The sequence below is a fragment of the Pseudophryne corroboree genome, chromosome 1 (assembly GCF_028390025.1).
Source record: "Pseudophryne corroboree isolate aPseCor3 chromosome 1, aPseCor3.hap2, whole genome shotgun sequence".
Taxonomy (NCBI): Eukaryota; Metazoa; Chordata; class Amphibia; order Anura; family Myobatrachidae; genus Pseudophryne; species Pseudophryne corroboree.
In genome coordinates, this window is record NC_086444.1 from 639,568,526 (window position 1) to 639,712,704 (window position 144,179).

Below are 144,179 nucleotides of genomic sequence, written 5' to 3' on the forward strand. Positions count from 1 at the left end.
CAATGCATATTAGTAGCGGTGCACCCAGCTCCTTTTGTGCCAGGAGCACTGCTACTATACAGTGTAGCGGGGAGGGGGTATGACTCAGTCTCCTGCAGTATCTATTTGCCAGGTGCCCACTGCTATATACTGTATATTAGTAGCGGTGCGCATGACTCCTTCACTGCAGCCCTGCCTCAGCAGACTCCCTGACCTCCACTGCAGCCTCCCCCGGCTCCAGTTTGTAGGGAGAGACAAATTAGCTGGGTGAGTGCTGCATATAGGGGAGCCACTACTAAATGTATAAAGGGCACTACCACTGTGTGGCGTAACGTGTATAAGGGACACTATTATTATGTGGTGTAATTTGAATTGGGGGTACTATTGTGTGGCCATGCCCCTTCCTCACGAGAGTGGAGAGGGTAGGTTTTGATCGGATTAACAACTTGTCCACCTCTCTCAGAAGCTACAGATTGATGCAAGGATTCACCAAGACTCGCCCGACCACCTGGGCTATTAACAAAAATGTAATCTTTGCTGGTCTAGTGATCTCCGTGTAATTTAAAAGGAGTCCTGAGACCTCCTGCCCATTGTACCTAAACGTGAAACATACAGTTCCCAGTGCCTGTGTCACTTTACTTCCAAGGAGAAATAGGTCAGTGTATTCACAAACATTTAGGTCAGGATTCAAATAGCCGTGGGCTTATGCAGCGGCCAGGGCTATTTAATTGCAGCCCGCAGGCTGACTTTAACATGGATTTCTGTTAGTGCCTGGGGGTTGGCTTGAACAGAAACCCTTCGTAAATGCCCTCATCAGGGGTGGTGTGAATGCGTATAGTTCTGTGCACTTATCTCGTAATCTATAGGTTAGCACACATAAGCCATAAACATACCATGTAAGAAAAGGGCTTATAATTGAATAGCTCTGGAAGTGAAAAGTTAGAGGCTACTAGCACTTTTCCTTGTGCAGTAATTACCACTGCTGATTGAAACCAGACCTTAATGGTAGTCACGTAAATGCAAGGTTCTAGACATCACAGGTAATTACAGGGGAACTCCTTGCTTTTCTTACTGCTGTTGCCATGTTATGCAAGTAAAACCAGCAAGTTTTTCCTGCCTGCCGAACGCACATTGTGTTAGTGCTAAATAATTCTCTCAGTAAAGGCAGCATTAGTAATACAATTTAGGAAAAGCAGTAACAGGAAAAAGAAAATCTAATGTATTAGAAATCCCCCTGGTTATGAAAAAAAAGAAGGCCTCATTCTACAGAATGTATTCTGATCCTAACTCATAGTTTAAAGCATTATCAGACAGTAATAAAATAAAAGTTACTTTAACAAATGAATTGCGTCTAAGCACATGCAAATCCTATAGACTGTAAGCGTTCACCAGCAGGGCCATCTTCGGTTGTGTACCCTGTCTTTCCTTAACTACACTATCATCTCCTTCCCTTTGGTATTTTTCCACTATCAGTAGTTCTGAACAGCCTGCATTGTTCATGAACTGTAGTACACGCTCAACCAGTGTTTTGTATTTACATTTGATTTACTGTATTTGCATAGTTCTATAGTTATTGACTTCCATATCGATATTGTGGTTTGTCATGTACATTTTTAAACCATCGTCAAATAAAAGAAAAAAAAGAAAAAAGAAAAGAAAAGAAAACAAACATTGAAAGCGATTGCTTTAATGCACCATTAAGTTAATGATTACAGTTTTCTACAACTGAAAAGACTTCATGATGAAGAGTTTTTTTTAACAAATATTATGGAGGAATAAAGGATGAAAAATAAAACCAAAATAAAGAGGTGTGTGTGATTGAAAGAAAAACAAAAACAAAACAAAACAAAAATCCCCCAAAAAACAAAAAAAACAAGCAGCAATTGCAATAATGGTTGATGACCGTTACAAATTACAATTATGATTGTATTTTCTTCCAAGGTATGATCCTTTTAAACTTGGTAACAATGTGGATGTATCAAGCAGCATGTGGTAAGACAATTTGTAGTCGGATGCAGTTCTTTGACAGTGCATTAATGGTTTGGAGACCAGAATGAAATGGACATTCACCAACTACCCTTTCCTCCTTTCTTTTTCTTTTGCTGCTGCTTCTTCTTCGTTCCAGCAGCTCCCATTGGCTTCTGGTGTCTAGGGGGAATGACGTTGCTGGTAGAAGATGAAGGGGCATTTGTTGCTGCCATGCCAGGTCTTGGAGATGTTGGGGGACTGCTGGCTGTTTTACTTGCATCACTAAAATATGAGCAATGGTACACATGAAGAATCTGAGAAGGAAATCAACTTACACATTGTGCTAGCCAAGCAAGCAAAATAAAAAGGCAAATTTGAGCTACTAAAAATAGGAATTTAATACCTACCGGTAATTCCTTTTCTCGTAGTCTGTAGTGGATATTGGGATGACATTAGTACCATGGGGTATAGATCGGGTCCATTGGAGCCTGGCACTTTAAGAAATCATAAGTGTGTGCTGGCTCCTCCCCTCTATGCCTCTCCACCAGACTCAGTCTAGGAAAACTGTGCCCGTGCAGACGGACATACCATGAGAGAAGAAAATACTACGAAAGCACTGAGGTAACGAACCAACACACAACAGTAATATAGGATAGCAGCACTAACCAGAACAGAGGATAGCAATGCTAACAAAAACTAAGGATAGCAACGCTAACCAAACTTGGAACAGGGACAGCAACAGCAGACCCAACCAAGAACACTTACAACCATGTAAGCAGGAACACGAAGCACTGAGGCGGGCGCCCACTACAGACTACGAGAAAAGGAATTACCAGTAGGTATTAAATTCCTATTTTCTCTAACATTCTAGTAGATACTGGGATGACATTAGTACCATGGGGAAGTTCTAAAGCTCCCAGAACGGGTGGGTGAGCGGTGAGAACCCTGCAAAACTGAAGGTCATCTCTGGCCAAGGTGTCGAACCTATAGATCTTTACAAACGTGTTCGAACCAGACCAAGTAGCTGCACGGCACAACTGTAAGGCCGAGACGCCCCGGGCAGCCACCCAGGAAGAACCCACCAACCTTGTGGAGTGGGCCTGCATAGAACTCGGCAGTGGCAACGCTGCCGAAGAATAGGCTTGTTGAATGGTCAATCTGAGCCAGTGAGCAATGGACTGCTTAGAAGCAGAAAATCCAATTTTGGTAGCGTCATAAAAGACAAACAGCGAGTCAGACTTCCTGTGACGAGCTGTCCTCTTGACGTAAATCCGCAAAACCCTCACAATGTCCAAGGACTTTGGAGCAACCGACGTATCAGACAGTATCAGAACCACTATCGGTTGATTAATGCGAAGGGCCGAAAAAATGGAAAAAACTGCAGGAGAGTCCTAAGCTTCGCCCTATCCTCTTGAAATATCAAATATGGGCTCTTACAGGATAAAGCCCCCAATTCTGACACGTCTAGCAGAGGCTAAAGCCAGCAACATGACAGTCTTCCAAGTAAGATATTTCAAGTCCACCCTGTGCAAGGGTTCAAACCAGTCCGACTGGAGAAAGGTCAATACCACATTGAGATCCCACGGAGGGACAAAGGGTGGTTGAATGCGAGGAACACCCTTCAGGAATGTCTGTACTTCCGGAAGTACCGCCAGTTGTTTCTGGGAGAAGATGGAGAGAGACGAAATCTGACCCTTGGTGGAGCCTAACCTTAGGCCCATATCCACACCTGCTTGCAGGAAGAGCAGAAAACGGCCAAGTTGAAACTCCGCAGGAGAATATTTTCTACCCTCACACCAAGAAACATATTTATTCCAGATACGGTGGTAATGTTTTGACGTGGCCACCTTACGGCCTGGACCATAGTGGAAATAATCTTGGATGGGAGACCTTTTCTGGCTAGAATTTCCCTCTCAACTTCCAAGCCATCAAACGTAGCCGCAGTAAGTCTGGATAGATGAACGGTCCTTGTTGTAGAAGAACCTTGAGAAGCGGCAGAGGCCAGGGCTCCTCCAGAGACATGGGCAGGAGGTCTGCATACCAGGCCCGTCGAGGCCAATCCGGGACAATTAGAATTGCCTGAACGCTTTCCCTTTTGAGTCTTTTTAGAACTCTGGGAATGAGAAGGATTAGAGGAAACAGGTATACGAACTGGTAAGACCACGGCGCAGTCAGAGCGTCCACTGCTGCAGCCTGTGGATCCCTCGTTCTGGAACAGTAACGGCGAAGGTTCTTGTTTAGACGAGAAGCTATCAGGTCTATCTGCGGACAGCCCCACCAGTGAACAAGCTGTTGAAACACCTGAGGGTGAAGGCCGTGCCTGCTGAGGAAGTACGCTTCCCAATTGTCCACGCCTGGAATGAATATGGCTGAGATGGCCCTTGCGTTGGCTTCCGCCCAGAGGAGTATCCGCGACACCTCCCGCATTGCGGCCCTGCTTTTTGTTCATCCCTGACGGTTTATGTACGCCACTGCCATGGCGTTGTCCAACTGCACCTGGATGGCTTGATTTCCGAGAAGAGAGGAGGTTTGCAGAAGAGCATTGTAAATTGTCCTGAGCTCAAGAACATTTATCGAGAGTGCAAATTCCTGACTCAACCACTTCCCCTGGAACTGAGCCCCCCTGGGTCACAGCCTCCCAACCTTGGAGGCTGGCATCAGTTGTCAGTAGTATCCAGGATTGGGTACTGAAACTCCGGCCCTCCACAAGGTGAAAGACTTGTAGCCACCATAATAGGGAGATCCGTGCTTTTGGAGACAGAACTATACTCTGGTGCATGTGCAGGTGAGACCCTGACTACTTGTCCAGCTGGAACGGATGGGCATGAAATCTGCGGTACTGGATTGCCTCGTAGGAGGCTACCATTTTGCCCAGTAGGCGGATGCAAAGATGAATTGAGATCTTGCATGGCTTGAGCACCGAACGGACCATAGCCTGGATATTCAGGGCCTTGTCCATTGGAAGGAATACCTTCTGAGACACTGTGTCCAGTATCATTCCAAGGAACTGAATTCTCTGTGACGGTTCCAGGTGAGATTTTTCAAATTCAGAATCCACCCATGTTCGGTAAGAAGGCGAGTAGCCAAGTCGATGCTGTGTAGCAGATGCTACCTGGATACTGCCCTTATCAGGAGATCGTCCAAGTAGGAGGACTATGTTGACTACCATCATGCACAATTGCAGCATCATCTCTGCCATGATCCTTGTGAACACCCTCGGAGCTGTGGAAAGACCAAAGGGAAAGGCCTGAAACTGGAAGTGGTGGTCCAGTATAGCGAACCGGAGGTAAGCCTGATGAGGAGGCCATATTGGGATGTGTAGATAAGCATCCTTGATATCCAGGGATACTGGGAACTCCTCCTCCTCCAGAACCGGAGGTAAGCCTGATGAGGAGGCCATATTGGGATGTGCAGATAAGCATCCTTGATATCCAGGGATACTACGAACTCCCCCTCCTCCAGACCGGAGAACACCGCCCTCAGGGACTCCATCTTGAACTTGACCACATGTAGATACGGGTTCAGAGATTTTAGGTTCAAGATGGGCCGCACCGAACCGTCTGGTTTTGGTACAACAAATAGACTGGAGTAAAAACCCCTGTGGTGTAACGGAGGAGGCACTGGGACCACAACCCCCGTTTGTAGCAGTTTTTGAATGGCGTCTTGCAAGGTAACCCCTTGCTACGGGTGAAGCTGGTAAGCTTGACCTGAAGTATCTGAGAGGAGGTAGTGCTTGAAATTCCAATCGGTATCCTTGGGATATGAGGTCCTTCACCCAAGGATCCCAGCAGGACTGTGCCCACACATGGGCGAAGTGGTGAAGGCGAGCATCTACCTGAAAGTCGCCCTGCTGCTGGGCCAACTGTCACGCGGAGGGCTTAGTGGATGAGGATCCAGAGGCCTGGTCCAGAGATCCAGCAGCCGCTGGTTTATGGGACTTACCGCGATTTCCTCTAGCAGCATTTGAGGCACCTCTGGCTCTGAATCTGGCCACACGAAAGGACTGCAAAGAGGGTCCAGGGTAGGGACGTCTAGCAGGAGGCGCAGCTGACAGCATATAGGTAGACTTACCCGCAATCGCCTGAGAAATCCACTTGTTCAGTTCTTCCCCAAACAAGGGATCCACTGTAAAAGGAAGATTCTCCACACCTTTCTTGGAATCAGCATCCGCTGACCATTGTCGCAGCCATAGAGCCCTGCAAGCCGAGACCACCATAGCTGTGGTACGGTCATTGAGGAGACAGAATTCTTTAATGGCCTCACTCATAAAATTTGCAGCATCCAGGATATGATGCAGTAGTGTCATGATCTCAGCCTGAGGCAGGGGGTCAAACCCCCTTATTGTATTCTCAGACCATTTTACCATGGCCCTGGAAATCCAGCCGCAAGCTGTAGTGGGCCTTTGAGCTACGCCCACCGCAGTATAAATTGATTTGAGTGTAGTCTCCATTTTGCGATCAGCTGGGTCTTCGGGAGTGATAGCGCCAGGTACAGGCAGTACAATTTTCGTGACAATCTGGACACTGAAGTATCCATGGACGGGGGATTTTCCCATACTTTCCTATCCTCAGGAGGGAAAGGAAAGAAATTTAGTAACCATTTAGGAGTTTGGAATTTCTTATCAGGATTGGCCAACGCCTCTTTAGAATGGGAGTTTAATTCCTGTGATATAGGAAAGGTGGCAGAGGATTTTGGTTTCACATTAAACATTAAAAAACAATTCCTCTTCTGGTTCTGTCTCCTTATCCGGTATGTTGAGGACTTCTCTAACAGAATAAATCGGGGCCTCAACATCATGGTCATCTTCAACGTCTACCTCTCCCTCATCCAGGTCTGGTAATTCAGTATCAGAGTCTGGAGCACCTGTGGGAGCATGCGTTTATGAGAGACCAACAGAGGGGGCTGAGGAGCCTGTCTGTGGTCAGCAGCCTTAAGCAAAAAATCATCTAGATTGTTTAAGGGTCTGCCTTTCCTATCTGGCTGTAGCTAACTCTGAATTAATATTAGTAATCATGCATTTGAATGATTCTAACCACTCAGGTTCCTGCATACTACTACCTTGTGAAGGCAGAGAACACTGGGTACATAGGAGAGACCCCCCTGGAGAAGTGTAAACTTAGTGTTACATGAGGGGGACACAGTCTTTTCCCCAGACATTCTTATTGCAGAAAAACACAGAGTTAGGTGAATAAACACAGTGCAGTGACAACACAGAGTGAAACAGCACAACAACCCCAGACAGCCCGTATGGAGTGACACAGAGAGGATTGGCACACAATACCTCAGTCAGAGCAGCGCTCCGCTGGGTATATAAATTGAGCAAGGCAGCAGTGTCACCACCACTTATATGCTCCCTTCTCTCCATAAAACCCTTGGTACCAGTACAATTGGTGATTCAGCGGGGTCAGTGGAGGAGCAGCTTCAGCATGCAGCCTGGCAGTCAGCAGCAGCAGGAAATGGCGCCTTTCAGCCTCTGGTCGCGCTCTCCAGAAAACCCTGCCCCCCTCAATAGGCAACGGTCCCTCACAGTTTATACTGGCTGTTAAATAACCCCCTTTACCTCAGCGCCAGTCTGGGGTCTGCAGCGGGCACCACAGCTCGCAGCCAGGTGACCGCCGCGCCCTAATGCCGCCACTTGTCACCAGGGACCCGCTAACCGGGACCCCGGTGTCATCACTCACCACGTCTACTTCAGCATCTGTCAGGGGTGGCGGCATGCTGCCAGTGTGTGCGCACACCCTGGGGGTATGTGAAACAGCACCTTTGGAGCTTAGTGTCCTGTCAGGGGGCTACAAACCATTAACCCTATAAGAGGTTGGTTCGGCCCCCCCCCCCCCTTTCCTAAGTCCCACGACACTGGCAGACTGGTTGCCAACCAGTGCTGCCTGAAAATAACAAACTAAATAAAAGTTTTGAAGAAAACTCTCTGGAGCGCCAGAGAAATGCACCCGGCTCCTTGGGCACATTTTTCTAAACTGAGTCTGAGCCAGCACACACTAATGATTTCTTAAAGTGCCAGGCTCCAATGGACCCGATCTATACCCCATGGTACTAATGTCATCCCAGTATCCACTAGTACGTTAGGGAAATATTATTTTTTAAGTGTGCAGATTAATATACAGGTTTAGGATCTCAGTATAGGCGGTAGGTTTTATTTATTTTTTGTTGTAATACTTTAAACATGACTATAGGTGGTCATCGTCACAACAATTTTGCAGCATTTAATAAGCACTGTACAGGATATTTAAGTCACTTTAGGGCTGATGCAGAATTGAATGCAAGTCGGCTGTAATCGCTCCTGCATTGTATGTGCACACCTAAATGTGGTCAATTGCCTGTATGCAGAGTTGCACACATCAATACCACTGCTCTCCCACCCCCCTCCACCCCTAAACATCAGCATTGCGTCCACCTCTGTATCATGCTCTATGCGTTAAAGGTTAAATATATTCCAACATATATAGCGTAAGGGGTTCAGATTGTACAAAACTGTTGGGATTTCAATGAGTGTGTTGCTAAATTTAAAGGGCCAATCAGATAAAAGGCTTGCCATTATAAATTTTGCAGAAAGCTAGCTGAAATCCCGCTGATTTCATAAAATCGGAATCTATGACATAACTCCCCCAATGTCTGATTTGTTGCATTGAGTTGCAGAATGTGTCAATGTTGAGACATTTCTGAAAATTAGGTAACTGAAGAAAATTCTGTGTTAACCACAGACATTGAAAGTGTAAGTCATGTATTTACTGTAGAATAAAAAAGAAATTGTATGTTTAGATTAACAAAAATAAGAATTTACTCACCGGTAATTCTATTTCTCGTAGTCCGTAGTGGATGCTGGGGACTCCGTAAGGACCATGGGGAATAGACGGGCTCCGCAGGAGACTGGGCACACTGTAAGAAAGATTTGGTACTACCTGGTGTGCACTGGCTCCTCCCTCTATGCCCCTCCTCCAGACCTCAGTTAGGATACTGTGCCCGGAAGAGCTGACACAATAAGGAAGGATTTTGAATCCCGGGTAAGACTCATACCAGCCACACCAATCACACCGTATAACTCGTGATATTAAACCCAGTTAACAGTATGAAATATAACTGAGCCTCTCAACAGATGGCTCAACAATAACCCTTTAGTTAGGCAATAACTATATACAAGTATTGCAGACAATCCGCACTTGGGATGGGCGCCCAGCATCCACTACGGACTACGAGAAATAGAATTACCGGTGAGTAAATTCTTATTTTCTCTGACGTCCTAGTGGATGCTGGGGACTCCGTAAGGACCATGGGGATTATACCAAAGCTCCCAAACGGGCGGGAGAGTGCGGATGACTCTGCAGCACCGAATGAGAGAACTCCAGGTCCTCCTCAGCCAGGGTATCAAATTTGTAGAATTTAGCAAACGTGTTTGCCCCTGACCAAGTTGCAGCTCGGCAAAGTTGTAAAGCCGAGACCCCTCGGGCAGCCGCCCAAGATGAGCCCACCTTCCTCGTGGAATGGGGTTTCACTGATTTAGGATGCGGCAATCCAGCCGCAGAATGCGCCAGCTGAATTGTGCTACAAATCCAGCGAGCAATAGTCTGCTTAGAAGCAGGAGCACCTATTTTGTTGGGTGCATACAGGATAAAAAGCGAGTCAGTTTTCCTGACTCCAGCCATCCTGGAAACATAAATTTTCAAGGCACTACGTCCAGTAACTTGGAATCCTCCAAGTCCCTAGTAGCCGCAGGCACCACAATAGGTTGGTTCAAGTGAAAAGCTGATACCACCTTAGGGAGAAACTGGGGACGAGTCCTCAATTCTGCCCTATCCATATGGAAAATCAGATAAGGGCTTTTACATGACAAAGCCGCCAATTCTGACACACGCCTGGCCGAAGCCAAGGCCAATAACATGACCACTTTCCACGTGAGATATTTCCGATCCACGGTTTTAAGTGGTTCAAACCAATGTGATTTTAGGAAATTCAACACCACATTGAGATCCCAAGGTGCCACAGGAGGCACAAAAGGGGGCTGAATATGAAGCACTCCCTTTACAAAAGTCTGAACTTCAGGCAGTGAAGCCAGTTCTTTCTGGAAGAAAATCGACAGAGCCGAAATCTGGACCTTAATGGAACCCAATTTTAGGCCCATAGTCACTCCTGACTGTAGGAAGTGCAGAAAACGACCCAGCTGAAATTCCTCTGTAGGGGCCTTCCTGGCCTCACACCACGCAACATATTTTCGCCAAATGCGGTGATAATGGTTTGCAGTTACTTCTTTCCTGGCTTTTATCAGCGTAGGAATGACTTCCTCCGGAATGCCCTTTTCCTTTAGGATCCGGAATTCAACCGCCATGCCGTCAAACGCAGCCGCGGTAAGTCTTGGAACAGACAGGGCCCCTGCTGTAGCAGATCCTGTCTGAGCGGTAGAGGCCATGGGTCCTCTGATAACATTTCTTGAAGTTCCGGGTACCAAGCTCTTCTTGGCCAATCCGGAACCACGAGTATCGTTCTTACTCCTCGCCTTCTTATTATTCTCAGTACCTTTGGTATGAGAGGCAGAGGAGGGAACACATAAACCGACTGGTACACCCACGGTGTCACTAGAGCGTCCACAGCTATCACCTGAGGGTCCCTTGACCTGGCGCAATATCTCTTTAGCTTTTTGTTGAGGTGGGACGCCATCATGTCCACCTGTGGCCTTTCCCAACGGTTTACCAACAGTAGGAAGACTTCTGGATGAAGTCCCCACTCTCCCGGGTGTAGGTCGTGTCTGCTGAGGAAGTCTGCTTCCCAGTTGTCCACTCCCGGAATGAACACTGCTGACAGTGCTATTACGTGATTTTCCGCCCATCGGAGAATCCTTGTGGCTTCTGCCATCGCCACCCTGCTTCTTGTGCCGCCCTGTCGGTTTACATGGGCGACTGCCGTGATGTTGTCTGATTGGATCAGAACCGGCTGGTTTTGAAGCAGGGGCCTTGCCTGACTTAGGGCATTGTAAATGGCCCTCAGTTCCAGAATGTTTATGTGTAGGGACGACTCCTGACTTGACCAAAGTCCCTGGAAATTTCTTCCCTGTGTGACTGCGCCCCAGCCCCGAAGGCTGGCATCCGTGGTCACCAGGACCCAGTCCTGTATGCCGAATCTGCGGCCCTCTAGAAGATGAGCACTCTGCAGCCACCACAGTAGAGACACCCTGGTCCTTGGAGACAGGGTTATCAGTTGATGCATCTGAAGATGCGATCCCGACCACTTGTCCAAGAGGTCCCACTGGAAGGTCCTTGCATGGAACCTGCCGAATGGAATTGCTTCGTACGAAGCCACCATTTTTCCCAGGACTCGTGTGCAGTGATGCACCGATACCCGTTTTGGTTTTAGGAGGTCTCTGACTAGAGATGACAGCTCCTTGGCTTTCTCCTGCGGGAGAAACACTTTTTTTCTGTTCTGTGTCCAGAATCATCCCCAGGAACAGTAAGCGTGTGGAAGGAACCAGTTGTGACTTTGGAATGTTTAGAATCCAGCCATGCTGTTGTAGCACTTCCCGACCAGTAACTGCTCCCTGGACCTCGCCTTTATTAGGAGATCGTCCAAGTACGGGGTAATTAAAACTCCCTTTTTTCGAAGGAGTATCATCTTTTCTGCCATTACCTTGGTAAACACCCTCGGTGCCGTGGACAGTCCAAACGGTATTGTCTGGAATTGGTAATGGCAATCCTGTACCACAAATCTGAGGTACTCCTGGTGAGGAAGGTAAATTGGGACATGCAGGTAAGCATCCTTGATGTCCAGGGATACCATGTAATCCCCCTCGTCCAGGCTTGCAATAACCGCCCTGAGCGATTCCATCTTGAACTTGAATCTTTTTATGTATGTGTTCAAGGATTTCAAATTTAAAATGGGTCTCACCGAACCGTCCGGTTTCGGTACCACAAACAGTGTGGAATAGTAACCCCGTCCTTGTTGAAGTAGGGGTACTTTGACTATCACCTGCTGGGAATACAGCTTGTGAATTGCCTCTAGTACAGCCTCCCTGCCCGAGGGAGTTGTCGGTAAGGCCGATTTGAGGAAACGGCGGGGGGGAGGCGCCTCGAATTCCAGCTTGTACCCCTGAGATACTACTTGAAGGATCCAGGGATCCACCCGTGAGCAAACCCACTGATCGCTTAAATTTTTGAGGCGGCCCCCCACCGTACCTGGCTCCGCCTGTGGAGCCCCACCGTCATGCGGCGGATTTGGAAGAAGCGGGGGAGGACTTTTGTTCCTGGGAACCTGCTGCGTGGTGCAGCTTTTTTCCCCTTCCTCTGCCTCTAGACAGAAAGGACCCGCCTTTTCCCCGCCTGTTTTTCTGGGGTCGAAAGGACTGTACCTGATAATACGGCGCTTTCTTAGGCTGTGAGGGGACATGGGGCAAAAATGCTGACTTCCCAGCTGTTGCTGTGGAAACAAGGTCTGAGAGACCATCCCCGAATAACTCCTCACCCTTATAAGGCAAAACTTCCATGTGCCTTTTAGAATCTGCATCCCCTGTCCACTGCCGAGTCCATAAGCCTCTCCTAGCAGAAATGGACAATGCACTTATTCTAGATGCCAGCCGGCAGATCTCCCTCTGTGCATCTCTCATGTACAAGACTGAGTCTTTTATATGCTCTACGGTTAGCAATATAGTGTCCCTGTCCAGGGTGTCAATATTTTCTGACAGGGAATCTGACCAAGCAGCAGCAGCACTGCACATCCACGCTGAAGCAATAGCTGGTCTCAGTATAACACCAGTGTGTGTATATATAGACTTTAGGATAGCCTCCTGCTTTCTATCAGCAGGTTCCTTTAGGGCGGCCGTATCCGGAGACGGTAGTGCCACCTTTTTAGACAAACGTGTGAGCGCTTTATGCACCCTAGGGGGAGTTTCCCAACGTGACCTATCCTCTGGCGAGAAAGGGAACGCCATTAGTAATTTTTTTGAAATCACCAATTTTTTATCAGGGAAAGCCCACGCTTCTTCACACACTTCATTTAATTCTTCAGATGGGGGAAAAACTATTGGTAGTTTTTTCTCCCCAAACATAATACCCTTTTTTGAGGTACCTGGGTTTATATCAGAAATGTGTAAAACCTCTTTCATTGCCTCAATCATGCAACGAATGGCCCTAGTGGACATTAAATTTGACTCATCGTCGTCGACACTGGTATCAGTATCCGTGTCGACATCTGTGTCTGCCATCTGAGGTAGTGGGCGTTTTAGAGCCCCTGATGGCCTTTGAATTGCCTGGGCAGGCACGAGCTGAGAAGTCGGCTGTCCCGCATTTGGCATGTCGTCAAATTTTTTATGTAAGGAGTCGACACTTGCACGTAATTCCTTCCATAAGTCCATCCACTCAGGTGTCTGCCCCGCAGGGGGTGACATCACATTTATAGGCATCTGCTCCGCCTCCACATAAGTCTCCTCATCAAACATGTCGACACAGCCGTACCGACACACCGCACACACACACAGGGAATGCTCTTAAAGGAGACAGGACCCCACAAAAGCCCTTTGGGGAGACAGAGAGAGAGTATGCCAGCACACACCAGAGCGCTATATAATGCAGGGACTAACTGAATTATGTCCCCTATAGCTGCTATAATATTTACTGCGCCTCAAATTTGTGCCCCCCCTCTCTCTTTTACCCTTTTCTGTAGTGTAGACTGCAGGGGAGAGTCAGGGAGCTTCCTTCCAGCGGAACTGTGAGGGAGAAATGGCGCCAGTGTGCTGAGGGAGATGGCTCCGCCCCTTTTTCGGCAGACTTTTCTCCCGCTTTTTTCTGTATTCTGGCAGGGGTAATTACCACATATATAGCCTCTGGGGCTATAAATTGTGGTTATTTTGCCAGCCAAGGTGATTTTATTGCTGCTCAGGGCGCCCCCCCCCCCAGCGCCCTGCACCCTCAGTGACCGGAGTGTGAAGTGTGTATGAGGAGCAATGGCGCACAGCTGCAGTGCTGTGCGCTACCTTGGTGAAGACTGAAGTCTTCTGCCGCCGATTTTCCGGACCATCTTCTTGCTTCTGGCTCTGTAAGGGGGACGGCGGCGCGGCTCCGGGAACGAACACCAAGGACGGGTCCTGCGGTCGATCCCTCTGGAGCTAATGGTGTCCAGTAGCCTAAGAAGCCCAAGCTAGCTGCAAGCAGGTAGGTTCGCTTCTTCTCCCCTTAGTCCCTCGTTGCAGTGAGCCTGTTGCCAGCAGGTCTCACTGTAAAATAAAAAACCTAACAAATACTTTCTTTCTAGGAGCTCAGGAGAGCCCCTAGTGTGCATCCAGCTCGGCCGGGCACAGAAATCTAACTGAGGTCTGGAGGAGGGGCATAGAGGGAGGAGCCAGTGCACACCAGGTAGTACCAAATCTTTCTTATAGTGTGCCCAGTCTCCTGCGGAGCCCGTCTATTCCCCATGGTCCTTACGGAGTCCCCAGCATCCACTAGGACGTCAGAGAAATATAGATAGATTTCTTAACCTGTGTGCTATCGTTTCAGCTGGAGAATCTTGAGACCAGCTGGTGATAAATGTGCCAGAGAAACACTTAACAGCATTTATTTATTTTATTGACAGTTTCTTATATAGCGCAGCAAATTCCATTGCGCTTTACAATTGGAACAGTACGAGACAGTGATCAGCAACCTGATAAACACTGGCCCTCTAACTCTATATTTTTTAGCCTTAAAAACATATAAGGACTATGATGGTTCCAAAAATATTATAATCTTATATTTTATATTGCATCTTGATTAAAATCTGTATCATTCGGATCACTGGTATACTGGTGTGATGCGGATGGAGGTGCTATCGCTGCTGCTGCTTCTTCCACCAGTAGTGGTCCGAGTTGCATCCTAGGACACAGCACTGGATCTCTCACCCACCATCGGGTGGCTTGCAGCACCCATGGTGCCACGCATAACGCCTGTTGCAAAGGCCAGGAAAACTACGTCCTATGACGTGGATTCACAAATGGAGGCCAGAGACGAATTGAGAACTAAGTGTCCCTGTAAAATTTTGTAGAAGTGGCTCAACATGGGCAGCACAAGAGATAGAACAGCCATGGCAGCATCACTGGATGGCAGAGATTGAATAGAAATGAATGGGGACAAAGCAGTGTACTGAGTGCGGTGCCCGTCATGTGGGGGGTGGGGCCACATGATAACCCATAAAACAGGCCCCACAGACACGTCAGCCTACCAGGAATCTTCCTGGTGAGCCCTATGGCCAATCCACCACTATTCAATACCATAAAAATTACACTCATTGCTACAGCACATAAGAGAGACCTTTATATGCTATATATGCTATGCATTTCACAACAGTATGACTGAACATTAATGCTTATAAAAAATAATTAGAGAAAACACCTCTCAAGAGCGGAGCAAACCATACGTGTTACTTACAATTCAGCAGTTGCAGCTGCTGTGGCACCCTGGGTCCCTTTGCCTATCTGTTCCTTCCCCTTCTTCCCCTTCTTTTTACCACGGTAGTATGACCGTTCTCGGATGGGAAGCCATCGTTCATGATCTGGGGTAACTTTGGGATCACAATTCTTGGGTAATTTGCCTGTATAAGTAAAGTAAGGGATCTGGTGATCATTAGAGTTCAGGAATGTAATAATAGCAGCATGGATTCTTTTTTTTTTCAACATTACATTTTTATTAAGTATATGCAGAAATAATGCGGGAACAGAAAAAGAAGGGGGACAAACAAAAGGGCAATGAATAATAAATGGGGTGTAGGGGAGACAGGTTATCTACAGGCATCAGATAAATAAATATAACAGAAATTACAGTATTGATAATTCAGGCACCCAGGTCCACTATTGAGGATTCATTTAGATTAAAAGGGGGAGAGGGGCTCCGTGAAGTAGAGTTTGCAGGGGGTGGGGGAACCCTTTCCTACAGTGACATATACAGATGTAGCCAGGCTGAGTGCTGCCATGACACGTAGGCATATATTTTGCAGCAGCAACTACATATGCTCCTGCTGCCAAGTTGCTCCCACGATCGCATAATTTCCAGTGATGAGCTACAGCGGCCCTTGCAAATGTGACCTAGGACATAACGGGTGGATGTGGGGACCATAGCGGGATACCAATGCAAAAGGACTGGGATTAAAGTAAAGTGAGGCCTACAACGTCCTGTAGGAGGGTATATACTGTACCTTCGCCCCAAAAGGCATCTAAAACAGGGCAGTCCCAAAAGATATGAAAATCTGTACCCTCTAAAAGGCAGAGACGCCAACAGAGTTTAGAGGTCACAGGCCATCACTTATGTCATTTAGAGGGAGTCATGTCAAGTCTGTTTAAGAGTTTAACGTGCATTTCGGTATGATTAGCATGGGTATTATTAATGTGTTCATCCATAGGGATGCAGCCAGACTAATATACATTTAAATTCAGTGAATGCAGCGCAGGGTAACCCGCCACAGGAGGATACAATCAGAGGATTTTCATCTTGGGCATCTAATACAGCTTCCCAATCACAAACAAACAATCATCTATGAACTATGGCCACCTTTCTTTCCCAGGTGGGGAACTGCATCTTATTCCTTCCCTCATTTGTTCAGAATTTAGTGAACCTGTTTTGTGAGATGGGTCTAGACTTCCTGCTCCACTACACTCATGATAATATACTGAAGAATCATAGCATAATGGTTTTCTATATTGTGCATTTTAAAAAAGGGGGGATATATGAACATCTGTGACCTAGCATTTATTACCTATCAAAATTATTACCAGCGAATACGTGCAGTAACAAAAGTCTTTAATACAACTATTATAACTGGTCCCTTTTACAAATCCATAAGGCTATTGGTGTTTAATATAATTTATCTAGTTAGCAACTGTGACAGATCAACTGGAAAGCAGTATGTTCTTTAACATGGAACATGGATATTCTATGCACATCCTATATAATAAAAACTTACCCTGCTCTATGGGGGTAATTAAAGTGTGTTGCACTAGATGGCACCCAACAGAGAAATTCTAAGGGGGGGAAGGGAATGTAATGGGGTGTGAGAATCAGGAAAATCAGCCTGGTTTTGCCATGTAAATGATTGCCACTTTAAAATTCATTCATTCAGCTGTGCACAGTAACCTGCACTGACATTACTCTTAAATTGTTCCGTCATTTTGATGGACTGGATTATACAAAGTGGTCTTTAAAAAGGAAGTCATGTTTAGCATTATTTTATATCATATACCTTTTTTCTTCTTTTTCTTTTTCTTAAGTTCCACCTGTCTGTTTAGCATTTCGAGAAAAACAAAAGTCACAGAATTATACATTTTCTTTGTGTTACATGCCATCATTAACTTTATTTCTTAATTTAGTGTCTTATGTAAATAAAGCAGCAGTTGCGTTAGAACTAGACATTATAAAGTGGATCATATGCATGACTACTTTGTTGTCAAAGTTTACCAAACAGACCACAAATTTAAACTTTGGGTAGACATTGAAATGTGTGGCTCTAACAGAAAACACTGTATGGCCATCAGAGCAGTAGAGGGGCTGGCATACCCACAGCGATGGTACCCTTCCCATCAGGACACTATTTGTGTGGGCTTCCTCCATGTTTTTTTTATTTCCTCCAGACAGTCCAAAAGCACTGTAGGCAAATTGGATTCTATTCATTTTTGTTTCTGTGCAGCAGGTAATTTAGACTGTAAATTCTAATGCGTTCAGAACTAGTGATAATGAATCAATATTCTCTGGAAAATGCTCTAGTGCGCAATACAAATGAATAATACAAATAAAAAGATTATTTTACTGTGACTGTGAATCACTTGCACAGTGAGCTCATCTAAGATGAAAGTTTGGTTAAAAAAATTTGGTCATAAAGAAATTGTAGCAAGCCAGGATGGAAAAAATGGTTCTCAAAACTATAAGGATCTTAAATATGTACTCTACTGAAGGTGTAAAAGGTTTTGCGATCTCGATATAAAAGATATACATTTGATTGTCAGAATAGGGGTCCATATGGGAACACAGTCTCTACATGTGGCTTAGTAATGTTAACAGTTTACTTTACTGGGAGCAAAGTAAGGGTTGTTTGCCAGAGTCAATTACTGACAATTTACAAAGTGGTACAAGAAGATCTACACCAATCAATTATTGAATTATACAAAGTGGTAAAAGGAGATCTACATCATCTTAAAGCCCCAATACATCAGCAATCAATTGGGGCAATTTGTTGTTTTGCAGGTGATTGTGCAAATAAATCTGCATTGTATGGGGTTCACAGATTGCGAATTCAGACATAGAAAAAAACAAACCCCCCAAAACATATGCATTGTTAAATCAGGTTGTCCAACATGTTGGATTTCATAAATCAACTGGGGCTGTAAATTGCTAGTGTATGGTAACAATCATCAGATTTGCAGACCGTTTCTAGTCAACTGAGGAGGCTTTCGAGATTGGCAGATCTGTATTTGCTGAAAATGATCTACAAATCACAGAAAAATATCTGTAATGTATGGGTGCACACTGGTGGATTGGGGAATCTTTAAATCTGGGGAAAAATCTCAGAATCTGCAGATTTACTTTTTTGATTGCTGATGTATTCGGGCCTTTATGCAGTTTTAAGAAATGGAATTGCTTTTCACTTGCACTAAAAACTGTCCAGATGCAGGGTCTATACTTGGAGTAACCAATTACCTTGAGTTTCACTACACAGCTGTATTATCATATTATGCAGTGCTTTCACGACAAGGTGTGAAAGTTATTTAACTTGGTGTCTTCATTAAAGTTCATGTGATAATAGTAACATACCCTTGTTCTTTGGCTTGCTCTCCAGCCACTTTAGCTGCCTTTTTCCGAATAAAAGTAGCTCCAGTGGAATTTTCTAAGGCATCTACATCCACTTTTAAACGCATAGTGTCAGAAGAAGGCAAATGTTCACTAAGACTGAATTTCTGATGTAAGAAAAGGAACGTGCACATTGTAGTGTTTCCTGTACTATATGAGGTTTTTTTTATCCAATAAGAAATTAAGGGATGCGTGGACTTCCATAGAAAGAATTCACAACATCCACAATTTAGAAAAAAATATATGGATTAAGAAATGTTGCAGTTGCATATATCATAAATGCAAGAAAACAAGCAAAAAAATATAAAATAAAACAAACAAACGCGAAAAAGGATACACTTTTGCTTTGTTAGCATCCACAATGGAATATGCAGAGATGAGCTGGGCCAAAGTATGAATATCTTTGGGGTTCTGTCTGTAATCAAATGAAGGAATAATTACTGCATTGCTTAACTGAATCAATTTAAAACGCATAAACAGAAAACCAACAAGAACCCACTTCCATAGTTGCTCAAGGTCATTGACTGCCTCTTTCTTCCGTCCATGTTTTAATTTGAAGTTGGAAGCTTCTCTAATTAGAGACAAGTGTGTTGGAGAATTTGGCTTTCAGGGGGAAAAAATAAATAAAATAATTCACAATACAATTTATGCAAACTGATTAGCAAAACCAGGTTTGTTGATTCTTTACAAATATAAACAAAATGGCGCTGACAGGGAAGGGAAGCAGTTAATAATTTCCTAGGCTTCTTGAAGGGGCCCGTGTCCACGAGACCCCCTCCCCCTCTTCCGTATCAGGTCGGTACCGCATAAAAAGTATTTTCCATACTTATGTTATTTTAAAGGGGGTTTAACCACACCTGTTATTAGACCATGCCCCCTTCATTACCAGGAGCCCGGGTAAGCTCTCTTCGGCCCTGTATACACCATTGTAAAAACTAGAAACAGCTTGTTGTTCTACATTAGGATAAACATAATATTTTAGTAAGTAAAGCAACATACACTATTACTTGGTGGCCAAGTTCAAAATTCCAGAGCACTGACTCTTTAACTCATACAGTATCAGTATCTCCATTGCTGATGATCAGTCTCTGGCAGAGTAAGGGCGGGCGTTTTTGTGTATTCTATAAACTGCATGTGGCTACTACATTTGGGAAGTTGTCATTTTATATTCTATGTTGTGTTCTGGAGCCTGATTAATCCTTGGCAATCAAGGATTGCACATCTAATCTTGAAAGAAACTTTACAGCATAGATTTTACATTAAGAATGACCGTTATAAATGAACAAATCACTTACTTGGTTTTCCTGGTACCAGCTAATAGCCTGATTGAATACTTCTATGGCACTGTCAATATCCTCATCGTGGCTGTGCATAGTTACCAGTGCAGACACCTGCACATTTTACAGGCAAATAGAATGAAAGCAGATATTTAATAAAATATTACAGGTATGAAATAAACAAATGGCTGCATTAATACGGTTTTAATTTCCAATATTTAGAACATATCCAAGTCATTTAAAAGGCACATTAGTTACCCATTACAATTCAGAGATGGACAGATTTGGATTAACAGGTAAATGGAGTGGGTTCAGTATGATTGACTGCTGGACGGTATGCCGGCAGTCACAATACGGATGCCGGCATCCCAATCTGTGAAATCCCAGGGGTGAGGCAAGTATGTTCCTCCCTCCTCGCAGCCTAATCCTAACCTGCCCCCAGTGGTGCCTAAACCTAGTCCCCCCTTCTCCGGAGCCAAACCCTAACCCTCCCCCTTAGTGCCTAAACCTAAACACCCCCGCCCTAACAAAAAAAAAGAAGCCAAGTGCCTTATTTAAGTCAGATGAAAACTAATTGAGATCTTGATCATGCTATGCTGTTTCCACCCAAATCTTGTTATTATTGGAGATCCCACTGATAACATGATTTTTAGAACTATATGTAATCCACAGAGATCCAACTGGTAAGGAAATGGCCAGGCTCACTTAAAGTATGAAAAAATAAATAAAAATGTGTGTTGAAACTTGGTACCAGTGGTAATAGTTTCTGTGTTAAAGGCCCCAACTCCTTATTAGTGGCTTCCACACTTCATACAAACTGATGAGAGAAAATACATCACAAAACAACATTTACTCGTCACTAAGCACTTACCATGCCAGGTCTATGCTCCATTTCTTTTATGCTTTTCATTATCATGCATGCCTTGGTTACATTACCTGAAAATACATTGTTGAAACTGTAACTAGTGTAGCAGTTTTAGTAACTATATTAAACCAAACAGACATTTTTTTCACTTTTATATAAACAGACTAACACACCTTGTACAAGTTTCAACTGTGCCATTGTTAGTTTGATTTGGGGTGCGGTACTTGGATGTTGCTCTGCAAATTCCTGTGAAATTTAACACACAATGATCAGAATATAAAATGATCTTTTTTTCTTCAGTCATTAATTCAGGGAGGGGTACAAATATCCACACACCAAAATACAAAACAAAAACAAAACCCAGATAATACAAATGGGGAACACTGCACAGCTATTCTGACAAATGCACATGTAATTCCTAAAGAGGACCAATGAGACACAGGTAAAAGGCTTTCCTCATTCAAAATGACTATTTATTAACAGTTTCTAATATAGCGCAGCAAATTCTGTTGCACTTTACAATTCAAAACAACAATGATAAAGCAAAACTTGGTAATAACAGCCAGAGGTAGGAAGGCCCTGCTCGCAAGCTTACTTTAGTAAGAGTTGTAAAAGAACATGTATAAGTAATTAAACTAAACACTTCACACATGCTTGCACAGAAAAGGGGTGTTTCCACATATAAGACACCTGACATGTGTAGGCAGTATATGCCGCTACTTTGTGACAAGTAATCATAAGCATGTACTTCAACCTCCATATAGCAGGCGCAAACGACAGCCAGCCAAACAGGCGCATCTGCACATATTTGCAGGTCTGTATTTGCGTGAACATGCCATCTCAGAATTTTCCCTATGTAAAAACTACCCACCCACCCACGTTCAACCTCTTTAGTCTTAAGGATCAAGGAGTTCAAACTGCATATAGGACTGCATAACTAAGGGAAGTTGTTGCGCTAGATTTCTGACCACTCACAGTCTGTATTTACACAAGATACTGTCACCTACTGTCTTGACTTACTGCCGCATCATGGACTCCACCTCAACTTCTCTTTTCTCTATAATTTCCCACTGCATGTTACACTTCTATGAATTGCCCATCCTGCTTCAGTTTATCATTGCATATCTTATCTTCATGTAGTACTCATTCACACATTGTAACCAGTGAAGGGTGCCCAACATGGCTGCCTCATGTGGTGCTGATGAACTTGCAAGGACCTCACCTAGTATTCCTCTCTCTCCCATTATGTGTCATCAGTTCCTATCAGTTGCCTATTCTGACCAGTGTAATCCTATATAGTGTGCCTAAAATGGCTGCCGCACCTGGATCCTTTGTAGGTATGCTGAATAATCCTTGCAACTGCTTACCCAAAATGGCTGCCACACCTTTTGTATTATCTCCATGGTCTATGTATTTCATGCAAAGCTAAATGTCCTTATTATATCCATAGTTTCTGTACTGTATGTACTATGTTCATACTATCTATTAAGCACTTTGAGTCCTATTGGAGAAAGAGCGTTATGTAAATAAATTATTATAAGATACTCTGTACGGATATACTATGATTTACTGGCAGCCGGGATGTCGGCCATCAATATACCGCCAGCGGCATCCCGACCGCCAGCATGCCGGCAGTGGGGTGAGTGGAAAGAATCGCCTAGCGGGCTCGGTGGCTTGCCACAGGTTCTATTCCCACTCTATGGGTGTCATGGACACCCACGAGTGGGTATAGTCCTGTATCGCCGGTATTCTGGCTGTCGGGATTGACAGCTATCGGGATTCTGGTGTCGGTATCCTGACCGCCGGGTTCCCGACAGCCGGCAACTTAAACGTATACCCTCTTTACAAACAAACAGTCAAATGGTCACACTTCTGTATCAGCCTCACTGGCTTTCTTTTTAGCTCATTATAGTCCTTGGTACATATATCACTTGTTGTCACCATGGGATAAAACCACATCCCTCCTGGCTTTTTGCATTTATTACAGTATAACTGAATTTAGAAAGTAACTTTGTAACATATAAAAGCACAGATAAAACCTACAGACAAAGCTCTGGATGTACAGTACAAGCCAAGAAGTCATCTGTCTTGGCACCATGTAAAGTGAAGAAGGATGCTATGTAAATGTATACCTGTAGCAGGTCTATAGCCTTTGAATGCTGCTTCTCACGACACAGCTGGGCAGCCTGAATGAGCACAGGAAGTAAATGCTCAGGGTCCTGAGCCTGTAGACTGGTGGCCAGCTTTCTACATTGCTCTGCCTGTTGAGTGCAATACAAACATTCTAGTTAGTGATCTGCCATTACTAGAAAGTAAAAAACACGCTCTACAAAAACAATTTCAAAACTTCTTCCGATCTCCATAATAGACTCACTATAGGATCTGCCACTGATATGGTTTTCTGTCTCAGAGTTCATAGTAAAGCATGCAACAAAGGGGGTCATTCCGAGGTGATCGTAGCTGTGCTAAATTGAGCACAGCTACGATCAGGCACTCAGACATGCGGGGGGACGCCCAGCACAGGGATTGTCCGGCCCCGCATATCAGTGCCCCCCCCCCCCCCACACACACACACACACATCCACAGAAATGCAAAAGCATCGCACAGCGGCGATACTTTTGCATTTGAGGAGTAACTCCCGCCCAGCGCAGCTCCTGCGGCTGGCCAGGAGAACCTCTTCGCTGCCCCTGGTCGCAGCCGCTGCATCACGCAGCCGCTGCAGCCCGCCCCCCGCACGGTCCGGCCACGCCTGCTTTGGCCGGACCGCGCCCCCAAAACGGCGGTCAAGCGCCGCCGTGCCGCTCCCTCCCATCCAGCGCCCGCCTCTGCCTGTCAATCAGGCAGAGATGCGATCGCTAGGGACCGACGGACTTCGGGTGCCGGCGCAGTTCCGACCTGATCGCTGCGATAAACTGCAGCGAGCGATTGGGTCAGAATGACCCCCAAAGGACTAAAAGAATCAAACTTCTATGTAGTAAGTGAGAATGCAGTGCTTCAAGCTGTGTGTGCTTGCAAACTTTCAACAATAAATACGAAAGCATCATTGCTGTATAATTAAAAATAATCTTGGTGACGTTTAGCCATATGCGAAGTCTCTATCTAACCATATAAACCAAACACAGTTTATCCTCCCAGCAAATGCTGTAAATAAGGCTATGTGAAAGTGTGGAGAGTCTATAGCACTTCAATCATAGCAGAGAAACATAATTGCTGGCTCTTTTCTGAAAATCTGGGCCCTTACACTAATTCCACTTGTTGTAGATGCTATGCCATATAGGAATGAAAAATATAAAATACTAAAATTAAAACTTTAATCTAAAATGATTGGGATGCAGCTTTTAATACTTTCTGCTCTAATTATATAAGTAAAAAAATAAACCTCAAAAACATCCCTTTAATTTCAGCATGCCTGGACAACATTGGAAGCCATCTGCTGTTTATAAAATCAGTTCATAATGCAATTTGTTCTGCATAGGGAACAAGTGCAACATCAGGGTCAGCTGTGCTACTAGGCAGCTTCCTAGGCCACAGGATATGGGCACAGGTAGGGGAACTTATAAAACCCTGGTTCCACATGGTCGCCTTACCAGCTGAAAGTAGGTAAATGGTGGTGGTGGGCAGTAAGCTGAATTTTTGCCTAGGGCAGTAGTTCCCAAACTTTTTTGAATCATGGTGCCCTAGAGTATCAGAATTTTTATCATGGCACCCTAAGGCCAACAGTGGCAGCCTAAGAAATTTTGAAAAAAATATTACATTAGGTCAGTTGTATTTTTATTTTATCCTTATGTTCAATTATGTTGTGAGGGACAGGATTCACTTCTATTTGCCCACATATGTTATGATTGGCAGCCACCAGCACTGGTTTTGTCTATTACATTGACCATAAATCATTTGAATTGGTCCTGGACCACCAAATCAAGGCACCCCTGTAAGTGCCCCATGGCACCCCACTGTGCCATGGAACACCGTTTGAGAACCACTTGCCTAGTGTGACAACAAACCTTCCGCCGTGTCAGAGTAGCATAGAATGGTGAACCTAGCCCACCTGATACCAAACATACCAGGTACTGGGATCCCACCAATTTCTCTAACGTCCTAGTGGATGCTGGGGACTCCGAAAGGACCATGGGGAATAGCGGCTCCGCAGGAGACTGGGCACATCTAAAGAAAGCTTTAGGACTAACTGGTGTGCACTGGCTCCTCCCCCTATGACCCTCCTCCAAGCCTCAGTTAGATTTCTGTGCCCGACGAGAAGGGTGCACACTAGGGGCTCTCCTGAGCTTCTTAGTGAAAGTTTTAGTTTAGGTTTGTTATTTTCAGTGAGACCTGCTGGCAACAGGCTCACTGCATCGAGGGACTAAGGGGAGAAGAAGCGAACTCACCTGCGTGCAGAGTGGATTGGGCTTCTTGGCTACTGGACATTAGCTCCAGAGGGACGATCACAGGCCCAGCCATGGATGGGTCCCGGAGCCGCGCCGCCGGCCCCCTTACAGATGCTGAAGCAAGAAGAGGTCCATAAATCGGCGGCAGAAGACTTTCCTGTCTTCATAAGGTAGCGCACAGCACTGCAGCTGTGCGCCATTGCTCTCAGCACACTTCACACTCCGGTCACTGAGGGTGCAGGGCGCTGGGGGGGGCGCCCTGAGACGCAATAAAACATACCTTACATGGCAAAAAAATACATCACATATAGCTCCTGGGCTATATGGATGCATTTAACCCCTGCCAGAATATACAAAAAACCGGGAGATAAGGCCGCCGTAAAGGGGGCGGAGCCTATCTCCTCAGCACCTTGGCGCCATTTTCCCTCACAGCTCAGTTGGAGGGAAGCTCCCTGCTCTTCCCTGCAGTCACTACACTACAGAAAAAAGAGAGGGGGGCACTAATTAGGCGCAGTATTAAAACATACAGCAGCTATAAGGGGAAAAACACTTATATAAGGTTATCCCTGTATATATATAGCGCTCTGGTGTGTGCTGGCATACTCTCCCTCTGTCTCCCCAAAGGGCTAGTGGGGTGCTGTCCTCTATCAGAGCATTCCCTGTGTGTGTGCTGTGTGTCGGTACGTTTGTGTCGACATGTATGAGGAGAAAAATGATGTGGAGACGGAGCAGAGTGTCTGTAACAGTGATGTCACCCCCTAGGGGGTCGACACCTGAGTGGATGTACTGTTGAAAATTACGTGACAGTGTCAGCTCTATATAAAAAAACAGTGGTTGACATGAGACAGCCGGCTACTCAGCTTGTGCCTGTCCAGATGTCTCATAGGCCGTCAGGGGCTCTAAAGCGGCCGTTACCTCAGATGGCAGATACAGACGCCGACACGGATACTGACTCCTGTGTCGACGGTGAAGAGACAACCGTGATTTCCAGTAGGGCCACACGTTACATGATTGAGACAATGGAAAATGTTTTTATACATTTCCGATAATACGAGTACCACCAAAAAGGGGTATTATGTTCGGTGAGGGAAAAACTACCTGTAGTTTTCCTGAATCTGAGAAATAAAATGAGGTGTGTGATGATGCGTGGGTTTCCCCCCGATAACAAATTTCTTAAAAAGTATTGGCTGCATACCCTTTCCCGCCAGAGGTTAGGGTGCGTTGGGAAACACCCCCTAGGGGGGATAAGGCGCTCACACGCTTGTAAGAACAAGGGCTCTACCCTCTCATGAGATGGCCGCCCTTAAGGATCCTGCTGATAGGAAGCAGGAGGGTATCCAAAAAGGTATTTACACACATACTGGTGTTATACTGCGACCAGCTATCGCCTCAGCCTGGAGGTGCAGTGCTGGGTTGGCATGGTCGGATTCCCTGACTGGAAATATTGATATCCTAGATAAGGATAGTATATTATTGCCTATAGAGCATTTAAAAGATGCATTTCTATATATGCATGATGCACAGCGGAATAATTGCCGACTGGCATCAAGTATAAGTGCGTTGTCCAAGTCTACCAGTAAAATGGTCAGGTGATGCGGATTCCAAACGGCATTTGGAAGTATTGCCTTTGAAAGGGGACATTTTGGGTCGGTCTTTTAGACCTGGTGGCCACGGCAACAGCTGGGAAATCCACGTTGGTACCCCAGGTCGCCTCTCAAAATAAGACGCCGTATTATCAGGCGCAGTCCTTTTTTGGCAAGCGGACAAAAGGTTCCTCTTTTCTGCTCGTGACAGAGGGAGAGGAAAAAGGCTGTAGAGATCAGCCAGTTCCCAGGCACGGTGGGGGCCCGTTCTCAATGAATTTCAGTGCGCAGTGGGCTCACTCGCAAGTAGACCCCTGGATCCTTCAGGTAATATCTCAGGGGTACATATTGGAATTCGAGACGTCTCCCCCTCGCCGTTTCCAAAAGTCGGCTTTACCGACGTCTCCCTCTGACAGGGAGGCAGTTTTGGAAGCCATTCACAAGCTGTATTCCCAGCAGGTGATAATCGAGGTACCCCTCCTGCAACAGGGAACGGGGTATTATTCCACACTATTGTGGTACCGAAGCCAGACGGCTCGGTGAGACCGATTCTAAATCTAAAATTTTTGAACACTTACATACAGAGGTTCAAATTCAAGATTGAGTCACTCAGAGCAGTGATTGCGAACCTGGAAGAAGGGGACTACATGATGTCTCGGGACATCAAGGATGCTTACCTTCATGTCAAAATTTACCCTTCTCACCAAGGGTACCTCAGGTTATGGTACAGAACTGTCACTATCAGTTCAGACGCTGCCGTAGGGATGGTCCACGGCACCCCGGGTCTTTACCAAGGTAATGGACGAAATGATATCCCTTCGAAGGAAGGGAATTTTAGTTATCCCTTACTTGGACGATTCCCTGATACGGGTAAGATCCAGGGAACAGTTGGAGGTCGGTGTAGCACTATCTCAGGTAGTGTTGCGGCAGCACGATTGGATTCTCAATATTCCAAAATCGCAGCTGGTACCGACGACTTGTCTTCTGTTTCCTAGGGATGATCCTGGACACAGTCCAGAAAAAAGGTGTTTCTCCCGGAAGAGAAAGCCAGGGAGTTATCCGAGCTAATCAGGAACCTCCTAAAACCGAACCAAGTCTCAGTGCATCAATGCACAAGGGTTCTGGGTAAAAATGGTGGCTTCCTACGAAGCAATCCCATTCGTTAGATTCCACGCAAGAACTTTCCAGTGGAACCTACTGGACAAATGGTCCGGGTCGCATTTTCAGATGCATCAGCGGATAACCCTGTCGCCAAGGACAAGGGTATCCATCCTGTAGTGGTTGCAGAGTGCTCATCTTCTAGAGGGCCGCAGATTCGGCATTCAGGACTGGGTCCTAGTGACCACGGATGCCAGCCTGCGAGGCTGGGGAGCAGTCACACAGGGAAGGAATATCCAGGGCTTAGGGTCAAGCCTGGATACATCACTTCACATAAATATCCTGAAGCTAAGGGCCATTTACAATGCTCTAAGCTTAGCGAGACCTCTGCTTCAAGGTCAGCCGGTGTTGATCCAGTCGGACAACATCATGGCAGTCACCCACGTAAACAGACAGGGTGGCACAAGAAGCAGGAGGGCAATGGCAGAAGCTGCAAGGATTCTTCGCTGGGCGGAAAATCATGTGATAGCACTGTCAACAGTATTCATTCAGGGAGTGGACAACTGGGAAGCAGACTTCCTCAGCACGATCTCCACCCGGGAGAGTGGGGACTTCACCCAGAAGTCGTCCACATGATTAAAAAACTCGACAGGTATTGCGCCAGGTCAAGAGACCCTCAGGCAATAGTTGTAGACGCTCTGGTAACACAGTGGGTGTACCAGTCAGTGAATGTGTTCCCTCCTCTGCCTCTCATACCCAAGGTACTGAGATTGATAAGATGGAGAGGAGAAAGCACTATACTCGTGGCTCCGGATTGGCCAAGAAGGACTTGGTAACCGGAACTTCAAGAGAGGCTCACGGAGGATCCGTGGCCTCTACCTCTAAGAAGGGACATGCTCCAGCAAGGACCCTGTCTGTTCCAAGACTTACCGCGGCTGCGTTTGACGGCATGGCGGTTGAACACCGGATCCTGAAGGAAAAAAGGCATTCCGGATGAAGTCATCCCTATCCTGATCAAAGCCAGGAAGGATGTAACCACAAAAACATTATCACCGCAATTGGCGAAAATATGTTGCGTAGTGCGAGGCCAGTAAGGCCCGACGGAGGAAATTCAACTGGGTCGATTCCTACATTTCCTGCAAACAGGAGAGTCTATGGGCCTGAAATTGGGGTCCATTAAGGTTCAGATTTCGGCCCTGTCAATTTTCTTCCAAAAAAGAACTAGCTTCAGTCCCTGAAGTTTAGACGTTTGTAAAAGGGGTACGGCATATACAGCCTCCTTTTGTGCCTCCAGTGGCAATTTGGGATCTCAATGTAGGTTGGGTTCCAAAAGTCACATTGGTTTGAACCACTTAAATCTGTGGAGTTAAAATATCTCACATGGAAAGTGGTCATGCTGTTGGCCCTGGCCTGAGCCAGGCGCGTGTCAGAATTGGCGGCTTTATCCTGTAAAAGCCCTTATCAGATTTTCCATTCGTACAGGGGGAATTGAGTACTCGTCCTCAGTTTCTCCCTAAGGTGGTTCCAGCGTTTTCACCTGAACCAACCTATTGTGGTGCCTGCGGCTACTAGGGACTTGGAGGAATCCAAGTTGCTGGATGTTGTCAGGGCCCTGAAAATATGTTTCCAGGACGGCTGGAGTCAGAAAATCTGACTCGCTGTTTATCCTGTATGCACCCAACAAGCTGGGTGCTCCTGCTTCTAAGCAGACGATTGCTCGTTGGATTTGAAGTACAATTCAGCTTGCACATTCTGTGGCAGGCCTGCCACAGCCAAAATCTGTAAAAGCCCATTCCACACGGAAAGTGGGCTCATCTTGGGCGGCTGCCCGAGGGGTCTCGGCTTTACAACTTTGCCGAGCAGCTACTTGGTCAGGGGCAAACACGTTTGCTAAATTCTACAAATTTGATACCCTGGCTGAGGAGGACCTGGAGTTCTCTCATTCGGTGCTGCAGAGTCATCCGCACTCTCCCGCCCGTTTGGGAGCTTTGGTATAATCCCCATGGTCCTTTCGGAGTCCCCAGCATCCACTAGGACGTTAGAGAAAATAAGAATTTACTTACCGATAATTCTATTTCTCATAGTCCGTAGTGGATGCTGGGCGCCCATCCCAAGTGCGGATTGTCTGCATTACTTGTACATAGTTATTGTTACAAAAATCGGGTTATTGTTGTTGTGAGCCATCTTTTCAGAGGCTCCTTCTGTTATCATGCTGTTAACTGGGTTCAGATCACAAGTTGTACGGTGTGATTGGTGTGGCTGGTATGAGTCTTACCCGGGATTCAAAATCCTTCCTTATTGTGTACGCTCGTCCGGGCACAGTATCCTGAGGCTTGGAGGAGGGTCATAGGGGGAGGAGCCAGTGCACACCAGTTAGTCCTAAAGCTTTCTTTAGATGTGCCCAGTCTCCTGCGGAGCCGCTATTCCCCATGGTCCTTTCGGAGTCCCCAGCATCCACTACGGACTATGAGAAATAGAATTATCGGTAAGTAAATTCTTATTTTTTTGAATGGGGGAACATGAAAGAGGGAGATTAACAGCTCATTAATGTTATTTAATGAAAACCCCTGCATAACCCATGTATCAGTACCAAATGTAATCTTTGCTTGTGTTCATGATCATTGAAACTGCATACCTGATTTGTATACATGGAGAGTAAAGCCTTGTTAAACTCAATAGCCTGGAGTTGTTGCTTAGCCAGCTTGTGTTCTACTCCTTCAGCATTAGCGAGCTTCACTTTCTTCTTTGAGTCAAACACATTTTGGTCCTTAATAAAAAGAGAAACTGAATGATAACATTTCCAAACTCTACATCACCGGCAAGCAAAGAACGCCACTCTAGACCTGTGCTTAATGCATTGTGAGTAATATACAGATATACCTTGTTAATTGTTATGATGTTATTTGCCACAACAGCCAACAATCCAACATCAGTGGGCCTGCAAGAAAAGAGACCATTAGGTGGAATACAAATGTAGCAAGTGGGAGAAGAAGAGTTTGCTTGTATTTCAATCCTTACTTTAACTTGATGATTTGATTATTAAGCTTAAGAGCATCATCTATGGAGCCTTGTAGCTGCATGACATAAGCCATCTGACCATGTATTATGGCCAATTCAGCATCTATGTCCTCTTCTGTCAAGTCCTGAGAACACATAATACAAGCAAGAAGCATGAATGCGATGATGCAGCAGAAATTAATCTGTTCCCGAAATATATCTGTCAACTCAGAAATGCACGTGTCTGTTATATAAGTGGCCTTATATTTGTCTAATAGTGAAAGAATACCACAAGCAAATAGGTTTTTGGCTCACCATACAATCAAGGGTATGTCAACACAAACATGAGCGTTTAAGCAAATAAAAAATAAAAAACAAAAGTTCGCTACTACAGTAGAACCCTGATTTTATAAAGCATTTAAGGATTTCTTTGCCTGTACACAACAGGACAAATGTACTAAAGGTTATAAAAATGAAAAGTGGTGATGTTGCACATAGCAACCAAGTAGATTCTATCATTTCTCTATTGCATCCTAGATAACAGAAAGAATCTGATTGGTTGCTATGGGCAACATCACCACTTCATTTTTATAACCTTTAGTAAATGAACCCCTACATGTCAAAACAGACAAACACGTATATGTTTTTAGACCTCTCCCCACAGACACAATGCATGAGATGTGGCAAAGTTAGACCGGGCTTTTTCTGAGGAGACTGTCAGGGGCTGCAGGAAGCTAATTTTCCAGCAGCTGCTGGGCTCAGCCTAACCGGCCAGCCCCGCAGCGGCCTCCTTATGCTGGCCTACAAAATGTGGGCTAAAAGGGTTTGTTGACTACCAGATGCTGGTCTTACTGCAGCTGTAAGCTGCTGATTCTTTATAAATAAATAAATAAAATTGTATATTTATTATTCTTGTATTTTTTTTTTTTACTGCATAAAACTAATTTTTTTCCTTTAATGCTCATGTGCACAGATCCTGAAACATATAGTATGTGAAATGACACTAGGTTTTTGTCCATTATTGTAGATATAATGAAATATGTAGAATAAATAAACCAGCCTTGTAAAAGCAAATACTTACGGTGTCTTCTGAAATGGATTGTCTGCAGAGCTCTATAAAAGGTAAAAAAGGTAAAAACAAATATTAAAAAAATAAATGAAACATAAAATTATCATTCTCTGAATATAGAAATCAATAGATAAAACTATAATTAATTCTAAAACTTTATTTCCAGACCAGTGTCTTAAACTAAGGGTGCATACACACGGTGAGATTCGGACTTATCCGATTCTCACTGTGCGACGGGGGGCCGGGTCGGCACTTAGCCAGTATCGCAAGCACATAATGAGTGTGCTTGCGATGCTGGCTATGTGCGATTTTGGCTAAGTGTCAATCCTGACTATCTCTTCTATAGAGATAGTCAGGATTGACTTGCCTGCACAGCCTATTTTTTCTGCCGATGCCGACCGCGCGGGGCCGCGCATCGGCATCGTATCGGGATCGCAAGGTGACTGTCACCTTGCGATCTGCACTATCTTTTCATCCGATTCTGACTATATAGTCAGAATCGAATGAAAAAATCTTACCGTGTGTACACACCTTTAGAGCTGGATGCAAGAAATGTTACTAAAGTGCATGATCAAGGAACAAAAATGGAAACATTTTAAAACATTAAAGTTTTAAATGACATTACATGAACATGTCTCAGCCGATTCAATTAGCTGTGAAGTGCCATCGAAAATCCAGTAATGTTCTGCTGCACACATATTCTGAACACTGGGAGTTTTCTTGTGCACCTCTATGGGGTATATTCAATTAAAGTCAAATCCACTGCAACATGCATTTGTCGGAATGGACCCGACAAGGGCTATTCAAAGGATTTGGCCGTTCCTGATCATCTCAATACGACTTTAAAAAAAGTCGGATTGAGATGAGGGACCTGAGAAGAGGAGACTGGGAGAGCAGCGGCTATAGCAGCGTAGCGCCATAGCAAGACCTCGCTTGCTGGAGCCGGGTGGACGCTGCCGTGAGCGGCGGCGGTGCCCCATTCTCCTGCTGCACTGTACTGTAGCCGCTGTTCTCCCCCGTCTCCCCCTCTCAGGTCACTCATCTCAATCCGACTTTGAGATGGTCGGAAAGGAGGCCAAATCCTGTCGGATTTGGCCCTGTTTCCAACAAAAGCAAGCGGATTGGCGGCCATTCCGCCAGTCCATGTGTTTTCCGACAAGTCGGAATTCTCGGCTTGTCGGATAATTTTGGGGTGTATTGAATAGGTCGTAAACCCCTTCCGACCTTAAAAAGTTGAAAACTGCCCTCTTTCTGACAGACGGCAGATTTCGACTGCAATTGAATATACCCCTATGTGTTGTTCCAGAACAGGACACTGAGGCCAAGCTGAGAAATGAAGCCTCCTAACGCTAACAAACTGTTAACATACACGAATTAAAGTAAAAAAATAATCCACAAAATGATTATTCTTCAGTGTTGAACTTGAACAAGCAGGATTAGCAGGCCCATTATGCAGCCAAGACTGTAGTCCCCAAGAGACAACTGACACTCCAGTTACCAGCCATGCTCTGTAATTTAATATAGGAATAATCATCTCCCCTACATATAAATTAATGTTTTATCTTCCTTTTCAATGTTCAGCTAACTGACTCTGGGTGCACCACCGGCAGATTATTCACACATATTGGGAATTATTACTATTGCCGGTATACAGACTAGACCCCGATAGTGGTGTAGTCTGATATACTTCCTGATGCGGAACAAACCATTTGTTGTACAATTATAAACGAATGTTGCCAGGGACTATAGTAACAGAACACGCACTGCAGAAGAGAAGAGAGGCGGTTCATGTAACAGCACTTCTTCCTGCAAGCAGTGCGTGGTCTGTAACAGGACTGCCAGGAAGGCATGTGGGGAAAATGTGAGGGTGGTGCTTTACTAGGCTGTATAAGATCACAGCCACACTGTAGTTCTATTCAGATGCTTCCATAATATGTCATGTGGAAAGCTAAGGAGACAGAAGAAAACAGACGACTCTGTACGTAACATTCTGCTAAGCTTGTCTAGGTTTGCTTACTTTCAGCTTCTTGCAGCTTTTTCATTGCTTGCCTCAGCTTGCCTTGACCTATTAAAGTACAGGCTGCATTGTAGCAAAGTTCATAGGACGTCTCCTGCAAGCCAAAGTCCTCCTGTAACACCATAAAAATATGTTTTTCAAAATAGCAAAAAACGGACAATGCTTAAACACACAAAACCAGCCACAGCCGTAAGTGTTATATTACCTTCTTCCCTATCACCTACCTAACTTACATGTTTTAAGTTGTATTTTTTTTTCTTTTTTATATAAACTTAATATTCTGTACACAGGGGTAGATGTAAGAAAATGCAGGCTGTGGGCATCATTTTCAGTGAAGAAGGTCCACATACGGCAGGCATGTATTATTGCCACTGTTGCCGCTGTGGGAGAACATTAAATCACCTGTCTGGTGATAAACGCTCTCCCACTATCGGCTCTCCTTACTGCCGTTTGTGCCTCAGTGCGCATGCGCCAGCTATTATTTACCCAGTGCCCCCCTAGCTTCAAAGAAAAAAACCTTTTATTGATTTTTGTGTGCACACAGTACCTGGCTGTTGGAGTGGACAGCCATCTGCCAATATCTATATCTGCAGCAATCGGAACGGGTAGCGTCACTGACAATTCGTGCATTGTCCGGCTTATCGGTGTGCTATCTTACAGACAGCAGAGCCGGTAATGACAGGGGCACGCTTTAACAGACACCTCCTCCTTCATACATGGGGGAGAAGCGGCATCAGCTTCTGCCCCATAACCACTTTTCTCCCATAGCTCCTGTTCATAAATCTACCCCTCAGTCCCCTATGAGTGACAGTTGAAGACACTTTCTTCTAGGGGTGTCAACACTGTGCAAGATATCACCTTGATTGTAAATATCTAGGAGGTTAATATTCATGATGGGCTGTACTATAAAAGTCAGTGTCACTTCACTGATAAAAAAAATAGTAATTGTTACTAACAATACATGTATGCTGGAAAGGCACTTACTGGCATCCCCATCCCCCAAATACTCATAGCAGCCACCACAGCAGACATATTTGTTTGTCTCTCTTCATCATAATCATCTTGAGAATTCCGAATTATATCTCGATAAACAGATAAACATTCTTCATAATGCTCCAATCTATATAGCTTAAGACAAGGAAAATCAAGATATTTACTTAAATGCACTGAAAATGATCAAGACTACATGAAGACAGGGATTTTCTCTTTTCATATTTGGTTTGGGCGTGGTGTTCCCTTCAGTTCCTGCCCACCACAAACAGTTATGATCATATTTTGTTTAAGAACCTAAAACCAACAAGGACAATTACTGAAAATAGCAAAAACCTTAGTTTAAGAATTCTAACACTTTGATTATATGTTGCCCTTTATCCATAATGAGGAACTAAACCAGATCAATGTTTTTGCTATTTTAAACAAATGGCACACAGATTTTGATGAGACGAAGAGCTATATGCAGTTATCCTGGAAGTGGTTTAATTCTGCAGTGTTGTAGTTACTGTAAATATGGTAGCCATGTGCTAAGTGTGTCTTCTAGGTCAATCAGGCAAGGAGTGACCAACAACTGCATATTTATATGCCATTTGTTTTGAATGAGGAATCAACAGGTGGGACATGGAAGAAGGAATATGGGACTTTCAGGTAGCATTTATAGATCCCAGTACACAAAGTCTTTTCTGTATCTTGGGAGTCACCGCCATATGCAGGAGACGAACAAAATACACTTTGTAGTAACTTTCTCTGCTGCACATATGGCATAAAAGTAACTATGGGAGCAATAAATGAAAAACATATTTTTGATCCAAGTCTCCGCCTATAGCATGGGTCTTCAACCTCTGGCCCTCCAGCTGCTATGGAACTATACATTCCAGCATGCTCTGCCTCAGTTTTTGTATGCATTAATAGCAAAACTGTGGCAGGGCATGCTGGGATGTGTAGTTCCACAGCAGCTGGAGGGTTGCAGGTTGAAGACCCATGACTTATAGGAAACATACTTAAAAACACAAGACTTCTAATCCTGGGGAAACCAATCCATTTGATGGATTCATGGGTGAAAAGGAGAAAATAAGAATTTACTTACCGATAATTCTATTTCTCGGAGTCCGTAGTGGATGCTGGGGTTCCTGAAAGGACCATGGGGAATAGCGGCTCCGCAGGAGACAGGGCACAAAAAGTAAAGCTTTAGGATCAGGTGGTGTGCACTGGCTCCTCCCCCTATGACCCTCCTCCAAGCCTCAGTTAGGATACTGTGCCCGGACGAGCGTACACAATAAGGAAGGATTTAGAATCCCGGGTAAGACTCATACCAGCCACACCAATCACACTGTACAACCTGTGATCTGAACCCAGTTAACAGTATGATAACAGCGGAGCCTCTGAAAAGATGGCTCACAACAATAATAACCCGATTTTTGTAACTATGTACAAGTAATGCAGATAATCCGCACTTGGGATGGGCGCCCAGCATCCACTACGGACTCCGAGAAATAGAATTATCGGTAAGTAAATTCTTATTTTCTCTATCGTCCTAGTGGATGCTGGGGTTCCTGAAAGGACCATGGGGATTATACCAAAGCTCCCAAACGGGCGGGAGAGTGCGGATGACTCTGCAGCACCGAATGAGAGAACTCCAGGTCCTCCTTAGCCAGGGTATCAAATTTGTAGGATTTTACAAACGTGTTTGCCCCTGACTAAATAGCCGCTCGGCAAAGTTGTAAAGCCGAGACCCCTCGGGCAGCCGCCCAAGATGAGCCCACCTTCCTTGTGGAATGGGCATTTACATATTTTGGCTGTGGCAGGCCTGCCACAGAATGTGCAAGCTGAATTGTATTACACATCCAACTAGCAATAGTCTGCTTAGAAGCAAGAGCACCCAGTTTGTTGGGTGCATACAGGATAACAGCAAGTCAGTTTTCCTGACTCCAGCCGTCCTGGAAACCGATATTTTCAGGGCCCTGACAACATCTAGCAACTTGGAGTCCTCCAAGTCCCTAGTAGGCGCAAGGCACCACAATAAGCTGGTTCAGGTGAAACACTGACACCACCTTAGGGAGAGAACTGGGGACGAGTCCGCAGCTCTGCCCTGTCTGAATGGACAAACAGATATGGGCTTTTTTGAGAAAAAAACCCACCAATTTGACACTCGCCTGGCCCAGGCCAGGGCCAAGAGCACGGTCACTTTTCATGTGAGATGCTTCAAATCCACAGATTTGACTGGTTTTAAACCAATGTGATTTGAGGAATCCCAGAACTACGTTGAGATCCCACAGTGCCACTGGAGGCACAAAAGGGGGTTGTATATGCAATACTCCCTTGACAAACTTCTGGACTTCAGGAACTGAAGCCAATTCTTTCTGGAAGAAAATCGACAGGGCCGAAATTTGAACCTTAATGGGCCCCAATTTGAGGCCCATAGACACTCCTGTTTGCAGGAAATGCAGGAATCGACCGAGTTGAAATTTCTTCGTGGGGCCTTCCTGGCCTCACACCACGCAACATATTTTCGCCACATGTGGTGATAATGTTGTGCGGTCACCTCCTTCCTGGCTTTGACCAGGGTAGGAATGACCTCTTCCGGAATGCCTTTTTCCCTTAGGATCCGGCGTTCCACCGCCATGCCGTCAAACGCAGCTGCGGTAAGTCTTGGAACAGACATGGTACTTGCTGAAGCAAGTCCCTTCTTAGCGGCAGAGGCCATAAGTCCTCTGTGAGCATCTCTTGAAGTTCCGGGTACCAAGTCCTTCTTGGCCAATCCGGAGCCATGAGTATAGTTCTTACTCCTCTACGTCTTATAATTCTCAGTACCTTAGGTATGAGAAGCAGAGGAGGGAACACATACACCGACTGGTACACCCACGGTGTTACCAGAACGTCCACAGCTATTGCCTGAGGGTCTCTTGACCTGGCGCAATACCTGTCCCGTTTTTTGTTCAGACGGGACGCCATCATGTCCACCTTTGGTATTTCCCAACGGTTCACAATCATGTGGAAAAACTTCCCGATGAAGTTTCCACTCTCCCGGGTGGAGGTCGTGCCTGCTGAGGAAGTCTGCTTCCCAGTTTCCACTCCCGGAATGAAACACTGCTGACAGTGCTATCACATGATTTTCCGCCCAGCGAAAAGTCCTTGCAGTTTTTGCCATTGCCCTCCTGCTTCTTGTGCCGCCCTGTCTGTTTACGTGGGCGACTGCCGTGATGTTTTTCCCACTGGATCAATACCGGCTGACCTTGAAGCAGAGGTCTTGCTAAGCTTAGAGCATTATAAATTTACCCTAAGCTCCAGTATATTTATGTGGAGAAAAGTCTCCAGACTTGATCACACTCCCTGGAAATTTTTTCCTTGTGTGACTGCTCCCCAGCCTCTCGGGCTGGCCTCCGTGGTCACCAGCATCCAATCCTGAATGCCGAATCTGCGGCCCTCTAGAAGATGAGCACTCTGTAACCACCACAGGAGAGACACCCTTGTCCTTGGATATAGGGTTATCCGCTGATGCATCTGAAGATGCGATCCGGACCATTTGTCCAGCAGATCCCACTGAAAAGTTCTTGCGTGAAATCTGCCGAATGGAATTGCTTCGTAGGAAGCCACCATTTTTACTAGGACCCTTGTGCAATGATGCACTGACACTTTTCCTGGTTTTAGGAGGTTCTTGACTAGCTCGGATAACTCCCTGGCTTTCTCTTCCGGGAGAAACACCTTTTTCTGGACTGTGTCCAGAATCATCCCTAGGCACAGCAGACGTGTCGTCAGGATCAGCTGCGATTTTGGAATATTTAGAATCCATCCGTGCTGTTGTAGCAGTATCCGAGATAGTGCTACTCCGACCTCCAACTGTTCCCTGGACTTTGCCCTTATCAGGAGATCGTCCAAGTAAGGGGTAATTAAGACGCCTTTTCTTCGAAGAAGAATCATCATTTCGGCCATTACCTTGGTAAAGACCCGGGGTGCCGTGGACAATCCAAACGGCAGCGTCTGAAACTGACAGTGACAGTTCTATACCACGAACCTGAGGTACCCTTAGTGAGAAGGGCAAATTTGGGACATGGAGGTAAGCATCCCTGATGTCCCGGGACACTATATAGTCCCCTTCTTCCTGGTTCGTTATCACTGCTCTGAGTGACTCCATCTTGATTTGAACCTTTGTAAGTGTTCAAATTTTTTTAGATTTAGAATAGGTCTCACCTAGCCTTCTGGCTTCAGTACCACAATATAGTGTGGAATAATACCCCTTTCCTTGTTGTAGGAGGGGTAATTTGATTATCACCTGCTGGGAATACAGCTTGTGAATTTTTTCCCATACTGCCTCCTTGTCGGAGGGATACCTTGGTAAAGCAGACTTCAGGAGCCTGCGAGGGGGAAACGTTTCGACATTCCAATCTGTACCCCTGGGATACTACTTGTAGGATCCAGGGGTCCTGTACGGTCCCAGCGTCATGCTGAGAGCTTGGCAGAAGCGGTGGAAGGCTTCTGTTCCTGGGAATGGGCTGCCTGCTGCAGTCTTCTTCCCTTTCCTCTATCCCTGGGCAAATATGACTCTTATAGGGACGAAAGGACTGAGGCTGAAAAGACGGTGTCTTTTTCTGCAGAGATGTGACTTAGGGTAAAAACGGTGGATTTTCCAGCAGTTGCCGTGGCCACCAGGTCCGATGGACCGACCCCAAATAACTCCTCTTCCTTTATACGGCAATATACCTTTGTGCCGTTTGGAATCTGCATCACCTGACCACTGTCGTGTCCATAAACATCTTCTGGCAGATATGGACATCGCACTTACTCTTGATGCCAGAGTGCAAATATCCCTCTGTGCATCTCGCATATATAGAAATGCATCCTTTAAATGCTCTATAGTCAATAAAATACTGTCCCTGTCAAGGGTATCAATATTTTTAGTCAGGAAATCCGACCAAGCCACCCCAGCTCTGCACATCCAGGCTGAGGCGATCGCTGGTCGCAGTATAACACCAGTATGTGTGTATATACTTTTATATGATATTTTCCAGCCTCCTGTCAGCTGGCTCCTTGAGGACGGCCCTATCTATAGACGGTACCGCCACTTGTTTTGATAAGCGTGTGAGCGCCTTATCCACCCTAAGGGGTGTTTCCCAACGCGCCCTAACTTCTGGCGGGAAAGGGTATACCGCCAATAATTTTCTATCGGGGGGAACCCACGCATCATCACACACTTCATTTAATTTATCTGATTCAGGAAAAACTACAGGTAGTTTTTTCACATCCCACATAATACCCTCTTTTGTGGTACTTGTAGTATCAGAAATATGAAACACCTCCTTCATTGCCCTTAACGTGTGGCCCTAATAAGGAATACGTTTGTTTATTCACCGTCGACACTGGATTCAGTGTCCGTGTCTGTGTCGACCGACTAAGGTAAACGGGCGTTTTAAAACCCCTGACGGTGTTTTTGAGACGTCTGGACCGGTACTAATTGTTTGTCGGCCGTCTCATGTCGTCAACCGACCTTGCAGCGTGTTGACATTATCACGTAATTCCCTAAATAAGCCATCCATTCCGGTGTCGACTCCCTAGAGAGTGACATCACCATTGCAGGCAATTGCTCCGCCTCCTCACCAACATCGTCCTCATACATGTCGACACACACGTACCGACACACAGCACACACACAGGGAATGCTCTGATAGAGGACAGGACCTACTAGCCCTTTGGAGAGACAGAGGGAGAGTTTGCCAGCACACACCAAAAAACGCTATAATTATATAGGGACAACCTTATATAAGTGTTTTCCCTTATAGCATCTTTTTATATATTTCTAACGCCAAATTAGTGCCCCCCCTCTCTGTTTTAACCCTGTTTCTGTAGTGCAGTGCAGGGGAGAGCCTGGGAGCCTTCCCTCCAGCCTTTCTGTGAGGGAAAATGGCGCTGTGTGCTGAGGAGATAGGCCCCGCCCCTTTTTCGGCGGGCTCGTCTCCCGCTCTTCAACGGATTCTGGCAGGGGTTAAATATCTCCATATAGCCCCCGGAGGCTATATGTGAGGTATTTTTTGCCAAAAAATAGGTTTACATTGCCTCCCAGGGCGCCCCCCTCCCAGCGCCCTGCACCCTCAGTGACTGCCGTGTGAAGTGTGCTGAGAGCAATGGCGCACAGCTGCAGTGCTGTGCGCTACCTTAAGAAGACTGAGGAGTCTTCTGCCGCCGATTCTGGACCTTCTTCTCTTTTCAGCATCTGCAAGGGGGCCGGCGGCGAGGCTCCGGTGACCATCCAGGCTGTACCTGTGATCGTCCCTCTGGAGCTAATGTCCAGTAGCCAAAGAAGCCAATCCATCCTGCACGCAGGTGAGTTCACTTCTTCTCCCCTAAGTCCCTCGTTGCAGTGATCCTGTTGCCAGCAGGACTCACTGTAAAATAAAAAACCTAAGCTAAACTTTTCTAAGCAGCTCTTTAGGAGAGCCACCTAGATTGCACCCTTCTCGGCCGGGCACAAAAATCTAACTGAGGCTTGGAGGAGGGTCATAGGGGGAGGAGCCAGTGCACACCACCTGATCCTAAAGCTTTACTTTTTGTGCCCTGTCTCCTGCGGAGCCGCTATTCCCCATGGTCCTTTCAGGAACCCCAGCATCCACTAGGACGATAGAGAAAAGCATGTAAACAGACAAGTTTTTTGTCATACAAATAGCTTAGGAGACACTTACCACTTGTCCCTGGAGTTCCTTTAGTTTTTCTGTTTTTTGAGGGGCATTTTCTATAGTTTTCAAGGCATTTTCAATTTTATTTAGTCTGTACTCACAATAAGCCTTTTCAAAAGCTATTATATCACTAAAAATAAATATTAAAAAAACAAAACAATTAAAGATAAATACAAATCAGAATACCGTATATACTCGAGTATAAGTCGACCCGAATATAAGCCAAGGCACCTAATTTTACCACAAAAACCTGGGAAAGCTTATTGACTCGAGTATAAGCCTAGGGTGGGAAATGCAGCTCTAGCCGTACACAGCCCTCATACTGCCAGATATGCCCCCCTCATAGTGCCAGATATGCCCCCCTCATAGTGCCAGATATGCCCCCCCCCTCCAAGTGCCAAATATGCTCCCCCAGTGCCAGTTACTTACCTTCCGCCGCTCCCGCGCTGCCTTGTGAAGGATGGACACGGAGGGCACAAGCGCGCGCCTCTCCTGTGTTCCTCCTGCGTCTCCGGCGGCCGGTCTGTTAAATGAAGTGCCGGTTCGTGAGCCAATCAGAGCTCACGAACAGGTACTTTATTTAATATACCCGCCGCTGCCGCCGGAGACGTAGGAGGGACACAGGAGAGGCGCGCGCTGTGCCCTCTGTGTCCCTCCTTCACACTGCACTGACTGCCCTCCGTGTCCCCACTCCTTCCCTGCACTGACTCGAGTATGAGCCAAGGGGGCTTTTTCAGCACAAAAAAAAGTGCTGAAAAAGTCGGCTTATACTCGAGTATATATGGTATTTCCAAATAGGCAGATAGAGAGCTGACTAAAAAGTGCTGTGTTTTTGGTCAGATCTCTATCTGCCTATTCGGAAATATTTACAAGAATACACAGGTTACAAGGGCACACAGGTTGAAGTATATGGGAGATTTTTTACTAGCAATCGCCTCTCACCAAACTAAAGGTAGCATATATCACTTATCTAAATTGCATTCTCCTACATTGCAAGAAATATGACATGCTCAGTGTGTGTATTTTATGTAAATATACACAAAATTAGCTCTCAACTAAGGAAGACTAATGTCCATAAAAAGATTCATTATTCCAAGTTCTTTAAACGTTTAACTTTCTATAAAGTCTGGTTTCATGTAACATTGGTCTTAGCAGTCATTTGCTGATTTAAAAATTGAAAGGAGCACTGCATTCTGAGCAATAAAAATGAATCACAGTGTAATTTCAATAAGACTTACCTTGTAAGCACTTTAGAATTGTTGTTAATTAAAGTAAGGGCTTCCTTAAAGCTTCCACTCTGGATAAGACAAACCACCTTACAGTGCAGGGCTTTAACATCGTCCTTCACCGTCTGTAATACTGGAACCACAAAAAAGGTTCTTAAATTACACACACACATATACAGATGGAAAAGCACATAAAAGGACCTTATTGCACCATCACATTATTAGATCCGAGAGCAACCACTAGGGGGAAAGTGCGGTCTGGGGCAGTGTTGTTGAAGCTTGCATGTGGTAATTGTTGATATCATTAACAAAAATATGAGGGATAATAGATGGAGATGTATAATGTATACTGGTCAGCCATAACATTAAAACCAACTGCTTAATAATGTGTCGGTTCCCCCTTATGCACCAAAACCGCTTTGACTCAGTTTACCCATGGACTCCACAAGACCTCAGAAGGTGCCCTTTGGTATCTGGCACCAAGAAGTTAGCAGCAGATTCTTTAAGTCCTGTAAGTAGCAAGTTAGGGCCTCCATGGCTCTGACCCTGTTTTTCAACAGATGCTTGGTTAAATTGAGATCTAGCCAACACCCTTAACTTTTTGTCATGTTCCTCACAGCATTCCTGATCAATTATTACAGTGTGGCAGAGTGTATTACCCTGCTGAAAGAGGCCACTGCCATCACCAGGGAATACCGTTGCCATGAAGAAGTGTACTTGGTCTGGAACAATGTTTAGGTTGGTGGTACATAAAGTAACATCCACATGAATGTCAAGTTCCAAGGTTTCCCAGAGCGTCATACTACGTATGTCAGCTTGGTGCCATCTCTCCCCAAGGTAAAGGACACACAAGCACCCAGTAGTGCACATGATGTAAAAGAAAAAGTGATTTATCACACCAGGCCACCTTCTTCCATTGCTCCATGGACCAGTTCCGATGACCACATGCTATGGTGCAGCTATGCAGCAAGCTGTGATGCACTGTCTGTTCTGACACCTTTCTATCATAGCCAGCATTATTTTTTTCAGCAATTTCTACTAAACTAGTTCTTCTGTAGGAGAAGACCAGAGAGGCTAGCCTTCGCTCCCCATGCACATCAGTGAGCCTTGGGGTCCATAACCCTGTCACCAGATCACTGGTTGTCCTTCCTTAGATCCCTTTTCACATGTACTAACCACTGTATACTGGGAACATCCCACAAGACCTGACTTTTTTAGAGATTCTCTGACCGAGTCGCCTAGCAATCAAAAGTCACCGTGTCAAAGCCACTGAGATCTTTAAGCATGCTCATTTTTCCTACTTCCAACACATCAACTTCAAAGGAATGAAATGTGTGCTGATGAATAAAAATTAGTACCATGAAAAACTGAAACAAAAATCACTATTTATTACAAATGATCACATTAAAACTAAGCATCAACAAAACCCACTACTAGGTTCCATATAAAAACCATGCAGTTTAAAAAACAAAACAAAAAAAAAAACTCCATACAGCGCTAAATGACAAAATTCTGTTGTTTAATATTAGCTGTAGACATGAACAGAACAGATTACAATACTGTGCTGCAATGGTCTTGGTGATGGCGGTCACAGAGGGTTTATTTGGAAAGTGAATGACAGTAAAAGGGATTGTTTGTAGGAGGTAGCACGGGATACTCGATCGCAGTCATATTACAACCCCTTCTGGTGCATGTCACAGCTTGAGACTGCAAACTTGTTTCTGGGGTCTTCCTTCCAGAGGCCATGCTGGGTTACTATGTACGTCCAGTACTTGTGTCTTTGTATGCAAGCGGCAGTTCAGAGTCACATTCAGTGGGTGTTTCAATGCAAATTCCTGCAGCAACGCCATTTGCGTAAATTTATGAATCAGGCTCAATAACGTGTTTGTTTCAAAGGATCCAATGTTCCAGTAAAAACTAAATTGTGTACGTCAGAGATTATAAAATACCAACACTATAGCCAGGAATAGACGTATCATCCAAAGGAAATACATGGAATACATACCATAATCCGGCTGTCGGGATGCTGGCGGTCACATGTCCAACAGCGCCAACAGGACATTGAAGATCCCAACATCGGAGGGGGTAAGTATTTCTACCCCCATCCCATACCCTAACTCTCGAGGAAGGGCTACCCCTTGCGCTTAAGCCTACCCTCCGAAGCCCTAACACCGATACTCACCTTCACGATGTTGTCTGTCAGTAATCCAGTGCTTGTCCCCTGAGTAGTGTCGGGATTCCAGCGTCCGTCACATGATCACCGGCATCCCAACAGCCGGGATGCTAAACGCATCCCATCCAAAGACAGGTCACTTTATCATCATGTTTCTTTGGGCAGATTAAAAAGGCAGCAGATATGTTTTAGCAATAAAATTTGTGCTGGTAGTATTGCAGATTAATTGAAGTGTCAGTACTTTTATTTGTAGCTCCATGCCTCTCTCTTGGCTGGTAGTGCGGGATACCGCCATGCTGCTGCACAGCAACATTGGGGGTCCATCGAGGTGCTGGGTAATCACAGAAACCTGTACTCCCAGCAAGCAGTTAGTCATGCAATACATTAAGCATACCTAAAGACTTTCGCGTGTATGCACTTGGGGCATGGCGTGACGGAGGCGCGACCGCGGGTGGAAAGGGGCGATACCTCGGATGGCGGGGAGGAGCCTAGCGCCGTGACCCCTGGTTTTCATCATTTTTGGGGCATGTCCAGTTCTCCCTGAGCGGCTGGCCAGCCCCCGGGCTCCACTTCCTATTCAGTGAGCAACAACTGCTTTGCAGAGCATTAGCGGGACTGTCCCTCTGTAATCGGGACAGTTGGGTGGTATGCATTAAGCACGGGACTGGGGGGTTATTTAGAGTTGTCAAAACCATGCTGCACTGCGAGTGGGGCAGATACAACATGTGCAGATAGAATAAAGGCCCATACACACTTGCCGATTTTGAGAGGAAAGCAGCTCACTTTTGGTGTGTTGAACTGCTTTCAGATCAAAGCCGCCCAGTGTGTATGCCTAAGCGATGAACGCTGATGCGCGCTCCCGCTTCATCGCTGGCAGCCGCCGTTCATCTACTGGTATTACCAGTAGATGAATGGTGGGGTGAGCGGCTTTCCATAGCGTCCTGCTATGGAAAGCCGCTCAACCCCACTGACATCGCTGGGCAGGGGAAGAAAAGCTTTTCAGCCCAGCGATGTCAGCGATCATCGCTGTGCATACACATTGGGCAAAAACGCCCAGTGTGTATGCACCTTTAGATTTGGGTGGGCTATATTGTTTCTGTGCATGGGCAATACTGGATGCTTTATTTTTACACTGCAATTTCAATTTGATCACATACCACCCAAATCTAATCTCTGTGCACATCTGCCCCACCTGCAGTGCAACATAGTTCTGCCCATTGGTGTGCTTTTTTGGTTGGCTAAAAACTCTGAATGAGTCTTTTTGATGTTTTTAGATAATTGCATAGCCAACCCTAGCTACTTTTTCTAATATACACGAAATCCTCCGTAAGTATTGGCAGCTACAGACTTGTTAATGTGACTTACAGTATTAGCACCATAGGAGGCAACCAGCTTGTCAGTCATTATTAAACTTTGCTTGTTCTAGTAGATACCATTTTAGCACAAAAACCACCCCAACTTTTCAGGAATATTATTAGAATGTTTTTTTTCAATCACGCTGCTCCTGTACACTGTTACTGCAGAGTGCAGCACAAAAAGCATATAAGCTTTTCTGGGCTGAATATAAGGGGTGATGTAATCAGGTACCCCCATTGGTCTGCAGTTTCAGATATACTGATATTAACACACATTGCCGTAACTAGACATTTTAGCGTTGTGTGAGAAACAGCATAGGTGCCCCACCATGTACAAAACAGGGCCAGTATGCGCCATAGGCACACGGCCAAAATAATAAGAATTTACTTACCGATAATTCTATTTCTCGTAGTCCGTAGTGGATGCTGGGAACTCCATAAGGACCATGGGGAATAGCGGCTCCGCAGGAGACTGGGCACAAAAGTAAAGCTTTAGGACTACCTGGTGTGCACTGGCTCCTCCCCCTATGACCCTCCTCCAAGCCTCAGTTAGGATACTGTGCCCGGACGAGCGTACACAATAAGGAAGGATTTTGAATCCCGGGTAAGACTCATACCAGCCACACCGTACAACTTGTGATCTGAACCCAGTTAACAGCATGATAACAGAGGAGCCTCTGGAAAGATGGCTCACAACAACAATAACCCGATTTAGTTAACAATAACTATGTACAAGTATTGCAGACAATCCGCACTTGGGATGGGCGCCCAGCATCCACTACGGACTACGAGAAATAGAATTATCGGTAAGTAAATTCTTATTTTCTCTGACGTCCTAGTGGATGCTGGGAACTCCGTAAGGACCATGGGGATTATACCAAAGCTCCCAAACGGGCGGGAGAGTGCGGATGACTCTGCAGCACCGAATGAGAGAACTCCAGGTCCTCCTCAGCCAGGGTATCAAATTTGTAGAATTTAGCAAACTTGTTTGCCCCTGACCAAGTAGCTGCTCGGCAAAGTTGTAAAGCCGAAACCCCTCGGGCAGCCGCCCAAGATGAGCCCACCTTCCTTGTGGAATGGGCTTTTACAGATTTTGGCTGTGGCAGGCCTGCCACAGAATGTGCAAGCTGAATTGAACTACAAATCCAACGAGCAATAGTCTGCTTAGAAGCAAGAGCACCCAGCTTGTTGGGTGCATACAGGATAAACAGGGAGTCAGATTTTCTGACTCCAGCCGTCCTGGAAACATATATTTTCAGGGCCCTGACAACGTCCAGCAACTTGGAGTCCTCCAAGTCTCTAGTAGCCGCAGGTACCACAATAGGCTGGTTCAGGTGAAACGCTGAAACCACCTTAGGGAGAAATTGTGGACGAGTCCTCAATTCTGCCCGGGCCGTATGAAAAATCAGGTAAGGGTTTTTATAAGATAAAGCCGCCAATTCTGACACGCGCCTGGCCGAAGCCAGGGCCAACAGCATGACCACATTCCATGTGAGATATTTCAAATCCACAGATTTAAGCGGTTCAAACCAATGTGATTTTAGGAACCCCAAAACTACATTGAGATCCCAAGGTGCCACTGGAGGCACAAAAGGAGGCTGTATATGCAGCACCCCCTTGACAAACGTCTGAACTTCAGGAACTGAAGCCAGTTCTTTCTGGAAGAAAATCGACAGGGCCGAAATCTGAACCTTAATGGATCCTAATTTTAGGCCCATAGACACTCCTGTTTGCAGGAAATGCAGGAATCGACCCAGTTGAAATTCCTCCGTTGGGGCCTTCCTGGCCTCGCACCACGCAACATATTTCCGCCAAATGCGGTGATAATGCTTTGCGGTCACATCCTTCCTGGCTTTGATCAGGGTAGGAATGACTTCTTCCAGAATGCCTTTTTCCTTCAGGATCCGGCGTTCAACCGCCATGCCGTCAAACGCAGCCGCGGTAAGTCTTGGAACAGACAGGGTCCTTGCTGGAGCAGGTCCCTTCTTAGAGGTAGAGGCCACGGGTCCTCTGTGAGCATCTCTTGAAGTTCCGGGTACCAAGTCCTTCTTGGCCAATCCGGAGCCACGAGTATAGTTCTTGCTCCTCTCCGTCTTATAATTCTCAGTACCTTGGGTATGAGAGGCAGAGGAGGGAAACACATACACTGACTGGTACACCCATGGTGTTACCAGAGCGTCCACAGCTATTGCCTGAGGGTCCCTTGACCTGGCGCAATACCTGTCCAATTTTTTGTTGAGGCGGGACGCCATCATGTCCACCTTTGGTTTTTTCCAACGGTTTACAATCATGTGGAAGACTTCTGGGTGAAGTCCCCACTCTCCCGGGTGGAGGTCGTGCCTGCTGAGGAAGTCTGCTTCCCAGTTGTCCACTCCCGGAATGAACACTGCTGACAGTGCTATCACATGATTTTCCGCCCAGCGAAGAATCCTTGCAGCTTCTGCCATTGCCCTCCGGCTTCTTGTGCCGCCCTGTCTGTTCACGTGGGCGACTGCCGTGATGTTGTCCGACTGGATCAGCACCGGCTGACCTTGAAGCAGAGGTCTTGCTTGGCTTAGGGCATTGTAAATGGCCCTCAGCTCCAGGATATTTATGTGAAGTGATGTCTCCAGGCTTGACCACAAGCCCTGGAAATTTCTTCCCTGTGTGACTGCTCCCCAGCCTCGCAGGCTGGCATCCGTGGTCACCAGGACCCAGTCCTGAATGCCGAATCTGCGGCCCTCTAGAAGATGAGCACTCTGCAACCACCACAGGAGAGACACCCTTGTCTTTGGTGACAGGGTTATCCGCTGATGCATCTGAAGATGCGATCCGGACCATTTTTCCAGCAGGTCCCACTGGAAAGTTCTTGCGTGGAATCTGCCGAAAGGGATTGCTTCGTAGGAAGCCACCATTTTTCCCAGGACCCTTGTGCATTGATGCACTGACACTTGGCCTGGTTTTAGGAGGTTTCTGACTAGTTCGGATAACTCCCTGGCTTTCTCCTCCGGGAGAAACACCTTTTTCTGGACCGTGTCCAGGATCATCCCTAGGAATAGAAGACGTGTCGTCGGGATCAGCTGCGATTTTGGAATATTGAGAATCCAACCGTGCTGCCGCAACACTACTTGAGATAGTGCTACCCCGACTACCAATTGTTCCCTGGATCTTGCCCTTATCAGGAGATCGTCCAAGTACGGGATAACTAAAACTTCCTTCCTTCGAAGGAGTATCATCATTTCGGCCATTACCTTGGTAAAGACCCGGGGTGCCGTGGACAAACCAAACGGCAGCGTCTGAAACTGATAGTGACAGTTCAGTACCACAAACCTGAGGTATTCTTGGTGAGAAGGGTAAATTGGGACATGGAGGTAAGCCTCCTTGATGTCCAAAGACACCATATAATCCCCTTCTTCCAAGTTCGCAATCACCGCTCTGAGTGACTCCATCTTGAATTTGAACCTGTGTATGTAAGTGTTCAAGGATTTCAGATTTAAAATAGGTCTCACCGAGCCGTCCGGCTTCGGTACCACAAACAGCGTGGAATAATACCCCTGTCCCTGTTGCAGGAGGGGTATCTTGATTATCACCTGCTGGGAATACAGCTTGTGAATGGCTTCCAATACCGCCTCCCTGTCGGAGGGAGACGTCGGTAAAGCAGACTTTAGGGGAGTGCCTGAGTCCGCTTGTAAAGCCCCAGCGTCATGCTGAGGACTTGGCAGAAAACGGGAGAGGGCTTCTGTTCCTGGGAACTGGCTGTTTGCTGCAGCCTTTTTCCTCTCCCTCTGCCACGGGGCAGAAATGAGGAGCCTTTTGCCCGCTTGCCCTTATGGGGCCGAAAGTACTGCGCCTGATAATACGGCGTCTTCTTATGTTGAGAGGCTACCTGGGGTAAAAATGTGGATTTCCCAGCAGTTGCCGTGGCCACCAGGTCTGATAGACCTACCCCTAATAACTCCTCCCCTTTATAAGGCAATACTTCCATATGCCTTTTGGAATCAGCATCACCTGACCACTGCCTCGTCCATAACCGTCTTCTGGCAGAAATGGACAGTGCACTTACTCTTGATGCCAGTCGGCAAATATCCCTCTGTGCATCACGCATATATAGAAATGCATCTTTCAAATGCTCTATAGTCAGTAATATACTGTCCCTATCTAGGGTATCAATATTGTCAGTCAGGGAATCCGACCAAGCCACCCCAGCACTGCGCATCCAGGCTGAGGCGATTGCTGGTCGCAGTATAACACCCGTGTGAGTGTATATACATTTTAGGATATTCTCCTGCTTTCTGTCAGCAGGTTCCTTAAGGGCGGCCGTATCAGGAGACGGTAGTGCCACCTGTTTTGACAATTGTGTGAGCGCTTTATCCACCTTAGGGGGTGTTTCCCAACGTGCCCTATCCTCTGGCGGGAAGGGGTATGATGCTAATAACCTTTTAGGAATTATCAGTTTTTTATCGGGGGAAACCCACGCTTCATCACACACTTCATTTAATTCCTCAGATGCAGGAAAAACTACAGGCAGTTTTTTCTCACCAAACATAATACCCTTTTTAGTGGTACTTGTATTATCAGAAATATGTAAAACATTTTTCATAGCATCAATCATGTAACGTGTGGCCCTACTGGAAGTCACATTCGTCTCTTCATCGTCGACACTGGAGTCAGTATCCGTGTCGTCGTCTGTATCTGCCATCTGAGGTAACGGGCGTTTTAGAGCCCCTGATGGCTTTTGAGACGCCTAGACAGGCACGAGCTGAGTAGCCGGCTGTCTCATGTCATCAACCGTCTTTTGTAAAGAGCTGACACCGTCGCGTAATTCCTTCCATAAGCTCAGCCACTCAGGTGTCGACTCCCTAGGGGGTGACATCTCCATTACAGGCAATTGCTCCGCCTCCACACCATTTTCCTCCTCATACATGTCGACACAATCGTACCGACACACAGCACACACACAGGGAATGCTCTGATAGAGGACAGGACCCCACTAGCCCTTTGGGGAGACAGAGGGAGAGTATGCCAGCACACACCAGAGCGCTATATATATATATATACAGGGATAACCTTATAGAAGTGTTTTTCCCCTTATAGCTGCTGTTTTATTTATACTGCGCCTAATTAGTGCCCCCCTCTCTTGTTTTACCCTTTTCTGTAGTGCAGGACTGCAGGGGAGAGTCAGGGAGACGTCCTTCCAGCGAAGCTGTGACGGAAAATGGCGCCCGTGTGCTGAGGAGATAGGCTCCGCCCCCTTCTCGGCTGACTTTTCTCCCGCTTTTTGTTGTATTCTGGCAGGGGTTAAAATACATCCATATAGCCCTGGGGGTTATATGTGATGTATTTTCGCCAGCCAAGGTGTTTCTATTGCTGCTCAGGGCGCCCCCCCCCAGCGCCCTGCACCCTCAGTGACCGGAGTGTGAAGTGTGCCTGAGGAGCAATGGCGCACAGCTGCAGTGCTGTGCGCTACCTTGGTGAAGACTGATGTCTTCTGCCGCCGATTTTCCGGACCTCTTCTTGCTTCTGGCTCTGTAAGGGGGCCGGCGGCGCGGCTCTGGGAACGGACTCCGAGGCTGGGCCTGTGTTCGGTCCCTCTGGAGCTAATGGTGTCCAGTAGCCAAGAAGCCCAAGCTGGCTGCAAGCAGGCAGGTTCGCTTCTTCTCCCCTTAGTCCCTCGATGCAGTGAGCCTGTTGCCAGCAGGTCTCACTGAAAATAAAAAACCTAAAACTAAACTTTTACTAAGAAACTCAGGAGAGCCTCCTAGAATGCACCCTTCTCGGCCGGGCACAAAAATCTAACTGAGGCTTGGAGGAGGGTCATAGGGGGAGGAGCCAGTGCACACCAGGTAGTCCTAAAGCTTTACTTTTGTGCCCAGTCTCCTGCGGAGCCGCTATTCCCCATGGTCCTTACGGAGTTCCCAGCATCCACTAGGATGTCAGAGAAATAGGGGTGTGGCTTCATGGGGTAGAGGCATGGCCACAGAGCTCCCTTTTACACATTATGGCAGGTAGAGTCCCCTTTTTCACACATTACGGCAGCAGAGTAACCTTTTCACACATTCTGGCAGCAGAGTCCCCTTTTTACACATTACGGCAGCAGAGCCCCCCCCCCCCCCCCCCCCCCCCTCCTTTTTTTTTTAACCCAAAACGGAAGGCAGGGTCCAACTTTTTACACATTAGGCAGGCGCAGAGAGAGAGAGAGAGAGAGAGAGAGAGAGAGAGAGAGAGAGAGAGAGAGAGAGAGAGAGAGAGAGAGAGAGAGAGAGAGAGAGAGAGAAAGAAAGAAAGAAAGAAAGAAAGAAAGAAAGAAAGAAAGAAAGAAAGAAAGAGAGCAGTTCAAGGCTAGTGACATCCACAGACAAATTCATTCTGCAATAATATAGTGTACAAAATACCAATAGGTTTAAACCAAATAAACAACACACAGGATGGTGGCATTCATACACTTGTCCCCCCACACACACTCCAAATGCCCATGACATGTGTGTGTTTTTTTTATCTTGCAGGATCCTATTTCCCCTGGAGAAGGAAGTGGTGGTGCTTTGATGCCTAAGGAGGAGGCAGGGCTGAACAGTGAGCAGGGAGAAGCGGAGAATGCAGCTGCAGCTCTATCTCACTTGCGGACCACAGTAGAGGGGGAGCGGACGAGTGCTGGCCGCGCCAATGTAATACGAGGTAATGTATGTAGTAGTGTACCCAGCAGATACGGAGCTGAGCGCCAAGCTACATACATTACCAGCGCATTCAAACAAAAACAGTGTTGCCCTGCGGGTGTTGCTGCCCGGTCCTGAGCCCACAGCACAGGCACTGCCGGCACACACCTAGTTGCGGCCTGGGGCATTTGTCGGTATGCCGGCTGTTGCCAAAATGCCAGCTGTCAGTCTCCTGAACGCTGGGAACCTGACCTCCGGCATTTTGACTGCATCCTGTCTACTGTATTGTACTATACGGTTTTACTCTGTACTGTCTTATTATTCTGCCTTCTGCACATCACTGCAAACAACTTGTGGCGCCCTATAAAATTTAATAAATAATAATAATAATAATGCATTATACCCTCTGATAGTGGAATAGTTTTACACAGATTTTTACACATATATTACGGCCTGTTCTGCATTTTAAAACTCAATTAACATGACTCAGTAAAGTATATCCTATCTGTATGTCAGCAATTTCATCATTTACTGTACATTTGGAGAGTAGTAATAATACTTGTATGACATGTTTCATCTTCTGGGATGAAGGTAAAAATAAGATTTTACTTACCGATAAATCTATTTCTCGGAGTCCGTAGTGGATGCTGGGGTTCCTGAAAGGACCATGGGGAATAGCGGCTCCGCAGGAGACAGGGCACAAAAAGTAAAGCTTTTTCAGATCAGGTGGTGTGCACTGGCTCCTCCCCCTATGACCCTCCTCCAGACTCCAGTTAGGTACTGTGCCCGGACGAGCGTACACAATAAGGGAGGATTTTGAATCCCGGGTAAGACTCATACCAGCCACACCAATCACACCGTACAACCTGTGATCTAAACCCAGTTAACAGTATGATAACAGCGGAGCCTCTGAAAGATGGCTTCCTTCAACAATAACCCGAATTAGTTAACAATAACTATGTACAATTTATGCAGATAATCCGCACTTGGGATGGGCGCCCAGCATCCACTACGGACTCCGAGAAATAGATTTATCGGTAAGTAAAATCTTATTTTCTCTATCGTCCTAGTGGATGCTGGGGTTCCTGAAAGGACCATGGGGATTATACCAAAGCTCCCAAACGGGCGGGAGAGTGCGGATGACTCTGCAGCACCGAATGAGAGAACTCCAGGTCCTCCTTAGCCAGAGTATCAAATTTGTAAAATTTTACAAACGTGTTCTCCCCTGACCACGTAGCTGCTCGGCAAAGTTGTAATGCCGAGACCCCTCGGGCAGCCGCCCAAGATGAGCCCACCTTCCTTGTGGAGTGGGCCTTTACAGATTTAGGCTGTGGCAGGCCTGCCACAGAATGTGCAAGTTGGATTGTGCTACAGATCCAACGAGCAATCGTCTGCTTAGACGCAGGAGCACCCATCTTGTTGGGTGCATACAATATAAACAACGAGTCAGATTTTCTGACTCCAGCTGTCCTTGCAATATATATTTTTAATGCTCTGACAACGTCCAGTAACTTGGAGTCCTCCAAGTCACTTGTAGCCGCAGGCACTACAATAGGCTGGTTCAGATGAAATGCTGACACCACCTTAGGGAGAAAATGCGGACGAGTCCGCAGTTCTGCCCTGTCCGAATGGAAAATCAGATATGGGCTTTTGTAAGATAAAGCTGCCAATTCTGATACTCTCCTGGCAGAAGCCAGGGCTAGAAGCATGGTCACTTTCCAAGTGAGATATTTCAAATCCACCTTATTTAGTGGTTCAAACCAATGAGATTTTAGAAAGTCCAAAACCACATTGAGATCCCACGGTGCCACTGGAGGCACCACAGGAGGCTGTATATGCAGCACTCCCTTAACAAAGGTCTGGACTTCAGGGACTGAAGCCAATTCTTTTTGAAAGAAAATCGACAGGGCCGAAATTTGAACCTTAATAGATCCCAATTTGAGACCCATAGACAATCCTGATTGCAGGAAATGTAGGAATCGACCCAGTTGAAATTCCTCCGTCGGAGCACTCCGATCTTCGCACCACGCAACATATTTTCGCCAAATTCGGTGATAATGTTGCACGGTTACTTCCTTCCTTGCTTTAATCAAAGTAGGAATGACTTCTTCCGGCATGCCTTTTTCCTTTAGGATCCGGCGTTCAACCGCCATGCCGTCAAACGCAGCCGCGGTAAGTCTTGAAACAGACAGGGACCCTGCTGAAGCAAGTCCCTCCTTAGAGGTAGAGGCCACGGATCTTCCGTGATCATCTCTTGAAGTTCCGGGTACCAAGTCCTTCTTGGCCAATCCGGAACCACTAGTATCGTTCTTACGCCTCTTTGCCGTATAATTCTCAATACTTTTGGTATGAGAGGCAGAGGAGGAAACACATACACCGACTGGTACACCCAAGGCGTTACCAGCGCGTCCACAGCTATTGCCTGCGGATCTCTTGACCTGGCGCAATACCTGTCCAGTTTTTTTGTTGAGGCGAGACGCCATCATGTCCACCATTGGTCTTTCCCAACGGGTTACCAGCATGTGGAAGACTTCTGGATGAAGTCCCCACTCTCCCGGGTGAAGATCGTGTCTGCTGAGGAAGTCTGCTTCCCAGTTGTCCACTCCCGGGATGAACACTGCTGACAGTGCTATCACATGATTCTCTGCCCAGCGAAGAATCCTTGCAGCTTCTGCCATTGCACTCCTGCTTCTTGTGCCGCCCTGTCTGTTCACATGGGCGACTGCCGTGATGTTGTCCGACTGGATCAACACCGGTTTTCCCTGAAGCAGAGGTTCTGCCTGGCTTAGAGCATTGTATATTGCTCTTAGTTCCAGAATGTTTATGTGAAGAGACGTTTCCAGGCTCGTCCATACTCCCTGGAAGTTTCTTCCTTGTGTGACTGCTCCCCAGCCTCTCAGGCTGGCGTCCGTGGTCACCAGGATCCAATCCTGTATGCCGAATCTGCGGCCCTCCAATAGATGAGGACTCTGCAACCACCACAGAAGAGACACCCTTGTCCTTGGAGACAGGGTTATCCGTAGGTGCATCTGAAGATGCGACCCTGACCATTTGTCCAACAGATCCCTTTGGAAAATTCTTGCGTGGAATCTGCCGAATGGAATTGCTTCGTAAGAAGCCACCATTTTTCCCAGGACTCTTGTGCATTGATGTACAGACACCTTTCCTGGTTTTAGGAGGTTCCTGACAAGGTCGGATAACTCCTTGGCTTTTTCCTCCGGGAGAAAAACCTTTTTCTGAACCGTGTCCAGAATCATCCCTAGGAACAGCAGACGAGTTGTCGGCATTAACTGGGATTTTGGAATATTCAGAATCCACCCGTGCTGTTTTAGCACTTCTTGAGACAGTGCTAATCCCATCTCTAGCTGTTCTCTGGACCTCGCCCTTATTAGGAGATCGTCCAAGTATGGGATAATTAATATGCCTTTTCTTCGAAGAAGAATCATCATCTCGGCCATTACCTTTGTAAAGATCCGAGGTGCCGTGGACAATCCGAACGGCAGCGTCTGAAACTGATAGTGACAGTTTTGTACAACGAACCTGAGGTACCCCTGGTGTGAGGGGTAAATTGGAACGTGGAGATACGCATCCTTGATGTCCAAGGATACCATAAAGTCCCCCTCTTCCAGGTTCGCTATCACTGCTCTGAGTGACTCCATCTTGAACTTGAACTTCTTTATGTACAGGTTCAAGGACTTCAGATTTAGAATAGGCCTTACCGAGCCATCCGGCTTCGGTACCACAAAAAGAGTGGAATAATACCCCTTCCCTTGTTGTAGAAGAGGTACCTTGACTATCACCTGCTGAGAGTACAGCTTGTGAATGGCTTCCAAAACCGTCTCCCTTTCGGAGGGGGACGTTGGTAAAGCAGACTTCAGGAAACGGCGAGGTGGATCTGTCTCTAATTCCAACCTGTACCCTTGAGATATTATCTGCAGGATCCAGGGATCTACCTGCGAGTGAGCCCACTGCGCGCTGTAATTTTTGAGACGACCGCCCACCGTCCCCGAGTCCGCTTGAGAAGCCCCAGCGTCATGCTGAGGCTTTTGTAGAAGCCGGGGAGGGCTTCTGTTCCTGGGAAGGAGCTGCGTGTTGCTGTCTCTTCCCTCGACCTCTGCCTCGTGGCAGATATGAATAGCCCTTTGCTCTCTTATTTTTAAAGGAACGAAAGGGCTGCGGTTGAAAAGTCGGTGCCTTTTTCTGTTGGGGAGTGACTTGAGGTAGAAAGGTGGATTTCCCGGCTGTAGCCGTGGCCACCAAATCTGATAGACCGACTCCAAATAACTCCTCCCCTTTATACGGCAAAACTTCCATATGCCGTTTTGAATCCGCATCGCCTGTCCACTGTCGCGTCCATAAAGCTCTTCTGGCCGAAATGGACATAGCACTTACCCGTGATGCCAGTGTGCAGATATCCCTCTGTGCATCACGCATATAAAGAAATGCATCCTTTATTTGTTCTAACGACAGTAAAATATTGTCCCTGTCCAGGGTATCAATATTTTCAATCAGGGACTCTGACCAAACTACCCCAGCGCTGCCCATCCAGGCAGTCGCTACAGCTGGTCGTAGTATAACACCTGCATGTGTGTATATACTTTTTTGGATATTTTCCATCCGCCTATCTGATGGATCTTTAAGTGCGGCCGTCTCAGGAGAGGGTAACGCCACTTGTTTAGATAAGCGTGTTAGCGCCTTGTCCACCCTAGGAGGTGTTTCCCAGCGCTCCCTAACCTCTGGCGGGAAAGGGTATAATGCCAATAATTTCTTTGAAATTATCAGCTTTTTATCAGGGGCAACCCACGCTTCATTACACACGTCATTTAATTCTTCTGATTCAGGAAAAACTATAGGTAGTTTTTTCATACCCCACATAATACCCTGTTTAGTGGTACCTGTAGTATCAGCTAAATGTAACGCCTCCTTCATTGCCAAAATCATATAACGTGTGGCCCTACTGGAAAATACGGTTGAATCGTCACCGTCACCACTGGAGTCAGTGCCTGCGTCTGGGTCTGTGTCGACCGACTGAGGCAAAGGGCGTTTCACAGCCCCTGACGGTGTTTGAGTCGCCTGGACAGGCACTAATTGATTGTCCGGCCGCCTCATGTCGTCAAACGACTGCTTTAGCGTGTTGACACTATCCCGTAGTTCCATAAATAAAGGCATCCATTCTGGTGTCGACTCCCTAGGGGGTGACATCCTCATATTTGGCAATTGCTCCGCCTCCACACCAATATCGTCCTCATACATGTCGACACACACGTACCGACACACAGCAGACACACAGGGAATGCTCCTAACGAAGACAGGACCCACTAGCCCTTTGGGGAGACAGAGGGAGAGTTTGCCAGCACACACCAAAAGCGCTATATATATATCAGGGATAGCCTTATAATAAGTGCTCCCTTATAGCTGCTTTGTTATATCAAAATATCGCCATAAATTTGCCCCCCCCTCTCTGTTTTACCCTGTTTCTGTAGTGCAGTGCAGGGGAGAGACTTGGGAGCCGTCCTGACCAGCGGAGCTGTGAGAGGAAATGGCGCCGTGTGCTGAGGAGATAGGCCCCGCCCCTTTTCTGGCGGGCTCGTCTCCCGCTATTTAGAAAAATCAGGCAGGGGTTAAATATCTCCATATAGCCTCTAGGGGCTATATGTGAGGTATTTTTAGCCTTTATAGGTATTCATTTGCCTCCCAGGGCGCCCCCCTCCCAGCGCCCTGCACCCTCAGTGACTGCCGTGTGAAGTGTGCTGAGAGGAAAATGGCGCACAGCTGCAGTGCTGTGCGCTACCTTTAGAAGACTGCAGGAGTCTTCAGCCGCCGATTCTGGACCTCTTCTGACTTCAGCATCTGCAAGGGGGCCGGCGGCGCGGCTCCGGTGACCATCCAGGCTGTACCTGTGATCGTCCCTCTGGAGCTTGATGTCCAGTAGCCAAGAAGCCAATCCATCCTGCACGCAGGTGAGTTGACTCCTTCTCCCCTCAGTCCCTCGCTGCAGTGATCCTGTTGCCAGCAGGAATCACTGTAAAATAAAAAACCTAGCTAAACTTTGTCTAAGCAGCTCTTTAGGAGAGCCACCTAGATTGCACCCTTCTCGGCCGGGCACAAAAATCTAACTGGAGTCTGGAGGAGGGTCAGAGGGGGAGGAGCCAGTGCACACCACCTGATCTGAAAAAGCTTTACTTTTTGTGCCCTGTCTCCTGCGGAGCCGCTATTCCCCATGGTCCTTTCAGGAACCCCAGCATCCACTAGGACGATAGAGAAACATAGCTGGATATGGTGGCAGATTCATACAGGCAAATTTCATTGGTCATGCGGAATCTTGTGTATTAGAAGGCATAACATTTACTATAAAATAAGAGACCTGGAAATCTGAGAGCCTGTGTAACCATGCCCTGGCCTCTCATGCTTCTATAAAGCCACAGAACTCATCAGTAACAGCTGATATCCATGTATTTTACAACACTACTGTCATTATTGGTTAATTTTTAATAATCATTTACTTTTGTAACTTGCAAGCAGATGGAGAGCGTGATTAATTACACTTTACACAGACTGACAGCTTCATCATTCTTACAGTATGCTGTGTACTATAGCTTTACACCCCAACATAAACAGCTGCTGCATACACATACAGGTAGGTACTCACTCTTATTAATAGACTTTAGGGCCCGAGTGAAATCCCCGTTCTGGCCGGCTTTATTCACATCGCTCCATAGGGTGGCCAGCGAGGCAGAGCCAGCAGGGCCCCCGGTACTCGCCATCTTTAGGCCCTAGAATAGTAAATACTATTACAGTATATACAGGACTGGCGAGACAGGAATGATGAGGGCGGCCAGTACTGATGACGTTGAATTCGCTCCATCTTTAACAAGGGCAAATGTCAATGCGAATATTAAAGAGATGGCCTGTAGCTTTCAAATGTTATATTTGAACAATGTGAAACAGGAACATTCCTTAAAACGGAATCGCTTATCATTCTGTGTTTGAACCCACTTTTTTTTCTTCCCCCGACATCTGTGCCTTACAGTGCCATTAACAAAGATGGCCGCTATGCAACACGAGACCATATATACCTCTCGCTAATGACACGTTTCCACTTTGTATCATTCCGCGCGGCCACTTCCTCTTCCTGTCACTCCTCTTTCTTATCATTCACGACACGTACTGTTGGAGAGAGGTTGCAGTGCAGCGTAGCTCCTGCTTTCCAGCTATGGTCTCTCCCGGCGGCGGGGGCTGGAAGCATGTTACAGAAATTATGACTTTGATAATGTTTACCACACACGCATGATCAGAATACATGACTGGAAAAGAAAAAGATCTGGCCGTTAGTGGCGGGTCTCACGCAGTGCTATATAAATGGGTGGCCATATGTGTGCAAACAGTGACTGGCTACGCGGGCTTCCTCACAGCCACGTGCAGGCACCTGCAGCGTTCTGTCGTTCCTAATATGCGGCAGTCTCCTGTCTAACCCGCAGTGCTGCTTTACATTTGTGCTTTTCATGATTAATGACCCCCCATATCTTATATATGTTTAATGGAAAAGTATGAAAGTCAGTTTTTCTGTGCATCCATCTGCTATTAATACTGTAGGTTTCTGTGCTGGAACATTTAAGAAAAGAAAAATAATTTGGGAGATTTCACAACAAAATCTAATTGTTTTTGTATTAAACCAAGATTCTTTATTACGGGGAAGGATCGTAGATTAAATGTTTTCTGGACCTCTAAAATTAACTTGTTGACATTAAGCCAAAAGTGTATTTTATTCTGTAATTATATGGTGCCTTACGTTCTGCACCTCTTTACAAAGTACATAATCAGAAACTAATAACAGAACAAGAAATAACTTACAGTACAGATCATTGCTGGACATGGACAAGGTTTATGAACACACTGCTGTATCAGCAGTCATAATAGGCAGACAGAACCCAGGAGTTTAGTGCTGTTGTAGGCAAATGGGGATGATAGTATTAGGGAAGTAAAAGCACATAAGGAAAGAAGGCCCTTCTCATGAGAGGTAACAATTTCCCTGCCTCCCACAAGAAAAATATATTTCTGATTCCAAAGTTTGAAAACAAAATGCTCACTTATGTGAGTTATATACATGCTGGAAATTTCTTTATGTTGCTTGAAACATTGCAAAGGAATTGGGTTAAGGGTGCCGGACTGGACTATGTAGTAAAGATGAGATAACTTGTTTGGTCACATTTATTTCCGAGAAGAACCGGCACTACAGACTAACAGTCTAAGATTGATCACTATCTACCACCAGTACATAATCTCTTAGGTAGACTTTCAAGTGATTGCCAGTGGTGCTCCCACAGGTTAATAAACATAATATGATATAAAGGAAGAAAAGAAAACAACCTTTGTTGGGAGCACTCACTCTCGGAAAATGTCAATATATGTGATATTTGTATGTATAAACAGAGATGTAATGTAGCTTATTAAAACAACTTTTATTAGAAAGATTATATAAAATATATGAACACACGGACAGGGACAATTGTAATTTTTTACGTTTTTTGAAAAATAAAAACGAATTAAATCGTGAACCACAGATATATCTGTGTCTGAATATTTATGATGAAATGGTTATCATGTCTGCAGGGCCCATATAAAAAATAAGCTGCAAATTTGAAACTTCTAGTTCAAGATCTCCCACTCAGACACCCAAACGGACCTGGCCCTGCACCACTGCCCAAATTAAACAAGACTAGGTGCAATACCGTTAATATACATAGTCTGGTGATCAGAAATACCAATTACAAGAGAAAAACTGGTGTCTTTACAAAATTGAGAGAAAGACCATCATCGTGCCAGCCTGTAACCCAAAACTGTGGGTAAGTATGGGTTCAAATCATCTGGTCAATACACATTTTGAATAAAACCCTTGTAGGTATTGACATAGGTATGTCCATTCTCCTAGTCAAATGCCCTTATCACGGAATTAGTGCATAACATATAAGGCATATAATAGTTTACTCACGAATCCTCAGTCTAAATATAAAGCAACACTTCGAAGTAATAGAAGCTGAAACTGAAATAATCTAACCCTTGTGCTGTTCTCCCGTCGTGCCAATATAGTAGGTATAGGACGGGGAATGAGAGAGGGCAGAATACAGTATTCCAACTTGAAGAAAGACAGACTCACTATACCTGGGTTGTTAAAGAGACACTCCTGATGTACAGATCTACCACAGCGCATGGGATTAATCTCAATTTTTATCCCCAAGTGCAGTTCTGTCAGATATGGAGGATAGGAAAACAGGAGTGGACAAATGCATATGCAAAATTACCTAGAGAAGGCTTATTATTGTTCCGCTATTAAATTTAGCCAAAAAATATTGTATACATTCAACAAATTGAAGGCAGTATATGCACTATAACAACTGTGAATTAGTGCCAGTCGTGTGTATACTGTAAGACCAGTGTGTCAAATAGCACAATACCACATAATATAAGTGGCTCAGTATGTCATAAATATTTGTGCTGATTTCCATAAACTCAAGAGAACATAATTGTGTCATAGCATATTAAGGCATGGTCCAACAAAAAGTACCTGACTACTTACTGAACTTCAAAAGATAATATTCAGAGGATAGGTGTTATATATCCTTACTGTAGTGCCCATTAAAAGTAACACATTTAATAACTGCCAAAATGCCATGCAAAAAATTGAAACATTAAAGACACATCTATGCACCTCCCAGTATGACCATCCAGATAGATAGTTGCTTGAAACATACAATGTAGAATTGGAACTTTATTACTCGAATAATTAAATTTTACTTCCAGTTTGTATAGCTTTTCAATGAAATGAAGAGAAAATAAAATGTTCAAAATAAGCCAGTGTCCTTCGTTGAAAGTATAATTTTGGAAATTGAACCAGTTTTGGGTGCTTATGATATCTATACTGTGGTGCCTCTTTTAATAATGAAACAGCAGAGAATATATATGGTTCATTGTGGATCCCACTTGTCTGATTTCCCTATTATTTATCAATATAAAAATCCTATAAATATAGTGAAATGTATATATAACAAAAATGTAATAAGGTGGACAAAATTTGTTAGCTGTGTTATAACCAAAGATTATTTTCAGTAATATTCATCTCTCAATTCCCGACTCACTGTTTCACCAGGGATTATCACACTTAATTGACTTTTGGTTTGAAGTGCTTTGAAATTGCATACTCAGTATTGTTTGTGATATTTGTAATTTATCCATTTATTCAATGTCCATGCTATAGATTGATATGCATAACACAAGGGTTGCATTGAAAGTATTTTGTGTTTATAACATGTATAAAAATAATCTGTACAAATAGATACGTATTCAAGTTGCTCTACTCTCAATATCTTTAGAGTGCGACACACAATCTCACAAACAATTAGTTGTTTGTCTATGTTTGTTACATATAACGTTAGTATTGTTTGTCGGCATCCTGTTTCATTGAGGATTGTCACACTGACATGGTCTTTACTATTTTTATTGTTTTATATTTGCGTATATGTAAGGGAACACTAGGGCAGGGACTTTTCGTGAGTGATTAAATATTCTCTAAATCTTTGTGAACGCTATATAGAAAAACGTAATAAAACAAAATTGAAGAAGGTTCCTCTAACAACCTTCACAGATACTAGTGCTAATAACAGAACGCTTACAGTTCTCAAAAAGTATTAGCATTCTATAAGAGTAACCACCAGATACCCCCTGTTGCAGGTTCAATAATATATTAATAGGGTATATTCACATAATAGATTTGGGTGCAAACACTGATAAAATTCAGTGATCCCAACCTTAATAAATTGCCTTCAAAGAGTCTGCCAATCCAATATATACATCCTGACCTACATAGTCCACATATTTAATTTGATAGAACCAATTTATATCTAATTTTGCTGTCTCCAATGTATAATACAATGACTTAAACCAATTTATGATGATTTTTCTCTAACGTCCTAAGTGGATGCTGGGGACTCCGTAAGGACCATGGGGAATAGCGGCTCCGCAGGAGACTGGGCACATCTAAAGAAAGCTTTAGGACATGGGTCTTCATCCTGTGGCCCTCCAGCTGCTGTGAAACTACACATCCCAGCATGCCCTGCCACAGTTTTGCTATTAAGGTATGCTAAAACTGAGGCAGGGCATGCTGGGATATGTAGTTCCACAGCAGCTGGAGGGTCGCAGGTTGAAGACCCATGCTTTAGGACTATCTGGTGTGCACTGGCTCCTCCCCCTATGACCCTCCTCCAAGCCTCAGTTAGATCTTTGTGCCCGAACGAGAAGGGTGCACACTAGGGGCTCTCCTGAGCTTCTTAGTGAAAGTTTTAGTTTAGGTTTTTTATTTTCAGTGAGACCTGCTGGCAACAGGCTCACTGCATCGAGGGACTAAGGGGAGAAGAAGCGAACTCACCTGCGTGCAGAGTGGATTGGGCTTCTTAGGCTACTGGACATTAGCTCCAGAGGGACGATCACAGGCCCAGCCTGGATGGGTCCCAGAGCCGCGCCGCCGGCCCCCTTACAGAGCCAGAAGGCAGAAGAGGTCCGGAAAATCGGCGGCAGAAGATTGTCTTCAACAAGGTAGCGCACAGCACTGCAGCTGTGCGCCATTGCTCTCAGCACACTTCACACTCCGGTCACTGAGGGTGCAGGGCGCTGGGGGGGGCGCCCTGAGACGCAATAAAAAACACCTTGGATGGCAAAAAATGCATCACATATAGCTCCTGGGCTATATGGATGCATTTAACCCCTGCCAGAATACATAGAAAAACGGGAGATAAGGCCGCCGATAAGGGGGCGGAGCCTATCTCCTCAGCACACTGGCGCCATTTTCCCTCACAGCTCCGTTGGAGGGAACCTCCCTGTCTCTCCCCTGCAGTCACTACACTACAGAAAGGGTTAAAAAAGAGAGGGGGGGCACTAATTACGCGCAGTATTAAAGATACAGCAGCTATAAGGGGAAAAACACTTATATAAGGTTATCCCTATTTCTCTAACGTCCTAGTGGATGCTGGGGACTCCGTCAGGACCATGGGGATTAGCGGCTCCGCAGGAGACAGGGCACAAAAATAAAGCTTTAGGATCAGGTGGTGTGCACTGGCTCTTCCCCCTATGACCCTCCTCCAAGCCTCAGTTAGGTTTTTGTGCCCGTCCGAGCAGGGTGCAATCTAGGTGGCTCTCCTAAAGAGCTGCTTAGAAAAAGTTTTTTAGGTTTTTTATTTTCAGTGAGTCCTGCTGGCAACCGGCTCACTGCATCGAGGGACTTAGGGGAGAGAAGTGAACTCACCTGCGTGCAGGATGGATTGGCTTCTTAGACTACTGGACACCATTAGCTCCAGAGGGAGTCGGAACACAGGTCTCACTCTGGGGTTCGTCCCGGAGCCGCGCCGCCGACCCCCCTTACAGATGCCGAAGATGGAAGAGGTCCAGAAGCAGGCGGCAGAAGACTTTTCAGTCTTCCTGAGGTAGCGCACAGCACTGCAGCTGTGCGCCATTGTTGTCAGCACACTTCACACAGCGGTCACGGAGGGTGCAGGGCGTTGGGGGGGCGCCCTGGGCAGCAATGTATTATACCTTTTTATGGCTAAAAATACATCACATATAGCCCTTTGAGGCTATATGGATGTATTTAACCCCTGCCAGATCTCACAGATTCCGGAGAAGAGCCCGCCGAAATAGGGGGCGGGGCTTATTCTCCTCAGCACACAGCGCCATTTTCCTGCTCAGCTCCGCTGTGAGGAAGGCTCCCAGGACTCTCCCCTGCACTGCACTACAGAAACAGGGTAAAACAGAGAGGGGGGGCACTTTTTTGGCGATATAAATATATTTAAGCTGCTATAAGGATACAACACTTATATAGGGTTGTTCCCATATATATTATAGCGCTTGGGTGTGTGCTGGCAAACTCTCCCTCTGTCTCCCCAAAGGGCTAGTGGGGTCCTGTCTTCAATAGAGCATTCCCGGTGTGTCTGCTGTGTGTCGGTACGTGTGTGTCGACATGTATGAGGACGATATTGGTGTGGAGGCGGAGCAATTGCCGGTAATGGTGATGTCACCCCCTAGGGAGTCGACACCGGAATGGATGGCTTTGTTTATGGAATTACGTGATAATGTCAGCACATTACAAAAATCAGTTGACGACATGAGACGGCCGTCAAACCAGTTGGTACCTGCCCAGGCGTCTCAGACACCGTCAGGGGCTGTAAAACGCCCTTTACCTCAGTCGGTCGATACAGACCCAGACACGGACACTGAATCTAGTGTCGACGGTGAAGAAACAAACGTATTTTCCAGTAGGGCCACACGTTATATGATCACGGCAATGAAGGAGACTTTGCATATCTCTGATACTACAAGTACCACAAAAAGGGGTATTATGTGGGGGGTGAAAAAACTACCTGTAGTTTTTCCTGAATCAGAGGAATTGAATGATGTATGTGATGAAGCGTGGGTTAACCCAGATAGAAAAGGGCTAATTTCAAAAAAGTTATTGGCATTATACCCTTTCCCGCCAGAGGTTAGGGCGCGCTGGGAAACACCCCCTAGGGTGGATAAGGCGCTCACACGCTTATCAAAACAAGTGGCGTTACCGTCCCCTGATACGGCCGCCCTCAAGGATCCAGCTGATAGGAGGCTGGAAACTACCCTAAAAAGTATATACACACATACTGGTGTTATACTGCGACCAGCCATCGCCTCAGCCTGGATGTGCAGTGCAGTGCTGGGGTGGTCTGGTCGGATTCCCTGACTGAAAATATTGATACCCTGGATAGGGACAGTATTTTACAGACTTTAGAGCAATTAAAGGATTCTTTTCTTTATATGCGAGTTTCTCAGAGGGATATTTGCACTCTGGCATCGAGAGTAAGTGCGATGTCCATATCTGCCAGAAGAAGTTTATGGACACGACAGTGGTCAGGTGATGCGGATTCCAAACGGCATATGGAAGTATTGCCGTATAAAGGGGAGGAATTATTTGGCGTCGGTCTATCGGATCTGGTGGCCACGGCAACGGCCGGGAAATCCACCTTTTTACCTCAGACCCCCTCCCAACAGAAAAAGACACCGTCTTTTCAGACGCAGTCCTTTCGGTCCTATAAGAACAAGCGGGCAAAAGGACAGTCATATCTGCCCCGAGGCAGAGGAAAGGGTAAGAGAGGGCAGCAAGCAGCTCCTTCCCAGGAACAGAAGCCCTCCGCGGGTTCTGCAAAGCCCTCAGCATGACGCTGGGGCTTTACAAGCGGACTCAGAAACGGTGGGGGGTCGACTCAAGAATTTCAGCGCGCAGTGGGCTTGCTCACAGGTGGACCCCTGGATCCTGCAGATAATATCTCAGGGTTACAGGTTGGAATTCGAGAAGTCTCCCCCTCGCCGGTTCCTAAAGTCTGCTCTGCCAACGTCTCCCTCAGACAGGGCGACGGTATTGGAAGCCATTCACAAGCTGTATTCTCAGCAGGTGATAGTCAAGGTACCCCTCCTACAACAGGGAAAGGGGTATTATTCCACACTATTTGTGGTACCAAAGCCGGACGGCTCGGTAAGACCTATTCTAAATCTGAAATCTTTGAACCTGTACATACAAAAATTCAAGTTCAAGATGGAGTCACTCAGAGCAGTGATAGCGAATCTGGAAGAAGGGGACTTTATGGTGTCCCTGGACATCAAGGATGCTTACCTGCATGTCCCAATTTGCCCTTCACATCAAGGGTACCTCAGGTTCGTGGTGCAAAACTGTCATTATCAGTTTCAGACGCTGCCGTTTGGATTGTCCACGGCACCTCGGGTCTTTACCAAGGTAATGGCCGAAATGATGTTTCTTCTACGAAGAAAAGGTGTATTAATTATCCCTTACTTGGACGATCTCCTGATAAGGGCAAGGTCCAGAGAACAGCTGGAGGACGGAGTAGCACTAAACCAAGTAGTGCTGCAACAACACGGGTGGATTCTGAATTTCCCAAAATCTCAGTTGACCCCGACAACACGTCTGCTGTTCCTGGGAATGATTCTGGACACGGTTCAGAAAAAGGTGTTTCTTCCGGAGGAGAAAGCCAGGGAGTTATCCGAACTTGTCAGGAACCTCCTAAAACCAGGAAAAGTGTCTGTGCATCAATGCACAAGAGTCCTGGGAAAGATGGTGGCTTCTTACGAAGCAATCCCATTCGGCAGATTCCACGCACGAACTTTTCAGTGGGATCTGCTGGACAAATGGTCCGGATCGCATCTGCAGATGCATCAGCGGATAACCTTATCGCCACGGACAAGGGTGTCTCTTCTGTGGTGGTTACAGAGTGCTCATCTGTTAGAAGGACGCAGATTCGGCATACAGGACTGGGTCCTGGTGACCACGGATGCCAGTCTGAGAGGCTGGGGAGCGGTCACACAGGGAAGAAACTTCAAGGGAGTATGGTCAAGCCTGGAGATGTCTCTTCACATAAATATACTGGAGCTAAGAGCGATTTACAATGCTCTAAGCCTGGCAAAACCCCTGCTTCAGGGTCGGCCGGTGTTGATCCAGTCGGACAACATCACGGCAGTCGCCCACGTAAACAGACAGGGCGGCACAAGAAGCAGGAGAGCAATGGCAGAAGCTGCAAGGATTCTTCGCTGGGCGGAAGATCATGTGATAGCACTGTCAGCAGTGTTCATTCCGGGAGTGGACAACTGGGAAGCAGACTTCCTCAGCAGACACGATCTACACCCGGGAGAGTGGGGACTTCATCCAGAAGTCTTCCACATGATTGTGAACCGTTGGGAAAAACCAAAGGTGGATATGATGGCGTCTCGCCTCAACAAAAAACTGGACAGGTATTGCGCCAGGTCAAGAGACCCTCAGGCAATAGCTGTGGACGCTCTGGTAACACCGTGGGTGTTCCAGTCAGTGTATGTGTTTCCTCCTCTGCCTCTCATACCCAAAGTACTGAGAATTATACGGCGAAGGGGAGTAAGAACGATACTCGTGGCTCCGGATTGGCCAAGAAGAACTTGGTACCCGGAACTTCAGGAGATGCTCACGGAAAATCCGTGGCCTCTACCTCTAAGACGGGACCTGATTCAGCAGGGACCGTGTCTATTCCAAGACTTACCGCGGCTGCGTTTGACGGCGTGGCGGTTGAACGCCGAATTCTAAAGGAAAAAGGCATTCCGGAAGAGGTCATCCCTACACTGGTTAAAGCCAGGAAGGAGGTGACTGCACAACATTATCACCGCATTTGGAGAAAATATGTTGCGTGGTGCGAGGCCAGGAAGGCCCCCACGGAGGAATTTCAATTGGGTCGATTCCTACATTTCCTGCAAACAGGATTGTCTATGGGCCTCAAGTTGGGGTCCATTAAGGTTCAAATTTCGGCCCTGTCGATTTTCTTCCAGAAAGAATTGGCTTCAGTTCCTGAAGTCCAGACTTTTGTAAAAGGAGTACTACATATACAGCCCCCGATTGTGCCCCCAGTGGCTCCGTGGGACCTTAATGTAGTTTTGGATTTTCTCAAATCCCATTGGTTTGAGCCACTCAAATCGGCGGATTTGAAATATCTTACATGGAAAGTAACCATGCTACTGGCCCTGGCTTCAGCCAGGAGAGTGTCAGAATTGGCGGCTTTATCGTATAAAAGCCCATATCTGATTTTCCATTCGGACAGGGCAGAACTGAGGACGCGTCCTCATTTTCTGCCTAAGGTGGTGTCAGCGTTTCACCTGAACCAGCCTATTGTGGTGCCTGCGGCTACTAGCGATTTGGAGGATTCCAAGTTGCTGGACGTTGTCAGGGCATTGAAAATATATATTTCAAGGACGGCTGGAGTCAGAAAATCTGACTCGCTGTTTATACTGTATGCACCCAACAAGCTGGGTGCTCCTGCTTCTAAGCAGACGATTGCTCGTTGGATTTGTAGCACAATTCAACTTGCACATTCTGTGGCAGGCCTGCCACAGCCTAAATCTGTCAAGGCCCATTCCACAAGGAAGGTGGGCTCATCCTGGGCGGCTGCCCGAGGGGTCTCGGCATTACAACTCTGCCGAGCAGCTACTTGGTCGGGGGAGAACACGTTTGTAAAATTTTACAAATTTGATACCCTGGCTAAAGAGGACCTGGAGTTCTCTCATTCGGTGCTGCAGAGTCATCCGCACTCTCCCGCCCGTTTGGGAGCTTTGGTATAATCCCCATGGTCCTGACGGAGTCCCCAGCATCCACTAGGACGTTAGAGAAAATAAGATTTTACTTACCGATAAATCTATTTCTCGTAGTCCGTAGTGGATGCTGGGCGCCCATCCCAAGTGCGGATTGTCTGCAATACTTGTACATAGTTATTGTTACAAAAAAATCGGGTTGTTATATTGTTGTGAGCCGTCTGTTCAGAGGCTCCTACGTTTGTCATACTGTTAACTGGGTTCAGATCACAAGTTGTACGGTGTGATTGGTGTGGCTGGTATGAGTCTTACCCGGGATTCAAAATCCTTCCTTATTGTGTACGCTCGTCCGGGCACAGTATCCTAACTGAGGCTTGGAGGAGGGTCATAGGGGGAGGAGCCAGTGCACACCACCTGATCCTAAAGCTTTATTTTTGTGCCCTGTCTCCTGCGGAGCCGCTAATCCCCATGGTCCTGACGGAGTCCCCAGCATCCACTACGGACTACGAGAAATAGATTTATCGGTAAGTAAAATCTTATTATATATATAGCGCTCTGGTGTGTGCTGGCAAACTCTCCCTCTGTCTCCCCAAAGGGCTAGTGGGGTCCTGTCCTCTATCAGAGCATTCCCTGTGTGTGTGCTGTATGTCGGTACGTTTGTGTCGACATGTATGAGGAGAAAAATGATGTGGAGACGGAGCAGATTGCCTGTAATAGTGATGTCACCCCCTAGGGGGTCGACACCTGAGTGGATGAACTGTTGGAAGGAATTACGTGACAGTGTCAGCTCTGTATAAAAGACAGTGGTTGACATGAGACAGCCGGCTACTCAGCTTGGGCCTGTCCAGACGTCTCATAGGCCGTCAGGGGCTCTAAAGCGCCCGTTACCTCAGATGGCAGATATAGACGCCGACACGGATACTGACTCCAGTGTCGACGGTGAAGAGACAAATGTGACTTCCAGTAGGGCCACACGTTACATGATTGAGGCAATGAAAAATGTTTTACACATTTCTGATAATACGAGTACCACCAAAAAGGGGTATTATGTTCGGTGAGGAAAACCTACCTGTAGTTTTCCTGAATCTGAGAAATTAAATGAGGTGTGTGATGATGCGTGGTTTTCCCCCGATAACAACTGATAATTTCTAAAATGTTATTGGCATTATATCCTTTCCCGCCAGAGGTTAGGGTGCGTTGGGAAACACCCCCTAGGGTGGATAAAGCGCTCACACGCTTGTAAGGGCTCTACCCTCTCCTGAGATGGCCGCCCTTAAGGATCCTGCTGATAGAAAGCAGGAGGGTATCCTAAAATGTATTTACACACATACTGGTGTTATACTGCGACCAGCAATCGCCTCAGCCTGGATGTGCAGTGCTGGGTTGGCGTGGTCGGATTCCCTGACTAAAAATATTGATACCCTAGATAGGGACAGTATATTTTTTTGCCTATAGAGCATTTAAAAGATGCATTTCTATATATGCGTGATGCACAGCGGAATATTTGCCGACTGGCATCAAGTCTAAGTGCGTTGTCCATTTCTACCAGTAGAAGGTTATGGACACGTCAGTGGTCAGGTGATGCGTATTCCAAACGGCATTTGGAAGTATTGCCTTATTAAAGGGAGGAGTTATTTGGGGTCGGTCTTTCAGACCTGGTGGCCACGGCAACAGCTGGGAAATCCACGTTTGTACCCCAGGTCGCCTCTCAACATGAGAAGACGCCGTATTATCAGGCGCAGTCTTTTCGTGGACAAGCGGGCAAAAGGTTCCTCATTTCTGCCCCGTGACAGAGGGAGTGGAAAAAGGCTGCAGAAATCAGCCAGTTCCCAGGAACAGAAACCCTCTCCCGCCTCTGCCAAGCCCTCAGTATGACGCTGGGGCTTTACAAGCAGAATCAGGCACGGTGGGGGGCCCGTCTCAATGAATTTCAGCGCGCAGTGGGCTCACTCGCAAGTAGACCCCTGGATCCTTCAGGTGATATCTCAGGGGTACAAATTAGAATTCGAGACGTCTCCCCCTCGCCGTTTCCTAAAGTCGGCTTTACCGATGTCTCCTTCTGACAGGGAGACAGTTTTGGAAGCCATTCACAAGCTGTATTCCCAGCAGGTGATAATCAAGGTACCCCTCCTGGAACAGGGAACGGGGTATTATTCCACACTGTTGTGGTACCGAAGCCGGACGGCTCGGTGAGACCGATTCTAAATCTAAAATCTTTGAACACAGAGGTTCAAATTCAAGATTGAGTCACTCAGAGCAGTGATTGCGAACCTGGAAGAAGGGGACTACATGATGTCTCGGGACATCAAGGATGCTTACCTTCATGTCAAAATTTACCCGTCTCACCAAGGGTACCTCAGGTTTATGGTACAGAACTGTCACTATCAGTTCAGACGCTGCCGTATGGATGGTCCACGGCACCCCGGGTCTTTACCAAGGTAATGGCCGAAATGATGATATTCCTTCGAAGGAAGGGAATTTTAGTTATCCCTTACTTGGACGATTCCCTGATAAGGGTAAGATCCAGGGAACAGTTGGAGGTCGGTGTAGCACTATCTCAGGTAGTGTTGCGGCAGCACGGTTGGATTCTCAATATTCCAAAATCGCAGCTGGTTCCGACGACTTGTCTTCTGTTCCTAGGGATGATCCTGGACACAGTTCAGAAAAAGGTGTTTCTCCCGGAGGAGAAAGCCAGGGAGTTATCCGAGCTAGTCAGGAACCTCCTAAAACCGAGCCAAGTCTCAGTGCATCAATGCACAAGGGTTCTGGGTAAAATGGTGGCTTCCTACGAAGCAATCCCATTCGGCAGATTCCACGCAAGAACTTTCCAGTGGGACCTGCTGGACAAATGGTCCGGGTCGCATCTTCAGATGCATCAGCGGATAACCCTGTCACCAAGGACAAGGGTGTCCCTCCTGTGGTGGTTGCAGAGTGCTCATCTTCTAGAGGGCCGCAGATTCGGCATTCAGGACTGGGTCCTGGTGACCACGGATGCCAGCCTGCGAGGCTGGGGAGCAGTCACACAGGGAAGGAATATCCAGGGCTTATGGTCAAGCCTGGAGACATCACTTCACATAAATATCCTGAAGCTAAGGGCCATTTACAATGCTCTAAGCTTAGCAAGACCTCTGCTTCAAGGTCAGCCGGTGTTGATCCAGTCGGACAACATCACGGCAGTCACCCACGTAAACAGACAGGGTGGCACAAGAAGCAGGAGGGCAATGGCAGAAGCTGCAAGGATTCTTCGCTGGGCGGAAAATCATGTGATAGCACTGTCAGCAGTATTCATTCCGGGAGTGGACAACTGGGAAGCAGACTTCCTCAGCACGACCTCCACCCGGGAGAGTGGGGACTTCACCCAGAAGTCTTCCACATGATTATAAACCGTTGGGAAAAACTCGACAGGTATTGCGCCAGGTCAAGGGACCCTCAGGCAATAGCTGTAGACGCTCTGGTAACACCGTGGGTGTACCAGTCAGTGTATGTGTTCCCTCCTCTGCCTCTCATACCCAAGGTACTGAGATTGATAAGATGGAGAGGAGTAAGCACTATATTCGTGGCTCCGGATTGGCCAAGAACGACTTGGTAACCGGAACTTCAAGAGATGCTCACGGAGGATCCGTGGCCTCTACCTCTAAGAAGGGACCTGCTCCAGCAAGGACCCTGTCTGTTCCAAGACTTACCGCGGCTGCGTTTGACGGCATGGCGGTTGAACGCCGGATCCTGAAGGAAAAAAGGCATTCCGGATGAAGTCATCCCTATCCTGATCAAAGCCAGGAAGGATGTAACCGCAAAACATTATCACCGCATTTGGCGAAAATATGTTGCGTGGTGCGAGGCCAGTAAGGCCCGACGGAGGAAATTCAACTGGGTCGATTCCTACATTTCCTGCAAACAGGAGTGTCTATGGGCCTGAAATTGGGGTCCATTAAGGTTCAAATTTCGGCCCTGTCAATTTTCTTCCAAAAAGAACTAGCTTCAGTCCCTGAAGTTCAGACGTTTGTAAAAGGGGTACTGCATATACAGCCTCCTTTTGTGCCTCCAGTGGCACTTTGGGATCTCAATGTAGTTTTTGGGTTCCAAAAGTCACATTGGTTTGAACCACTTAAATCTGTGGAGTTAAAATATCTCACATGGAAAGTGGTCATGCTGTTGGCCCTGGCCTGAGCCAGGCGCGTGTCAGAATTGGCGGCTTTATCCTGTAAAAGCCCTTATCAGATTTTCCATTCGTACAGGGGGAATTGAGTACTCGTCCTCAGTTTCTCCCTAAGGTGGTTCCAGCGACATTCACAAGTAAAATGATGAGAAAACATAAAATAAGCATTATAACAGCGCCAAGCAGACTAGTAGACCCTCAATAATGATATAGGAGGGATATTACCTCGAGTACCACGGGGCCGAAGTAAATGGTATAAAATTGACCAATGGATCCTTTGGTTCCTCCAGGGCAAACCTGCAAATCCAAAGCCAAAAGTCTCTCTATATAGATATATACACACACACACACACACACACACACACACACACACACACACACACACACACACACACACACAAATATGCAAAACTGCGTAGAAACAAAGCCCTCAGTTAATTTATAATTTGTATAGTCTTTGTCAGATGTATGTCTCCAAACCTTCCATCCTTCCCTGAAAACTCCCCTCTTTAGGCAAGCATATCAAATTCCAGAACCGCCCACATAACTTTCATAAACCTTCCTATGAAATTGCATCTACTCTGCTCTGTCCACACATATCCTCACATGTCTTCTCATTCTTCACTTTCCCTTCCTTTCGAACCCGGTTCATCATTGCTGTATGACCATATCATACAGCCCACCAAGAACCTTTGCAATCTGGTGGACTACAATGCAATAGATAGCACCTTTCCTTGTGTATACATGCCTATTTCCCTATAGATTGTAAGCTTACGAGCAGGGCCTTCCTACCTCTATGACTGTTTGTTATTACCCAGTTTTGTTATATTATTGTTATTTCCAGTTGTAAAGTGCAACGGAATTTGCTGCGCTATATAAGAAACTTAATAAATAATACTGCCGCCAATTCCTGAGAGCCGTTCCACTGGCTCGATACATGTAAAAAGAACAAAGATAGAAAGGCACATCTGTGAGTTAAAATATCAATTCTTTACTGGTAAAAAGTATAAGTTCACATACATCGAGGTATATAAACACCGGCTCCAATCTCACAAACCCCCTGTAAGGTGCCTCCGGAAAGCTCCCAGCAGTGTCACGAGAAGGAGATGCCAGCGGTCATTATCACCTGTGCCGTGCTCGAACACCGGTCCTATCTTCGTTCTTTATATATATATATATATATATATATATATAGGAATAGGGGTGACAGCGACCAACAGTGTTTAGAACATTATTTAAAAAGAAGGCTTAACAGTATGGAGAATGGTGATAAAACCGAAATTGAGAACTGGAAAATACTTATCTTAATATTGAGCAAGATGATCCAAAATGTGTTTGTTTTAGCAGTATATATAACAATATTTTTTATTCTAGACACAGGAAAAAACCTATATATATATATATATAATATCAGGGACACATTAAAAAATAAGATAAATTGAAGAAAAAGCGATTCAATATAAAAACTAAAAAATAAAATATAGGATACAGATAAAATAACCGTATATAGCTATAAAAATGAGAACCCAGAGCTTATCTTAATATGAAAAGTCAATTAGGTACTTTTTTGCCCCACTATATATATATATATATATATATATATATATATATATATATTGTATATTGGACACCTGTGCCTCTTTGTCTTTCTTATTCAACTCGTACAGTTACTTACTACAGAAGCAAATAAACATATATGAGGTAGTCCTTTATTCCATAATTATTTGTCTAGGAATGTCTGGTTTCAGTGCAATTAATTTATTCTATGCCAATTTAACACTTTTATGTACTATTATTGTATTTGCTGTATTTGTTTAAATAAATGTATTTCATACTTTTATTTAACTTGTCAGTCCTAATTTCATGGAAACTAAGACACCTAAGGTCGCTTTTATACCCTATTCCAGTCGTTCTCAACCTTTTTTGAATCACAGCACCCTAGAGTATCAGAATTTTTGTTCATGGCACCCCTAGGCCAAAAGTTTTTTATTGAGAAATTTAGAAAGAAATATTAAACACAAAATTAAGTAAATTGTGTTTATATGTCACCCTTAGGTTTAAATGTGTGGTGAGGGACAAGATTTGCTTCTGTTTGTCAACATATTTCATGATTGACAACCATGAGCACTGGTTTTGCCTATTACATTGACAAATAGTTTGAATTGGTCCTGGACCACCAACCCAGGGCACCCAAGGGTGCCACAGCACAATTTGAGAATCACTGCCCTATACAATGATTTAAATACCGTCCTATACATTGATTTAAATACCGTGTTTCCCCGATAATAAGACACTGTCTTATTTTTAATTTTTTTTGGTCCAAAAAACACCATAGGGCTTATTTTTGGGGTAGGGCTTATTTTAATTAACATTGACAGCAATTCCAATAAACAGGCAATTGCTTTCTTGTACTCAACGGTATAGGTCTTCCTTTTTTCACTCATGTCTGGGGGTCAAAACAGACAGGATAATAAATAAAATGATGACCGTTATGCTACCCCAGTCCTGCTTTTATCCCCATCATGCCCCTCAGTCCTGCTTTACAATACTTTACTTACCGTTTTTTTTTGTCTTCACTTTCCTTTTTTTCTGTACTCTCCTCCGCGGCGCTTCTGTAAATGGCGCTGGTACGCACACCAGCGTCATTCACAGAAAGCGAGGGGAGGGTGCGCGCTCACTGTGAGAGTGAGACGCTGCAGCTGTGATTGGATGCCACTGTTAAATCTTTAACAGCGGCATCCATTTCATGTGGGGGGACGGACGGAGCTTGGGGCATTGTAGTGTAGCGTAGGAACCAGACAAAATGGGGATTTAGGTAGGTCTTATTTTCGGGGTAGGGCTTATTTTGGACCGTTCTGCAGAAGTAAGGGTAGGTCTTGTTATCGGGGAAACACGGTATATATATATATTTAAATCAATCAGTATCTATCCTAAATTAAATTGAGGGACGCCCTTTACGTAATATATTGGTAAAATACTTAATGAAACATTAAAAATAGAACCCTTATTGAGGCTAACCTATATTCCTTAGTGGAGTGTTCCCATCTAAGACATGAGCTTGTTAAAAACAAGTATTTCAAATTTACAGTTGCAGACTACGATTAATCAACATACCTCTGGATTAAAGTAGAAAAAATGTGTGTATCACAGAATTGGTCCATTGTGTCAATCGCACATCAATAACATCATGGAAAATTAATTTTCCTTAAATGAGGGCCAAAACAGAATATATATATTTCACTTTTCTTTTTTATTACATATAATAGAACAATATCCACTCAGTACTTGGCATATCCGATAACTTGATAGTTGTACTAATGCACTGTCCAAAGATGGAATGATAATACGATCAGTCGTGATTTAGGAAACTAAATTAGTTTAACCTAGCAGAATAGTTAAAAATGTTTACATATTAATTTGAATTACTATACTAATATAATTAACATCCTTCATTTGTTAGTAGACTTACGTATTATATAGCCACAGTTCAAATTATAACCATAGTGGCCAATATCCATATAAACCACATAGGTCTAACAGGCATATAATTCAATATTATATCTAAACAAATTGAAACATATTTAAGCAATAACCCAATCTTGAACAACATAGAACAGCAACAATTGCATTAGCAGTGTATATAATAAATGAGGTCATAATCAAAGATGTCCATAATACCTTAGGATAAATTTAGAGTCTCCCTCAAATACCAGAAGCTGGAGCTTTGTCTGCCAGAGATTGGGACTTGCCCTACTTTTATTTTGAAGTAGGTGGTGACATCATTTCCCATATGTTTTTATTAATTAGTTAAAATGTACGACTGAAACTAGCAAAGCCTTTCAGATGGTTAGTGTGTATTTATTTTGTAAGCTCCTAATAGACAGGTAAAAAAATCCTTATTTTATACATAATGCACTGCGGGCCGCGTCATTGAAGTGTCATACCCACAGTGCTCTAAATGGATCGTCAATGTTCCTAACCGTTAGTGTATTGTGGGCTGCGTTGATTGCGCATCATACCCACAATGCCCGGCAGTGACAGCATCGGCCTATGTACATACGCAGTACACCAGATGTTGTTTGCGTTCCACCTGCCGGCCTATGTGTTCCAGCACCATATTGGAATTAATTCCTATTCATTTTAAGGCAATTTTTTATATTTTAAAGTCTATAAATAGAAGTGACTTACTAATACCCGTGATTATTGAAATATGTGAAATGGCTGAAATTGTGAACTTATCTATTGCTGCATAACAGAATATGTGAGTATTTTTTTTATAAATACAAATCATGAAATATATTGTAAACCTTGTCCATCATTATCAAGCACAATTCTATGAATATGACCACCATTTCTGCAAAACAAGGAGTACAGCTTTCTTTTTTTTTTTTTTTCAAAACAATTTTATTGGTATATCCATTTGTACAAAATAAGAGTATGCATACCTCAATCTTAGAAAAATATAAAAGAATTAACAAAAGTATACATCTAAATGCAGAATTGCAAAGTGAGAGAATATAATACTTTGACATATTCCGGAACAGTAAATTGGGTATAATAGCAATCTGAAACTCGTCAATAAGATCAAACGGTTATCCTTTTTCTATTTTATAACAGATTAGATGAAGAAAGATAAGAAAAGAAAAGGAAGAAAAAGAAGATTTCAAAGAGAAAGACAAACCAGACAGAAGGGGCAGGAAGGGGGGAAGTCATGTATTGCAGTGGTCATATCTTAATCAAAAAGTAGAGTTGTTTTCTGGCATAAATCCATGAATTCTTTAAGACATTCCCAATATGTACTCGGGAAAAATGAAAATAAATATGAAATAAACGAAAATGTAAGCCGTAAGCCAAAGTTATCAAATTTAGTTTAATCTACGTAGTAGTGCCCAAGACTTATCAAAAATCTTCATAATATTGTCATGTGTTTCTTGAGGCAAAAATTCTAAATAAAGACTCCATTTTTTTATAAAATCTGCTCACTCCCTTTTCTATATCAGACTTTTCGATCAAAATATAAAAAGGTTATAAGGTCGGTCTGGAGTAGTGTAATCGTGGGTACTGATTTCGAGATCCAGAAAGAGAGTACAAGTTTTTTGGCTATTGTTATCAATAGGGTTAAAAAAGGGAGAGTAGACTTATGCAATAGTGAGGGCACCCATCTAGAAAAATCAGACTAGAAATATTTCCCAAGCAAAAGGTAATCTAACCTTCGTAATCTGTTGAATGAAATTATGAATCTTGTACCAAAGCCGTTTCACCTTAGTGCAGTACCATACATTATGTATAAATTTAGCAGCCGAGCCAGAGCATTTCGTGCAAGTACCAGGAAAATCAGTGATCATATGACTCCTTTGTGCCTGGGAAATATAAGCTCTATTAAGAAACTTAAAATTAATTAACTGTAGTTGTGCTGAACCCAACAATTTATAAATAGACGAAAATTGTTTAACAACATGGTCAGAGGAGACAAAGTCTGGGAAATCTCGAGACCACGTTTCCCAGACTGATTGCCACGACATATGAGAAAAGGATGTTACCAAGTCAGTATACAAATATCGTATCTTAAACGATCTTTGTGAGATTAGTGTAAAGAGAGAAGAAAATGCAGACGGGCTAGAAGCATCCATAAAGGAGCCATAGGAGCCAGAAGATTTCTTACTCTCTATATAATGTCTAACTTGCAAAAACAAGAAAAATTGTGAATTTGGGATACCATACATATCTTTCAGTTGTTGAAATGAAAACAGATTTCCTCCCGGGTCAAAAACATCCCGAATCGATGCTATACCTTTAGATTGCCATGAGAGAAGATGGGGCGACATAAGAGAAGGTGAAAAATCAGGATTCCCCCAAAGGGGCATATACTTAGTTAGGGAGGGATTCGTTCCTAAATGTTTTTAGATGACGGTCCACGCAAGGTATCTTGCATAAGAATATTATGCCTTGCTCCCTCCGGCCATTTGGTTTTTGGTAAGTGTAGCAGTGCTACTAGGGAATAAGGGGAAATTAACGCCTCCAAGGATAAATTTGAGAATTGGGTGCGGTTTAAGCACCAATCAGCTATGTATCTAAATGCTGCTGCGCAAGAAAAAGTAAAAATATCGGGAAGACCCAGCCCGCCTTTTTCTTTGGGCAAAAGTAATCTCGCTTTAGCTATCCTTAGTTTTTTATTGTTCCATATAAATTTTTGAAACATGAACATTTATTTTGATCAGTTTTAGTTAAAGAATGGTAGCATTTGAAGTAGAAAGGATAATTTAGGGAATAATACACTCTTTATCACGGCTACCCTCCCCATTAAGGATAAGGTAAAGACATCCAATTAGAAATAATTTGTGCAATCCCGGCGATAATAGGGGTGAAATTGGCTGAATAAATATTCAGAATATTAGGGGTAATAAAAATGCCCAAATATTTCAGTTGCAAGGAAACTACATGAAATGGGGAAAGGATGGAGCAGGACGGAACAAGATCTGGTCTGGACATAGGTAGTACTTCGGATTTCTCCATATCCACCCTAAATCCAAACACGAATTTAACATGTTCTCTACCCAATTTTATCTCTGTAAAATGAGGATTAGACCGCAAAGCCACCGCTAACTGTTCCAAAGCAAGTGCAAAGAGGAGGGGTGAAAGGGGACATCCCTGTCGGGTACCTCGACTAATCTTTACGGGATCTGAAATAAAATTATTTGCTATTATTTTAGAGGATGATGCTGAATTTCATAGAGGTGATCCCAGACCACAAGGTCAAACGAGATCATTAATATGAATATCATCCAAATGTTGGAGGATTGACAATACTTTCCGGATGTTAGTGACCACATTACGGCCCCATATAAAACCCGTCTGGTCTTCGTGTACCAAGTCGGGAATCACCCTTTTAAGCATCTCTGCAATTATTTTAGTAAAAGTTTGTAATCGACATTCAACAAAGAAATGGGGCGATATGAGCCGGGGAGGGTGGGATCCCTGCCCGGCTTCGGTAAAACTTTAATAATAGCGTCGTTAAAATAGGAAGGGAGAACATTATCCATAAGAAAAGAATTAAAAAGATTAGTAAGGGGAAGGGTAATAAATGCTTGAAGAATTCTGTAGAATACACCAGTATATCCATCCGGGCCCAGAGATTTACCAAGTTAATATTCTTTAAAGCTAAAAACACCGCCTCCTCTGTTATTAGTTTAACCATTGCCGCGGTCTGCAGTTCTGTTAAAACAGGGAGAGAAATATTACTGCAAAATTGTGATTTATGGTCAATATCAATAGGACCCTGGGAATATAAATGATTAAAAAGAATGTAAAACAGATAATAGACTGTCCCTTTGTGTGTGTCACACCCTCAGCATCCTTCATCGCTAAGATAACAGAACTATTCCTCTCGCTCCTCAATAGATTAGAAAGAAGTTTACTATTTTTGTTTCCATATTATGAAATAGGAATATATTGGAACAAATTTTTGTATCCCCAGCTTGCTGTATTAAATTGTCAAAAACCAATTTGGATTCCATGTATCGTGTTTTATGAGCGGGGGATGGGTCCTGCCGCAATTCACGGTAAGCTCGTGTTAAAGCTTCTTGAGCCTTTATAATCGAGGATTGTTTATGTTTTTTATGATGAGAGGCATAGGCTAGAATCTGGTCTCGGAGGACCGCCTTTGCAGATTGCCAATACAGAGCTGGGTCGGAAGGTATGTTCCGAGTTTGCCGCCGCCGCAAAATCCTTCCAGGCAGCCTGTAGCATATCTTTAAATGAGTTAAAAGAGGCAAAGTTTGTAATTACCTGATGGAGTCAAAGGAGACAAAGTGAACCAGATAAGAGCGTGGTCCGTTAAACCCAGAGTTGCTATATGTGAAGTAGTCCTTCTAACCGCCAGCTCTGAGGATGGTAACAGATAATTTAACCTAGAATACATATCATGTAGAGCTGAATAGTATGTATACTCTATCAAGAGGATGCTACACCCTCCAAATATCTACCAAATGTAATTTCCTTATAAGATATGAAATAACAAACTGTACGGGCCAGGGAGAGAAGAAGCATGAGATTGTCTGCCCATAAAGGGGTCAATAACCATATTTAGATCACCTCCAAGTATAATATGGGTATCCATATGGGGGTATAACAGGTTTACTATGTTAGTAAAAAATGTCTTCTCATATGAAGTACAGGCATATAAATTACAAAAAATATAATGCAAACCATGGATTTCAGCTTTAATTAATACATAGCGGCCATTCGGGTCCAATCCCAACAAGGAGCCATTAAAGGGTATACCTTTTCGAACTAAAATGGCAACACCCCTAGATTTCGAATTATAGGAAGCAGAGGCCACCACTTTAAATCCCAGCATAGCTAATTTTTGATGTTCCGTCTCGGTAAGATGCGTCTCTTGCAATAGAGCAATATCAATTGTATGTAGATTTAAGTAGGTAATAATTTTCCGTCTCTTTGTTGGGGAGTGTATGCCTTGCACATTCCAAGAGCAAATTTTAATATCAGCCATTATTAAATGAATGTTGATGCCAAGCTGCTGAGATCGGATCCCAAATAACCGCTGCAAAAAACACAATCCAGAAATACTGAAAATCAATCAAGAAAAACAAATGACCTGCACAATATAGTCCAACAAAGACGTAATTGGGGGAGGAGGGGAAACACACAAGGGTCTGAAGAAGAAAAAAGATAGACATAAAGAATAGGAAGAAAGAAGAGAAGGAAAAAAAAGCACTGCCATAAGATAATCTCGTGCCATTAAGAGTAATATAAGAACAGACTCAAAAACAGAATAAGAACGGTAACAGCGAACCACATAACCATAAAGATGGAATCATCCAGATTCCAAGCCAGGTAAGGCAATCCCAGCCTCCAAAACAATAAATGCAATAGAATATTCAAAAATCGCAATAATCACAAAGGATACATGTTATAACCCACAGACAGTAAACATCCTGAAAACCTGAAGACCACTGTTAAAGGTAATTATTAATAACACAAAAATATTATCAGTGGGTCAAATCACCAACTATTGTTCCAAGCATAAACTCTCAGGTCAGTAAACCAAAAACAGTCCACTTTAGAAACAGGTTCTCAAATGATAGAGACAAGCAGATTATTCAGCAGGAGGTGGACTCGGAAGGAGCAGATGTTGCCTCCCCATTCAGATATTCCATGGCATCCGACGGTTCCAGAAAATCTTTAAAGTCCCTAAAGTCTGATCCTGTAAAAATTTGTAGCCGAGCAGGAAAGAGTAAAGCGAACTTGCGTTGTAGCTGTACTAGGCGGGAGCAGACTGGGGACATCTCTTTACGGGCATTTGATACCTCAGCGGAGTAATCCTGAAAAAGTAACAGACGAGTGTCTCGCCAGTCCAAAGACTTAATTTTACGTGCAGCCATCCAGATCAAGGTTTTATGAGCAAAATTGAGGCATCGGAAAATAACCACTCCAGGGCGTCTGGTATCTCTAACCGGGCCGAGTCGATGAGCCCGCTCAACTGTAAAATCCTTTAACGTATCATAGAGGTCTAATAATTTCAGAAGATCAATAGATAGAAATTTATAAAGCTCATAAGCAAACAATAACCGGCAGTTGCCGGAAAAAGACAGGGATTGCCTTTTTGGAGCACTCTTTTAAATGAATTAACAATAAATTGATATGATTAGAAATTTAAAACGTAACTTTTAATTGTTCTCTTTTTAAAAAATTATGGGGGGCATGAATTTATTCATAACTATCTTATATATACGTATTCATGTGTAATAAAAGTCTCTCAATCTAATCCCCAAGAAAAAAACACTTCCTTATGGATATATAGCTATCCTCAAAAAATTCATAAACATATAGCTGTCATTACGGTGAATAATATTCAATATAATTATGGTGAATAACTATCCTCCAAAAATTCATAAACATATAGCTGTCATTATGGTGAATAATATTCAATATAATTATGGTGAATAATATTCAGTGTGAGAAATATTCCTAAATTCTTAAAATGTGTATTAAAAATAATACTTTTTTTTTTATTTTTTTTATTATTTATTTATTCATTCCGCATATTATTGTTCAACTAGCCTACTCGATATGATCTAGTTTCTATGCATTGCTTTCTAATCAAAAATACAAAATAAAATATAGTATAGGGTACGTTGCCACCGTCTGTTTTTAAATAATCAGTGTGTCCAGGATTGCTAAATTAACCCGTATGCGAATCCACAGAGGATTAGAATGTTACATATGTTACCAGTACCTCCTCCCTATAAGTGCAGCAAGAAACAATGTTGACAGTCGTTTTCAGACTGAAAGAATGATACAAATATTAACAATCACCGTTATTTGTGAGTGCAACACGGAACATAAACTTGCAAACGTTACAGGCTGCTAACACAGCGTGAGCACGTCAATCCACATCTCTGGGTTTGAATTTCATAAACGGCAGAAAGTATCTTGTCCGCTGCACACCTTATTCAAAAACCCCTTTGGATGATTTTAGAAGTGCATATATTGGCGGTGCTGTTTGTAAAAAAATAATGAAAAACAGGATATTATTGAGTAATCACCACATTAATAATTGACCTGCTAAACTGGTCTATCTAGGAGGATTAATCATACTGCATATATCACCAGTGTCTCCTCTCTGTGAGCTCAACCGGAAACACTGTTCCCTTTATCAATTCTCCCAATTAACTAGTACAGTACAATTTTTGAAGAATAGAATCCAGTATAAGGTGCATTCCAATTTGTCTGTATTTAAATGATCAGCGTGTCCAGGCTGGCTAAATTAGCCCGTATGGAAGTCCACAGAGGATTAAATTGTTACATATGTTGCCAGTGCCTCCTCCCTGTGAGTGCAGCAGGAAACAATGTTGCCAGTTTGTTTTCAGACTCAAGAAATGATACAAGTTTTTACAGTCCCCGTTATCTGTGAATGCAGTACAGAGCACAATTTTATAGACACTTAGGCTGCTGATACAGACACTTGAGCTGCTAACACAGCACGGACACATTAAACAATATCTCTGTGTTTAAATCCCTAGATGGCAAAGTGTATAACATCACGGTCATATATTACGTTCAATACGCTAAATTAGATCACGCTCAATTTACACCCACAGTTGTGGGCTTAATTGACAATTATCAGACATTCGATGTAATTAACAATCCTTAGCATAACATATACTGGTAGCAGTACCTCATCGTTTAAACATCACAGTCATATATTACGTTCAACACGCTTAGGTTAAATCATGCTAAATTAGCATCCACACTTGTGGGCTTAATTGACGATTATCAGACATTAAATGTACTAAAAAATCCTTAACATAACATATACTGGCAGCAGTACCTCTATACAATTGAAACACGTAGAAATTAATTAGAAAGCTTAATCTCACTTAGCAGATATCAATCCACTGTAATTCCTCAAAGCGTGTGGAGTATCTAGATGCCTAAGAGGCACACCTAACATATGTAATATATAAGTGCTTGAGGGGCAAAGTTTAAAGGTACCTAACTTTTAGTAGCTGTGTCTATGGTATTAGGATTGTTTGAAAAAAAAGAGTCATACTGGTCACCATATCTAGACTCTCATATCAATATGGGACAATCATCACTGTAAATAGTCTAACCTTTAAAAAAAACAAAAAAATAAACCGTTGTTATAACACAGCAATCCTTCAAGTATAGGTTATTATCAAAGATACCCCTTATTCATGTATAGCAGCCACAATACGTGTAGTGATAAGTGGGACTATACCCACTGTTTTTCCTTCACTACTACGTATGATGTCGCTCACCTATCCTCATGAGGAAGTAAATGCATAGGTAGAAAGAAGATAAATAGCGGTGATGCTGTATGTCAATCCAGAGTGATTCTAATCAGTAACGAGGATAGAGAGTCAGCTTGTTAAGCACAAATCCCCATCTGCTTCCCAACATCTTCATGGAGCGGATGGAGGGTGAGAGTAGAGATATATACCAAGCCGATTGAAATATAGCGACAGCGCCACTCCGTACCCCCCTTACCCCTGTATCAGGTGTTAGATGGACCCTGATACTACAAGCATTGCAGGGACCAAATGCGCCTGCAGGGAGGTGTGGACACTTGAGAAAGAAGATAAAAGCAGAGGCTGATATTTCACCGTGCTGCTATCGGCAGTAGGCTGTTATCTGGACACGGCTTCCTCCTGCAGTGAGGAGCCGTTACCTGCAATGTGAGATTGATCTCACTGTGATCTCACTGGACGTACGTTTCACCACACTCGGGCTTGTTCACCAGTTCAGCCTGACGTGATTTCCAAAAAGTCCATTGTTTTAAACGTCACTCATCCAATCCACTTTCAGTAGAATTAACAGGTATTATTATCACCTGCCCATGATCATTAGGGTGGAGTTTAGGATGATCACCCACTCATATTCCCTTGTTTTATATCAATTCACAGTATACCGACATATAAGGGCATAAGAATTTTAATTATTAGCCAACAGATATTCCCTATCGTACTTATTTTGATAAATATATATGTGGTCGTGTCCTATTAGTGCCAGATCTTATTCTATCACAGTGATAGCATATGCACATATAAATCCATTAAAGACATTTCTTAAGAATCTTTATAATCCAATAGATGATATACATCTTGCTAATTGCACACACATATGTAGATAAGGTACACCATGTATGTTCTTATGTGGGCAGTGCTATGTATTATCCGCATTTAAATGCACACATGCATAATCTTTTATATACATAGACACCAGACTTTTGTGTCAGTTTTTTTACAGGTAATAAAATATTACACAATTTCAAATGTACCCCTGCATATACATATTCATGTACGTAAGCACCTGATCGTATCTAGGGATTAACCAAACATAAAGATCCAATTATATGTTAATCTGTGCACCTGGGTCAAGATAATGCCCTACCTATAATATACCACCTAAAAACATTCTCACCATTGCCATTTTTATCTAATCCTATATGTGCGTCAGAGCACACATATATCCTATATTAGACACCCATATCCATTTTTATGCATACATGTACTTTTTAGTAATGTATATCCTACCCTATAAGTGGCCTCTACTATAGTGTATTAACGTGCCATACATGATATAAGTGAATGTTCAATTAAAAGAAAAAAGAAAAGGGAGGGAGAAAAAAAGGGGGAGAACATCTTGTGCTTATATTGTAGTGATAATACTTGGTAGTATGTGTTTATAAGGAGCCGTAAGGCTATAGCTGTGCATAATTATGGCTGTGTCACAAAAAACACTGCAAATAAAGTGAAACCTACAACCTTAAACGAATAACACATCAAGGAAAAAATTACTCTTTTTTTACTTTTCTTCAAAAAAGAGCTATTTGTCCAACAATATGTGACTATATTGTGTATTGTGAAAATGGGATAGGTTGTTATGCGTAATGCTTAAATTTGTTGGGGGGGGAAATTTTTTTTCTAATTGGCTAGAGATTAATATTTATGCTTAAGAGTGATGTTTTCATATCAAGAGAAAATTGCTCAAAGGAAGATGGTATAGTTGATGTGTTCATTTAGACCTTGGGGCGCCAAACAGCCCAGCCTAAATGTCCACTCACTTTCCCTTTTTAGTAACTCTTGCATGGCATTGCCCCCTCTGATACCTAATTTGATTTTCTGCAAACCAAATACTTGTAGTTTGTGCATGTTGTTATTCCGATATTGGTGAAAATGTCGTGCTACTGTGGCAATCTGCTTGAAATTATTAATGTCCTTAGTTGCGTTTCTAATCGTTCCCAGATGTTCCAAAACTCTCGTTTTCAACATTCGAGTGGTAACCCCTACATATTTCATGCCACATGTACACAAAATGCAATAGACCACATTTGTGGTTCTGCAATTAAAAAAATCAAGGATTTTGCATGTTTTACCATATTTATCAGGGATTTCTTGTATAGGCTTCATATATCCACAAGCTTTGCGTGTCCCGCAAGGGAATGGACCCTTTACTACAGGAAGTTTGGATGAACTCTGATCATAGTGACTTCTTACCAATTGGTCTTTGAGATTGGGGGACCTCCTCCAGCTCATTGAGACTTTCTCACCAAGATTAGAAGCCAAATCAGGATCAGATAGGAGAATGTGCCAATGTTTCTGAATACCATTCTGTAATAATTTCCACTCTTTACAGAAATTCCAAACAAACCTCATCTCTTCCGAATTGTTCTGTACAGCCTTTTCTTTAAAGACCAAAGTATTTCTGTCCGTGTGTTCAATGGATGACCTGGCTTTTTTAATGCATCGATGACTGTATCCACGTTCCCGTAGGCGATTCGTTAATTCCTCACTTTTCTGTTTAAAGATTCGAGAATCCGAACAATTTCTCTTGAGTCTTAAAAACTCACCCTTCGGTATATTGGCAACAGTGGGTGGGAAGTGAGAACTGGAATTATGCAATATACTGTTAGTTGCCGTATCTTTCCGGTACAGTTTAGTTGCCAGAGCATTGTTTTCATCCCTGTAGATTTTCAAATCCAGAAAAGAAATCTCATTCCTGTCATGCTCCATGGTGAGCTTAATATTAAGCTTGTTGGTATTCAGACTTCTAACGAAATCTTCAAGTTCTCCTTCAGTCCCTTCCCATATCATAAACACGTCATCAATGTAGCGTAGCCACATGATGATCTGTTCTGTGTGCAGTTCCTTGTCATCACCGAACACAACTTCCCTCTCCCACCAGCCCAGGAAGAGGTTAGCATAAGTGGGGGCACATGCCGCCCCCATTGCTGTACCCCTTACCTGTAGGTAGAAGTGGTTGTTAAATACAAAGTAATTTCTGTTTAGTATGAAATCAAGAAGTCTCAACAGAAGATTTCGGAAAATCACCCAGGCCTTCCATTCTGAGAAAGTATTCCACGGCTTTGAGACCTACAGTAATTCATGTGAGATACATGTATACAATGACTCTACGTCCATACTCACTAATATGTGAGTGTCATCCAATTTGATGTCATTGAGTTTTTTTAGGACGTCAGGTGTATCCTTTACATAAGAAGCTAATTGTGTAACATACGTTCTCAGGTGAGCATCAATGAAGATGCTTGCCTTCTCAGATAGACCTTCTATGCCCGATACAATAGGGCGCCCAGGTGGTTCTACAAGAAATTTATAAAGGTCAGGCCCCTTGATGGATTCTGGGAGTCCCACTAGCCGCAAGTTGTTTCTCCTTGAACGATTTTCCAAATCGTCTACTTTATTAGAGAGGCGGAGAGTCAATTTCCTTTAATCTTCAAGTTGTTGTTGAACTTCACAAAGTGAAGCCTGATCATGTTCCTCCAATTTTTGTTGAATTTTCCACGACCTGCAAATCAGTAGAGGCTAGCTGAGATTTAATGTCTTTGATAGCGTCAGCAAATTTTGTAGCTTGTTTATCAAGGAGAGGCGAGACGGTCGCAGTTATCGCCCTAACTACATCATCATAACTTAAGGAGGTACACATGTGGGTTGCTCGGGAAGAAACCAGACCACCCCCCTGTTCCGAGTCAGAGGCATCCGAAGCCGTAGCATTTTCCCCTTTTTTCCCTTGCTTGTTTCTCACAGCTCTCACCGGTGTGGCGGGTGTCACAAATTTCTCCATAATGGAAGAAGGAAAAATAATAAAAATATCCCAAATAAAAAGTCACAGGAGAAATATGGATGTATTCCTCTAGTAGTAAATTATAGCCAAAATGAAGGGCAAAGAATGCTTCGAAAAATTATATATACTGTATCAGGTCAGACGGAGAAGGTATCAGAAAGAGAATCAAATAACTGGTGGCTACTGCATGTTATATAGCAAAAGGAAATATAAACAATCTGGAGGTAATGGAGGTTGGGAATCCACGTATCCGATCACATAGTAGGAATCCAGGTTTCCACACTGCATGCTACGCTGGCATCACTGCAGGAGAAAAAGCAGGCTGCTGTATAGTGTATGGCTGCACTGAGGCAGACAAGATGGCGCCTACAGCGCTGTACAGTACCTTTAGGAGGCTCAATGCTGGTAACTTCCTAATGCCATCGCTTCATACAGACTCCCAAGCCTGGGAGTCAGGAGGTATCCGCCGGTCCTGCGTCTGGGAGAGACCAGCTTCACCCAGGGCAGGTAAGCAGGCAGCCGGGGGATCGCAGGTGCAGCAGCGCCAAACTCCAGGCCGCGGTCTGGCGCTCTGTGTGTGCCTCAGAGTGTGTCTCCTCCGTGGCGAGCGGCGGGCGTCCCCGGCGATCTTGATCTCCGGGCAGTATCAGCGGCGGGCGTCCCCGGCGATCTTGATCTCCGGGCAGTATCAGCGGCGGCTGGGGGTGCTCATAGATGTTCCAGAGGCAGGGGAGACCGGGTGCGGGTGTCCAATCCGTCAGGGTTATGTGCCTGAAAATGGAGCTCCAAGGAGAGACAGCCGCTCTGGTCCTCGTCCAACCCACGCCTTGGAGTACAGATTTCTATTCCTCCTAATGTTATACAGTAGATGCAAACATGTAGACATAACATAAGTAATTTCTTTACAATTTATTCCAAATAAAACTCAGAGAAACAAGACCATATCTTTAGTTTCATTTAGACTTGCTGGCGTCGATGTGTTTAATGTGTAGATCCAGTAGGACTCCCCTCTAGCTACAGTAAGGTAAATTCCCCAATACCCCTATACAGTCTTCCTTAATATGCCCTAATATGGTGAATGAAAATCCTTTCACGTCTGAGTTATGTTTAATCTGTAAAGTGTCTCTGAAGGCTATGATTCTTTACCTTATATTTTATATTACGAAGATGTTCCTGTATTCTTTTTACACTTCTCTTAGTTTTACCTATATACTCATGATTACAACTACATTTTATCCTATAGGCCACACAATCTGTATTACATGTGACAATTTAATTAATAGAAAATTCTCTTATTCTCTCCTTCCCACCTAATTTTTTCTCTCTGCATATTTACAACATATACACCCATTACATGGGGGAAAAAAAACATCTATCAACCAAAGGGTGACTACACTTGAGAATTTTAATTTTTTTTAGTTCTTAATTTACTAGGTTCAAGAATGTTCTAAAAATTGGTTGTTCTTTTAAATACTATATTTGGTTTGATTGGAAGTTACTGGGATCTCTCAAAAGTAAATTCCAATGATGTTCTAGAACTTTTTTAATTATCCAATGATCTTCTTGAACTTTTTTAATTATGCAATTTCCCTATTGTATTGCATAATGAAAGGTTTCAAAATGATTTGCTTTCTGGTGAAATTTTTTTTTTTTTTTTTTTAACAATTCATCCATGTTGAGTAGTGATCCTCTAGTTCTATTTTGTTCCAGCCTCGTTTTATCATAACCTCTATAAAGAAACCTATTAACCAAGAAAGTTGACAGATCTCAAAAATTCTCTGCTCCAGTTCTTCCTGATACTCAAGTATTGTGCATATAGCACATTATTTTTCCCGTTTGGTAGGTGACAGCTGTTAGAGGGGATATAACTATTTGCATTGGTATCCTTAAAGTATGTTTATTTTTTTATTTTTATATCATTACATGACCCAATCTCCAATTATATATCCAAATTGTCTAAACCAGTGATTTTCAACCTTTTTTTACTCGCGGCACACCAAACAATATTTTTAAATTGCCAAGGCACACCATTCGTTCCCCACAGAAAAAAACCAAAAAAACACACATTGGCCCTCACAGTAATAAAAAATCCACACATACATTGGCCTACACAGAAAAAACAATCACATTGCTCCCCATATAAATCATGTTGCTCCCCACATAAATCCTATTGCTCCCCACATAAATCCTATTGCTCCCCACATGAATTATTTACATTGTTCCCCCCATAAATCCTACTGCTCCCCACAGGAGAAATAACATACCAAATATTAGCCTTTACCGGGGTCAGCTGTCCTCCTCCCTGTTCCTCAGTGGCGGGGATTGTTCATAGTGGAGTGCTGTGAATACTGAGCAGCGAGCGATCGGGCAGGTGTGGATGTGGGTGGGCAAGGAAAGCTGTGGACGCAGGTGGGAACTGTAAGATGTGTATGGAGGCGGGTGGGCTGGCTGGGTGGTGAGATGCGGCGGCTGTGACCTATGATATCACACCGCCGCGTCATCAAGGCACAGGTCACAGCCGGAGCATGAATGATCCTCTAAGAAGAGCCCTTGGCCAACAGTTCACTGTGAAGGTGCAGGAAGCTGCTCTGGCTCCGCGGCACACCTTGCAACTGGTCGCGGCACACTAGTGTGCCACGGCACACTGGTTGAAAAAGCCTGGTCTAAACACTACGGATGATGTTTATAAGTAAACTTTACATTTTGAGAATCCTCATGAATATTAGATAAGAATCCTCCAAACTAGGTATATCACCTTATCAAATAGGAATAAGCTAATCTACGTAATAATAATAATAATAATAATAATAATAATTTTATTTATATAGCGCTCTTTCTCCAACAGGACTCAAGGCGCTTTACAGACATCAAAAACAATGTACATAATACAGAAGATTTAAGTAATACAGCAATAGATAAGCCACACGGGCATAAAATAAAACCTTGAGCACACAGGAAGCATAATACAGGATTGGTGTAGGCATTTTGGGTAATAACTTCCAAGGGTTGTGTATTCCACCCTCACAAGGTACCAGGTGTGGAAGCCATATTGGGCGCACAGCGTAGGATTACCCAGGGTGGAATAGTCTCCCCCTAGAAGAGATGACACAAAATGGGGGTGATTTCAGAGTACTAAAGTTCAGATTAGGGTTCCAAAAAAACCATCAGGTCTATATTTTTCATCCCATCAACAAGCGTACCAGATGAGGCAGCCAAGTTGGGTGCACTTCAAAAGTTACACTGTGGGAGGTGCGCCATACAAGTGCCCAGTGCATATATGGGAAAACTGACACTTGTGTGTAATATGATGTACCCTGTATGTAGGGCACAATGGCAGGGTGTGCAATCAGTGGCTGTGGAAGAGAAAAACAACAACAAAAACAACGGGTAAAAAAAACAATTGCAGGTAACCAGTGCCAGAAGGAAAATTGGGATAACATTATTTTGCTAAGATCATAGTACGGATGGGTATGAGAATGTGGGGAGCACACTCAGGACCAATGGAGAAGTCCCTGCTGAGCCTGTTCCTCTTCCCCCACAGTTCCCTGCTAATCTTGAGGGTTAGGCCCAGGGGCAGACTTGATGTTCTCAGTCGGAGATGTGGTAAGCCTAATCCTGGAGATCTTATGGTGAAGTTGAAGAAAGGCCACATAATGATCCTGAGTTTTGTGGTTGTAACGCAGTCCTTCTGTTTTATTGTTGGTTTGTTTGCCTTCTGTTTCCCTTCGGTTTAACACAGGTATAACACTGCTATTGATTTTAGCTGCCACTTTATAACTAATCACTTCATATACTAGGCACTGCAGCATCCTTACGGACTGGCGTCCTGACCTATACTGAATAAATAAGTCTACAGACACATGTTCATCCTAATTTCTCTGAAGTCCTAGTGGATGCTGGGAACTCCGTAAGGACCATGGGGAATAGTGGCTCCGCAGGAGACTGGGCACAAAAGTAAAGCTTTAGGACTACCTGGTGTGCACTGGCTCCTCCCCCTATGACCCTCCTCCAAGCCTCAGTTAGATTTTTGTGCCCGGCCGAGAAGGGTGCATTCTAGGAGGCTCTCCTGAGTTTCTTTTTTATTTTCAGTGAGACCTGCTGGCAACAGGCTCACTGCATCGAGGGACTAAGGGGAGAAGAAGCGAACCTGCCTGCTTGCAGCCAGCTTGGGCTTCTTGGCTACTGGACACCATTAGCTCCAGAGGGACCGAACACAGGCCCAGCCTCGGAGTCCGGTCCCAGAGCCGCGCCGCCGGCCCCCTTACAGAGCCAGAAGCAAGAAGAGGTCCGGAAAATCGGCGGCAGAAGACATCAGTCTTCACCAAGGTAGCGCACAGCACTGCAGCTGTGCGCCATTGCTCCTCAGGCACACTTCACACTCCGGTCACTGAGGGTGCAGGGCGCTGGGGGGGGGGGGGGGGGCGCCCTGAGCAGCAATAAAAACACCTTGGCTGGCGAAAATACATCACATATAACCCCCAGGGCTATATGGATGTATTTTAACCCCTGCCAGAATACAGCAAAAAGCGGGAGAAAAGTCAGCCGAGAAGGGGGCGGAGCCTATCTCCTCAGCACACGGGCGCCATTTTCCCTCACAGCTCCGCTGGAAGGACGTCTCCCTGACTCTCCCCTGCAGTCCTGCACTACAGAAAAGGGTAAAACAAGAGAGGGGGGCACTAATTAGGCGCAGTATTAATAAAACAGCAGCTATAAGGGGAAAAACACTTCTATAAGGTTATCCCTGTATATATATAGCGCTCTGGTGTGTGCTGGCATACTCTCCCTCTGTCTCCCCAAAGGGCTAGTGGGGTCCTGTCCTCTATCAGAGCATTCCCTGTGTGTGTGCTGTGTGTCGGTACGATTGTGTCGACATGTATGAGGAGGAAAATGGTGTGGAGGCGGAGCAATTGCCTGTAATGGAGATGTCACCCCCTAGGGAGTCGACACCTGAGTGGCTGAGTTTATGGAAGGAATTACGTGACAGTGTCAGCTCTTTACAAAAGACGGTTGATGACATGAGACAGCCGGCTACTCAGCTCGTGCCTGTCCAGGCGTCTCAAAAGCCATCAGGGGCTCTAAAACGCCCGTTACCTCAGATGGCAGATACAGACGCCGACACGGATACTGACTCCAGTGTCGACGATGAAGAGACGAATGTAACTTCCAGTAGGGCCACACGTTACATGATTGATGCTATGAAAAATGTTTTACATATTTCTGATAATACAAGTACCACTAAAAAGGGTATTATGTTTGGTGAGAAAAAACTGCCTGTAGTTTTTCCTGCATCTGAGGAATTAAATGAAGTGTGTGATGAAGCGTGGGTTCCCCCCGATAAAAAACTGATAATTCCTAAAAGGTTATTAGCATCATACCCCTTCCCGCCAGAGGATAGGGCACGTTGGGAAACACCCCCTAGGGTGGATAAAGCGCTCACACGTTTGTCTAAACAGGTGGCACTACCGTCTCCTGATACGGCCGCCCTTAAGGAACCTGCTGACAGAAAGCAGGAGAATATCCTAAAATGTATATACACTCACACGGGTGTTATACTGCGACCAGCAATCGCATCAGCCTGGATGTGCAGTGCTGGGGTGGCTTGGTCGGATTCCCTGACTGACAATATTGATACCCTAGATAGGGACAGTATATTACTGACTATAGAGCATTTGAAAGATGCATTTCTATATATGCGTGATGCACAGAGGGATATTTGCCGACTGGCATCAAGAGTAAGTGCGCTGTCCATTTCTGCCAGAAGAGGGTTATGGACGAGGCAGTGGTCAGGTGATGCTGATTCCAAAAGGCATATGGAAGTATTGCCTTATAAAGGGGAGGAGTTATTTGGGGTAGGTCTATCAGACCTGGTGGCCACGGCAACTGCTGGGAAATCCACATTTTTACCCCAGGTAGCCTCTCAACATAAGACGCCGTATTATCAGGCGCAGTCCTTTCGGCCCCATAAGGGCAAGCGGGCAAAAGGCTCCTCATTTCTGCCCCGTGGCAGAGGGAGAGGAAAAAGGCTGCAGCAAACAGCAAGTTCCCAGGAACAGAAACCCTCTCCCGTTTCTGCCAAGTCCTCAGCATGACGCTGGGGCTTTACAAGCGGACTCAGGCACGGTGGGGGCCCGTCTCAAGAATTTCAGCGTGCAGTGGGCTCACTCACAGGTGGACCCCTGGATCCTTCAGGTGGTATCTCAGGGGTACAAATTGGAATTCGAGACGTCTCCCCCTCGCCGTTTCCTAAAGTCTGCTTTACCGACGTCTCCCTCCGACAGGGAGGCAGTATTGGAAGCCATTCACAAGCTGTATTCCCAGCAGGTGATAATCAAGGTACCCCTCCTGCAACAGGGAAAGGGGTATTATTCCACGCTGTTTGTGGTACCGAAGCCGGACTGCTCGGTGAGACCTATTTTAAATCTGAAATCCTTGAACACTTACATACACAGGTTCAAATTCAAGATGGAGTCACTCAGAGCGGTGATTGCGAACTTGGAAGAAGGGGATTATATGGTGTCTTTGGACATCAAGGATGCTTACCTCCATGTCCCAATTTACCCTTCTCACCAAGGGTACCTCAGGTTTGTGGTACAGAACTGTCACTATCAGTTTCAGATGCTGCCGTTTGGTTTGTCCACGGCACCCCGGGTCTTTACCAAGGTAATGGCCGAAATGATGATACTCCTTCGAAAGAAGGGAGTTTTAGTTATCCCGTACTTGGACGTTCTCCTGATAAGGGCAAGATCCAGGGAACAGTTGGTAGTCGGGGTAGCACTATCTCAAGTAGTGTTGCGGCAGCACGGTTGGATTCTCAATATTCCAAAATCGCAGCTGATCCCGACGACACGTCTTCTATTCCTAGGGATGATCCTGGACACAGTCCAGAAAAAGGTGTTTCTCCCGGAGGAGAAAGCCAGGGAGTTATCCGAACTAGTCAGAAACCTCCTAAAACCAGGCCAAGTGTCAGTGCATCAATGCACAAGGGTCCTGGGAAAAATGGTGGCTTCCTACGAAGCAATCCCATTCGGCAGATTCCACGCAAGAACTTTCCAGTGGGACCGGCTGGACAAATGGTCCGGATCGCATCTTCAGATGCATCAGCGGATAACCCTGTCACCAAAGACAAGGGTGTCTCTCCTGTGGTGGTTGCATAGTGCTCATCTTCTAGAGGGCCGCAGATTCGGCATTCAGGACTGGGTCCTGGTGACCACGGATGCCAGCCTGCGAGGCTGGGGAGCAGTCACACAGGGAAGAAATTTCCAGGGCTTGTGGTCAAGCCTGGAGACATCACTTCACATAAATATCCTGGAGCTGAGGGCCATTTACAATGCCCTAAGCCAAGCAAGACCTCTGCTTCAAGGTCTGCCGGTGCTGATCCAGTCGGACAACATCACGGCAGTCGCCCACGTGAACAGACAGGGCGGCACAAGAAGCAGGAGGGCAATGGCAGAAGCTGCAAGGATTCTTCGCCGGGCGGAAAATCATGTGATAGCACTGTCAGCAGTGTTCATTCCGGGAGTGGACAACTGGGAAGCAGACTTCCTCAGCAGGCACGACCTCCACCCGGGAGAGTGGGGACTTCACCCAGAAGTCTTCCACATGATTGTAAACCGTTGGGAAAAACCAAAGGTGGACATGATGGCGTCCCGCCTCAACAAAAAATTGGACAGGTATTGTGCCAGGTCAAGGGACCCTCAGGCAATAGCTGTGGACACTCTGGTAACACCATGGGGTGTATGTGTTCCCTCCTCTGCCTCTCATACCCAAGGTACTGAGAATTATAAGACGGAGAGGAGTGAGAACTATACTCGTGGCTCCGGATTGGCCAAGAAGGACTTGGTACCCGGAACTTCAAGAGATGCTCACAGAGGACCCGTGGCCTCTACCTCTAAGAAGGGACCTGCTCCAGCAAGGACCCTGTCTGTTCCAAGACTTACCGCGGCTGCGTTTGACGGCATGGCGGTTGAACGCCGGATCCTGAAGGAAAAAGGCATTCCGGAAGAAGTCATTCCTACCCTGATCAAAGCCAGGAAGGATGTGACCGCAAAGCATTATCACCGCATTTGGCGAAAATATGTTGCGTGGTGCGAGGCCAGGAAGGCCCCAACGGAGGAATTTCAACTGGGTCGATTCCTGCATTTCCTGCAAACAGGAGTGTCTATGGGCCTAAAATTAGGATCCATTAAGGTTCAGATTTCGGCCCTGTCAATTTTCTTCCAGAAAGAACTGGCTTCAGTTCCTGAAGTTCAGACGTTTGTCAAGGGGGTGCTGCATTTACAGCCTCCTTTTGTGCCTCCAGTGGCACCTTGGGATCTCAATGTAGTTTTGGGGTTCCTAAAATCACATTGGTTTGAACCGCTTAAATCTGTGGATTTGAAATATCTCACATGGAAAGTGGTCATGCTGTTGGCCCTGGCTTCGGCCAGGCGCGTGTCAGAATTGGCGGCTTTATCTTATAAAAGCCCTTACCTGATTTTTCATACGGACAGGGCAGAATTGAGGACTCGTCCACAATTTCTCCCTAAGGTGGTTTCAGCGTTTCACCTGAACCAGCCTATTGTGGTACCTGCGGCTACTAGGGACTTGGAGGACTCCAAGTTGCTGGACGTTGTCAGGGCCCTGAAAATTTATGTTTCCAGGACGGCTGGAGTCAGAAAATCTGACTCGCTGTTTATCCTGTATGCACCCAACAAGCTGGGTGCTCCTGCTTCTAAGCAGACTATTGCTCGTTGGATTTGTAGTACAATTCAGCTTGCACATTCTGTGGCAGGCCTGCCACAGCCAAAATCTGTAAATGCCCACTCCACAAGGAAGGTGGGCTCATCTTGGGCTGCGGCCCGAGGGGTCTCGGCTTTACAACTTTGCCGAGCAGCTACTTGGTCAGGGGCAAACACGTTTGCAAAATTCTACAAATTTGATACCCTGGCTGAGGAGGACCTGGAGTTCTCTCATTCGGTGCTGCAGAGTCATCCGCACTCTCCCGCCCGTTTGGGAGCTTTGGTATAATCCCCATGGTCCTTACGGAGTTCCCAGCATCCACTAGGACGTCAGAGAAAATAAGAATTTACTTACCGATAATTCTATTTCTCGTAGTCCGTAGTGGATGCTGGGCGCCCATCCCAAGTGCGGATTGTCTGCAATACTTGTACATAGTTATTGTTACCTAAATCGGGTTATTGTTGTTGTGAGCCATCTATCCAGAGGCTCCTCTGTTATCATACTGTTAACTGGGTTCAGATCACAAGTTGTACGGTGTGATTGGTGTGGCTGGTTTGAGTCTTACCCGGGATTCATAAATCCTTCCTTATTGTGTACGCTCGTCCGGGCACAGTATCTTTACTGAGGCTTGGAGGAGGGTAATAGGGGGAGGAGCCAGTGCACACCAGGTAGTCCTAAAGCTTTACTTTTGTGCCCAGTCTCCTGCGGAGCCGCTATTCCCCATGGTCCTTACGGAGTTCCCAGCATCCACTACGGACTACGAGAAATAGAATTATCGGTAAGTAAATTCTTATTTACAACCCCCTCCCCCACACAGCAACCCTCTACCTTCTGCAAAAGGTGTTAATCAAATCTAACAAATGTAAGGTCAGTAAACCACACTATCACTATAAGTTCTTTGCATAGTACAGATATAAATCAACTTAGAACAGCTTTCTAAAGTTTTAATCATACAATGTAAGTTGGAATAGTCTGCAAATATTGTTAATACTTCAGTAAAAGTAGTTGGAATAGTCTGCAAATATTGTTTACCTAGTAATATTTCAGTAAAAGTATTTGGAATGTATCTTTGATAGAAAACTGTTTATATACATATAGATGTTAGCTTACGATGGGACAAATTTAGTCCCTGTCACTGTTACTTGTTTTGGGAGATAAAAATCTCCCTCAAATTCAAAATAATTATGATCCAATACAACCCTGATGCTGTCCAAAAGGAATTTTCTTTCTTTTGCCCATACAATGGAATCACTTACAATTCATTATGCTGATAAAGTTTTTAATACCAGTCACATGAACGGAAATAACAATGTCTATTGTCCAATTTGTAATAAAGTTTCTCCTGGTGAGACATGTGACTGGAAATGTTTTGAGCATGATCGCGTTGTGAACCAGAGTTCCTTATATGTCCTATTACCGGAATTCCTGTGGCTGATATTTGTTCTCCTGGTCCCTTTAACTCCTATTACCAGAAGTCCCGCGGCATCAGTTTTTTCAGTCTCATTGAATTCCTTATGTGATTAGGGCAGAAAAGTACAAAATTTCACCAGAAGTGGGGCGGAAGTCTTTTTTATTTTTGTTTAATGTGCTTATTCGATTTCTCTGTCCATATCTGAAATAAAAAAGAGACCTAATTAAAAAAACATTCTGATGTTAAAAAAAAACTATTAAACCATGAAAATTTACATAATTCTCCTTATTCTAAAAACAACTTTATTTAAAAATATTTATTTAAACCTTTCAGTTTTAAAGTTCTGAAAGTGTATATTTCATGCATTTTCTGCCTTAGCCCACATCCTTACTTCTCAAAATGCCCCTCATCAACTTTAGGGCATTGATACCCCTATGATCACTCTGGTGAATTTCCTTAAAATGTGATGAAAGGGCTTGTGTTTCCATGCCCTTCTTTTTTTTTTGATAATCAACATTGAATACACCAATAACAGTACAGAATCGGATACATCATCAGAAGACCCAAACATTTCAGTAACAACAAGATTAAAGTTAGCAAAGTAACAGATACATCTAGGAAATCTAGGATATATTGTTAAAAAGATTTTCACTGCAAAAGGAGTACCAGACATCAATATAATAGTTAGAGGACATACGATGGGGGAGGGGGGGGGGAAGGGGGAGGGGGGCATAACAAGGTTTTGAGTGTCACAAGAGAGTGCCAAAACAAATAGGAAAGGGGGGAAAAAGCAATACATAAGGTCAACATCTTCTAGTACTTGTTATATTTTGTATACACATTGCAGTCAGCATTTTAGAGAGAGAGGCCTCGGTGAGAAGATATTAAGCATACAATCGTACATAGCTTTTCACTGAGATTCACGCCCGGAAGATGACTTCATAAAAATAAAAGATTCAAAACATATAATGGCTACATAGCAGTACAAGAGGTATTTTAGGCATTGTATATATATGTATATATCGAATGATATTCATGTTAGGGGTAAACGAAGACAGCTATATAAAGGAGCATAAAGTATATCTGGATACGGATTCTTAGTCAATAATCAAAGGGTTATAGACATATAAATCACAAATCATTCCCTGGAATATCTTGGTGTATCTATTACCCTATAAATCTGAGTTTGTAAGTCCTCAGCTTTTGATGCAATAAACACGCCCCATTTTTTAAGGAAAGCAGTTGTGTCAATCTTGTTTTCCGAAACCAATTCATACCTGTCATAATACATATAATGCATTAAAAGATAATCCAGTTCTCTCAGAGACGGGCAGTGTTTAACAATCCAGGAATTCAATATCACCTTTTTTGCAGCTGTCACAAAGAGAGTCAAAAAGGGAACTAACATTTGTTCAGAAGGAGACAAATTCCAGTTATCGAAATTGGCAAAGAGCAAAGGAATAGGGTCAAGAGAAACCTGTAAAAGGAATGTGATATTCAAATAATTTATAATTTTACGCCAATATTTCTTTATATGACCACAGGACCAAAGGTTATGAAACAGGGAAGCTAAGGTAGCAGATCATTTCGGACATCGACCTGTTTCTTCCTCTACAAAATGTCTCCTCTGACCTTGTGACATATACGCCCTATGAACTGTTTCATTATGTACCTCCTGTAAAGCCGAAGCGCGGACTGTACGGAGAGTGTTTTCATAATTTTTGAATAAAGCATCAGCATGAGACAAGGATGGTATGTCTGATATCCAAGCTGTTACTTAATTTTTAATGAATGGGATTTTAAGAGTTTAAGATATAGCATCCTGGGTTTAAACGTATTCTTATCATAACTAAGAAAAATTGACCCTAGGGGATCCTGGGACACCTCAGTGTGTGAAGTAACAGGTAAGGAAAGAGCATAATGAGTAATCTGCATGAGTGCAAATAAGTAGTTGCCTGAAAGGTTAAATTCGCTCTGCAGGGTTCGAAATGATTTAACTACACCTCCGGGGTCGATTACCTGTGATATGACTCGAAGTCCCTTCGTGATGAGCCGTTGGCAAACAGGGTTTTCTATTCCTGGTGTAAATGCGGGGTTTCCCCAAATCGGTAACCATTCCTTCCTAATAATATTTCTGTGTAAAGTGGCATTCACTGCAACCCATGCCCCGTAGATATCTTTAAAAAGTAAGTTAGTGAGAATATGTTTAGGGACATGTTGTCTGGGGGTTTGTAGGAGAGCCCCTGGGGAGTATGGGGAGAAGAATTCGCATTCTAAATTGAAATCAGTATAGACATTACCTTCCTTTAACCAGTCTAGGGCAAATAATGAGTCAGATCAGGCATATTTAACCCCCCTGCTGATTTGTGTCCTCTCAACTTCCAAGAAGCAATTCGAGGCTTTCTAGATTTCCACAGAAACTTGGAACAAGCAGTGTTTAGACGTTTGATGTCTGTCCCAGTCAGTTTGATGGGTAGTAAATGCATGAGGTACGTCAGTTTAGGCAGGAGGACCGTTTTAAATGCTTCTAGGCGTTCTAACAGAGACAATGGGAGATCGTGCCACCCCACCATAGATTTTTCAATCTTTTCTATAATTGGGGTATAGTTCCGCTTATACAGGTCTTTCAGATTACTTGGTATATTAACTCCAAGATATTTAAGATGCATGGGCATGAGTTTAATATCTCAGACCACTCTCAGTCGACAGTATCGGTGTATGGTGTGCTAACATAAGTAACTCAGATTTATTGATATTAATTTTGTAACCGGAAAAGGTTCCGAACTTGGAGATGATTTCCAGGGCCTCCGGTATGGAATGTTCGGGGTTGTATACAAAAAGGAGCATATCGTCGGCCAACAACGATATTCTCAGATCGCTGTGACCAATCATAATGCCCTGAAGACAGTCGAATTGCAATTGCCAACAGTTCAAGTGCCAAGACAAACAACAGTGGAGATGCCGCGTTCCCCTTAGGATAGGGAAGGGGTCATACAGGAGGCCGTTACATATTATTTGGGAAGACGGATGGGTATAAATTTCTGAGGGAAAGCAAAACGGGACAAAAGATGATCCCAGTGTACCATATCGAATGCCTTTTCTGCGTCAAGGGAAAGGACAGCCGTGGGAGTGTTTGACCTAGTGCACTGGGACCCCCACACACCGCTATAAGAAGACGGCGTATATTCACCACAGAGTTCCGGCCTTGAACTAAACCTGTCTGGTCTCCGTGGACGAGGGAAGGCAAGACCGGCTTCAATCGGTTGGCAAGAATTGTTGAGAAGCGAGATCGGTCTGTACGATCCTGGGTCTGAAGAGTCTCTACCTGGTTTGAGGAGTACCCTTAAATTGGCAGTGTTGTAGAGTCTCTACCTGGTTTGAGGAGTACCCTTAAATTGGCAGTGTTGTAATAAAGTGGGAGTTGGCCAGAGTCTAGTATAGTGTTAAAGAAGAACTAAAAGAGGTAGAATTTTCGGGGCCATTAATCTATAGAAATCTGAAGTAAAGCCGTCTGGGCCCGGGGCTTTGCCTATCTTAAGTAGAGCAATGACAGTAGTTACTTCCTCCACAGTTACCTTTTTAGTCAATGAGCCACCCATTTCTATTGACAGAGCTGGTAGGGGTAAATTATCCATCATTCAACCTCATCAGAACAAAGTACGACATCTCGTCTCGGGTCTTCCAAAGTAAACATATATATGGAAATAGGGTATGCAAAAATGGAGTAGTAGCAGTTGACTGAGACAGGGCCGAAAGTACAATGATGGTCTCCCAAAGCACCTTGACTGCACTTGCACCCATATATAATACCTTCAGAGTATGTTAACGGTGTCAGAGACCTGGTGAGAGTCAAAAGAGGGTCCATTTCCAGCCATATGGAGAGCAAGTAGCCATCATCATCTCAGCTAGTAAAACTAGGTAGAAAACATGGAGTGTGGGTAATCATAAGTGACCCGAACAATCATTAGCAGTCAGACATCCTGGATCCAGACCTATCGTCTACGGCGAATTATCTGAGGAACCCCTCGGCGTCCGTAGGGGTCAGGAAGTCTTTAAAGGAGGACCCATCATATAGGCGCAGCCGCGCTGGATATAACAGCGAATTTCTTATTTTCCTGTATGAGTCTCGAGCATAATGGTGCAAAATCTCTTTCTGGCTTTTGACAATTCTGCTGAATAATCTTGAAACAACAGGATCTTGTGTCCGTCCCACGATATTTGTTTAAGCTTGCGGAATGCTGACCAAAAGAGCTCTTTGTGTAGAAAGTTAAGAGGTTTGAAAATCACTGCCCGAGGTCTAGCACCCTCTTGTGGCCGTACTGGGCCTAATCTGTGAGCCCTTTCTATTACAAGATCATTACAGCTGTCCTGCACCTGAAGTAGTTCAGGAAGAGAATTTTTAATGAAAGCAAAGAGGGCCTGGCCTTTCACTGTCTCTGGCAGGCCAATGATCCGCAGGTTCCCCCTCCTAGACCTGTTTTCCAAATCTTATACTTTGTTGCGAAGGTGTAGGATTTCTTTTGTGTTTTGGGAAGTTGATTTCTTAAGGTTGGCTACATCTGCAAACGTCTCCCCTAGCCGCTGTTCAACTCCCAATACCTTCTGTGTAAGCTATTCAAGCTGTTTATTAATAGTGGCTGTCTGTTCTTTAAAGCTGTTTATTAATAATGGCTGTCTGTTCTTTTAACATAGGGCCAATAGCAGCCTTTATAGCACTAACCATGTCTGTCTGTGGAGACTGCGTCGCTGCAGGGATCTGCGGCTGGTCCCGGGCTGAACAGAGTCCTGCAAAGAGTCGTCATCTGAGGGGTTATCTAGATCTGCCCCACAAGAGTCCTACTCCTCAGAGAGAGGGGTATTGGCCAGCATGCGGGTGCCGGGGACGGCGTCCAGCGCCATCTTGGCCTGGGAGCGGCACAGCTCCTTGGCCTTCCTGACGCGCGCTCTATTGCCGGGCATGACCGTCAGGTACTTGTCCATGCAGCGGGGAGGGAGCGGTTAACAACGGGTCCCCGTGGGCACACAAAGGAGGCTGTGAGGACGTGAAATCAAGCCGACAGGCGGGCGGGTTAGCGGAGCTCCGTGGATCAGCGGCCGTCTATGAAGGGGGCGGAACAGGAAATCCTATTTTTTTTTTACTATTTATTCATTCATTCATTCATTCATTCATTCATTCAAAGAGTGTAAACAGGAACAATACATGCATCATATATTAAGTACAAGACTAAGTTTTTACATGACATTGAATGAAGAAATTTTTTTGTTAAGTTAAAGGCAGAAAGGGAAAAATAGTATAGGAAAGAAAAGGAGAGGAGAATGAAGGAAAGAGAGGATGATGAGGGGAGGTAGGAAAAGCGAAAAAAAAAGACAAAATAGAAAATCTTGGAAAATTATTTAACAACAGCAAAAAAGGCAACTTACTGTAGCAGATAAACAGACACCCGTAAGGAGTACCCGAAGATTGTGCCTCACAAACAGCAGAAGAATCTCATCTGCTCATATCACTCTTTACTTGGGATGACTAGCAAGTAGCCAGAGGCCCTGCACTAAATCAAATTTATGGGGATAGTTAGGTTAACTTTTCCATATTTAAAATAAACCAGATATAGTTATTCAAAGCAGAAACAGTGGGAGTTGCAGAGGACTTCCAGTTTCTAGCAATTAACGACTTAGCTGCAGCTAAGATGTTGAATAGCTTGCTTAGGGGAGGGTCTACATCCTATGGACGAGCCAGCAGAAACACCCACGGGTCCAAGGAGAGTGGAAGGCCTGAGAGGGATTTCAAAATATCAAGGACTGTTTTCTAGAAAGGAACAATATGGGGTCAAATGTGAAGGAGGGTTCCCCTCTGACCACAGTTTTGCCAACATACAGGAGTAGAGGATGGAAACACTTTAGATCATTTATCAGGGGTATAGTACCACCTATAAAAAAGTTTATACAAAGTTTCCTTGATTTGAGTACAGATAGATACTGTACATCTGGGGGTGGTCAGAGATCTCTTTCCCACTCTTGCTCGTGGTGAACCTGCGTGGCAGAGGCGATCTCAATCAACATTGAATATATATGAGATCATAACTATACGGAGAGGGTTTTTAATACATACACTATCAAAAGGGTTAAGAACTCTGAGCCTCAGGGTGAGGAAATGGCAGGTCTGGAAATATTTGAAAAAGGGGGAGCTAAAGATGGGAATTTTCTTTTAATCTCATCTAAAGATGCCCATGACTTCTGTGAACAAAGATCAGACACCAAACGGATCCCCACTTTGTACCATAGTTTAAATTGTAAGGGAGAGACTCCAGAAGGAAACGCTGGATTGTCCCAAAGGGATGGTAAAGGGGGGTATATACGGGAGAGATGTGTGCTGAGCGACCTGCTCAGCACACATCTCTCCCGCCGCTCAGCACAACGCGACGTGTGCTGAGCGATGTGGGGGGAGGACGGGGGCCGCTCACTTCTCCCAGCGGGGGAAGTGAGCGACCCGCTAGATTGGCCTGCATGCCGGCTCAATCTAGCAGTGGCGATAGCGATGTGGGGGCCGCGCATCGCTATCGCTGAGGGTGCTACACACGAGTGATCTGTGCTTGAAATCTAAGTAATCTAGTCAGATTGCTTAAATTTTAAGCATGGATCTCTCCGTGAGTACCCCCCTTAAGAGGTGAGGAAGATAACTTGCATTTAACAAAAGAATTGTCCCACAGTGAAAGGTGGATTTTAAGAAAGGGAAGGAGATCAGCCTCAGACCTTTTATAAGCCTTATCCAGTCCCCACAGAGAGGCCAAAGAACGGACACCTAAAGAATATGTCTCCAGATCTATACAAGCAATAGATCCTGGAGATGGGAAGGAAGCAGCTATCTGACTTTAATGACTAGCCAAATAATAAAAGGAAAACCTCTTCCACCCCCTGATCTAGAAAGTTTTAAGTATACTAAAAGTTATCCTTGGAGGTTTGTCATTCCATATTAATCTTCAAAAAGACGCTTGGATATCTTTAAGAACTTTTTCTGGGACTCTGACCGGTATGGTTTAAAATAAGTAAAGATGCTGGGGCGTCGAGTTCATTTTAATATAAGACCTCCACAGTTTGAGATCACGGTTAATTTTACTCAGGAGGTGGGGAACTTTCCCTATAATATAAATAGTCATACTGGGAAGTAATATACACCCGAAGATATTTAATCCTATGCTCCTGCCAATTGAATTAATAAGAGTGCAGTGAAAGCATTTTATAAGTTCATTAGGAATATGTAAAAGCATAGCTTCCAATTTGGAAAAATTAAGTTTATATCCAGAGAGATCCATAATCTTTTATGATGTCATAGAGGGCTGGGAGGGTGGTTTCCGGGTGGGTAACAATAGTACATCTTCGTCAAACAATGAGATTTTAAGTTCTTGTGAATCCACTTTCACTCCTCGGACCCCATCAAAGAGTCTGATCATAGCAGCAAGTGGTTCAATAACCATAGCAAACACCAGGGGTGACAGTGGGCACCCTTGCCTTGCACCGGTATACCTCTTTCACACGTGCAAACCCGGGTCAGATCTGGGATTTGAACACTGCTCTAACCCGGCTCCGATTGCGGTAAGAGACATTCACATCGCAATATTGGTTAGGACCCTTAGTGGCGCAGATGTACAACAGATTCTCAATGTATTACCCGTGCGGGTCAGAGTCCCATCAGTTTCACAAAGGATGGTCCATTTGAGGATTCAATTCCAAGGAGTGATATGTGGAAAAAACATAGTTCATACACAAGTGTTCAGTATTACTCCTTGGAAGGAGCATGTGAGAACTGAGGAATAGCCACATTAGTGTATCCAGCAAAACGGTGAGACTCTCACGATTTTTTGCTGTATCACTTGGCATTTGTATTATGTCAAATCAGCTTTAATATTTTTTAGTACAATCTGTATTTTATTAACGGAAAAAAAGCAATTAAACAGTTGGGGCCGTCAAGGCTGCAAACAGATATACACAAAGAACAATCAATATTCCATTGAACATAACCGTACAATCATAAATACAGTTGTCAGTACGCGAGCAGAAAATAAACAGGCAACAGCAATACAACCATATAGAGAATATTTATAAAATGAGAGGAATAGTAGGAAAGACAGAAAAGACAAAGGGAGGAAGACAGAAGACAAAGGGAAGGGTGCAGGGGGCACGTCATGACGTTTACCGAAAATCAGACGGGTAGAAACAAGGTGGGCCTGGTAATCAGGTGTACTTTTAAAGGCCAACCAGTTACTCCAAGTAACTGTAAAGTTCAACGAGGGTGATTTCATAAAGGACGATAGGTCATCCATTAGCATATACCGTATATACTCGAGTATAAGTCGACCCGAATATAAGCCGAGGCACCTAATTCTACCACAAAAACCTGGGAAAACTTATTGACTCGAGTATAAGCCTAGGGTGGGAAATGCAGCTCTAGCCGTACACAGCCCTCAGTGCCAGATATGCCCTCATAGTGCCAGATATGCCCCCACAGTGCTGCCAGATATGCCCCCACAGTGCTGCCAGATATGCCCCCACAGTGCTGCCAGATATGCCCCCACAGTGCTGCCAGATATGCCCCCACAGTGCTGCCAGATATGCCCCCACAGTGCTGCCAGATATGCCCCCACAGTGCTGCCAGTTATGCCCCCACAGTGCTGCCAGATATGCCCCCACAGTGCTGCCAGATATGCCCCCACAGTGCTGCCAGATACGTTCCCTCCCCAAGTGCCAGGTATGCCCCACAGTGCTGTTACTTACCCCTCCGTCGATCCCGCGCTGTCTTCTGGAGGGACACGAAGCACACAGCGTGCGCGGCTCTCCTGTGTCCCTCCTGCATCTTCGGCGGCCGCGGCGGGTCTATTATAGGAAGTGCCGGTTCGTGATCAGAGGTCACGAACGGGTATTTCCTGTAATAGAACCGCCGCTGCTGCCGCCGGAGATGCAGGAGGGACACAGGAGCGCCGCGCGCTGTGCGCTCCATGTCCCTCCTTCACACTGCTCTGCCTCTGCCTGCACTGACTCGAGTATAAGCCGAGGTGGCTTTTTCAGCACAAAAAAAAGTGCTGAAAAAGTCGGCTTATACTCGAGTATATACGGTAATTATCAAGCCTCTGAAACCAGCGGGAGATAGGAGGGCAGGATGTGGTTCTCCAATAACAGGGTATTACTGCTTTTGCAGCGTTCATCAAATGCCGAAGCAGTGAGGTTTTATAAACTGAGACAGGCATCTCCATCAGGTTAAACAACCAGAACTCGGGTGTGATGGGTAGAGGAAGGCCACTAATGTTTGAACTTATATCACGGATTGTTAGCCAAAAACTCGCCAAAACCGGACAACTCCACCATACGTGAAGAGGAATGCCCGCTTCCTGGTTGCACCTCCAACAAGTAGGGGGTATAGTGGGATGCATCTGGTGAACCTGTACCGGACATCTATACCAACGAGCTAAGAGTTTATATTGGGTAGCTAATACTTGGAGGGAAAATGAGGTAGCAAAGGTATGAGAAAAAATACAGGTCCACTGGTCCTCCGTCAGCTGTGATATTAAATGTCTAGGAGGGTTAGGAGTCAGGCATAAAGATTAAAATTTGGTGGGGGTGCATGGAGAGACACATTTCCCAAAAGAGTAAATGAAGTGCCTAACCTGCAAATAAAACCAAAAGGTATTAGCCGGGAGATCATATCTCCGCTGAACATCTTCAAAGGAGCAAATTTTTAAATTTGTGACGAAGTGGCCGATATGTGATACGCCCGCATTTAACCAAGAGGGAAGTCGAAACGGCGGCATACCTGGGGGGAAATCAGGGTTGTTAAACAGGGGCGTAGATAGAGGAGTCCCTGATTTAAATTCCAGACAGCTCTTATATTTTTGCCAGCAGTGGAGAGTGGGGCCCAGGGTGGGCGAGGACATTTAGACATCCACGGGAGGACACCCGACGGGACAGGAGCTGCGTGATCCACGATAAGCGGCCATTGTTTCACAACAGGAGATTTGGACATCTCAACAATCCTAGCAAGGTGAATGGCATGGTAGTATGTTAGAAAGGAGGAAAGCTGAAGGCCACCCTGAGCTCTGCTTCGAATTAGAGTGGCTGGAGATATGCGGTGTCCAAGGGATCCCCAAATAAATCGACCCACCATGCTCTGTAAGTCCCTAAAAAAGGAGGACGGTATGGCAATCAGTAAAGATTGTAGTAAGTACAGAACCTTGGGCAGAACACTCATTTTTATTACATTCAATCTACCCAACCAGGATAGCTTCAGTAGGGACCAGTTTTGAAAGTCCACCCTAAGTTTCTTCAAAAGTGGTGGAAAATTAAGTTGAAACAAGGAGCCGGTATCCAGGGACAAGAGAATCCCTAAATATTTTAGTTGGGTCGGATTCCATAGGAAAGGGAACAAGCTTCTAAGGCCGTCTATCATAGAGGGGGGCGCGGAAACATTAATTGCTACAGATTTTGCGTCGTTTATTTTAAAATCAGAGACATAACTAAATCTGCTAAATTCATGCATAAGGGCAGGGAGAGAGGTCACTGGAGCAGTTAAGGTAGCAAGAAGATCGTCGGCAAATAAGGCCAATTTATATTCAGAGTCACCAAGCCGAAGACCCCTAATATGCTCATTTGAACGGATCGCCCTCGCCACTTTCTCCATACATAAAACAAAAATAAGGGGAGATAAAGGACACCCCTGGTGTGTACCATTCCGAATCACAAATGGATCCGATAAAGCCCATTAACACGTACTCGTGCGGAGGGCTCGTTATAAAGTGCAAGTATCCTATGTAAGCAATACGGCCCTAATCCTAGACGACGGAGAAGACCCTCCATGAACTGCCAGTTAATCCTATCAAAGGCCTTCTCCGCGTCCGTGGATAGAAGAATCATAATCTCACCACCACGCATGGCGTGATGGACAAGGTCAATGATTTTTGTGGTGTTATCCTTGGCTTCCCTTCCCCTCACAAAGCCTACCTGATCTCCGTGGATTAGAGTCGGCAAGAGAGAATTCAGCCCGTTGGCAAGCATTTTAGCATATAGTTTGATATCATTGTTCAGTAAGGCGATGGGGCGATAACTAGAGCAGAGAGTGTGGGGTCCTTCCCCTCCTTAGGGATTATAGAAATGTGCGCTTCCAAAGATTGGGGGGGGGGGGATGACACAATCTCAGCAGTTAGTGCATTACATGCTTTCAAAAATAATGGCATGAGGGGTGACTGGAAAGATTTATAGTAGCTCACTGGGATGCCATCCGGTCCCGGGCTCTTCCCAAGAGGAGTAGCAGAAAGGGCTAGTTCCAATTCCTCAATAGCAAAGGGCCGTTCAAGAAACTCTACATCATCTCCTGATAACAGAGGGTAATCTACAGAAGAGAGATACTCATTGACTGCTTCCACAGATGAAAGAAGCTTTAATATTTCTCTAACGTCCTAGTGGATGCTGGGACTCCGTCAGGACCATGGGGAATAGCGGGCTCCGCAGGAGACAGGGCACATCTAAATAAAGCTTTTAGGATCACATGGTGCGTACTGGCTCCTCCCCCTATGACCCTCCAAGCCTCAGTTAGGTTTTTGTGCCCGTCCGAGAAGGGTGCAATCTAGGTGGCTCTCCTAAAGAGCTGCTTAGAAAAAGTTTTTCAAGGTTTAAATCTCAGTGAATCCTGCTGGCAACAGGATCACTGCATCGAGGGACTTAGGGGAGAGATTTCCAACTCACCTGCGTGCAGGATGGATTGGAGTCTTAGGCTACTGGACACTTAGCTCCAGAGGGAGTCGGAACACAGGTCCTCCTGGGGTTCGTCCCGGAGCCGCGCCGCCGATCCCCCTTACAGACGCTGAAGACGGAGGTCCGGAAAGCAGGCGGCAGAAGACTCCTCAGTCTTCATGAAGGTAGCGCACAGCACTGCAGCTGTGCGCCATTGTTGCTACACGTCTCACTGATTCAGTCACGGAGGGTGCAGGGCGCTGCTGGGGGCGCCCTGGGCAGCAATATTAAATACCTTTAGTGGCAAAATAAATACATCACATATAGCCATTAAGGCTATATGTATGTATTTAACCCAGGCCAGTTTTCTTAAAACCCGGGAGAAAAGCCCGCCGAAAAAGGGGCGGAGCTTATTCTCCTCAGCACTCAGCGCCATTTTCCTGCTCAGCTCCGCTGGTGAGGAAGGCTCCCAGGACTCTCCCCTGCACTGCACTACAGAAACAGGGTAACAAAGAGAAGGGGGGCATAATTTGGCGATATTGATATATTAAAAGCGCTTATATCAAAAACAACACCTTCTAGGGTTGTTTATATACATTTATAGCGTTTTTGGTGTGTGCTGGCAAACTCTCCCTCTGTCTCCCCAAAGGGCTAAGAGGGTCCTGTCTTCGATTAGAGCATTCCCTGTGTGGCTGCTGTGTGTCGGTACGTGTGTGTCGACATGTATGAGGACGATGTTGGTGTGGAGGCAGAGCAATTGCCGGTAATGGTGATGTCACCCCCTAGGGAGTCGACACCGGAATGGATGGCTTTAGTTATGGAATTACGTGATAATGTTAGCACATTACAAAAGTCAGTTGACGAAATGAGACGGCCGGAAAACCAGTTAGTACCGGCTCAGGCGTCTCAGACACCGTCAGGGGCTGTAAAACGTCCCTTACCTCAGTCAGTCGACACGGGTACCGACACAGATGAATCTAGTGTCGACGGTGAAGAAACAAACGTATTTTCCAATAGGGCCACACGTTATATGATCACGGCAATGAAGGAGGCTTTGCAGATCTCTGATACTGCTGGTACCTCAAAAAGGGGTATTATGTGGGGGGTGAAAAAACTACCTGTAGCTTTTCCAGAATCAGAGGAATTGAATGACGTGTGTGACGAAGCGTGGGTTAACCCAGATAGAAAACTGCTAATTTCCAAGAAGTTATTGGCATTATACCCTTTCCCACCAGAGGTTAGGGCGCGCTGGGAAACACCCCCTAGGGTGGATAAGGCGCTCACACGTTTATCAAAGCAAGTGGCGTTGCCGTCTCCTGATACGGCCGCCCTCAAGGATCCAGCAGATAGGAGGCTGGAAACTACACTGAAGAGTATATACACACATACTGGTGTTATACTGCGACCGGCAGTAGCCTCAGCCTGGATGTGCAGTGCTGGGGTAGTGTGGTTGGATTCTCTGACTGAAAATATTGATACCCTGGATAGGGACAGTATTTTATTGACTCTAGAGCAATTAAAGGATGCTTTTCTTTATATGCGAGATGCTCAGAGGGATATTTGTACTCTAGCATCAAGAGTAAGCGCGATGTCCATATCTGCCAGAAGAAGTTTATGGACGCGACAGTGGTCAGGTGATGCGGATTCCAAAAGGCATATGGAAGTATTGCCATATAAAGGAGAGGAATTATTTGGGGTCGGTCTTTCGGACCTGGTGGCCACGGCAACTGCCGGCAAATCCACTTTTTTACCTCAGACCCCCTCCCAACAGAAAAAGACACCGTCTTTTCAGCCGCAGTCCTTTCGCTCCTATAAAAACAAGCGACCAAAAGGACAGTCTTATCTGCCGCGAGGCAGAGGAAAGGGTAAGAGAGGGCAGCAAGCAGCCCCTGCCCAGGACCAGAAGCCCGCCCCGGGTTCTACAAAGCCATCAGCATGACGCTGGGGCTTTACAAGCGGACTCAGGAGCGGTGGGGGGTCGACTCAAGATTTTCAGCAATCAGTGGGCTCGCTCACAAGTGGACCCGTGGATCCTGCAGATAATATCTCAGGGTTACATGTTGGAGTTCGAAAGGTCTCCCCCTCGCCGGTTCCTAAAGTCTGCTTTACCAACGTCTCCCTCAGAAAGGACGTCGGTTTTGGAAGCCATTCACAAGCTGTATTCTCAGCAGGTGATAGTCAAGGTACCCCTCCTACAACAGGGAAAGGGGTATTATTCCACACTATTTGTGGTACCGAAGCCGGACGGTTCGGTAAGACCTATTCTAAACCTGAAATCCTTGAACCTGTACATACAGAAATTCAAGTTCAAGATGGAGTCACTCAGAGCAGTGATAGCGAATCTGGAAGAAGGGGACTTCATGGTGTCCCTGGACATAAAAGATGCTTATCTGCATGTCCCAATTTACCCCTCACACCAAGGGTATCTCAGGTTCGTGATACAAGACTGTCATTATCAGTTTCAAACGCTGCCGTTTGGTTTGTCCACGGCCCCTCGGGTCTTTACCAAGGTAATGACCGAAATGATGGTTCTTCTACGAAGAAAAGGCGTATTAATTATCCCTTACTTGGACGATCTCCTGATAAGGGCAAAGTCCAGAGAACAGCTGGAAGTCGGTGTAGCACTAACCCAGGTAGTGCTTCAGCAACACGGGTGGATTCTGAATCTTCCAAAATCTCAATTGACCCCGACAACTCGTCTGCTGTTCCTGGGAATGATTCTGGACACGGTTCAGAAAAAGGTGTTTCTCCCGGAGGAGAAAGCAAGGGAGTTATCCGAACTTGTCAGGAACCTCCTAAAATTAGGAACTGTGTCAGTACATCAATGCACAAGAGTCCTGGGAAAGATGGTGGCTTCTTACGAAGCGATTCCATTCGGCAGATTCCATGCACGGACATTTCAGTGGGATCTGCTGGACAAATGGTCCGGATCGCATCTGCACATGCATCAGCGGATAACACTGTCACCAAGAACAAGGTTGTCTCTCCTGTGGTGGTTGCAGAGTGCCCATCTGTTAGAGGGCCGCAGATTCGGCATACAGGACTGGGTCCTGGTGACTACGGATGCCAGCCTACGAGGCTGGGGAGCAGTCACACAGGGAAGAAACTTCCAGGGCGTGTGGTCAAACCTGGAGACGTCCCTTCACATAAATATACTGGAGCTAAGAGCGATCTACAATGCTCTAAGCCTGGCAAAATCGCTGCTTCAGGGTCAGCCGGTGTTGATCCAGTCGGACAACATCACGGCAGTCGCCCACGTAAACCGACAAGGCGGCACGAGAAGCAGAAGAGCAATGACAGAAGCTGCAAGGATTCTGCGCTGGGCGGAGAATCATGTCATAGCACTGTCAGCAGTGTTCATCCCGGGAGTGGACAACTGGGAAGCAGACTTCCTCAGCAGACACGACCTTCACCCGGGAGAGTGGGGACTTCATCCAGAAGTCTTCCACATGATTGTGAACCGTTGGGAAAGACCAAAGGTGGACATGATGGCGTCTCGCCTCAACAAAAAATTGGACAGATATTGCGCCAGGTCAAGAGACCCTCAGGCAATAGCTGTGGACGCTCTGGTAACACCGTGGGTGTACCAGTCAGTGTATGTGTTCCCTCCTCTGCCTCTCATACCAAAGGTACTGAGAATTATACGGAAAAGAGGAGTAAGAACAATACTGGTGGCTCCGGACTGGCCAAGAAGAACTTGGTATCCGGAACTTCAAGAGATGCTCACGGAGGATCCATGGCCTCTACCTCTAAGAAGGGATCTGCTTCAGCAGGGACCTTGTATGTTCCAAGACTTACCGCGTCTGCGTTTGACGGCATGGCGGTTGAACGCCGGATTCTAAAAGAAAAGGGCATTCCAGAGGAAGTTATTCCTACCTTGATTAAGGCTAGAAAGGAAGTGACTGTACAACATTATCACCGCATTTGGCGAAAATATGTTGCGTGGTGTGAGGCCAAGAAGGCTCCAACGGAAGAATTTCAATTGGGTCGATTCTTACATTTCCTGCAAGCAGGATTGTCTATGGGCCTAAAATTGGGGTCCATTAAAGTTCAAATTTCGGCCTTATCAATCTTCTTCCAGAAGGAATTGGCATCAGTGCCTGAAGTACAAACTTTTGTCAAAGGTGTACTACATATACAACCCCCAATAGTGCCTCCAGTGGCACCGTGGGATTTGAACGTAGTTTTGAATTTTCCCAAATCTCATTGGTTTGAGCCTCTAAAATCGGTAGATTTAAAATACCTTACATGGAAGGTAACCATGCTATTGGCCCTGGCTTCAGCCAGGAGAGTTTCAGAGTTGGCGGCTTTATCATACAAAAGCCCATATCTGATTTTCCTTTCGGACAGGGCAGAACTGCGGACACGTCCTCATTTTCTCCCTAAGGTGGTTTTCGGCTTTTCACTTGAACCAGCCTATTGTGGTGCCTGCGGCTACTAGCGACTTGGAGGACTCCAAGTTACTGGACGTTGTCAGAGCATTAAAAATATATATTTCAAGGACAGCTGGAGTCAGAAAATCTGACTCGTTGTTTATATTGTATGCACCCAACAAGATGGGTGCTCCTGCGTCTAAACAGACGATTGCACGTTGGATCTGTAGCACAATCCAACTTGCACATTCTGTGGCAGGCCTGCCACAGCCTAAATCTGTAAAGGCCCACTCCACAAGGAAAGTGGGCTCATCTTGGGCGGCTGCCCGAGGGGTCTCGGCATTACAACTTTGCCGAGCAGCTACGTGGTCAGGGGAGAACACGTTTGTAAAATTTTACAAATTTGATACTCTGGCTAAGGAGGACCTGGAGTTCTCTCATTCGGTGCTGCAGAGTCATCCGCACTCTCCCGCCCGTTTGGGAGCTTTGGTATAATCCCCATGGTCCTGACGGAGTCCCAGCATCCACTAGGACGTTAGAGAAAATAAGAATTTACTTACCGATAATTCTATTTCTCATAGTCCGTAGTGGATGCTGGGCGCCCATCCCAAGTGCGGATTGTCTGCAATACTTGTACATAGTTATTGTTACAAAGATCGGGTTATTACTATTGTTGTGAGCCATCTTTTCAGAGGCTACTTCGTTTTTTGTTATCATACTGTTAACTGGATTCAGATCACAAGTTGTACGGTGTGATTGGTGTGGCTGGTATGAGTCTTACCCGGGATTCAAGATCCTTCCTTATTGTGTACGCTCGTCCGGGCACAGTACCTAACTGAGGCTTGGAGGAGGGTCATAGGGGGAGGAGCCAGTACGCACCATTTGATCCTAAAAGCTTTATTTAGATGTGCCCTGTCTCCTGCGGAGCCCGCTATTCCCCATGGTCCTGACGGAGTCCCAGCATCCACTACGGACTATGAGAAATAGAATTATCGGTAAGTAAATTCTTATTTTTTTTATTATTTTTAAAAGAAACTTTTCATCAATAAATATTATATGCACCCTCATATATTCCCTCGTTTTTGTGCTTAATACCGAGCATAAAGCAAATCGAAGGAATGAATGAGGACGATACACGGACGTATTAAAAGAAACCTTTACACGAAAGTACGATACATCTTGAAGTAAGCATGGATGTGAGCACCTAATGTAAAGGAATTTTAACACGGGTGGATGACTGCACATGATTTCTAATTGCATGAAAATCACTCTTAGAAGGGCAAAAGAAACCTTTATAGGTGTCACTTAAAGCTTTTTGAAGTAAGCATACATGTGAGCAGTATTTCACCAGTACCACTGGGGTGAACCTTACGGATAAAAATCTTCACATCCCAAATAGTACATAGCCAAAGGAGCCTGGGTTGAAGTTTAATATTGAGTCCTTCCAAGGAGTAGTACTGAACACTTGTGTATGAACTGTGGAATTGAATCCTCTAATGGACCATCCTTTGTGAAACTGATGGACTCTGAACCGCCCGGGTAATACATTGAGAATCTGTTGTACATCTGCGCCACTAAGGGTCCTATCCAAATCTTTTCCTGTATATCTATTTCTGGGTGTGTAAGGTGACACACCAGGGTAGTACCCTAAGTTTGGCTGCGGTGAGACCAGGGTAGTACCCTAAGATTGGCTGCGGTCAGAGTGCGCAGGGATATATCTTAACTTCCAATTTTGTGTTTAAATCGCAATATTGACCTGGTTATTCCCGGGCTATTGTCGTATTGGTGTCTTTTTGCACAACCCAGTTCACCCATGTTAAAACTAGTGTGATATCATTTTAAAAGGACTTGATTGGTTCCCAGTTTTTGGACATTTAACTTCTCTGCCCATGTTCAACTGATTGTGTGTTACACTTTTTTTTGGTTAAAAAATTAAATTTCAGTAGGTTTTCAAAACAGGTGTGACTTTTTTTACTTTATACAAAACAAGAACTGTACATACTGTACCAAATAACAATACTATGTTAATATATAGCATTTTATAAATGTTTTAACATTTTTCTAAAATAGGATAAAAACAGCAACAAGTCAGCAAATAAATGAAAAGCCAAGCCAAGTAGATTAAGGTAAATTTTCATACACCGGAGCATTAGGGTCCACCGGCCTCTGTGTGGGGGGTGGTTGGGAATGACTATACTCATACGATGCTTGGTACACCGGTACATTAGGATCTACTGGCCTCTGTGTAGGGGGTGGTTGGGGATGACTATACTCATACAGTACTGGGTACTGTTCAGGATTTAAATGGGGTGCCCAAAGCGTTGACTTTGGCTACCAAACAGATGTGAGAAACTCCTGGTTCTTCCTCTGTAGCTCACGAATATGATCCATAAAATTGTTCTGCATGGTTTGTTCCGCTGCCAGGAAACGGTTCATGCGAGCATCTTCCCTGACTGACATGGCTGCGTCCATTTGCTCAAGCTTATCCAGCAGAACAGTCGTCATGACTTTGGCTGCCTGTTCTGTCTTGTTAGGCCTCATCCTGCGTGGCGTTACACTATATACTGTGGGTGCAAGAGATCAAAAATTTCTTAACAATTGTGAATTGCAGTGAGGCTATAGAAAACTGGAGTGATGATAGCAAGCGTGTCTGGTCTCCTCCCACCTACACACTGCATACACTGCAACATTTATAATTTTTAATATTATTTTAGTTGTAATTCATCTACAATTTCTTTTGAATATTTTATTATTTGGCCACTTACTACACGTTTTCTCTGGCATATGCATCGGAATCGGGTGGCAAGTAGCCAAATAATAAATCAAGTGAATGTCCAGATTTTGTTGAAAATATGTAATCGTTAACTTAACATGGTCCTCATAAAGGCTGCATTGGGGTTGTTGATGTTGGGGTTGTTGCGGCCACAATAGGTCCAGGCTGTATCTCATCAGTCGTAGACAACACACTGGCTTCTTCCATCAGCAATGGATCTTCCGCATTGGGTGTTGGCTCCTCCACAAGCAATGCAGGTGGCAGTGGCGGAGATGACTGGCCTCCGGGGTCACTACAGAAGGGATCCTACAGTCTTTGACTGAATTTAAGGGAATAAAGGTGGGGGAGGTTGAAATGGAACTATCGGCCTTTGCGGACGATGTATTATTGTATATAGATGATCCAAAATCTTCCTTGCAAAAAATATTAGAGAAGCTGAAGGAATTTGGTGAAATTTCTGGATTTACGGTCAATTTGGCTAAATCGGTGGGGCTTTACTTGCATCCCTGCGTTACTACCCCGCACTGGGGCCGTACGAGTGCGGTGAGGTGGGCTAGATCATACATTAACTATTTAGGCATTCGCCTTCCTAAGCGCCCAGCAGAACTCTTTAGATTGAACTTCTCTACGGCATTAACAGATACTGCGAGGGAATTGGAGGGCTGGGCCCACCTCATGCTCTTGTATGTGGGGAGAGCGAACCTTATTAAGATGGTGACGTTCCCAAGATGGTTGTATATCTTACAGGCTTTGCCTCTTTTGTCCCAAAAGGATCTTGGTTCATTAAATGCTCTCTTTAGAAAATTTATTTGGAATAGTAAGAGGCTGCGAATAGGGCTGATAAAACTGCAGCAACCAGTCTCCCAACGGGGGGTATTAATTTCCCTTATATTTTACATGATAATCATGCGGCAGTATTACGATACTTGAGGGACTGGTTATTTGGGAAGGACCTTTATGCTAACACTTCCGTGGAAGAACAGTTTTTAACACACTGCAACTTGACGGGTCTGTTACACTTGCATGACAACGAAGTAGAAGACACTATGGGGTATATGCAATTGCGGTCGAATTTCAGAAATAGTCGAATTCCGGAACTTTTTCGCCCCAAAAAAAAATTCGCCTATGCAGTACAGTACTTTTTCGCAAAAAAACGGACATTCAAATTCGACTTTAGGAAATTCGACTTTTTTCGCATTCGACTTTTCTGCAATGGTACAAATGCTGCAATTCGCCCCAAGCATATTCAATTCAAGTTTGGAAATTCGACAGCAGTGCTTTTCGACCGCAAATTCGACTATTTCAGTCCGCCTCAGTTGGCTGGCGGGATCTAAAAAAAATTTTTTAGTACATGATTTTTTTTAATATTTGAGGATTGCTAGTAGCATATCTATTTATATTTGAAAGGATTATCTACTTGGTTTGTCTTTTTTTGCTTCACAAGTGTTATTTAATTGATTTTTTAAAGGAATATTTTTTTCTTCAATCTCCTGAGGGAAATTTACCCATGATTCCACAGTTTTACCCAGGATACACTTCTGCAAAGCCCCTCCTATCTCCTCACTCCCTGGTTTGAGACTACAGGGAGAGGAGCCATTACAGTCAGCTCTCTTGTGGAATCGTTTTTTTAGGAAAATTCCTGCGTTTTAAAACACATTCCTATTTTTGTACTGACTACAATGATGGAGCCTTTTTCTGACCAGATTGTGATGTTCATGCTGGCTGCAAGCATGATGGAGGAAGAAAGTGCTGATGAACATCAGGATCCAGGTCAGCAAATGTCTGCATTGGGTGAGCCAGTATTGCGGGTTTCATTTCCACGTCCACGCCAGTATCGCACTAGGCGTGAACTGGAGGATCTCAGCGAGTTCGAGGTGATACAAAATTATCGCTTATCGACTCGCGACATATATTCGCTGTACGCTCTGTTGGAGGCCGACCTTGAACCTCGGGCACGGACAAATCGTGCAGTCAGCGGTTTCCAGAAACTGCTGGCGACGTTACATTTTTTGGCGTCAGGCACATTCCAGCCTACACTGTCTCAAACATGCGGTTTTTCACAGTCGACACTGTCGCGCTGTATAACCCAGGTCATTAGGGCTTTCCGCAAATTGACGATCCAGTACATCACATTTCCAGAGACGGACAGCGAATGTCGTGAGATCAAATTAGGCTTTTTCAACAAATACAAATTTCCCAATGTGCTGGGCGCGATTGACTGTACCCACGTGCAGATCAGACCGCCACGGAATTCGGAGGAATGTTTTCGGAACCGAAAACATTTCCATTCCCTGAACGTGCAGGCGGTCTGTGATGTAAACATGAGATTTTTGAACATTTTTGTGGGATTTCCTGGATCATCTCACGACTCCTTCATCCTAAGCCAGTCATCGCTGTTTGACAAGTTCGAAACAGGAAACATGCCTGGTGGCTGGCTGTTAGGTATGTATTTCTTAATTTTTTTATTTTTTTATTATTTTATAATTATTTTTTTTTATTATTTTTTACAAGTACCTAACATTTTTTTTATATTTTCTATAGGCGATGCGGGTTATCCAAACAAACCGTGGCTCTTGACCCCATTGTCTAATCCTGTTGGTAGAGCAGAAAAACGTTACCAAGAGACACACATTGCATCGAGGCAAATAATTGAACGTGCCTTCGGTGTACTTAAAAGCCGGTTTCGATGTTTAGACACTTCCGGCGGTGCTCTTTTGTACTCACCGGCGAAGGTTTGCGGCATGGTAAATGCATGTTGTATTTTACACAACATATGTGTCGCAAACCGTTTGCCGGTGACTCTTCGTCGCAGTGCTTTCCGACGCGGGAACCGGTCTTCTGCTCTACCGGTGGGTATGGACGAAGGAGAGGATTCCCGGCGGACATTGATCCAAATTTTTTTTGCAGTTGCCTGTGAGTATACTGACAACATTTGTATTATCGTGTAAACTGACATTGTAATATTTAAAAAAAACCCTCTTCATTTATGTATTTCAGAGTTTTACATCCTGTTGATGTATATCCCCAGGCCATGTTTGTACAGTACGTTCCCCCCTGTTTTATCCTGTTGTTGGGTTACCGCAAATATTTGACCCTTTTATCCAACTCTACCATGGGCGACCTACTGGTGATGTGGACCTGACCCTCCGCCATGTAGCAGACAACCCCCTCAGGTGAGATGTATTGACCAAAAATCCCTTGTCCAAAATCACCCCGGCATGTCCAAAGTGCAGCCCTCCGGCATTTGCAAGACTGCACATTCAAACATTCCCTGATACAACAATGCTTGTCAGGGAATGTTTGGATGTGTAGTGACGCAAGTGCCGGAGGGTTGCATTTGGGCCGCTGTAACACGCTTGTGTTGTGTGGACTGTATGTACCTCTTCTTTCCAGTCCCAGGGTGACACTAATTACCCATATCTGGAAGCTCAAACTGTTCTCTTCCACAGGTCCTGCAGTGTATCTTCACAAGTGGCGTGGATGTTGAAGAGACAAGACATTTCACCTGATGTTCCATGGGCGACCTACTGGTGATGTGGACCTGACTCTCCGCCATGTAGCAGACAACCCCCTCAGGTGAGATGTATTGACCAAAAATCCCTTGTCCAAAATCACCCCGGCATGTCCAAAGTGCAGCCCTCCGGCATTTGCAAGACTGCACATTCAAACATTCCCTGATACAACAATGCTTGTCAGGGAATGTTTGGATGTGTAGTGACGCAAGTGCCGGAGGGTTGCATTTGGGCCGCTGTAACACGCTTGTGTTGTGTGGACTGTATGTACCTCTTCTTTCCAGTCCCAGGGTGACACTAATTACCCATATCTGGAAGCTCAAACTGTTCTCTTCCACAGGTCCTGCAGTGTATCTTCACAAGTGGCGTGGATGTTGAAGAGACACGACATTTCACCTGATATTCCATCGCCCACCTACTTACGTACAATCCAACTGCATTTCAAATTTTAATAAAAACCACATAAAACTTCTATTTTTTAAAGTTTATTGAAGAAAAATAAAATGAATTTATTTTTTAAATAAAGTTTGAAAGTTAATTAAAACAAAAAATTAGTTTGTTCTTTACATTCTTTTCTTGTGTATATAGATATCTGTGGGGAAAAGAAAAAAAAAAGTATATTAAAGTAAAGACACACTAAAATTTATGTTCATGTTCATGTTCATTTCTTTTCCATGAAAATTTGTGGAACCACACAGCCCAGCATGACCCATTGCTGGACTGTGTGGTTCCACAAAGGCATGTGGTTCAAAGTGAAATAGTGGTGTCAGTGGTCAGCACTTTGACACGCTAACATTTGTGGAACCACACAGCCCAGCATGACCCATTGCTGGACTGTGTGGTTCCACAAAGGCATGCGGTTCAAAGTGAAATAGTGGTGTCAGTGGTCAGCACTTTGACACGCTAACATTTGTGGAACCACACAGCCCAGCATGACCCATTGCTGGACTGTGTGGTTCCACAAAGGCATGCGGTCCAAAGTTTCTTGAATAGATACATTGAAACATGGTTCTACTCACCTTGGTACGCACAACACGAACTTATGCCGTCCACTTCATTTTTCCCACCAATCCTATGATTAATTCAAAAACACAGACTAGTGAATAGTAAATTCACACAATGAAAGCCTACTGTACACCATTACAAAAAGGATTTTTGGAAGAAAAAAGTGGTATCAGAATAGCTCTTTGGCCCATCATACATGTAGCCACAAGGAGCTTTCATCCGTTACCACACGCGCCCGCATACATGCCCGCGCATGTATGCCTACACAAAGCTCCTTGGTAGTATCCGGTCACGGGTGGGGAAGCCCAACACAGAAAACAATAGTAAGAAAAAAAACAAACTAATGGGAGGGGAAGAAAGGGATACATGAAAAACATATAAGTAAATAAAACAATACGACCGGGTTTATGGTGGAAGTCTGTCCGGATTATCTTCTTCCCCCTGATAGGGCGTCGATGTCCTGGGAGGCTGGGTAGTACGTTGACTGGGCCTCTGTGCCCATGCGGCTGTAGATTGTGCGGCCGGTGGTGGATGCATCTGGGGGGTGGGGGTACATCCCTGTATATCCCTGGTACATCTGTGACTGTCTGTACTGGGATGGTACTTGAGGAAGGGTACGAGGCGTCCTTGTGGCTTGCGACGGCGGATATGGTGGATCACCAGCGTGTTGATGAGCTGGTCCTGGGAGCTTATCATAGATCATCTGCAGTGTGGTTGCGATGACCTGTTTGCTGGATGAGGATTGTCGATGACTCTCCGACATGTTAGTATTGCTTTCTGCCAGACATGAGGTGTTGTCCACGAGCCGGGTCATGGATTCGGCCAGAATGTGAAGGACGTCCATATTCTCCCTATGATCTTGCATTCTGACCTGTAGCATTGTGGCCGTGCTGTCGGAAAGAGTCTTCTGCAGTTCAAGCAGACTGTTTGACATTTTCTCCATTGTCCTCTCAATGTTGTCCAGTCTGCTTCCCACGACATTTGTATACGTATCCTGGCGGGTCCCAATCTCCGATGCCAGGGTGTGAACCCTCTGAACAGTTGAGGGATTCTGCCCTTCCTGGACGTCTGCCACCACTTGCATTTGGGCAGCTGTAAAGAAAATTAGAAAATATTATACACATTCATCACACATTTGTTTGAAGGCTCAAATTCAATTTACTCACACAGGGATGTAGCAACTGCATCCTCCTGCACTTCCACCTCTTCATCCTCTGACAAATCCTGTAGGAGGAGATCCGGCCTGAAGCAGGGACCAATCCCCGAAGCTAGTCCGCTGCTGGTCCGTGGCACCACTGTTTGCAAAATAATTTTTTTTGGAAAGTTAATAACCTTTACACAACTGCTGAACCCCCCCCCCCCCCCCCCACACAAAATAAATACAAACCTTCTCCATCCTGTGATGCCGCTGCTCCAGGAGCTTCACTTGTCCTCGTTTCGGAAGACTTTTCAAGGGTCTGGCTGGATACTTCTGCACGGCTGTCCTCAAACCCAAGAAAAGTCTCGTCTGTTAACCCTGTAGACTCAAACAGATCGGGTGATGGGTCCACAAGGGTTGTGTCTTGAGGCTCTTCAGTCACAGTCCCAGAGCTCCTGGAGAGACGACGATCTGGTGATGGCCTGCGCGCAGGAGCTGATGTTTGGCGCCCATCTTGTGGTGTGGTCGCCGACGGTGTCTGGCGCACAGGTGAAGTTCTGTGCGCTGATGTCTGGCGCACAGGTGATAGTCTGCGCGCTGACGTTGTCTGGTGCACAGGTGACAAACTGCGCGATGACGAACTGTGGCGCACAGGTGACGATCTGTGCGCTCCCGATGCTTGCGGCGCAGGTGATGGTCCGCGCGCTGCTGCCGATGCCTGCTGCACAGGTGATGGTCCGTGCGCTGGCGATGTCCTGCGCGCAGGTGATGTCCTCTGGGCAGGCCTGTCTGAAAAAAAAACAAAAACTCACATTAGCACATACAAAAATTTTAAAGGGAAGTACAGCTCATGTGAATGTATTCTTACCATCAGACCTCCTTTTGGACGGCTTATCTCCCGCCTTCTTCCGTCTTCTGGGCGGTTCTTCCTCCTCGGGAAAGCCAGCAGGACGGCTAGAGTCCACACCTCCGCGAACTCCTTCGACCATGGCAGGGTTCATGCGCCTTCTAATAACATCCTCCCAGGGTAGCCACTTCAGGTTGAGAGCCGGGCCACCTCCCGTAGCTGTCTCATGTCGGCGCTGAATCCCCATCTTCTTCTTGGTCTGTCTGCGGCAATCACTGTACCGCTTCAAGCAATTTCTGGTGCTCCGGTGGTTTCCAGATATTGCACTGACTTGACTCGCAATGGATTCCCAGATGCTTCGCTTTGTCCTAGCTGCTGTTGTCTGTGCCCTTGGTCCATACAAAACGTCGTAGGACCTGTCGACGCAATCCACTAGGGTACAGTTTTCCGCCTCAGTGTATCTGGGTCCACGCGGCTTTTTCGGTCCTGCATCTTCACCAGAGGCTTCCTCCGACTGCTCCTCTGGCTGGCTTCTTGGATCAATATGTACCTGTGAGTGTCAGTATCCCTGGCATTGCGCACATATACCTGTAGGTGTGCATGGCAGTGCGCAAACTAGAGTGGGTAAAGTTTGATGCTATTTGTGTCTGCAGGTGTGGTTAGTACCTTTCTACTAGGCTTTTTCTTAGTCTTCTCATGGGCCCTTGACGACCGCGGCTGGTCACTACATGCCTGGTCGGCCGTATCCTCCTCCTGGGTTGGCTCCCACTCCTCGTTGCTATGCAGGGATAGATCCGAGGGGGTGGGGGAAGGGGCGGATCGGGTCTGCTTGTCCTTTGACATCTCTGTTTAAAAAAAAGTACAAATATATATATATATATATATATATACATACACATACACACACACACACACACACACACACATTACATAATTAAATGCAATCACGTCATGCTGCTGGGACCCCAGTTCTCAAGAATGGCTGACACACACACACAAAATGGCTGACACACACACACAAAATGGCTGACACACACAAAATGGCTGGAAGGAATACACATGTTTGCCAAACAGTCGACAGCACTTGTCGGCCAGATGGCCGACCAAACTTGCTCCAAATCACCCCAAAATGGCCAGAAAGCATCCCAGCACACTCAGGAGGTACACCACAGCTAAATTAGGAGGGAAAACACATGTTTGGCAAACAGTCGACAGCACTTGTCGGCCAGATGGCCGACCAAACTTGCTCCAAATCACCCCAAAATGGCCAGAAAGCATCCCAGCACACTCAGGAGGTACACCACAGCTAAATTAGGAGGGAAAACACATGTTTGGCAAACAGTCGACAGCACTTGTCGGCCAGATGGCCGACCAAACTTGCTCCAAATCACCCCAAAATGGCCAGAAAGCATCCCAGCACACTCAGGAGGTACACCACAGCTAAATTAGGAGGGAAAACACATGTTTGCCAAACAGTCGACAGCACTTGTCGGCCAGATGGCCGACCAAACTTGCTCCAAATCACCCCAAAATGGCCAGATAGCATCCCAGCACACTCAGGAGGTACACCACAGCTAAATTAGGAGGGAAAACACATGTTTGGCAAACAGTCGACAGCACTTGTCGGCCAGATGGCCGACCAAACTTGCTCCAAATCACCCCAAAATGGCCAGAAAGCATCCCAGCACACTCAGGAGGTACACCACAGCTAAATTAGGAGGGAAAACACATGTTTGGCAAACAGTCGACAGCACTTGTCGGCCAGATGGCCGACCAAACTTGCTCCAAATCACCCCAAAATGGCCAGAAAGCATCCCAGCACACTCAGGAGGTACACCACAGCTAAATTAGGAGGGAAAACACATGTTTGCCAAACAGTCGACAGCACTTGTCGGCCAGATGGCCTACCAAACTTGCTCCAAATCACCCCAAAATGGCCAGATAGCATCCCAGCACACTCAGGAGGTACACCACAGCTAAATTAGGAGGGAAAACACATGTTTGCCAAACAGTCGACAGCACTTGTCGGCCAGATGGCCGACCAAACTTGCTCCAAATCACCCCAAAATGGCCAGAAAGCATCCCAGCACACTCAGGAGGTACACCACAGCTAAATTAGGAGGGAAAACACATGTTTGGCAAACAGTCGACAGCACTTGTCGGCCAGATGGCCGACCAAACTTGCTCCAAATCACCCCAAAATGGCCAGAAAGCATCCCAGCACACTCAGGAGGTACACCACAGCTAAATTAGGAGGGAAAACACATGTTTGGCAAACAGTCGACAGCACTTGTCGGCCAGATGGCCGACCAAACTTGCTCCAAATCACCCCAAAATGGCCAGAAAGCATCCCAGCACACTCAGGAGGTACACCACAGCTAAATTAGGAGGGAAAACACATGTTTGGCAAACAGTCGACAGCACTTGTCGGCCAGATGGCCGACCAAACTTGCTCCAAATCACCCCAAAATGGCCAGAAAGCATCCCAGCACACTCAGGAGGTACACCAATGCTAAAAGAAGACCCAAAAAGTCATTTAAAGAAAAAAAAAAAAAAAAAAACGTGAAAAACTACCCCAAAACACAAATCTCCCCCAAAAAATGCAGCAACACAAGCAGGAGCTATACACATACCTGCACACATACACAAACACCCCATGTACACCTCATGGCAACCCCCACTACACAAACACATACATGCAACACCAGACCCACATGTGGTACTTACCTACAAATGTTGTAAAAGCTCCTAAAATGGCTCTCCTCCGGGGTAACAGGTATCCTCCTGACTGTCCTGGAATAAAGCCTGCTGGGGTGTCCAAACGATATCCACAGCAAACAACCAAATTGCTAGCTCTGCACCTCCTCACTCCTCTCTGCAGGTTCACAAAATGGCTGCAGAGCACGCAGCAAACAAGCCCTAATAAAGGGCTGCTTTCGGCGGGAAGTCGAATTCGGGACGCCCACTACTCGCCGATTGGCCGTTATCCGCCTGGGGGTTGGTCGAATCCGTTTAACATTGCATATGGTGAATTCATGGTCCCGGCGGCAGGGCTGCGGCTGGCGAGTGCGGGCGAATTTTAAACGGGCGGAAAAAATGACGCGATTCGCCCGCTATTGCATATACCCCTATACGTACTAACCCCTTGTTATGGACTACAAAACGTCTTTGGCACATACTCCGCCATAGACAAAACTTAAATTCTTAGCACCCCTTTCTCACAATTTTAACATAACCCTGAATTTTGGGGCGGGTTGGCGGCAGCACCTTATGATAGATTACAACTAGAGGGACTGTATAATGTGGGGGCGCTTTTGGATAGGGTTACTAGAGCACCGCTATCATATACACTAGCATCGGAAAGATTCCCAAGTTTCCAGAGATACCCATTCACTTATATACAGGCTAAACATTATGCTATGTCAGTGGTTGGGAAATTACCTGACAATGACTGGAATAATACTTTGGATGTGCTGCTAGCATCAGATTTAACGGTAAAGGGAGCGATCTCACATCATTATGCTTTTTTGAGGCAGGTTATTGACCATGACCATATTCAGTTGGGCGCACCCCCTCCTTGACCTGTAGGGGTTTGTTGAAGACACTCTGCTGTTCGAGAAAGACAATTCCGGCGATTCAATATCAAGAAATGTTTTTGAACATCTTTCATAAGGCTTACTTTTCGCCCCACAGACAACATTTAGCAGGATTGATATCCGCATCCTGTCTTAGATGTCATGCTGATATAGCAGATATGTATCATTATTTTTGGAAATGTCCCATGCTGAGAATATTCTGGCTCAAAGTCAGGCGATTTGCTCTTGATAATTTGGTGAACTATATACCTTTTTACGGACAAATGGGCAATATTTGGTATGTTACCGGATGAGCAACGTATAGAGAGAGGGTGTAAACGCCTGCTACTCATTATAAGTGCGAGCGCCCGCAAGGCTATCTTGCAGACATGGATTGAGGCAACTCCCCCCACCCTGAAATTATTTAAGGAAAAACTACACCATGTGTTTAACATGGAGTGGATTGACACTGTGTTGGAGAAGGAGAAACGTACAGCAGGGTTCTTCGGAACCTGGGAAAGTTATATTGATGTTTTGCCGATGGAATTACGTACCAGAATCCGTGACTCCCTGCGACTCACGCAATGGTATGCTATTCGTGAAATATCTGGAGACCCGCCGGTTAATGTGGTACCCTGATTGCTCCACTTGGGCCCATCGACTTATTGAAGTGGGGGAGGGGTTGAGGGTGCGGGGGGCCGAAGGGGAGTAATCTCTGAGTACATAGTCTATTGGGAAAGGACATTGAATTGTATTTTTGTATTACTGATACGCCTGTTGCATGTTTGATTATTGTGCTGATTTAGAGTATGAGATATATGTTTGGATAAATGTCGGGTTAATGGCCCTCATTCCGAGTTGTTCGCTCGAAAGGCGATTTTAGCAGTATTGCACACGCTAAGCCGCTGCCTACTGGGAGTGAATCTTAGCATCTTAAAATTGCGAACGAAAGATTCGCAATATTGCGATTACACATCTCGTAGCAGTTTCAGAGTAGCTTCAGACTTACTCGGCATCTGCGATCAGTTCAGTGCTTATCGTTCCTGGTTTGACGTCACAAACACACCCAGCGTTCGCCCAGACACTCCTCCGTTTCTCCAGCCACTCCCGCGTTTTTTCCGGAAACGGTAGCGTTTTTTCCCACACGCCCATAAAACGGCCTGTTTCCGCCCAGTAACACCCATTTCCTGTCAATCACACTACGTTCGCCTGAGCGAAGAAAAAGCCGTGAGTAAAAATCCAAACTTCATAGCAAATTTACTTGGCGCAGTCGCAGTGCGGACATTGCGCATGCGCACTAAGCGGAAAAACGCTGCGAAGAAATTTTCCGAGCGAACGACTCGGAATGACCTCCAATGTTCAGTGTGATGCTTTGCATGGAACTTGCTAGAAATGATTATCAAGGAAACTGTATGTATTATGGAATTCTGAGTGTTTCAATAAAAAACCCCAAAAAACTAAAACATAAATAAACAATGTTACATTTTATATATATTTTTCTATTTACTCAGTTAAAACAGAAAGGATGATGCAAACAACTTGAGGTATATCTACAACTTTAAATAATGTATAAAACCCACATCGGTCATGTGGTAACTGCTATAGCCTAGCGGTCTAATGCCTCATGTTACTAACCTCAGAGTCCTGGGTTCTAATCTCCGTTAAATCCACACTTATATTTATGTACATTTTAGCATTTTATAAAAAATACTAAACGACTTTGATGAAAAACAAGTATATCTCAAAAGAATTAAAATATAAAAGTAAGAGGAAAAATAGGAGAACAACTCATTAATAATTGCCATACCAATTATCAAATCTCAATGCTTAATCCCTTTGAACAAAGTTCTATATTATTTTATACCCCAAAAAACCCAAACCCAAATTAAATATTACTTCTAATTCATGCATATATGATTGATTTACAATAATTAGAATAACAGAGGACGGAAAGATAAAAGAGCAGAAAAAGAATATTCATAACATAGATTCATCTAATGTTATTAATTTCTGTTTTCATTCAGCCCATCAGGCACCAAAGTGCCTAAACTAAAAATCCAAAAATGCCTATCTAGTACAGAGTTTATTGAACCTGTCACCCCCTCTTGGTGTTGGGGCAACAGACTCAATCCCCTGTATTTTCATACATCAACGTTACCATCATGACATTTTGCCACATGTCTTGACACACTATGATTCACATTTTTCTTGAAAACATTTCTACTGTCTTCAAGAAATCTGATGTTAAGGCTACTAATCGTCCTCCCTACGTAGTTTCCCACAGACGCAGCTTATCAAATAGACTACATATGACGGTTGACAGTTTATAAAAGTCTCAATATTAAATTCAAGCCCCAATGAGGTAGATCTAAAATTAGTGCTTCTGTGTATTCTAAATCTGCAAGTTATGCAGTTTATTTTCCCACACCTAAAACAACCCATACTTTTATTCAACCAGGTTCTATTCATTGTTGTATGTATATTTGTTGGAAAGAAACTAGGGGATAAATGGTTCTTTAGATTCCTTGCTTTTTGAAAGACGACCTTTGCTGCATCTCCCTAATAGGGATTAAGGACTTTATGTAATTTCAATAATCCAAAATTCTTATGTATAATTCTCTTGACATCTGTTGCACACATTATATTTAGTTACAAAAGGCATGATTTGATTACCTCCAAACTTCTCATTGGACATCCCTGAGCGTGTGGCTGCGGATAGGAGGGAACTCCTCTCTCTCAAAGCCACTCTCCCAAGGGAGTTTTCCAAGAGTTCCTTGGGGTACCCCTGATCTAGAAAAGCACTTGTGAGAACATCAGAGTGTTCCCAAAATATATTTTCATCTGCAATTACGTTTCATCCTCAGGTACTGTCTCATAGGAATGTTTTCCTTCCATTTCTGATGATGGCAACTGCCATAGTTTAAAAAACTACTGCAGTCCACCTCTTTTCTATAGGTCTTAGTAATCAACCTATTTTCCCTGACTGAGAGAGCAATATCAAGATAATTAATCTGTGTAGGGTGACAAGAGTGACTAAACTGAACCTATTTTCCCTGACTGAGAGAGCAATATCAAGATAATCTGTGTAGGGTGACAAGACTGACTAAACCTGAGCCCAAAAGTGTTAGAATGACTAAACCTGAGCCCAAAAGTGTTAGAATTCAAATAAAGATGAAAATCAGAAACACTCGAAGCCCCATCCCAAATAATAAACAGATCATCAATGTACCGTCCATAAAGCACCAAGTTCGCGCCGAAGTGGCCTCCCCAGACATACTGGTCCTCAAAAAGCCCCATATAGATATTGGCAAAACTCGGCGCAAACTTTGTGCCCATGGCGGTACCGTGCACTTGAAGATAAAACTGAATCAAATAAAAAATAGTTATGTGATAAAATACTGTTAACCCGGCAAAAAGCCGGGTTATTTTGGCGATGTGAAAGGGGTATTAGAGAGTTGAAAAGAGGTGGAAAGAATACCATTTGTATTGCTATCGGGGAAGAATATAGAGCCGACACACCTGTTAAAAACTCAGCAGTTATGCCAAATGCCTGCAAGGTTTTAATTAAAAATGGCATCGAAATGTGGTCAAACGCCTTTTCAGCGTCTCATGAGAAAATGAAAGGGAGTTTGCCTTCGGTTAAGTTACTGAATAAGATCAATCGCTCTCCTAATATTGTCCAGGGATAAAACCTTCCATGCCCTTCTTATGTTATGGAAATATTCTAAATATTCTCTGAGTGTAAACTAAGGGCACTTGATGTCCTACCTATGTAATATTTATTACAACTGCACTCTTTCACATTTTTGGAATTAAATAACATAAAATTGTAATTTTGTTCCAGTGATATCTACCTCTACATTTACTTGAACCTTTTACCGATTTGCTCATGCTACACACATAATTATTTCTGTTCAAGGGTGGTGTTAGTGCTCTTTTCACTAATTAATTAATATTTTTGGTTTTACGCTAGGTATATTTTAGTCCTTCGCGAACAAGTGGAATCAGAACACCGTCTCCTTTAAGTATAGACCATTTTTAAAGAAGAATATTTTTTCCTGTTATTTGTATTGTGAATTATCTGTAATGATTGTAAAGCGCAATGGAATATGCTGTGCTGTATAAGAGACTGTTAATAAATAATGCCATGCTGAATTTATTTTTTCCTTCAGTACTTTTTTGTTTTAGGCACAAGTAAATCATCTCTACTTAGATCATTGCATTTATTCATTGATTTTCAAAATTTTCTTTTATATGTACTCGTTTTAAATTGTTCTGTCATTCTTGTTTTTCAAACATGGGATTATCTAAACAGTACCTGTTTAGTCTTTTTAGCTGATTGTCCCGAATTGAGTCAAGCCAGTTTGACATGATGACAGCTATTGGCTTGTATTAAAAAGCCGGAATTTGAGTTTATTGTAATTCCTTGTCATTATGGTCTCATTTTCCACATAGATACTTAAATCCAGAGCATTTGCAGATGTACTATTAAATACAAAATGCGAGTTTCATATTATAATTGTTTTTATTCAAATTACTGTGAACTTTAGGTAGACTATCATGACTACCCTTCCAAACAAAATGTAGATTGTTGCTATAATTTTATTTAAAAGGTGCTAATAGACACCACTCGTGTGAATCCATGTAGTTGTACAACGACAGTGACTTTCACTGCAACAAAAGAGGAGCTGACCCTCTATTTTTTTATGTTGTTAATAAACCTTGACCAGGACACTATTTACTCCAAATAAATAGTTACACCACAGATGTTGGTTTTTCCAAATGCCCACGAGCATGTTTTCAAAATTTGGAGCAAATCTGGAGACCGTAGCTGTGCCCACATTTTCTAAATATAAATAACATTTGAAATTGAAATATTCTGAAGGATAAAATCAATTCTTTTTAGAAAATCATATAATAATTGCTTATAATCACTTTTCTCCAAAATATTGAGATGGTTTCTAAGCCTAAATCGTTATAGATTATTGTTTACAGGGACCTCCCATCTGCTGTGTGAGATTTATTTTGAGGTCAGTGGCAGAAGTGAGTGATTTCAGGGAGGCACCTCTGTTTATAATCGATTGGAGTGAATAGACACAGTCAGTTGTGTTTCCAATACACTGAAATATTTATTTGGCGGGGGTGCCCTTTTTATAACAATTCCATCAATGTAAAAACAAAGAAATACATTCTGCGCAGGTCTAATAGTTCATATTGCTTAAAAAGGAGTTATTCCCTTATCTATTGTTTATACCTTGCGGAGGTCATATAGCCCTCTAATCAAATGTCCTGACATTCCTAATTGATAACTGATAGCATTATCTATGTTTTGCATTCCTGCTCGTAGGTAAATTTCTCAAACATTCATTATATTTCTGAAATATATATATATATATATATATATATATATATATTTTATTTTTTTTAAATTCAAAGATTTTTATTGAAGTTTTTGTATAAACATTACAGATAAACAAACTGTAAACCCTCCCAGCAACTTGCATATTATTGAACATTAATACTGCATTCTTCAATCATATTACCGGTACCCAGGTGGATTCAATAAACAAATCTTGGATAGCATCGTGTCACGCGTGGTCATTATATGGCAATTTCATGATACATTATAGCAGTGAGCAGAGTCAATGGAACATAGTCAAGACCAACAACACCTATTCCCTTCATATAGTAACAGATGTCTTTTGGCAACCAGCATTAAATATAGTTATTGATGAATATACGGTGAGTCTAGCCACCTCTCCAAAATACTGTAGTATTTTGTTTCAGCACGTCTAGACAAATATACATATCTCTCATATTTAACAACCTCATTGACAAGAGATATCCAGGCTGTGGACCGCTAGTAGACATCCACAGTCTGGCAATACATACTTTAGCAAGCATACAGAGGTATATAATGTATCGTTGCATATTCTTATCAAGAGCGTCATCCTCAACGGCTGCTAACAAACAAACAGTTGGAGTGCATGTGTCTGGGGGTACCCCCGTAGAAACAAGAACCCGGATAACTTTTACCCAAAATAAGTAAACCACAGGGCAGGACCATATAAGGTGCCAGAACGTGCCCTCCATTGAGTTGCATTTAGGGCACTTAGAATCCCTTCTACCTCCCAGTCTAAGTAGTCGCTCAGGCGTGATATATACCCTGTGCAGTATGAATCTGCTGAAACCTCGCCGAAGTGGACGAGACACGTGGGCCAGACAGGGCAGCATCTCAGGCATCTTGAGATAAGGGGCCAAAGCCGTCTCCCATTGTATACGAAGACGCGGCATGTCCGTCACATGGTTTAAATATGCAGAATAGAATAAATCTGAGAAATAAGGTGAGAGCCATCCAAGGACAACAACATTTGCTTAACAGGTGATTGTTGTATCTGAATAAAATTGTCAGGGAATTGTGCAGAGCAGGCATGTCTCAGCTGTAGGTAACGATAAAAATAAGTATGGGGAATTGTATAGTCCGACTGTATTTGAGAAAATGAATATATTCCCGGAGTATATCTGCCCAATAGAAATGATGCCCCACCTGCCCCAAACCTCCCGTAGCTGGAGACCCATCAGTTCTTTAAACCCAGTAGTACCATCCAATGGGGTGTCCGGGTCCCAGCCCTTACTCAAAAGCAGAGTCCCAGCCTGTTTCCAAATCAGTATAGCTTGTTTAAATATCGGCTAAACCGAGTAAGTTATTATTGCCAGACAACAATCAATGCAATGGAGTGAGTCCAGGAGCCAATACAGACACCACCAAGGAGGGGAGAGTCATTTCAGTGTCGTCCCTAAGCCATTCATAAATATGTGACAATTGTGTGGCACAATAATAGAGTCTAAAGCAGGATACTGCCTTACCACCACCTATCCCGAGTCAAAGTGTCCAGTTTAATTCTCACTCTCTTGCTGGACCAGATTATGGAGGAAAGTATGCTATCTATTCGTTTAAATACTGTCCGAGGAATGTATATTGGGGAGTGCTGTAATATATAAATCAATTTGGGTTGTGCCGTCATTTTTATTAGATTGATTCTCCCCGTAACCGTCAGCGGATGCTTGACCCACATCGCTACCCGGGATTTCAAGTAGTCAATTTGGGGTTGTATATTGAGAGCTATGTAACGATATGGGTCATTAGATATCCATATACCTAAGTATTTAAAGACCTCCACCCATTGAAGTGGGAGGGGTATACTAGGAGTCTCCGGAAACTGTCCCCTGAACGGCATTATACAGGATTTTTCCCAGTTAATCAGGAGTCCTGAGTAGATACCAAAGTCATTAATAATATTAAGGATTATAGGCATAGCGACTGCATAATTAGATACAAATAGCAATATGTCATCTGCATACAAAGCTATCTTGTCCTCTCTGGGACCAATTTTAAATCCCGATATAGTTTCAGTGTGTCTAATGAGAATTTCCAATGGCTCCGCCACTAATGTGAACAGGGTAGGGGACAAGGGACACCCCTGCCTAGTCCCTCTCTGCAATGGAAATGAGTAGGAAATAAAACCATTAACAGACACTCTATCTCTAGGGATTAACAGACACTCTATCTCTAGGGTTCGAGTACATTAATTTGACCCACTAAATAAAGCCGGGTCCTATCCCAAATTTATCCATGGTCCCCCAAAGGAACTTCCACTCCACCGAGTCAAATGCTTTAGCAGCATCCACTGAAGCTATAATCGAGGAGTGGTCGTCCCCACGAGGGACCTGCAGATGAGTAAACAATCTTCTAAGATTGATCAGAGTGGACTTCCCAGGCATAAACCCAGTCTGATCACCATGTATCAGCTGAGTAATAACTGAATTAAGTCGAATTGCCAGTATTTTCGCTACAATTTTGATATCTGTAGGTAAAAGAGATATGGGTCTATATGATTCCATCCTAGTGGGGTCCTTATCAGGCTTCAGCAGAACTATAATTAAAGCTTCGGACATGGATTCGGGTACTGTCTCCCCCTCAAACATCCCCTTAAACAGTGCCTACAATCTGGGCACATAAAAATCACTGTGCTTTTTATATAATTCTAAAGGTATACCATCCAGCCCCGGCGCTTTGCCAGCAGGAAAGGACTTTATGGCCCTCTCCACCTCGTCCAGAGTAATCGGGGAGTCCAACAAGTCACGTGCTTCAAGGGTCAGAGTCGGCAAGGGGATAGCTTCAAGATACGTCCGCAGGTCCTCATCTGTACAGGTCAACCTGGTACTATATAATCTGCTATAGTAGTCAAGAAAGTGATTGGCAATGTCGGGGGTTTGATTATACAAATTAACATCGCGATCCACAATCTGGACAACAGTGTTAGACGGTTGTTCAATGCGTGCCAGCCTAGCCAGAAAACCACCGGGTCTGTCACCAATAGCATAAAGCGAATGTTTAGTGAAAAGTATCCTATATTTTGCTTTGTCAGTCAAACAGTCAGTCCACTCTCTCTGAGCCTGTAACCATGCCTCCCTAGAGGAGCTCAGATTATCGGCCAGATAGCAAGCTCCAAGGACCTACAGGAAGTCTCCAAAGTGGCCTCCCTCTCCCTATATGATTTCTTCAAAGTCGCTACCGCCCGAATAAGAGTACCCCGTATGTGGGATTTGAAAGCATCCCAAAGTATGGACAAAGGAGCTGTACCCTCGTTTAAAGTCATAAACTCTGCCCACTGTTCATCCAGTGCCCCATCTGTTCCCAATCTGGTGAGCCAAAACGGATTCAACTTCCAGAACACTTGGCCTACCCACCCATATCCAGGACTAAGGAAATCGGGGAGTGATCGGAAATTCCTCTAGTTTTATATTGTACCGATCGAACTCTCGGTAGCAGTTCAGGGGAAATCAGAGCCAGATCTATCCTAGAAATATTGTTTAATAGCAGGGTATCTCTGACACCATACATCTACTAACTCCATACCCTTCACTAGTGCCCTAAAGGAGTAACCACTCTGCCCAGAAGTTGCCCTTGAGGCAGTGAGTCGGATTCAGAGTATTGTTATAGTCCCCCAGACTAATTACAGGGGTATCCGTAAATATAGCAATAAACTCCGCACGGAGGCGGTGTATACAGTGCTATCAACACAAGAGACAGTGAATTTGGCACTTAAGAAAAAATAATCTGCCCCATTAATCAATTTGAACCCTTTCCACTGTAAACAGAATCTGTTTCCTGACCAGGATGGAGACCCCTCTACAGGAGGAGGTGTGGGTCGAGTGATAAGCCCATCCTACCCAAGGCTTTTTTAGAAACATAACCTTAGCCCCAGCAAGATGGGTGTCCATTAAACAGATGACATCCGCCCCGTATTGTTTGATCTGCCTGAGAACCAACGCCCTCTTGACCTTGTCATTGAGGCCACTCACATTCCAAGATCGGAATTTAACCAAATTAGTCGCCATAAAGTCCTGGCGTGTCATACCACCGCGACTCCGCTAGCACATACAGCACCAGCCACGAAACACAGTGCGCCCACAGTATCACATGAATAACCAGCATGACCCTGATTACATTATGCAGTAAAAAGAAAGAACAAACTCATAACAATAGTTGCAAACCCATCCCCCAGACCCTTCCCCCCTTGGATGCCACACAGAACTTTGGCACACCGCGACCCCCTAGCACCATACCCCCCCACCCTATGCACCACCCCAAACCTTGGCATACTTGGATCCCTTTAACGAAATTAACCCCCCCCCCCTATGTTATACCAACAAACCAACCTAAGTCTTATACACAGTACTAAAACTGGTGGGCAAAAATTACAGTGGCGACTAGACATGTTGCAGCGCCCTCCGTTTATAGCGAGCATCCCCCTGTACTGGAACCTCAAAAATAAATTTGGACAACCAGCCGGCGGAAGCACAAGCGCTAAAGTGCCCCAGCCCCCAAAACTCCTTAAGAAATAACTCTAGGCACTCTCCAGCAGCCTGAACCATAAACCCTTACCACTATTATCCAGCTATTTCAATACCCGCCCAAAACCCGAAATGTAGTAGCCACTTAAAGTGGCAGCAGGTATTTGTCACCCGATACATTCCACTCAGCACAGTAACAGTGTAAATTCAAACCAGCAATAAATGAAGATGAGAGCGCCCATATCAAAGGAATAGTCCCATATTGTCAGTCCGTAGCCATGGCCCGTCTCGCCGGCCTGGCAGTATCCATCCACACAGAGGCCTCCCGAGGAGTAGAAAAGAATTTCGTCTCTCCATCCACAACGATCCTGAGCTTAGAATGGAATAACATGGCATAGGATATATTCAGTTCACGGAGATGTCTTTTAACAGGGGTAAACTGGGCCCTATTTTTCTGAACCTCCACCACAAAGTCTTGGAACACGGATACATGAGAGCCATTCCATAACAGTGGGCCCTTAGTACGGTTCAGCCGTAGGACGTCATCTCTGTCCTGGTAATTGAGGAGTTTAGCTATCAAAGTACTGGGAGGTGCCCCAGACGGGAGGGGATTTTGAGCTCGTTCCACAGTGAAAAAGGGCGAGAAGGAATTAATGCCATTTTTCCAATAATTTCTCAGAATCTTGCCCTTCCTCGCATTCAGGCAGGCCCACAAATCGGACATTACATCTCCTCAGCCGCCCTTCCATATCCAGCAATTTATGTTGAACATCCGTCAGTTGAGCATTAACAGCGATGACTTTAGCACACAACGGGTTCACGGAATCTTCCAAAGTAGACGTACGTGCCTCCACCTAACCCACACGTTCCCGGACCCTCTGAAGGTCATGATGTATAATAAGCAAAAAAGGAAAGAGAGCGTAAATAGACTTGAATTATTCCATATTTATTATATCTAAAATTGCACATACACTAAAATTAGTTTAAACTATACCAATTGGCAACTGGATTTAAAACAACTTAGTACTTTAAAAATATATTTCATAGCATAGGATCCCTAACACTCGAATATCCTTATGGTTCCACTCAAGTAATACCCTACTGATTACCAGATAATTTTCACAGGTGTCCTTTAGTGAAATCAATGTAGAAAGAGTCCAAGAATGGTGAAAGACCCTTATTTATATCCACCAGTCACGTCCTGTGTGATAATACATGTATTTATACCGTAATCATGGTTATTGTTTCTTTTAAGAAAGAATTGAAACAGTTAATGTAGCAAATATACTGATGCTTCAGGTAGCTAAAAGTCAGTTTGTAAAGCAGGCTTTATCTCATATTGCAGCCTCTCTAGAGCGTCTCCGTCTGCCGCTCTCTACCTTAATCACTTATTGTGTTCAGAGCGGTTAGGCTTACCGCTTCCCGAGAGTTTTGGTCCACGGCGCCGGGATTGCGCGCACTGCCTGGCGTGTCCATGGCACGAGAAATTACTACCATACCCCACTGACAGAGCCCGATCTCGTCCGATCTTGGAAGCAAAACGGTGGTGGGCTGGGTTAGTATCTGTGAGGGTGACCCCAGAGAATACCCGGTGTTGTAATTCGTGACCTTCTCGACTCTAAGCCAACAGCAGGATCACCACTTTCTCCTTCAATCATCTCTTTTGCTTACCTTTCAGTACCGTCTTCCTTGATATGTCATAGATTGAATTGGTCCAATACCAATAAGGATCTATACTCCTCTTAACATTTCGGTATATTGACCCTTTGAGGTCCTATTAATACAAGCAGAGCTTGTGCTGGTTGGATAGGAACAGGATGTAGAATAAGAGTGTCTACATCCCTCCTGAAGTCTACTAATATAGACTAACCAGAACATTTCAATTTTCCTTAAAGATTTCAACATTGGTTGTGGCTTATACACACCCCAACCTGTTCAGTTTGATCAGCCACATCAATAGATATGGCATCCTTCAGAGATGCTGGTGGGCTGAATCATATTTGTATGTAGTAATACAGAATGTCATGAATTAATTGTGGTGGATTATACAAGTGTGGATTTTAAGAGTGCACCCACACAAGAGTCTTCTGTATTTTCCTCTTTTCCTAGTCTGTTTCTGACTCTGGGTGCACCACCAGACCCTACAATTACAACACGAATTATACGTGCATATTACATGTTATTCTGGTACTGTAGTATTATTATTATTACAAATTATCTTTTGGAACCTTCAGAATACTGGTGCGGAATCACGTCTACTTTGTGAGATATGATGGAGAGAAGAGCAGCGTGTGGGTGTTGCTATGAAGAGAGGGAGAGCCCATATCTGCAGTGTAACAGGAGAGCCAGCAGCTTCAGTGAGAGATGGAGAGTGCAGTGTGAGAGCCACAGTATGCAGAGTACAGTGGAAGGAACCAGGAACAAAGGACCTTCAGGTGTACCCAAGGAGCAGGACGGGAGGTGCGAGTCTGCGGGAGAGGACGAGCTGGGTGAGTGATAGGAAATCACGTTTGGCGGAAGGCCCCCGGTAACGTGTCCATGAGAGATCCCGTTTAGATAGAGCCCCTAGCGAATGGGGGAGAGCACACTAAAAATGAATCTCAGTTTGCGGAAGCCGCACTACTGATTCCCAGAGACTGCGCTGGTATGTACTGTACTGTAATGCTGCCACATCACTGTAAATGCTGTTATTGCCAGTGAAGCAAATGAAAGGAGATGTAACCTGATGTAACCCATATGAATATTATGCTGGAGAGAAGAAAAAGAAGTTAAATGTTACTGTCGTGATAACCCTGTCTGAACTGTGAATAAACTGCTTGCTTATGTGATGAGACGGCCTGGCGTGACAATGCTTTTTAAAATCACTGATGGCCCGGCCGCTGCCCGGCTATCACAACTTGGCGTCACGAACAGGATCGGTACCGAAGATTTATTTTGACAATTTGGGGAAGACTTTATTGGGAGGGGCCCATGAAAGCCACCTATCTCTTTTGACCCAGCAAACGGGGAGACAAGGGCCGGCACAGGGCAGGTTCTAAGTGTTTGGCACAATTGCCAGAAGATGTTAGAACATTCATGATCATCTGTGACCCAGGACTAATTCAGAGGAAAAAGGCAGCAGTATATGTGATTTGTGTTTCTTGTGATGTTTTGCATGCCATGTTTTTCTGCTCATGTGATTGTTATATTGTGTGTTTGCATGCCATGTTTTTCTGCTCATGTGATTGTTATACTGTGTGTGATGTATACTGCAATTATGCTTGTTTATTGTGTGTTATGTTTTGACCTTGCTGTAGAGTATACAGTAAGAGACTGTTCCTTGCTAGACTTTTTGCAAGCTCATAGGTATATTGCGTGGGGACACGCAAGATTTTAGCAGGGGTGTATGTGGCATACTGGAATGTTAGGAGACAAGAGATATTGGAAAGTTCCAAAAGCCATTTAATTCTTATCAGTGAGTGGGGGAGTTTTATGGCCCCAAACCAGTTCTGGCAGACCCTGCCACATCTAGGGGATTAGGTCAGGAAGTGCAGGGGGATTTTAGCAAAAGGAACAAAGCACAGGACAGTGCAGTGTGAGCTGAGGACGGAGGGCACAGGCTAGTGTCCAGGAGAAACGCACTCCACAGTCCCTGGCATGATGGAGAGAAGAGCAGCGTGTGGGTGTTGCTATGAAGAGAGGGAGAGCCCATATCTGCAGTGTAACAGGAGAGCCAGCAGCTTCAGTGAGAGATGGAGAGTGCAGTGTGAGAGCCACAGTATGCAGAGTACAGTGGAAGGAACCAGGAACAAAGGACCTTCAGGTGTACCCAAGAAGCAGGACGGGAGGTGTGAGTCTGCGGGAGAGGACGAGCTGGGTGAGTGATAGGAAATCACGTTTGGCGGAAGGCCCCCAGTAACGTGTCCATGAGAGATCCCGTTTAGATAGAGCCCCTAGCGAATGGGGGAGAGCACACTGAAATTAATCTCAGTTTGCGGAAGCCGCACTACTGATTCCCAGAGACTGCGCTGGTATGTACTGTACTGTAATGCTGCCACATCACTGTAAATGCTGTTATTGCCAGTGAAGCAAATGAAAGGAGATGTAACCTGATGTAACCCATATGAATATTATGCTGGAGAGAAGAAAAAGAAGTTAAATGTTACTGTCGTGATAACCCTGTCTGAACTGTGAATAAACTGCTTGCTTATGTGATGAGACGGCCTGGCGTGACAATGCTTTTTAAAATCACTGATGGCCCGGCCGCTGCCCGGCTATCACAACTTGGCGTCACGAACAGGATCGGTACCGAAGATTTATTTGACAATTTGGGGAAAACTTTATTGGGAGGGGCCCATGAAAGCCACCTATCTCTTTTGACCCAGCGAACTGGGGGAGACAAGGGCCGGCACAGGGCAGGTTCTAAGTGTTTGGCACAATTGCCAGAAGATGTTAGAACATTCATGATCATCTGTGACCCAGGACTGTAATTCAGAGGAAAAAGGCAGCAGTATATGTGATTTGTGTTTCATGTGATGTTTTGCATGCCATGTTTTTCTGCTCATGTGATTGTTATATTGTGTGTTTGCATGCCATGTTTTTCTGCTCATGTGATTGTTATACTGTGTGTGATGTATACTGCAATTATGCTTGTTTATTGTGTGTTATGTTTTGACCTTGCTGTAGAGTATACAGTAAGAGACTGTTCCTTGCTAGACTTTTTGCAAGCTCATAGGTATATTGCGTGGGGACACGCAAGATTTTAGCAGGGGTGTATGTGGCATACTGGAATGTTAGGAGACAAGAGATATTGGAAAGTTCCAAAAGCCATTTAATTCTTATCAGTGAGTGGGGGAGTTTTATGGCCCCAAACCAGTTCTGGCAGACCCTGCCACATCTAGGGGATTAGGTCAGGAAGTGCAGGGGGATTTTAGCAAAAGGAACAAAGCACAGGACAGTGCAGTGTGAGCTGAGGACGGAGGGCACAGGCTAGTGTCCAGGAGAAACGCACTCCACAGTCCCTGGCATGATGGAGAGAAGAGCAGCGTGTGGGTGTTGCTATGAAGAGAGGGAGAGCTTATATCTGCAGTGTAATAGGAGAGCCAGCAGCTTCAGTGAGAGATGGAGAGTGCAGTGTGAGAGCCACAGTATGCAGAGTACAGTGGAAGGAACCAGGAACAAAGGACCTTCAGGTGTACCCAAGAAGCAGGACGGGAGGTGTGAGTCTGCGGGAGAGGACGAGCTGGGTGAGTGATAGGAAATCACGTTTGGCGGAAGGCCCCCGGTAACGTGTCC

At 44.8% G+C, this 144,179-nt stretch overlaps 2 protein-coding genes and 1 pseudogene across 2 annotated transcripts; 2 read left to right on the plus strand and 1 right to left on the minus strand.

Moving 5' to 3' along the window:
* Positions 1–1,650: 1,650 nt before the first annotated feature.
* SRP72 (signal recognition particle 72) lies at positions 1,651–60,054 on the minus strand. The gene is made up of 19 exons (XM_063914609.1): positions 59,726–60,054; positions 42,932–43,052; positions 41,700–41,823; positions 35,020–35,163; positions 34,036–34,147; positions 32,031–32,062; positions 30,971–31,095; positions 30,833–30,890; positions 30,588–30,719; positions 23,021–23,149; positions 21,062–21,134; positions 20,895–20,959; positions 20,042–20,137; positions 19,246–19,349; positions 19,084–19,161; positions 18,711–18,845; positions 17,146–17,183; positions 15,342–15,504; positions 1,651–2,229 (listed from the first exon to the last, which is right to left on the minus strand). The coding sequence occupies exons 1-19, from the start codon at positions 59,838–59,840 to the stop codon at positions 2,046–2,048; spliced, it is 2,028 nt and encodes a 675-aa protein (XP_063770679.1). The 5' UTR covers positions 59,841–60,054; the 3' UTR covers positions 1,651–2,045.
* A 60,533-nt stretch (positions 60,055–120,587) lies between these two features.
* LOC134930682 (putative nuclease HARBI1) lies at positions 120,588–121,918 on the plus strand. Its single transcript, XM_063925354.1, has 2 exons — positions 120,588–121,412; positions 121,512–121,918. Exons 1-2 carry the CDS (start codon positions 120,650–120,652, stop codon positions 121,916–121,918), a joined length of 1,170 nt encoding a protein of 389 aa, XP_063781424.1. The 5' UTR covers positions 120,588–120,649.
* Positions 121,919–140,390: 18,472 nt separating this feature from the next.
* LOC134952792 (5S ribosomal RNA) lies at positions 140,391–140,508 on the plus strand (annotated as a pseudogene).
* The last annotated feature ends 3,671 nt before the right edge of the window (positions 140,509–144,179 follow it).

Coding starts and splice junctions, on each gene's coding strand:
- SRP72 (XM_063914609.1), bottom strand. CDS start 59,840: ATGGCGAGTACCGGGGGCCCTGCTGGCTCTGCCTCGCTGGCCACCCTA. Junction 18,846..19,083: donor GATGCTAACAAAGCAAAAGT/GTATCCTTTTTC, acceptor TCAGAAATTCAG/TCTTAGTGAACATTTGCCTT. Junction 15,505..17,145: donor AAAGAAAAAGAAGAAAAAAG/GTATATGATATA, acceptor TTACTTATACAG/GCAAATTACCCAAGAATTGT.
- LOC134930682 (XM_063925354.1), top strand. CDS start 120,650: ATGATGGAGCCTTTTTCTGACCAGATTGTGATGTTCATGCTGGCTGCA. Junction 121,413..121,511: donor GCCTGGTGGCTGGCTGTTAG/GTATGTATTTCT, acceptor TATTTTCTATAG/GCGATGCGGGTTATCCAAAC.